At 38.8% G+C, this 144,179-nt stretch overlaps 6 protein-coding genes and 3 non-coding genes across 17 annotated transcripts; 8 read left to right on the forward strand and 1 right to left on the reverse strand.

Annotated features, from left to right (window-relative positions):
* Nucleotides 1-891: 891 nt before the first annotated feature.
* Nucleotides 892-16,391, forward strand: LOC124882160 (deleted in malignant brain tumors 1 protein-like). Of its 2 annotated transcripts, none has more exons than XM_047388373.1 (17): nt 892-1,038; nt 1,960-2,022; nt 2,315-2,341; nt 2,454-2,765; nt 7,124-7,417; nt 7,536-7,850; nt 7,943-8,233; nt 9,127-9,441; nt 9,539-9,838; nt 9,934-10,242; nt 10,427-10,738; nt 11,863-12,171; nt 12,251-12,544; nt 12,676-13,011; nt 13,112-13,219; nt 14,399-14,480; nt 15,628-16,391. In XM_047388373.1, exons 2-17 carry the CDS (start codon nt 1,986-1,988, stop codon nt 15,779-15,781), a joined length of 3,795 nt encoding a protein of 1,264 aa, XP_047244329.1. In that variant the 5' UTR covers nt 892-1,038; nt 1,960-1,985; the 3' UTR covers nt 15,782-16,391. The 2 variants fall into 2 exon arrangements, with proteins under 2 accessions (XP_047244329.1, XP_047244330.1); XM_047388374.1 differs by lacking the exon at nt 892-1,038 and adding an exon at nt 1,686-1,785.
* Nucleotides 16,392-18,445: 2,054 nt separating this feature from the next.
* On the forward strand, nt 18,446-21,066 carry zgc:153284 (uncharacterized protein LOC751696 homolog). Its single transcript, XM_047388375.1, has 3 exons — nt 18,446-18,627; nt 18,833-19,000; nt 20,789-21,066. Exons 1-3 carry the CDS (start codon nt 18,583-18,585, stop codon nt 20,849-20,851), a joined length of 276 nt encoding a protein of 91 aa, XP_047244331.1. The 5' UTR covers nt 18,446-18,582; the 3' UTR covers nt 20,852-21,066.
* A 3,605-nt stretch (nt 21,067-24,671) lies between these two features.
* On the forward strand, nt 24,672-31,221 carry rps12 (ribosomal protein S12). Its single transcript, XM_047387256.1, has 6 exons — nt 24,672-24,778; nt 24,903-24,949; nt 26,132-26,248; nt 30,097-30,199; nt 30,542-30,643; nt 31,134-31,221. The coding sequence occupies exons 1-6, from the start codon at nt 24,740-24,742 to the stop codon at nt 31,194-31,196; spliced, it is 471 nt and encodes a 156-aa protein (XP_047243212.1). The 5' UTR covers nt 24,672-24,739; the 3' UTR covers nt 31,197-31,221.
* Nucleotides 25,974-26,048, forward strand: LOC124882582. The gene has a single exon (XR_007041944.1). It is a non-coding gene; the product is annotated as a small nucleolar RNA SNORD101 (small nucleolar RNA).
* Nucleotides 26,960-27,039, forward strand: LOC124882586. Its single transcript, XR_007041949.1, has one exon. It is a non-coding gene; the product is annotated as a small nucleolar RNA SNORD100 (small nucleolar RNA).
* On the forward strand, nt 30,328-30,410 carry LOC124882585. Its single transcript, XR_007041947.1, has one exon. It is a non-coding gene; the product is annotated as a small nucleolar RNA SNORD100 (small nucleolar RNA).
* A 1,917-nt stretch (nt 31,222-33,138) lies between the features above and the next one.
* Nucleotides 33,139-97,444, reverse strand: eya4 (EYA transcriptional coactivator and phosphatase 4). 7 transcript variants are annotated; one of them, XR_007041814.1, is made up of 21 exons: nt 97,101-97,443; nt 91,064-91,124; nt 65,330-65,379; nt 62,109-62,230; nt 56,933-57,016; nt 56,231-56,308; nt 55,600-55,666; nt 55,377-55,519; nt 53,861-54,004; nt 53,665-53,747; nt 52,327-52,501; nt 50,633-50,769; nt 50,300-50,383; nt 44,138-44,227; nt 42,989-43,047; nt 42,617-42,777; nt 41,141-41,255; nt 40,863-40,984; nt 36,256-36,356; nt 36,074-36,174; nt 33,139-33,802 (listed from the first exon to the last, which is right to left on the reverse strand). XR_007041814.1 is itself a non-coding variant. In XM_047388249.1 (20 exons), exons 2-20 carry the CDS (start codon nt 91,094-91,096, stop codon nt 33,722-33,724), a joined length of 1,929 nt encoding a protein of 642 aa, XP_047244205.1. In that variant the 5' UTR covers nt 91,097-91,124; nt 97,101-97,443; the 3' UTR covers nt 33,139-33,721. The 7 variants fall into 7 exon arrangements, 6 of the variants coding, with proteins under 6 accessions (XP_047244205.1, XP_047244204.1, XP_047244207.1 ...); XM_047388249.1 differs by lacking the exon at nt 36,074-36,174; XM_047388248.1 differs by lacking the exon at nt 36,256-36,356 and having other exon boundaries at nt 97,101-97,442.
* A 5,455-nt stretch (nt 97,445-102,899) lies between these two features.
* On the forward strand, nt 102,900-108,661 carry LOC124882486. The gene is made up of 2 exons (XM_047388908.1): nt 102,900-103,067; nt 107,736-108,661. The coding sequence occupies exons 1-2, from the start codon at nt 102,900-102,902 to the stop codon at nt 108,429-108,431; spliced, it is 864 nt and encodes a 287-aa protein (XP_047244864.1). The 3' UTR covers nt 108,432-108,661.
* Nucleotides 108,662-109,712: 1,051 nt separating this feature from the next.
* On the forward strand, nt 109,713-114,069 carry LOC124881637 (E3 ubiquitin-protein ligase TRIM35-like). 2 transcript variants are annotated; one of them, XM_047387297.1, is made up of 7 exons: nt 109,713-109,844; nt 110,145-110,448; nt 110,565-110,660; nt 110,763-110,993; nt 111,092-111,114; nt 111,750-111,868; nt 111,965-114,069. In XM_047387297.1, exons 2-7 carry the CDS (start codon nt 110,224-110,226, stop codon nt 112,480-112,482), a joined length of 1,212 nt encoding a protein of 403 aa, XP_047243253.1. In that variant the 5' UTR covers nt 109,713-109,844; nt 110,145-110,223; the 3' UTR covers nt 112,483-114,069. The 2 variants fall into 2 exon arrangements, with proteins under 2 accessions (XP_047243253.1, XP_047243251.1); XM_047387295.1 differs by having other exon boundaries at nt 109,727-110,448.
* The last annotated feature ends 30,110 nt before the right edge of the window (nt 114,070-144,179 follow it).

A 144,179-nucleotide genomic window follows, 5' to 3' on the forward strand; every position in this document is an offset into this window, starting at 1 on the left:
ACACGGTATGATGTGGCATTTTGAAACATCTGGACACTTTTGGCCACCATCATGCCTCTCCTGGCTTGTTTCTGCCTAATATATTTGGAGTTGATTAGTATAACTAATTTACTAACACTTGCATGGTTGTTAAAGTGGTCTGTTATTTATAAGTAAATCAGGGACAAGAGGTGAACAAGGATTGAACGTAGCTTTCGAAACGTCTATAAAAATGTACACTGTGACAATGGTAATAAGAGGACGTGCACAATTTTGTGTCATTAGAATGTGCAACTTTCACCAAAGGAAATTGATGTGTGTAACAACAGATGTCAGTTGACCCAAAATGCTGAATAGACAATTAAATGCAGTTTTGCAATACATTGGATGAAATTTGTTGCTTCTGCCCCCAAAAAACAATGAAATCTATAAAATGCTTGAACGTTCAATAAATTATTTTCAGTGTGTTTTTTTGACTTGAAATCTAAACTCGATGTTCAGTCAAATTTAAAGATATTTCTGAACGGTTAATAAAACTGCAATAGTTTTCTTGCCAAACATAAGATATGAATGGTCTTAAAACTTAAAACTGATTCTGGCACCGTCCAATACACACTTAATGATGCTTTCAGTAGGCCACACTTTTCAGATTTTGATTTGTTAAATCACTATTTTTTTAAGTTACTATTATTTTCCTTTGACTTAACAAATATGCACCACTCTGTGCTGATCTATCCCAAAAAAATGACTGTAATGCAGTGTTTGCTAGTATCAAACATGCTCCAGAACGTATAGCTTTATTACATTGTGGGATGCTCTTTGCTTAAAGAAAACGCCAGTGGCTTGTAGAAGGAAATGAATAAATATGCTGATCACAAAGATGCAGTTTCATAATAGGAAATGTTTTGCATCTAGACATGAAGTCATATAAAAGTTGTTGGGCAGGGGCTAGTTCCTGAATGTCAAGTGTTTGTGAAATTGTGGTGTTGCCCAAGACCAGATTTTCTTTTATTAATTTTTTGTTCTTCTGTTAAAGAGAGGTTGCATCAAGCCTGTAAGGTAAGAAGATAATTTTCAAAACAGTAACATTCTATTTTTATTTAAAAAAATGTATTTTACAATAATCAAGCTCAATATAATCTTAGTTTTAAAAGAGTAACCAGAATATTTATCCGCTCATCTCTAAGTCTGAGTCAGTGAAATGTTCTGCTCAGTGCTTTTTTAATCATGGTGGTGAACATTTTATAGTACTTTACAAATTGGATCTTCATACAAAATTGCCCCAAGGTTTTCGTATTGGTTAAAAAGTTACTTTGCAAAACTTTGTAGAATTTGAAGAAGGGTTAAATAGTTGTATTGGAAAGTTTGATAAATGGTGGAAGAGGCATAATATAAGCTTCCATGGTCAGAGGTCAAGTTCTCAAACAAACTTCCTTTTGATCTACATTTTCCTCTAGGTCTTTTGGCATGTTCAGCCTTTGTATAAATAAAGTTTATATACATCTGCTTTCCAAAAATGATACATATTGAAAGCTCCTCTGTTTATCTTATAAGATCTGTTTTTCAAATTATTTTGTGTGTATGTTGTAAAACAAAATGAAATGCCCTATCATGCTCCATCTTTAATGATTGATCAAAATGTCAACATGCGTCCAGTTTGCAGTCCAAGGCCACACAGTCCATTTTCTTCCTAGCAATTACTGGATCCGCATGGAGCATGGATCCTTTGGAGATTTAGGATATAAAACCATTTTTATATTTGTTTATTAATCTCTGCATAGCAGGTCAGAATTTGTTGATGTTCAGGTAAGAGGGCAACATATTTCAGCCATGGGGAGAACAAAAAATACTAATTAATAATCCAAAAGGGGTTAATTCCTTTTCAGCATTAATCACATGTACAAAATGCTGTGAGCTACAAAACATTTTAGGGGAACAGAAACTTCCTCTTTTTATTTACATTTCTGGTGCCTTTTGCAGGATTTGGCCTCCTCTGAAGATATAATATGGAAAAACAGCATTTTCTTTTCCTTTTAATAATAGGTGAGTTTTTTTTTTACTTAGTTTGTATTAACCTCTCAGGGAATGTTTTACATTATAAGTATAGCACAGTAAAATATTTGTTTGCTCCCATGTGAAGTCTTAACAGAGAGAGGAAACATAAGAGAGTGAGTTTATTTAAAACAGATTTTTATTGTTTACATTTATATAGTTTTGTCTTTTTCAGTGCTGTTGGAAAAGTAATGAATTTTCTAAACTGCCGCACTTTCTTTTATGGATGATTGTTGTATATCAACACACTTAATTATTTAAATTATATTTAATTACCCTTCAGGTCTGCTGAGCTTACCACTACTTACAGGTCAGTGAATTCTAAGTATAGATGCCTGGATATGCATGTACATCTTATTAAAGAGGTATCTTTGCTGTCTTTGTCCATCAGTTGTTTTTTACTGGTTACCTTTCGTTTCCAGAATGTGAGAAAATTAGGCTGGTTGGGCCTTCACGTTGCGCTGGCAGAGTGGAGATCAATCACCAGGACAGCTGGGGCACCATTTGTGATGATCACTGGAGCATTGCCAACGCTGAGGTGGTGTGCCGAGAGTTAAATTGTGGCACAGTCATGGAGGCCAAAAAAGGTGCGTTCTTTGGAGAAGGCAGGGACGAGATCTGGTTGGATGACGTGCAGTGCACTGGGCAAGAGACCTCCATCATCAAGTGCCCACACAAGCCTTTCGGGAATAATAATTGTGGGCATAGTGAAGATGCTGGGGTTGTATGCTCAGGTAAGCCTTACTATATTTGATATGCATCACAAATGTTACTTGTATGTGCTTTTTTTAATAAGAGTTGAATAAATACATCTTACACATGTGTGTAAGTGTTACAGGAATATAAGTTTAAAGTCATCATGGTCTAAATCAGTTCACTGGAATAGTGCTTATCAGTGGCTACACTATCTGGGTGAAGATATGTCAGTCAGGATTGTTAGAGCATGGACCTTGAGCTCCTTCCTTGCATTACAATTCCAGATATCACTAACTATTTGGTCTACATGCCGAGTCAGTACACCTCTGGGGATCTGTAGTCTTTTAAAAACTATATATATATATATATATATATATATATATATATATATATATAGATACAGTACAGACCAAAAGTTCAGACACACCTTCTCATTCAAAGAGTTGTCTTTATTTTCATGACTATGAATATTGTAGCTTCACACTGAAGGCATCAAAACCATGAATTAACACATGTGGAATTATATACTGAACAAAAAAGTTTGAAACAACTGAAAATATGTCTTATATTCTAGGTTCTTCAAAGTAGCCACCTTTTGCTTTGATTACTGCTACGTACACTCTTGGCATTCTGTCGATGAGCTTCAAGAGGTAGTCACCTGAAATGGTTTTCACTTCACAGGTGTGCCCTGTCAGGTTTAATAAGTGGGATTTCAAGCCTTATAAATGGGGTTGGGACCATCAGTTGTGTTGTTCAGGAGGTGGATACAGTACATAGCTGATAGTCCTACTGAATAGACTGTTAGAATTTGTATTATGGCAAGAAAAAAGCAGCTAAGTAAAGAAAAACGAGTGGAAATCATTACTTTAAGAAATGAAGGTCAGTCATTCCGAACAATTGGGAAAACTTTGAAAGTGTCCCCAAGTGCAGTCGCAAAAACCATCAAGCGCTACAAAGAAACTGGCTCACATGAGGACCGCCCCAGGAAAGGAAGACCAAGAGTCACCTCTGCTGCGGACAATAAGTTCATCCGAGTCACCAGCCTCAGAAATCGCAGGTTAACAGCAGCTCAGATTAGAGAACAGGTCAATGCCACACAGAGTTCTAGCAGCAGACACATCTCTAGAACAACTGTTCAGAGGAGACTGTGTGAATCAGGCCTTCATGGTAAAATAGCTGCTAGGAAACCACTGCTGAGGACAGGCAACAAGCAAAAGAGACTTGTTTGGGCTAAAGAACACAATAAATGGACATTAGACCAGTGGAAATCTGTGCTTTGGTCTGATGAGTCCAAGTTTGAGATCTTTGGTTCCAACCACCGTGTCTTTGTGTGGCGCAGAAGAGGTGAACGGATGGACTCTACATGCCTGGTTCCCACCATGAAGCATGGAGGAGGAGGTGTGATGGTGTGGGGGTGCTTTGCTGGTGACACTGTTGGGGATTTATTCAAAATTGAAGGCATACTGAACCAGCATGGCTACCACAGCATCTTGCAGCGGCATGCTATTCCATCCGGTTTGCGTTTAGTTGGACCATCATTTATTTTACAACAGGACAATGACTCCAAACACACCTCCAGGCTGTGTAAGGGCTATTTGACCAAGAAGGAGAGTGATGGGGTGCTGTACCAGATGACCTGGCCTCCACATTCACCGGACCTGAACCCAATCGAGATGGTTTGGGGTGAGCTGGACCGCAGAGTGAAGGCAAAATGGCCAACAAGTGCTAAACATCTCTAGGAACTCCTTCAAGACTGTTGGAAAACCATTTCAGGTGACTACCTGTTGAAGCTCATCAACAGATCATAACAAAAGGTGGCTACTTTGAAGAACCTAGAATATCAGACATATTTTTATATATTTATATATATACACATATGTCTTCAAGTTCCAGTGACCACAGTACATAGCATTGTTAAAAAATATGAAACATTCCACAATGGAAAATTTCAGAGGATGTGGTAGGAAGTCAAAAAGGGACACCTGGACTGCCAAGGGCAGTGGTGCAAAAGAAATAATCCAAAGGACTATGACCAAGGTCATCCTGAATACAGCATTTATTTGGCATAGAAAAAGGAGAAGAATTAAACCCCATTAAATTAAATTAAGCATTAAACATCCCCACAGTTAACCATGGAGGTCTGAACAGAATGATTTTGTTTTTTTGGCATATGTTCTGATATGTTTTTCTTATTTTGTCATCATTAATTACAGTATACTGCAGAACCATGTAATGCTTTCATAAATTTCAAAACGACCCTTGTCAGTTCGCCCCTTTGCTTGTGGTGACATTTTATGCCTACATGTTGCCATTTTGTCCCTTCCTACTTTCATCTCATGTAAACATGTAAACAGCACATGTTATACACCTGCAAACCAATGCATATCCATTCATTTAACTTACAGTAAGGTGTTTTAATGACTTGAGATAGTCACAAAAGTGCTCAAATTTTACATATCTATTAATCAAAATTATATATTATTTTCTGTAAACTTTGTATTATACCCTCCTTACTTTTGATTCTGATCCTTTTTTAGGCCAGTTGGCTCTAAAGACAAATGAAAGATTAGGTCCCCCTCACCAAACAGAAATAACTATGATAAACCTACTGTTGTAGATATTTACAGTGGCTGGTAAAAGTATTCATACCCCTTGAACTTTTCCACACGTCACATTGCAACCACAAACATGATTTTTTTTATTTTTATATTATGTGAAATACCAACACAATGTGGTATACACTTGTGGAGTGGAATAAAAATTATACATGATTTAAAACATTTTTTACAAATATAAAAATGAAAAAGTGCAGTGTGTAAAAGTATTCAGTCCCCTTTACTCTGAGTGCAACCAGTTGCCTTCAGAAGTTGCCCGATGATTGCTAATGACTAAATAGAGTCCACCTGTGTGTAATCTAATCTCAGTACAAATACAGCTGCTCTGTGACGGCCTCAGAGGTTGGTTAAAACAATATTGGGCAGCAAACAGCATCTTGAAGTCCAAGGAACACACCAGACAAGTCAGGGATAAAGTTGTGGAGAAGTTTTAAAGCAGGCTTAGGCCATAAAAAGATTTCCCAAGCTTTGAACATTTCATGGAGCACTGTTCAATCCATCATCTGGAAATGGAAAGAGTAGGGCAAATCTGTAAATCTACCAAGACAAGACCGTCCACCTAAACGTACAGGGAGAACAAGGAGAGCACTGATCAGAGATGTAGCCAAGAGCCCCATGGTGACTCTGGACGAACTGCAGAGATCTACAGCTCAGGTGGGGGAATCTGTCCACAGGTCAACTATTACTTATGCACTGCACAAATGTGGTCTTTATGGAAGAGTGGCAAGAAGAAAGCCATTGTTAAAAGAAAACCATAAGAAGTCCCGTTTGCAGTTTGCCAGAAGCCATGTTGGGGACACAGCAAACATGTGGAAGAAGGTGTTTTGGTCAGAGACCAAAATTGAACTTTTTGGCCAAAATGCAAAATGCTATTTGTGGTGGAAAACTACCACTACACATCCTTCTGAACACACCATCCCCACTGTCAAATATGGTGGTGGCACCATCATGCTCTGGGGGTGCTTCCCTTCAGCAGGGAAAGGGAAGGTGGTCAGAGTCGATGGGAAGATGGATGGAGCCAAATACAGGACAATCTTGGAAGAAAACCTGTTGAAATCTGCAAAAGACTTGAGACTGGGGGGGAGGTTCACCTTCCAGCAGGACAACCAACCCTAACCAAAAAGTCAGGGCTACAATGGAATGGTTTAAACCAAAACACATTCATGTGTTAGAATGGCTCAGTTAAAGTCCAGACCTAAACCCAATCGAGAATCTGTGGCAAGATCTGAAAACTGCTGTTCACAAATGCTCTCCATCTAATTTGACTGAGTTTGAGCTGTTTTGCAAAGAATGGGAAAGATTTTCAGTCACTAGATGTGCAAAGCTGGTAGAGACATACCCTAAAAGACTTGCAGTTGTAGTTGCAGCAAAAGGTGGCTCCACAAACTATTGAATCCGGTTGGCTGTCTGCTGTATGAACAATGCCCTTCTGAGTTTTTCATTTGTAAAACAAAAAGAAATCATGTATAATTTTTGTTCCACTTCACAATTGTATACCACTTTGTGTTGGTCTTTCACATAAAATTCCAATAAAATATATATTATGTTTGTGTTTGTAATGTGACAACGTGGAAACGTTCAAGGGGTATGAATACTTTTACAAGGCGCTGTATTGGAGTAAATAGACACCCCTTTCAGTAAACTGAAAGTACATTATGAAGATTTACTTGAAATCGTTAGCTTTCAAGGCAGTACCCATCGGCTTATATAAACTCATGCATGGTTTCCTATTGTTTTTACTATTCTTGTTATCCTGCATATTGTTTATTTGTTGTATTTAGAACATGTTCGGATCGTCAACGGAACCGATCGTTGTAACGGCAGAGTGGAGCTCTTCCATGACGGCCAGTGGAAACGAGTGTGCAGCAGTGACTGGGGTAAGGAAGCAGCTGACGTGGTGTGCTTGGAGATCAGTTGTGGGTCGCCTGTTGTTCAGTCTGCAACACAATACTTTGGAGAGGGGAAGGGCCTGTATGGTATCAAAGCCAACTGTGCTGGGAATGAGACCTCCATCTCTAAGTGCATGCTACAAGAATTCAGAGAAACCTGCATTGATGCTACCATCACCTGCACGAGTAAGTTAAATGATATCTCACGTTTTACCACAAATTTGCTTCAATTTTAATATTAACATAGCTCCTTTCTTGTGTGCTTAAATAAAAATATCAAACTTTCTTTTACAAAACTTCACAGACAGCAAGCCAATCCGGCTTATAAATGGGACAAATCGGTGTTCTGGTCGAGTAGAAGTTTATTATGAGGGACAGTGGGGAACCGTTTGTGATGACAAATGGGGTATGCAAGAAGCAGCTGTAACGTGCCGAGCGATGAACTGTGGGAACGCTCTTACAGTCAAGTACAAGGCATTCTTTGGCAGGGGACATGATCAGGTCTGGTTGGATGATATTGACTGCACTGGTCATGAGAAGTCCCTATCTGAATGCCCACATAGAGGTTTTGGAGAGCATGACTGTGACCACCATGAAGATGCTGGTGTTGTGTGCTCAGGTAACACGTGCTCTAATCTTTTTGTCTTTGATATATGCACAGGTCATTTTAGATAAATCGGACACATACCTCTTTAACTGTTTGCTTTCCAGAGACTGTGAGACTGATTAATGGGACCGACAGGTGTTCTGGCAGAGTGGAGGTCTTCCACAATGGTCGCTGGGGAAAGATCTGCAGTAACAGTTGGAGTCCTACAGATGCTGCAGTTCTCTGTAAAGAACTCAGTTGTGGAACACCAAAGAAATCCCAAGAAGTCTTCACTTTTGGCGACAGCACGCTGGCAGGGTTTATTAGTAGATGCTCTGGTAATGTGAGCTCTATCAGCCAGTGTGTGGTGGACGAACATGTCGGGAGATGTGATGGTGTCTCTGTTGCATGTACAGGTAAACAAGCAAAATTTTCTTAATTAAAGAATCTGAGTTTCCTAGTCTGACCTGTTTAGAAAATGACTCTTTGGTGGTTGAGTCTTTTTTACAGCATTATTCTTAACGAGACATCTACCATTGTAAAAGCTAAATTTGATCTTTGTTAGACCTTAGTATGGTGTGCATGGGCTCACAATAAAGGTTTGTACAATTCTTGCTTCCAGATTTTGGTTAACATTCTGATGGCTTCCCCTCAGAATTTCATTATTTCCAATACATAAAACAATACAAACTCAAAATTGTTCAAGTAGTTCACCAAACACTATATTGATCATTTCTTAGCTCTGACACTTGCACGGCATAGTTGTTTACTCTGTCAATACTTTCTTCTCCAAAAATATTTTCTTCTATTCTTCTATTTAATCAGCAGTTGCTCTGTATGATCTCAAGAAACAAGAAAAAATGCTAATTATAAAATTAATAATATAATAATGAGGAAAATAATAAAACACAAAATCAGGTGTTGGCCTAAGAAACAACCAAAAAAGGCAGTATTCCTTAATGAATTGTTTTAATTGAACATAAATAGAAAATACAGTAACCCAAGAATGACCACTTTTTTATCAGAATGAATAAAAATGTAGTCTTAATCCTCTTCCAGCAGGGGGAGAAATTAAAATAGACATAAAAAAGTTATTTTGTGATTCTGAAATTGGAAGCAGGTTGTGTTGCTTAATGTAAGTAAAGCATTTCACATTGTTCTGAATGTTTCAACAGATTTTTTAAGTGCAAGTTTCATGTGATTCAGAATGGGTTTAATCCTCTAAGAGGGTTATTATTTAGTAACGGACTGAGTTTGTTCTCATTTGGCAATTAATAACTCTTGTACTTCAAATATGACTTTTCCTTAGGTAGTCCACCACTTAGGGTTGTTAATGGTACTGACCGATGCTCTGGCAGAGTGGAGGTTCTGCATGATGGCCAGTGGGGAACAGTGTGTGATGATGACTGGGACCTCAAAGATGCTCAGGTTGTGTGCATTGCCTTGGACTGTGGAACCGCTCAGACAGCTAAAACAGCGGCCTACTTCGGCCAAGGCCAAGGAAACATCTGGCTAGATGATGTCAATTGCTTTGGCAATGAGTCATCCCTTTTGCATTGCCTACGTCCTCCTTTCGGAGTAAATAACTGTGGCCATGGGGAAGATGCTGGGGTGATTTGTTCAGGTATCTATGTTACCAGCTGTTTCAAGGTGCGATCATCAAAGTTTAAATTAGTCAAATAAATTGTTTCACACCTAACAAACTCTACTATATTTTCTAGCTAACCTTAGATTGATCAATGGCACTGACATGTGCTCTGGCAGGCTCGAAGTCTACCATGGTGGCCACTGGTCACCGATATTCAATGTCAACTTTGGTATGGGTGAAGCTTCAGTGGTGTGCAGAGAGATGAATTGTGGAGATGCTGTAAAGGCTTCAGGATCATTTGGTCAAGGCCAAGAGCTCAGAGGCTTAAAGATTACTTGTAGTGGCACAGAGCACTCTGTCACTCAGTGCACACTGAGAGAGTATACCAGAACCAGAAATGATCGTATTGAAGAGGCATCCATCCAATGCTCTGGTATGTGCTGTGTCAAATTCTAAAAATTTGGGTTTTAACATTTAACTTGTATTCTCAGTCTTAAATTACCGCTATATGTTTTCTGTAATTTCCAGGAATTGTGAAGTTAGCTGATGGGCCCCATCACTGTGTTGGAAGAGTGGAGTTTTATGATAAAGGCCAGTGGGGAACTGTGTGTGGGGAGTCCTGGGACATAAATGATGCAATGGTGGTGTGCAAACAGCTGAACTGTGGGAGGGCTCATAAAATTACCAGAATGTCTGAGTATGGCCGTGGCACAGGACAGACATGGATTGAACAAATTGAATGCAGTGGAAGGGAGTCTACACTCTCTCAATGCCAACAAAGACCGTTTAGAGACAAAACCTGCAACACAACTGCTATAGCTGGTGTGATTTGCACAGGTAATAATAAAAGACAGCAAATTGCTGTGATGGATGGTTTCTTTCCCTTTTTTCAATCTCACATTTTGGTTATAAATTCTACACCTTGTCTCCTGGATTTAGTGCACATTAAAAGCATCTGAATATTTTACTTTTGATTAGATATTGTCTGCTGTATGGCTACTTGTGTGAATTATCTTCACAGGGAGTTTGGAGGTCCGGTTGGCTAATGGCAAGGACGAGTGCTCTGGAAGAGTTGAGGTCCGTCATGGTGAAACGTGGCAAACAGTTTGTGATGCAGCCTGGACAGAAAGTAAGGCAGAGGTGGCATGTCAGTTGCTGGAGTGTGGTCATGCTTTGAATGCTCCTGGTGGTGCCATTTTTGGTCAAGGCAATGGAACTGTGGTGGAGAGCAATTCATGTTTCAACAACTTGACTTCTCTTCAAAAATGCTCAGTGAATGGTTTCAGAAGATCAACGTGTGGACATGGGCAGGATGCTGGAGTAATGTGTGCAGGTAAGGTTTTTATAAACAATGTCATATTTTGTTGTACATTCAAGAGCACTTCAAGAGCACTTTCAGCCACTGTTGTCCAGGACCTTTTTCATTTGTCATATTCAATATCCGATGACCACAGGAGAGGGCTGGAATGTCGAAGGAGCAGTAAGCTGAGAGCTTTGCTTTTGGACTCAGCTCTTGTTTTACCATGACAGGCTGGAGCAATATGCTTATTACTGCAGACAAGGCCCCAATCTGCCTAACCATCGCATGCACTATCATACCATCACTTGTGAACAAGACACCGAGGTATTTGAACTCCTCCGTTTGAGGCAGAGACTAACCCCCACCTGGAGGGAGCACTCCATTTTTTTCTCTGATTGGGAGATAGGACTCTCATCTCAGCTGCTTGACTGGGAATGGTACATTGCACCCTGAAGGTCATGACTTCAAGATACAAACAAAACACAATCATCTGTAAAAAGCAAAGAACCTTCATTATTACACCTTGAGATTGTATCCATTAACACCAAAAACAAGGTGTGTGACAGGCAATCAGTAATAGGAACAACTTCAACTTTGTGCAGCACCACATTGTCCTGAAGCACCTCCAACAAAATGCTTCAAAGTAAAGGTTGAAAGCCTTTTCCAGATTCACAAAACAAATCTTGACTGGACAACCAATGTCCCATGATCCCTTGCAATTCTGCGAGGGTAAAGATCTGATCAAATATTTTATGGCCAGGACAAATGCCATACTGCTCCTTCTGAATCAGAAGAAAAACAATCCTCTGAACCATCCTATCCAGCAAATTAGAGTAAACTTTGTGTGATCCCTTGATGGTTGGACCACACTCTCAAGATTTCTGAATCCACCATTGTGAAAGAAATCTATGATAAAAGAGGTTCTGAATTTTTTTAATCTGATATTAAACTATATTGAACTTCTGCAAATATAATAAAACCTGAGTTCAAACCTTTAATGTTTACTTTACAAGTTAGTGTTTAATCACTTTTAAAGACTCTTTTTTTTTTTTTTTTTTTTTTTACCCGTGAAAGGGTTTATCATGGTTTGTTTGAAAAGTTGTGTCTCTTTCAGTGTGTATTCAGATTGTACTGAAAATTTTTCTGGTTTTGTGCAGCCCAGCTGCGGTTGATTGGTGGCTCAGGCCAGTGCTCTGGCAGAGTGGAGATCTTCTACAAAGGCCAATGGGGTACCGTGTGTGATGATGACTGGGAAATCAAGAATGCTGATGTGGTGTGTAGACAGCTTGGCTGTGGTCATGCTGTCTCTGCCCCCACCAGTGCTCATTTTGGTAGAGGCTCCGGTCCAATATGGATGGATAATGTTGATTGTACAGGCCAAGAAGCTGCTCTTACACACTGTAGACACCGGGGCTTTGGAGAAAATAACTGTGGACATGGTGAAGATGCCAGTGTCATCTGTTTAGGTAAGAAGCCAGGCTCATTTTGAATCTATGTGTCATGTTTCTCCAATAAAGCTTTTATGACTCTGCAAATCTGTTTCAGGTGATCTACAAAAGCCCCAAATTACTTTAAGTCCTTCTACAGATGTACACTGGGGTGAAAAAGTGGAAATCACATGCACTGTGGCAACAGAACATTTGGGTGGGACATTTGTGCTAAAAAAGACTCAGGGGTCATTTTCTAAGGAAAAATTCTCAGACCATGAAGCGGCAACCTTTGTCTTCCCTCAAGCAGACTTCTTCCTAAATGGGTCGTACTTCTGTGAATATCATAAGAAACTGCCAGAACAAATCATCTATTATCCTCAAGGAAATACTGTTGATCTCACTGTTAAAGGTAAAGAAAGATTTTGTCTTTGTTTGTTTGCATACAGTTTTACAAAACAATATCAAGTCCTATGTATTCTTAGATATGTGGATTATCATGATGTTCTTAAATATATATATTTTTTTGCTTCTATCATGCAGTGAATTTAGAGAAACCCGACATCTCTCTAACATCTGGTCATGTTTTGGTGATCTACAGTCCTGTCAAAGTATCCATCACCAAAGGAAGTGACTTCTCCATAACCTGTTCCACTTATTCCAGATATCCTGGAGGCATTTTCTACCTGACCAGGTCTGACAAAAACATTACTCAGATGAAACCAGCGATTGGCCACACCGTCTTCTACCTGGCGTACTTTGAATTCGCAGAAATAGATTTTAAAGATCAAGCAGAGTATTCTTGTCTCTACGCTGTTAACATCTCATCAGTTTCATTCTGTTCCATTCCCTCCAAGTCACTCCAAGTCACTGTACTCGGTAACACTTCATATAAAAAAATAATAAATAATAAATATTTTATTTCTGTTATTTTGTTGTTAGCCTTATTTTCTTCCAACACTTCTTTTTATCTTCACAGCAACCACATCCTCATCAGTTGTCGCAGGTGTTGTGAGTGTATTGGTGATACTGCTTTTTATATTGGTCATCGGTTTCTTTGTTTGGAGAAAGAAATGGCGAGGTGCTGGTAAGATTCATATTTCATTGTTATTGATCGTAGAATATTATATTATATAGTGGTCCACAAGGCATTTTTCACTCATAAATGTTTGAAAACTAGAAAAGTTTGCCATTTGGTCCTTGCAATATATTACACCTCTTATCTTATTGCCCATATAGGTCAGAAATACATACATATATGGACATATTTGTTGGCAACCATGCTAAAAATGTGAGCATTAAAATAAACTCAATATTTGATTACAGTTGCAATTTCTCAGACTGAAAACTTCTAAAACAATCTAAACTTTAATTTTAGTACATTTATTTTCTAGGGTAAATTAATTGGTACAATTATTGATTCCACCAAAAATCCGCTTAAAATAAATTTAAGTGAAACCTTTTTAAGTTGTTTTCTTTTCCTACATTGCTCATAGTCTCATAGAAATTCTAATCAGTAATCCATGCCTTTTTGTGTCCCTGGGGTATAAATATAATGTAGCATGAGCCCCCGATGTAACAGTGACCACTAGGCTGGATGAGGAAGCATGTTTATCTTACCACCACACAGTGAGGAAGATTTTATGTGAGGTAAAAAACATCTCCAGCGCTCATTGTTAGACAACTGCTGCGAACAGTGAGATCTTGGGGTCACCAAGTCTTCATAGGAGCCATTAGATGCTAACTAATATGCTAAACGGTTGTTTGTGAGGCATGCCAGAAAAAGGTCAGGAAAGGTCCTACCATTAAAAACGTGCAGAGTTTGCATACTCAGACTTTAAATGGAATCATGTCTGCTAGTCAGAAGAGACTAAGATTGAGCTTTTTTTAGTGTGAAACATAGAATACTTAGGTGGAAATGCACCTCACGCCCAACTGCATAGTAAAAGATTGGTGATGCTGTGGCCCTGTTTCTCTTCTAAAGGACCTTATTAGTGCACCTGGCCTCATGAACTCTTCAAAATTAGGACATTTTAAACACAAATCTGTATACTTATACCACTAAACTGAAAATGGATGGTCTATTGGCCACTATCAGCAGGATAATGGTTCAAAACACGTGGCCAAATCAGCACAGAAATGGTTCAACATAAATTAATCTTTTTAATCGCCATCACCCCTCCTGGACCTAAATCCTGAGCTAAAGAGAAGGAGCTAAAGAGATTTTACAAAGAGAACTAATACGATATGTTATGCTTTTTTTTAGGTGTCATGGTTCTGTTTAGCAACAGGTTGGAACCCAAAAAACAAGATACGGATGACAGAAGCAATGGGACACCTGATGAAAGGTAAGGATAATCTGCACATCTCTTACTCGATCCACTGAACGTTTTGTCCCGTTATTCTTTGTAAAATCAGTCCCTCTTGGACGGACAGGGTCTGTGAGGACAGTTTTCAAGTCCTGCCACAGATTATTAATTTGGTTGAGGTCTAACAGGTTTTGTTCCAGGATTGCCCCGTTGAAGAATAGGATCTCCATAGCATGATGCTGCCATCACCATGTTTCACTGGCAAACTGCAAATTCACTTATTGTGGCTTTCTTTTAAGAGTAGCTCATTTCTCACTACTGTTCCGAAAAGGTCAGATATGTGGAAAGCATGGTTCTGTCAACAGGTTTTCTCACCAGAGCTGTGGATCTCTGCAGCTATTCCGAAGTTACCATGGGGCTCTTGGTTGCATTTCTGCCAATGGTTGATGGATTTAACAGAGCTCAGTGGAATGTTTAAAGCTTGAGATATTGTTTTACAGTCTAACCGTGCCTTAAACTTCTCCACAACTTCCTCTTTAATATGTGTTAATTGCTTTCATGATGCTGTTTGTTCCTTGATTTTTATTCTCTAACAAACCCCTGAGGCCTTTTACAGTACAGCTGTATTTGTAAGGAGATTAAATAGCATACAGGTACACTCTATTTATTCATTCCCCTCTGATGGCAGTTGGTTGCACTAGAATTTGGATTAGGGCAGAGGTTCTCAAATAGATTACAAGTACAAAGATATGTAGCCTTTTTCAGTTTTTTGTGTTTAAGCTAAAAAATAACACAGAAAAGAAAAGAAAATTGTGTGCACACTTCTTTGATAGCATTGGAAGAGAGCACCTATCCACCACCTTTGGCTTCTTTAGTGTCAGAAGATAAGCAGTTAAACAACACAGGGGATTCATGGATGCATGTTGGAGCAACAGAAGGAGGTTCTGGTCATTTGGAAATGACCAGAGACGCTCAGCAGGGTCACTGTCACAGTTATATTAATGCACCTCAGGCCCTGCTCCATTGTAATGCACTTGCTGTTTGGTGTAAGATATCAAGTATCTTCAAGTCAAACAGCTTAAGACCAAATGAAGTCATGAGTCATTAGTGTGAAAGTCAAGTCCCAAGTCTTTGTTGATTTTGTAGTCAAGTAATTCTAATTTTAACTCTTATTGTTTTCTTTTAGGGAACGCACTAACCAGTTGTATGAAAGAGGACAACACACTGACAGAATAAAAGCAATGAGCACCAATCCTGATTCTGAGAGCATTGTAGAGAAAGCCCCAGAAGACTTGGCAGGAAGAGTTTGTTACGAGCTTGACCCACTGGTTGATTCTTGATAGACATGGCCCTAGCTGTAACTAGCAGCAACTTCCAACAAAGGCCTACTGTCTTTTTTTCAAAGCAACACAACATCAAGCTGAATGGCAGTGTTTCACTTCTTTCAATACCTGTGAAAACACCAAAAGTAACGTCTTCATGTTCTGAGACTTCATGGTGTAAGCTTCTGCATCAGAGCACGGAACTATAAGAGAGACAAACATCGGACTTATGATGGTGTATAGTAGCTGCTTATATGTTCTATAGGCAATCGTGAACTTTGTTGTGTTCTTACTTTTCTGAAAAGTAATTGTTTTTCATTTTTATTTTTATTTTACAATGGAATAATGGATGCCTTGTCATTTGATTTAAGAGACATTTGCTCAAAGGTAAAATATAGTTTAAATCATTAATGCCATAAAGCTAATTTAGCTTAAAACAAGTTTTTCCATACATATTGCTGCAGTGATTTTTATAGATAAGGTAAATCATAATGCTATAGGCTTCAAGGATTAGCTGAAGGTCTTAATTACATTGAATCAAGAAGACGGAAAATTGTTTTGGTGTTTCTCAGTGATTTGCTTTTTATAAAGTGTGACTGATTAATAAAGTTGTATGTGTTACAAAGTATTCCAAACAGTTTCGACTTCAGTCATTCATTTCGTAAGAAATAAATGAGCATGCAATTAGAGGATGGCACAGGCATACATTACTAGATGATATGTATATGTCTAACAACACTTCACCTACAACAAATGTATCATTAAAGGACTAAATAACATTCTTACTTGGCACATATAGACTACAATAAACTCCAAAAAACTCTCTCACTTCAGATAACAATGTTTTGATCTGGAGTTCACAGAACCGATAGGGTGATGCTTGCTTGTTTCCTCTGTTTTGATAATTAAGCTTGCAACATATGTTCCTGAAGTTACTCATGTTTGAGCAGAATCGTATCCAAAGGTGCAACGATTTTTGCGAGTTTTGTTTTAGTTGCTCTCTACCCTTGTACAAACAGTTGAATAAGGAAGACCTGAGCCCTGGCAGACAACAAGCTGCATCAGGTAAAAATTAGTTGTGCCAGCCTTGGCAGCAACAACTCCCATTAAGCGTTTACTGCAACCAGCAATACGTTTTACATTGCTGTGGAGGAATTTTGGCCAAGTCTATTTTGCACAATTGCTTTATTTTAGTTTTTGAGCATGAACAGCTTATTTAAGCTCATGCTACAGGATCTCAATGAAATTTTGGTCCAGACTTTGACTGAGCCACAAAACCTTAAATCCTTTTTTTTTTCTCTTTTTGAGCCATTTAGAGATGGACTTACTGGTGTAAGTTTGATCATTATCTATTGTCAAGTGTGCTTGAGCTTAAGGTCACACACTGGTGGTTGCACTGATGTGTTTATTGCATGCCAGATGCAACAGGATGCACACCTTCATAAAAGGGCCCACTTTGTCTTTTAGGTCCACACAATATTTTCTCACAGGTCTTGAAAATCATCAAGATGTTTTACGCAAATGTTAGATTGGCCTTTGTGTTTCTTCTCTACCATGGACTCCCATTAAGCGTCAAAAGTTAGGTTTAGTTAGATTAAAATTTGGGCCATTTTTGCCCAGTCTCTTTTATACTGTTGAATTATGAACATTGACTTTACCTGAGGCAAATGAGGTCTGCAGTGCTTTAAGTGTTTTTCTAGGTTCCTAAAGCCTCGTCAGCACTTTAAGTAAGTTGTACCGGTTGGTCACTCCGGGGAAGGTTCCCCACTGTTCTATATTTTCTCGATTTGTGGCTAATGGCTCTCGCTGTTTTTCATTGAAGTCCCAAAGCCTTAAATATGGCTTTTAGTCCTTTCCAGACAGACAGTTGTGAATTTCTTTATCTTTTCTTGAATTTCTTTATATCGGGGCATTATGAGTTGCATTTTATATCTTTTAGCCTACTTCAGGTTGTCACAAAAGTTCTATTTAATTTCTTGATTCTTGTGGCTGCTTTCCAAAGAAATGTGGTTTATATACAATTTAATGGGGAGAGGGGAGTAAATAGGTTTTCACCTCAAGCTGGGTTGATTTAAAAACTGCTTTAAAAAAAAAATGCATTTCGTATTTACCCTGGTAATCTTTTGAGATATTTAATTTATTTCATGATGTGAAACATTTCAGTATGACAAAAACAGTAAAAACAGAGAATGTGTGTGAAGGAAAAACTCACAGCACTGTACAATAAACCTAACTTAAACAGCAGAAAATGAAGCTAAATTGAATACATTTAGCTCTTTACAACAGAAATGCATTTTGGTGAACCAGACTGAATATATTTTGTCATATAAACCATGCAGTGTTGTATATGGTAGATAATAAACTTGAAATATTAAAATAGATTAATTGTGCTTCACAGTGCCTAAGTAATGACCTATGCACAAAATGAAGGCTAAATCCATAATTCTGCCATGCTTAATGTCTTGTTATCTCTTTCCTCCACTAGTTGGTGCAAAACTGTTCCTTTGGATTCATAAACACAATATGAAGATAACTTATGGGTTTTCATGTAATTTTACTGCTGTTTAAGCTTTCTAAAGGTGTGTCTATGTGTGTGTGCATTCTTGACTAATGACAGGGACAGGCCTTGACGGGACTAGTCAGACAGGTGGGTGTGTCCATGCAGGAAGGTAAACTTTGTCCAAACCTGTTTTCACCTTGTCTGCTGCTTCAACGAGCTCACATACCTTCAGACAGGATACTGCAACATTCTGAGTGTTTTTCTGTCTAAAAACCTCTGTTTCTATATAGATTGCTGTATTTCTTTTTAAATAGCAGACATGGGAGTGACAATCTACATGGCCAGTGTGAGCAGTTCTCTGGAGGTACAGTATACGGTCTTTGTTTTCTTTCTTTTTTTACATGCAGAAAATACAGCGAGGCATGTTGTTCGTTGTATTTTGTATGCATAGACGGACTGGCAACATACTATGGACAGTGAGGTGTATTTATTTATTTTTTGCCAGAACGTAGACCTGATTACTGGGCACACTTCACCACTATTAACTAATGAAAAGCTTTTCTTTCCAGCTGAAGAAAAATCAAGAAAGAATCTTCTCTGTCCTGTCTTCGAAGAAGATTCCCTTCAAAGCTGTAGATATTACTCAAAAGTCAGAAGACAAGGATTTCATGAGGAAGAAGTCAGGCAATCCAAAAGCACTTCCCCCACAAATATTCAACGGAGATGCATACTGTGGAGTAAGATTCATTCATCCTTTAAGATAATTTTAAAAAATTGTTTTACATGAAGGATTTACACATGTGCTGCACCTTGCAGCAGAACAGTGTGTGGACACAGGGATTAAATAAATATTTACTGTATGAATCACCCTTTTGGCTTCACAGACACTGCTGTAATTTTAAAAAGAATAACATATTCCTCGTTCTGTTTTAAGGTTCTATAGGCCAAACATCATTTTTTTACCATACTTTTTGATCTGAATTACCTCCTAGGAATGCAGGCTGGTTTTAAAGAGTCCTGATAATGATCAAATTAATGTATATATATATATAAGGGTGTTGAAGCACACACCTAAAACTTGTAGAACAACGGCCTATGAAGACTGGAGTTTGAGACCCGGGAAATAAGCCATTCCATTGTAGCTCTGGCTGTTGCTTAGGGTTGTTGTCCTACATGCAAAATAACCTGTCACTCAGGTTCACCTTTTTCCAGCATCTAACAGGTTATTTGCAAGTATTGCAATGTATTTAGCTCCATCCATTTTCCCATCAACTGAGCAGCCATCCTGTCCGGTTGAAGAAAAGCATTCGCAGAGCATGATGTTCCCACCACCGTACTGTGGGGATTGTGTGTCTCATGGTGATGGCCGTTAGTTTTATAATAATTATAGTGTTATGCGTTTAAATGGTAAGAAAAGGAAGGCCATTTCCAGTTTCGAAAAGTTTAATAAACAGCAAAAAAGTCCAGAAAATTACCAAATCCACAGGAGCAGAAGCAGTTCTTGCTTGAATGGAGAGGCCCTATATGAGCCCCTCCTTCAGTCACCATTACTTTCCCCACACTCAACGTGAGCTCTTTGTAAATGACAAAGCAGAGAAGGGGTACCTACGCAACACACAGGGTTCCCTGCACATGCATAAAAATAATAGAAAATCTGTTCAAATGATGGATAAAGCTGATATTTTTAAATATTGCGCCCCCTCTTCTTGTGCTACTCTAAAACACTAAATAGGAGACTCAGACAAGGTACAGCAGGGTCAGTAATACGAGACCCAACTAGAGGACCTAAATACTAGGGAGGAGGATCAAAAGAGCATGAAGCAGGTGGGACTAATTGCCAGAGGAAGAACAACTGAGGGAGAAATAGAGCATGACTATATAAGAGAGGAACTAGAATACAGAAGACTAAAGAGTTGGAGAACTCAGAAAGAGTTAAAACAAAGAAAACGGGAACCACAACTCAGAACAGAATCTAAGCTAACACATGAAAACTCAAAAGTACACAAAACAACAGAACCAAAGTTCTAAGGATCATGACATGGGGATGGTTGTTAAATATTTGTAGTTCTTTTTTTGGCAATCTGTAATGACAAGATAAGACTCTTAAGCAGTACAAACTCAAAGGAGCTCAATGAGTTGTATTTATTACGTTATGGGTTGAACCCAGGTGTGGAACATCAGGTTGCTGTGATTTAGGAATTGAAACTTACAGCCAGACTTAGCATACTCCTCTGTCTGTCTGTTTTACTTAACATTGGAAAAAAATTCCACAAACAGTCCACCATACTTTATTTTACGTACACACAAAACATAAATCTTGTACAATCAGACTTTAACATGAACTAAACCATAACTGATATCTTTGGCGTACCAAAAATTTTTCTTAAAAGTATTTTTTTCCTTCCTGTGTCGTAAACAGTTAAATAACTGACAACAAAATGCACCATCTGTCTTTCTTTTCTCTCTTTTCATCTCTCTATCTGAAACTAAAAGTGTCAACTATTTTTTCTTTTTTTTTTTTTTAGGACTTTGCTGCATTCGAGCAAGCTATTGAGATGGAGAAACTAGAGCAGTTCCTCAAGCTGTAAAGGGAGTACTTATCAGCAGCGTGGGACCCTCGGGAATATTTTAGTTGAATTAGCTGCACAAACAATTATGAAAGAATATGTTTTCGCTTGCATATGTGGTATAAGATATGCTTAATTGCTTCAAGATACTACCAAGAGGCATATGTGGTTTTTTGGGGTAGCAGCACATTTTGGAAGTTTGAAAAATTGAAATAAAATATCTTTAAACTTTTTAATTTATTGGCTACGCTTTTTTATTTCTGTAACATTTTTTTTTTTTTTACTGCACTTTATACAATTTCACTTATCAGTAATCAGCCAACATTAAAGACATTATTTAACTCAATAGGTATAACCTTTTGAGCAACATAACTACAAAAAAGTGAACTGAAATGTTCTATTTCATAACACATGTACTCGTACTCGTACTCGTCGTCTTCCGCTTATCCGGGACCGGGTCGCGGGGGCAGCAGACTCAACAAAGACGCCCAGACGTCCCTCTCTCCAGACACCTCCTCCAGTTCCTCCAGGGGGAGCCCAAAGCGTTCCCAGGCCAGCCGAGAGACAGTCCCTCCAGCGTGTCCTGGGCCTCCTCCCGGTGGGACGTGCCTGGAACACCTCCCAAGGAAGGTGTCCAGGAGGCATCCGGTATAGATGCCCGAGCCACCTCAACTGGCTCCTCTCGATGTGGAGGAGCAGCGGCTCTACTCCGAGCTCCTCCCGGATGGCCGAGCTCCTCACCCTATCTCTAAGGGAGTGCCCGGCCACCCTACGGAGGAAGCTCATTTCAGCCGCTTGTATCCGGGATCTCGTTCTTTCGGTCATGACCCAAAGTTCATGGCCATAGGTGAGTGTAGGAACGTAGACCGACCAGTAAATTGAGAGCTTTGCTTTTCGGCTCAGCTCTCTCTTCACCACAACGGACCGGCACAGCGCCCCCATTACTGTGGCAGCCGCACCGATCCGTCTGTCGATCTCCCGCTCCATTCTTCCCTCACTCGTGAACAAGACCCCGAGATACTTAAACTCCTCCACTTGAGGCAGGAACTCCCCTCCAACCTGAAGAGGACAAGCCACCCTTTTCTGGTCGAGTACCATGGCCTCGGACTTGGAGGAGCTGATCTTCATCCCAGCCGCTTCACACTCGGCTGCGAATCGCCACAGCGCATGCTGTAGGTCTTGGCTAGAGAGGGCCAGCAGGACCACGTCATCTGCAAAAAGAAGAGACGAAATCCACTGGTCCCCAAACCCGACCCCCTCCGGCCCTTGGCTGCGTCTAGAAATCCTGTCCATAAAAGTTATGAACAGGACCGGTGACAAAGGGCAGCCATGCCGGAGTCCAACATGCACTGGGAACAGGTCCGACTTAGTGCCGGCAATGCGGACCAAACTTCTGCTCCGCTCGTACAGGGACCGGATGGCCCCTAGTAAAGGGCCCCCGATTCCATACTCCTGGAGCACCCCCCACAGGGCATCACGAGGGACACAGTCGAATGCCTTCTCCAGGTCCACAAAACACGTGAACCGGTTGGGCAAACTCCCATGAACCCTCGAGCACACTGTAGAGGGTATAGAGCTGGTCCAGTGTTCCACGGCCGGGACGAAAACCACACTGCTCCTCCTGAAGCCGAGGTTCGACTATTGATAACACATGTTCGTTTTTTTAAGTTACTTTAACACCAGAACAAGCCAATAAATCTAAAATTACAGTAAAAAATGTGAACACATTAAAAATACTATGTTAGAAATAAAAATATACATATATTACCTTAAGTACAATTCATACTAAGTACATTTAGCCTCCTGAGAGAAGAAAGGCTCTGCTAGTCTCTGTATTAGTGATGTGTTGCTCCTGAACGAGCGAACTCATCAAGCCCACTCAATAATGGGAGCTGGCTCACATTTGATAGCTTTCTCTTTTCTCATGATGCATCACGGTGTAGGATGACCTGATGTGTGTGGGTGCCCTCAAGAATCCATAGGTTCAAAGTCAGTTTTGGCTACCATGAGACATTTTGCAGCAGCCATGTTTTGTAACAGCTTCGACAGCCCTTGATTTAAAGAAATGTTTCTTTTTTAATATCCCTCTCCCTTTGTTTTTTTTCTCTTTGTTTTGGTCATTTTGTGCCAAAAAAAAACAAAACCCTGCCAAGAGAGATTTCAAACCAGCTGCCCATTTCTTTCCTGGCTTTGATGACTAATATAGTAGTAGTAGTTGTAGTAGTATAGATTTCAGAAGACAATTTGTCAGACAATCAGTCATTTCTTACCGCTTATTCCATAGTGGATCGCAGGGGAGCTGGTGCCTATCTCCAGCAGTCTATGGGCGGGAGGCGGAGTACACCCTGGACAGGTCGCCAGTCCATCGCAGGGCAACACACAAACAAACAACCATGCACACACTCATTCATACACCTAAGGGCAATTTAGAGGGACCAATTAACCTAACAGGCATGTCTTTGGACTGTGGGAGGAAGCCTGAGTACCCGGTGAGAACCCAGCATGCATGGGAAGAACATGCAAACTTCATGCAGAAAGACCCCCTGCTGGAAATTGAACCCAGGACCTTCTTGCTGCAAGGCAAGACAATTTGAAATTAAATTAAAATTTATTTTAGATTTGAACATTTTTATGACTATCTAGAAACCTAATTCATAGGGAGCATAATAGCTAAATTGCAATAAATTGTGGTCAATACTTTTGGAATATTCAATCAAAAAAAAATAATCTCAATCAAAAAATATTAAGTTGTGATCAAAACTTTCAGAGTTGTAACGATTTTTATTTTATTTTAATGGAATATTTTATTTTGGGGAGAAAACAAATTGTTTGATAAACCTTTTTTTGATTAAAATTACTAATTTTTTCTTACGAAGAGAAAAAAGTTATTTGCAAAACAAACTTTTTTTTGTTTTGACGCTCTCTGTTTTTGGTTGAACTCAAAGAATTTTGAGTTCTGGGAACATGAACATCCTGGGCGGGGCGATGTAAGACGTTTCCCTATTGGTTAGCGCTGACTAAAGCCGCAGACTCTGATCCCCTCCATCTCTGAACTTCTGCTCCAACTGCAGGGCTTGCAGCGTCGCTTCAGTGAGGAGACATCAACTGTACAGAAGAAAACTGCGGTTAAGTGAGCCGACAGTCAGAAAAACGCGGTCACGCCAGCCGACACCAGCTCTCTCATAAAGATTAGCGTCGCGCATACAAGGTGCATTACGGTAATGGAGCAGAAAGGACGCCGATCCAGGCAACTGTTGAGAAAATAAGAGGAAAACAGAAAAGTAACCTACAGAACATTTATATTAATTACATTTTTTCAACTTTCACATTCATGTTTTATGTAAAAGAATAAATATTTTACTGCAAAGTTTTGGAGAAGTATCTTCATTTTTTCTCTTCGTGAAAAAAAATGAGTAATTTTAATCAAAAAAAAGTTTTATCAAACAATTTTTTTTCTCCCCAAAATAAAATATTCAATAAAAAAAAAAAAAATCGTTACAACTCTGAAAGTCGTGATCACAACTTAATATTTTTTGATTGAGATTAGTTTTTTTTTTATTGAGATTAGTTTTTTGTTTGATTGAATAATATTGAGACAAATTAAATTGCTTAGGTATTTGAATAAATATCAAACACGGTAAAATTAAATTATTCAAAAGTTTTGTAATATTACTTTGATGTGTTGTTTTTATTCAACATATACGTATACGGATTAATACCCATCAAATCTCAAAATCTGTTGCTTTTTGTCTAGTGGTTGAGCGAAGAGAGAACAGAGTGATTAACTGAGTTTTGATCAGTGTGGCAGAAGAAGAAAGTCGTTCAATGGTGGCTTGTTGAGCCAGATGATGCGGATCAAAAAATAGAATCGGAAGTCCCGCCCCGGTATTAAACCAATGTCGCAGCTTTATGACGTCCTCTTTACCCACTGCCCAGGAGGAGGAAAGGGTGCGTTTTCCTAACTGCCGACACAATCTGCACGAATAATCCAGCATCCTACATTTTTATTTCACCACACTTAGTCGTTTGTGATTGATAATAACTCTGCAATTTTCTCTCTACTATATTGCAGAACTTTAAGTTCACCATCCATCGCAAATCTACAATGGCCGAGGAAGGGTGAGCATGACGCTTCTTTCAGCTACAGCTACCTTAGCAATGTGGTTTTAAATAGAGAAATAAAGTAGCTAGGCTCACAAGACCCGATTAGTAGACAATAATGCGAAATGTAGATCCATGCGTTGAGCTGCTGCGTGTAGTTTCATCCGTCTAAAGCCTCTAACGACGTTTAACACAAGCTAGGAGTCTGGCTAAGCTGAGATGTACGTTCACAATTAAATACAAGTCTGATCTATATAGACGTAAATGTTCGGTTTATAGTAGGGACCCATTTATTTGTCCGACCCTAAACTCGATTTTTGTCCTTAAATGTTGAAATTAACCTTTATGAACATATCTTAAATTGCACGTTAATGATCCGTGTGCCACAGAGAGTTGTAGGTATAAATGTGTACTCATTAAATCACTTTACGACCATCCATTGGTTGCATAAAACGTTTAAGTGGACGTAATTTACTTTTATTCCGTTAGATCCACAGTAGACCAGTTCATTTAGACCAGATCAGGATGCAGTGTCCTATCTGACTACAAGTCCAGTGGACATGTTCTCTGTTGGTATTTCTAATAAATGCTATTTAGGAATGTCTGAATTAGCAGAGGCTGTCCAGCCAAATGATCGGCGTTGACATTGTAACCTGTCCTTGGTCTTATATTGAGTGGCACAACCAGTCCTGTGTTTATAATATAACGCAGATTCATTCATTGGTGTTGATAGTGTAGTGGTGCGACCAGAAAGGACTTTGTGGACTCAGTAATTGGCAAAAACTAATTATTTTTTAAATTCCAACTGGCCGGTCGCCAGTCAGAAACAATCAAATTGAAAATTGATCATCGTTTAATTTCTTCTGGCTTCTCTTATTAGCATTGGGGTAATTTGCTTTTATGGGTTTTATATGCTTATAAGTTGTCTGTGAAGTAACTACACAAAAACATACAATAAATGACATTTGATAAGGTACCATAAAACAGCAATTTAATATCCCACGGGTCTTAAAGTTTTTATTTTGTTGTTGTTTTGAGCTCTGCTTCAATGATGATTCACTTCTTTTGTCGGATACCCCTTCACTCTTCAATGAGTGAGATCCTCCTTCTGACGTGCCCGGAGCTCAACAATACCTCATTAATTTACGAACTTTTAAAGATGAAGTGTCACTCTTTAACATCCCTTTTCTTCTTTGATAGCACTGCTGCCGGAGGTGTGATGGATGTCAACACCGCTCTCCCTGAAGTGCTCAAGACCGCACTTATCCACGACGGCCTTGCACGTGGTATCCGTGAGGCTGCCAAGGCCCTGGACAAGTAAATAAATGTGTTAAATCTTTTAACACCTTACCAAATGCCTTTTCTTTAAAAATAACAAATTAAAACTCATTTTTTACCAGGAAAAAAAATGTATCGGATGCTCCTTTGTTTACTGTTAATGATAGCCCAATCAGGTCTTGGATATAAACCTTTGTGGCTGTCTGCATTGAAGGCAAATGAGGCAAAAACAACTAGAGGTACTCCAACCTATTGAAAAACGGGATTAAACTAGTCCTACTTGGTGAAAAATGCAGAGCTGGATCTCTTGTTTCAAGTCATCATGTAAGAAAGCTTTGAAGATAAAGTTGAATAAGCACAGTGGGAGTCCAATTATGGTATGGAGCCACATTTTAATTAGGAGCTTGTCTCAGAGTTGGCTTTAAACATGGGCAGTCGCACTCAATACCATCTGTTAGGGGTGATACCAACTGCCTCTGTTTTTATTTTAATGACTGTCCTGAAAGCATAGGCCATGTCAGATAAGCATGCTTGGATATAAAGAATATTTAAGCCCACTGAGGAGCATTGTTGTAGATTGGCTTTTCCAGGGTAAGGATGACATCCTGACAGCGTGAGTCAGAAATCCAAATAAAAGCTCCATTTCTGAAGGAGCTTTTAAAGGAAGTTTCATTTGCTAAAATATGGTAAATGTCAGACATGCGTGGTGTTGAGTACACATGGTTAAGGTATTGTGATGACCGGTGCTGCTGTATCAGTGATAACTTGGCTCCTTCTACTGAACCCTGTGAGGAGATTGTCTCTGTTACCCAAATTCTGTCTGAGATACAGTCAGCATGCTGCATGTAGTTGATCTCTACTTTAAAACTCATCCTAGCAAGAGTTACTTGCACATTAGTGTGTATGTTGCAGAAAATCCATATTTTAAAAAATGTTTTTAGGCTTGTTTTGCTCCAGCTACAACAGTTTTGATGTTCGCTTTGAATCCCTGCCCTGCTTTGGCAAAGAACTGAATTAATCTAGATTTCCTTAAACAAATGAGAGCCTTGCTGTTAAGTGCTGCAGTCATTTGCTACTCTTGTTGTTTTTCTAACATGGAACTTACAGGGGTTGGACAATGAAACTGAAACACCTGTCATTTTAGTGTGGGAAGTTTCATGGCTAAATTGGACCAGCCTGGTAGCCAGTCTTCATTGATTGCACATTGCACCAGTAAGAGCAGAGTGTGAAGGTTCAATTAGCAGGGTAAGAGCAGTTTTGTTCAAAATATTGAAATGCACACAACATTATGGGTGACATAGCTCCACAGGGTCAATATACAGGTCCTTCTCAAAATATTAGCATATTGTGATAAAGTTCATTATTTTCCATAATGTCATGATGAAAATTTAACATTCATATATTTTAGATTCATTGCACACTAACTGAAATATTTCAGGTCTTTTATTGTCTTAATACGGATGATTTTGGCATACAGCTCATGAAAACCCAAAATTCCTATCTCACAAAATTGGCATATTTCATCCGACCAATAAAAGAAAAGTGTTTTTAATACAAAAAACGTCAACCTTCAAATAATCATGTACAGTTATGCACTCAATACTTGGTCGGGAATCCTTTTGCAGAAATGACTGCTTCAATGCGGCGTGGCATGGAGGCAATCAGCCTGTGGCACTGCTGAGATCTTATGGAGGCCCAGGATGCTTCGATAGCGGACTTTAGCTCATCCAGAGTGTTGGGTCTTGAGTCTCTCAACGTTCTCTTCACAATATCCCACAGATTCTCTATGGGGTTCAGGTCAGGAGAGTTGGCAGGCCAATTGAGCACAGTGATACCATGGTCAGTAAACCATTTACCAGTGGTTTTGGCACTGTGAGCAGGTGCCAGGTCGTGCTGAAAAATGAAATCTTCATCTCCATAAAGCTTTTCAGCAGATGGAAGCATGGAGTGCTCCAAAATCTCCTAGCTGCATTGACCCTGCCCTTGATAAAACACAGTGGACCAACACCAGCAGCTGACACGGCACCCCAGACCATCACTGACTGTGGGTACTTGACACTGGACTTCTGGCATTTTGGCATTTCCTTCTCCCCAGTCTTCCTCAAGACTCTGGCACCTTGATTTCCGAAAGACATGCAGAATTTGCTTTCATCCGAAAAAAGTACTTTGGACCACTGAGCAACAGTCCAGTGCTGCTTCTCTGTAGCCCAGGTCAGGCGCTTCTGCCGCTGTTTCTGGTTCAAAAGTGGCTTGACCTGGGGAATGCGGCACCTGTAGCCCATTTCCTGCACACGCCTGTGCACGGTGGCTCTGGATGTTTCTACTCCAGACTCAGTCCACTGCTTCCGCAGGTCCCCCAAGGTCTGGAATCGGCCCTTCTCCACAATTTTCCCCAGGGTCCGGTCACCTCTTCTCGTTGTGCAGCGTTTTCTGCCACACCTTTTCCTTCCCACAGACTTCCCACTGAGGTGCCTTGATACAGCACTCTGGGAACAGCCTATTCGTTCAGTAATTTCTTTCTGTGTCTTACCCTCTTGCTTGAGGGTGTCAATAGTGGCCTTCTGGACAGCAGTCAGGTCGGCAGTCTTACCCATGATTGGGGTTTTGAGTGATGAACCAGGCTGGGAGTTTTAAAGGCCTCAGGAATCTTTTGCAGGTGTTTAGAGTTAACTCGTTGATTCAGATGATTAGGTTCATAGCTCGTTTAGAGACCCTTTTAATGATATGCTAATTTTGTGAGATAGGAATTTTGGGTTTTCATGAGCTGTACGCCAAAATCATCCATATTAAGACAATAAAAGACCTGAAATATTTCAGTTAGTGTGCAATGAATCTAAAATATATGAATGTTAAATTTTTATCATGACATTATGGAAAATAATTAACTTTATCACAATATGCTAATTTTTTGAGAAGGACATGTATTGTTCTCTGATGAGTCCACCTTTACTGTTTTCCCCACATCCGGGAGAGTTACGGTGTGGAGAAGCCCCAAAGAAGCGTACCACCCAGACTGTTGCATACCCAGAGTGAAGCAGGGGGGTGGATCAGTGATGGTTTGGGCTGCCATATCATGGTATTCCCTTGGCCCAATACTTGTGCTAGATGGGCGCGTCACTGCCAAGGACTACCGAACCATTCTTGAGGACCATGTGCATCCAATGGTTCAAACATTGTATCCTGAAGGCGGTGCCGTGTATCAGGATGACAATGCACCAATACACACAACAAGACTGGTGAAAGATTGGTTTGATGAACATGAAAGTGAAGTTGAACATCTCCCATGGCCTGCACAGTCACCAGATCTAAATATTATTGAGTCACTTTGGGGTGTTTTGGAGGAGCGAGTCAGGAAATGTTTTCCTCCACCAGTATCACGTAGTGACCTGGCCACTATCCTGCAAGAAGAATGGCTTAAAATCCCTCTGACCACTGCGCAGGACTTGTATATGTCATTCCCAAGATGAATTGATGCTGTATTGGCTGTAAAAGGAGGCCCTACACCATACTAATAAATTATTGTGGTCTAAAACCAGGTGTTTCAGTTTCATTGTCCAACCCCTGTAATTCTATCTAGGATTTACCTTATTGCAGTGTTAGGAGTGAACATGATCAAGAGCAAAGGATACACGAAGCACACATCATTCCTAATTCTTGCTCTGTTGTCGACTGCACTGTGCGCTGCACTTGGGTAAGCCAATACCCAGCGCTACATAAATAAATGCTGGTTAGATTGAGGTGATTTTCTTACGCTGGTCAGGTTCAGTTGTGACCTGTCCCCACACATTTACTTGTAACTCTGTGAACGTCACCCAGTTTCAGATAGGCTGTCTGATGGTTTGCAAAATGTATTTCTTGCATGTAGTTAATTTCTTCTGTTTATGTAGACGTCAGGCTCATCTCTGCGTCCTGGCTGCCAACTGTGATGAGCCCATGTACGTTAAGCTGGTAGAGGCCCTCTGTGCCGAGCATCAGATCAACCTGATCAAGGTAAGTGTTTGGTTTAATTACTCAGATGTTGGAATCTTTGACTTTTTTGTTTTATTGCTGAAGTTGATTATTTCTTGAGGCTGTTGGTGTTTAGACGTTGGAATTAAATGTGTTGTGAAAGGTACGGCTGCATTGGTGATGACAACTTGGCTCCCTCTACTGAAACCTGTGAGGAGATTGCCTTTGTTACCCAATTTTGGTCTGAGATGCAGTCCAGTGGCTTCTACTTCATTGCTACATTGACATGCCAGCTCATTGGTGTCCATTTAGTACAAGGAAATCTACTTACCTGTTTTGTGGTATTTGACCAAGTCTAACTAAAATACTATTGCTCATCTGCAGGTTGACGACAACAAGAAGCTCGGCGAGTGGGTCGGTCTGTGCAAGATCGATCGTGAAGGAAAACCCCGCAAGGTGGTGGGCTGCAGCTGCGTTGTCGTCAAGGTAAAAGTGTGATTTCTTAATGAAAAGTGGTTCTTGACTTTTATGTAAAGTCTTTTTTTAATTTGGCAGTGTAAAGGAAAACCTAAGTTTAGGAGTTGATCAGATGAGGTCTGCCAGTCAAGTCCAGGTGCTGTGCATCGTGCCACGCAGCTGTCCAGTTACTGGCAAGATAATAGCCACAGTACGAGCCCCATCATCTACCTGTGATATCTGGGGTCCCTTGAAAATGGCCACATGCAGTGCTAACAGCAGTGGTGTTGTGCAAAGGACTGGAATAAAAAAAATAGTTTGTAGTGCAGATTTCTGAAAAATGTTTAAAACGTTAAAGAAAAATTGATTAATTTGTCATGAACCTTTTTAAATGTACAGTTCTAAATGTGCTCTCAGTAATGATGGACTTAAGTTCTGCCTCATCTACGCCTGCGGCTGTTCGAGCGTGATTTACCTTGTAAATGCAGCGCCGACTAACCATTTTGGTTTTTCTGTGCAGGATTATGGCAAAGAGTCTCAAGCCAAGGATGTGATTGAGGAATACTTCAAATCCAAGAAATGAGATGTTAATAAATTGTGGAAAAGAACTTGCCTCAGGTGTTTCTTCACTTGCAAAGTGTGATCCAACTGGGGAGCTTTGAGAAATTGCATCTACATAATAGTTTCTGTATGTTAAACATCTTATGTAGCTATAGTACATCCATTTTGGTTTGGTTCTGCCTGCTTTTAGTGACTTGTCCTAAAGTTTTGCTAAAAACATTATCGTGGAAAGGGCATATTACTTGGATTGGTCATTTGTAATACAACATACAGTGCCTTGCAAAAGTATTCGGCCCCCTTGAACTTTTCAACCTCTAGTCACATTTCAGGCTTCAAACATAAAGATATAAAATTCTAATTTTTTGTGAAGAATCAACAAGTGGGACACAATCATGAAGTGGAATGAAATTTATTGGATGTGTCAAACTAGTTTAACAAATAAAAAACTGAAAAGTGGGGCGTACAATATTATTCGGCCCCCTTGTGTTAATACTTTGTAGCTCCACCCTTTGCTGCAATTACAGCTGCAAGTCTCTTGGGGTTTGTCTCTATCAGTTTTTCACATCGAGACTGAAATTCTTGTCCATTCTTCCTTGTAAAACAGCTGGAGCTCAGTGAGGTTGGATGGAGAGCGTTCGTGAACAGCAGTCTTCAGCTCTTTCCACAGATTCTTGATTGAATTCAGGTTTGGACTTTGACTTGGCCATTCCAACACCTGGATACATCTATTTGTGAACCCTTCATTGTAGATTTGGCTTTTTTTGGATCATTGTCTTGGAAGATAAATCTCCATCCCAGTCTCAGGTCTCTTGCAGACTCCAACAAGTTTTCTTCCAGAATGGTCTTGTATTTGACCCCATCCATCTTCCCATCAATTTTGACCATCTTCCCTGTCCCTGCTGACGAAAAGCAGGCCCAAACCATGATGCTGCCACCACCATGTTTGACCGTGGGGTTGGTGTGTTCAGGGTGATGAGCTATGTTGCTTTTATGCCAAACATATCGTTTTGCATTGTGGCCAAACAGTTGGATTTTGGTTTCATCTGACCAGAGCACCTTCTTCCACATGTTTGGTGTGTCTCCCAGGTGGCTTGTGGCAAACTTTAAACGAGACTTTTTATGGATATCTTTAAGAAATGGCTTTCTTCTTTCCACTCTTCCATAAAGGCCAGATTTGTGCAGTGTACGACTGATTGTTGTCCTATAGACAGACTCTCCCACCTCAGCTGTAGATCTCTGCAGTTCATCCAGAGTGATCATGGGCCTCTTGGCTGCATCTCTGATCAGTCTTCTCCTTGTTCGAGATGAAAGTTTAGAGGGACGGCCGGTTCTTGGTAGATGTGCAGTGGTCTGATACTCCTTCCATTTCAATATGATTGCTTGCACAGTGCTCCTTGGGATGTTTAAAGCTTGGGAAATCTTTTTGTATCCAAATCCGGCTTTAAACTTCTCCACAACAGTATCTCGGACCTGCCTGGTGTGTTCCTTGGTCTTCATGATGCTCTCTGCGCTTTGAACAGAACCCTGAGACTATCGCAGAGCAGGTGCATTTATACGGAGACTTGATTACACACAGGTGGATTCTATTCATCATCATCAGTCATTTGGGACAACATTTGATCATTCAGAGATCCTCACTGAACTTCTGGAGTGAGTTTGCTGCACTGAAAGTAAAGGGGCCAAATAATATTGCACGCCCCACTTTTCAGTTTTTTATTTTAAATTTCATTCCACTTCACGATTGTCCCACTTGTTGATTGTTCACAAAAAATTAGAATTTTATATCTTTGCTTGAAGCCTGAAATGTGGCAAGAGGTTGACCAGTTCAAGTACTTTCGCAAGGCACTGTATGTATGTATGTATATATATATATATGTATATATATATATATATATAGGTGCTTATGGAAGGAAAGAGGCGTTCAGATACGCAGCTTGACAGATTTTAAAAAAAGAAGCCAGAGATAAAGATCAAATCCTTACAATTTATTTCTGACAAAACCCAAAACATCCACTGTCCTTGAAATAATTTACAGACGTTTTTACCACAGATTGCATTTTATTGCAAGTTTATCGCACAAAGAAAACCTTAGAAAAACATGTCCCCCAGTATACATTATGGACTCTACAAAGATTCCTTCAGATTAATATTTTGGGGGGGGGGACTGTACATTCAGGTGAGACGTCTTCTCTTCGTCCTGTGTGCTGATCAGATGAATCTTTAACAGAAACATCCCGGAAAGTCTTCATCCTTGGGTTCCAAGTTAAGCTGCATGAACAGAACTTTTATATATATATAGATTTATAAAGATCCAGAGCAGGAGGGCTTAACAGGGGTTTTTGAGTTCTTTTTAGTTAATCCTAACCCCACTGACCTCTTACCACCTTCAATTTAAGACTGTTAGAGTTCATCAATCCAGATGCTCAGAAAGACAGGAGAAAAACATCAAACCATTGCAGTCTAATGTGTTTTTTTTTAAATAGTTGTACAAAAGAGGGCTTCTTGTTTCCATCGTCAACATTGCATGAGTCCATATTGCTGTGGTAGTTACAGGTATTCGAACTCCAGTGCTTGGTGTAATGCCAGCAGGTCAGAGTGACTTGATATCCTCCAGAAAGGCATGTTGTGCTGTGAAGCAGACACACAAGGTTAAAACCAGAAGCTGTTGGCTTTGTGCTCACCACCACCACCGCAATTCATGCAAGCTACACTACAGTAGCTTGGGACTGGTTACTATGCAATAGCACCACAAACGCAACCCATGCAGTACTAACATTAGTGGGAAATGTGCTTGTCACCTTGTGCTGTGGGAGTTTCTTGATTCTAGTTTTGACAGCTAAATTTTACATATGGGATAATTTAAGTATCAAATAGGTAAGTCAAAACATAACTTCATTCTGAATTTATTTTATATTTCCTATGCTGCAGTCTGTGAAATTCAAATTTATATGGCTCTGCAAACTGACCCTGAAATCTCATTGGTTAATCTGCACAGCAATGCAACTTCAGACAAATCAGGTCTACAGCAGTTTTAGCCACGCTCACTGCTTTTAATGGATAATACTGGGAAAATGAAGTGAATTCATGATGTGCTGCTTCAAAGGACAAAAATTCAGAAATAATTGCTATGCTTTTAACGGTGCATATACATGTTCATTATGACATTATGGAAAATAATGAACTTTATCACAATATGCTAATATTTTGAGAAGGACCTGTACATGTTCATTATGACAAGTATTTGATAAAAATTCAATGAAATGTATAAGTATTTAAACATTTATTGTATGAATTTTTCTTAAATTCTCACACCCTGTTTATACAATGATTCAAGTATTGAATTGTCACCTTCCCTAAAGAGATAGCTGATAACATCATGCTACTGTTCTAAAGTATATAATGCCAAAAAATGCAACCCTAAAGGTCCTTTAAAAAAAAAAAAAAAAATGCTACGCAAGCATGTCAATTATTTTTCTCTATTTTAACACTAGTACTATATGAAACCAAATCTTTCCTGCACAGAACTTAAGCTAAGTCCAAAGCTGGACTGAATAAGACACATTGTCGCCTCAAAGTAACAGAGTTTAGTGTGTTCACAGTATTTCTTTTTAAAGAATTGTTTGGAAACATGTTAACTTGGCATCTTTTAAATGCAATTTTATGTTCAAAACAGAACCGTGGTACATGCATGTCTTTTTATTCTAACTCTCAAAAAAGAAAGTGACAAGAAAATATCCCTTTTTTTTCACACAAATTACAGCTCCAAGTATCACAAATAAAACCTGAAGCTGGAAAGGATTTATATTCTGAAATAAATCATGTCTTCTTGTACTCCAACTAGAGTAGAGCACTACTAGTTTCCCTTTTGTACTAAACTATAGGAGAAGTAAAAAAAAAACAAAAAGCATGACATCACTGGCTCAAAAGCAGTATAATGGCTCTATACAAATGTGTTCAAAGCTTGGTCACTGTGTACACTTGGGCAGGCTGTCACTTAAATTCTGACCAGAAACATATGTTCCAAATGTTAATTTAAAAATACACTTTGTGGTGATACAAGCATTTGGTACCAGGCATGGGCCAGTATTAAGATTCTGACGGTGTGACCTTGGTTAAAATACCACAGTTTTCATCATGTTAATGTACACACAAAACATAAATGTTATAAATGCTTTTATTTAAAAAAAGCACAATTTATTTCTATGGCTGCAGTTAAAATATTGTTCCCAATCTTTAACATTTATAGTTTTGGTTTTGAATCATATTAGACTTAAGTAATGATGTAGAATAAACAACGTCTTAATGTAGTTGTAGTTTTCAAGAGCAAATTGTCCAGATAAGGATCCCTTTTGTCTGCTTGGGTAACTAGCCTGCAGTAGGCTGCTTTACACACATACTGCTCATAGCCTTCCAACTGTAGTTTTAAAATGCAATTACTTTAACATGACTGACATTTAGTTTCCATACTATGACAGTCAGCATTTTGCACAACAGGAAATATTTTCACACAGGAAAATTTGTCTATCCAATACAGAAAAGGTGCATTTCTTTCATTTAGCCAGCTGTCTGGCGCTGCTATTCTTGGTGTGGTGCAATGCTGTGTTACTCTATGCTTTATACATCAAGAGAAAACGATTACCGACCCATGCCTATTTATTACATGAGAGTGCCAAAGCATACTCAATTATCCAAGCTTTGTTCTTCAATTTTCACTCTAACAGTTGCAGTGAAGTAATCCCAGCACACTGTAAAACAAAGAAGCCAGTCGACCAGAGAAAGTCAAAGACCAACACAAAAAACTGCTGCAGCAAAGAAAGGCAGGTTTTGTCCAATCAGAGATCACGCTGTGCAGAGTTGGCGGATTGGAGGGATGTCACAGTAAGGCTGGGGTTCCATTACCTTTTTGGCCGCCTGTTCCTCTTCCACACCGTCCCCAATTACAACATACACTACTTTCCTGCCAAACCTTTGCATTATGCGCTCAAAGCAACTCTCTTTTCCTGCAAAAAACAAATGAACAAGGGGGAAGGAAGGAGGGTAACATGGTCAGAGGGGTCAAAGTTCAGAAGCTGTTTGTTTACCTGGCTGGCGGCATGCTCTTCATCCTTCCCATCGCCAATCACAACATATGTAATGTTAGTGCCAAAGCGGGAGACTATACGCTCAAAACAGCTCTCTTTGCCTGGAGACAAACAGATGGCTTTCACAGCTTTTCATTTGTTTAAGTGGGTGTAAAACAAAGGAAGGATGCATCAAGATATAAAGATTAAAGAAATGTTTCTTCTTTTTTACACAAAGGTGTGGTGCCATTTTTAATTAATTGGCAGAATATGAAATTTAAACACCGATGACACTGGCACTGAATTTTATCAGATTTTACCATGATTCTGTGACACCACTTAAGCATTGAATCAAGGTTGTTAAGTCATTGGTAACCCAAAAGTAATACTAATTGAGCCTGTACTCACCTGAGCTCGAATTTATACCTTCATTAACTAAATAAACATTGAGAGTGAAAATGTCTCCTTCTTTGCACAGCTTTTCTTTTTCAGTCTTATTGTTAAAGTATCTCTACTTTAACAATACTTTCTTTTTTTTTTTTTTTTCCTGCTCTCGGTGGAGGTGGATGCTTTTTCTCTGTCTCCGCACCCCTCCCATATCTGCCCTGCTTCAGCTCTGTGTCTTGTCTTTTTTTTTGGAGCCTCTTTTTGCACATCTTCCAAATTCTTCCAAAATATTGATTTGGTCAGCTGGTCTCTCAATGCAATTGATCAAATTTTTCTCGACGAGAAGACAGGGGTCGGGAGAGCCCACTTGCCCGGACGGGACATTGTTTTCCTCCAGATACACGATGGACTCCTGGCAGAAGTGGAGGATTGTGTGTCTGTCGATAATGTCAGTCGAGGATGTGGAAGATGTGTATATAATTGGATGTTTGATATCAGGATTTCTGCTTTTTGGAGTCAGCGGTTACCTGGCATATCGGGAATTTAGGAGAATGTCAGCAGCTGTTCTGGCCATTGTGAGGCTGCCTGGCATGTATGATGGGATCTTCAGAGCGATCAGCACTCAGACTGAGATGTTACGTGAGCTGAATCGCAGACTGGATGTGATCCTTATACAGGATCGCAGGCAGGTTGCGGTTCCTGGACTCAGGGTTGAAATGGGATAAATCTTGGAGAAAGCTGTTCGCTTGGATCTGGCAGAAAGACCAGGAATTTGGCTGTTTGGATTCGCCTTTGAGAAGCACCAGTGAGACTCTCAAGGCTGACGGAAAATTAAGAGTCAGCCTAACCCAAATAATTATTGTTTTTCTGAATCTGGCTCCCCTGCACGGCCTTGATGGCCGGCAATCTTCAACTTCTCCTGGATGTTATGTAAACATGACGCTCTGCTCCCTCTGCCCCCTCCCTTCCCTGAGGATATCTGTGGACCTGCTCAGAACTTTGTGGCCGGTTGATGTACATTCAAACGAACCATCAAGGACAATGGCCTCTGTGACAGTGCTTCATGGACTTACTTGCACACACTCACTTGCACACACGCACATGCTCAAGATAAACATTTGCACTCCTCACACCACCTTCACCGTTCCCGGCATGATGTTGTTTTGTAAATTTGTTGCTTCTTTGTGCTGAGGTTTTTTGCAATCTCAAACTGTATCCTGCTAAGGATAAAGTGTGAAATATGATTTTTTATCCCTCTACTTACCTAATGTGGCCTCTTTTCTCATCTAGCAAGGGCAGCGCCTGTGAGTGGGCAGCAAAGCCTCGGTGACCCGTCCCCCCCTTGTCTTGTGTCATGATGTATGTTTGGATGGGTTGTACTGGAATTCTAATTTCCCCTCGGGTATCAATAAAGTATCTTTGAATTTAATTGAAATAGATTATTCTAGTTAGCAGTGAAACCTAAGTATATTATAAGCAAATAAGAATGCACAAAACTTCTTGCTCAAAGAAAACGTGGCTTCATTAAATGTTCTGTAAAGTCACCTTTTTGACCACTAACACTGATGTACCTTTACTCTTTACCATCCTCCTAATTCTTCATATCAGAAAGATATATACACAACTGAAAATATACACTATATAAAGACACATATCCGCCTTTTCCACTGACTGACTTTAAGTTAAACTAAGTTTTTCCTGTTTGATGTAAGAATTACCAAATTATTCAAATTAGCTAAGTGCCAGAATGAGAGAATATTTTTCAGATGTTTCCACATACAAATGTCACTATGCAAAGGCTTAGTCCTGGCCTTGTAAGCTTCTGATTTACAAAAAATTAAGATAAATGCAGTCACAGATGTGGATGTATTTTAGGGCAGCGCTTCAAACACGCCGCCTTGTGTGACACCAAGATAAAACAAAAAAAAGTCAGCCAAGACATCAGGAAGGAACTTGTAGACCTTCAAAAGCCTTGTTGAATTTCAAATCCTTAAGATGCCACGTTCATCTGTTCAAGCAATTATATACAAGTATAAACAACATGGGTCCAGCTACAATAACATTCAGGAAGGAGGAGGGTTTTGTGTCTCATAGATGAACATGTTTTGGTGCGAAATGTGTGTTTGAAGACGTTGTAAAGATGCTGACTGATGTTGGTAAGAGTTTTCCATTATTCAAAGTGAATGAACATCCCAACTGACCTAAAATAGGAAAAGTTTAGTCTGATTTAATGTCGAACAAAAAAATAGGAATCTGTTTTCTTGTGCAGTGTATGTAAATATCTGGCTTCGACAATAAATCCTTGTACAGCCTTTTTTCTATTAGACATTTAGTTGTTTTTAAACAATGTTTTTTCCTCTGACTGTAAATATGAGCAAATTTAAGTCAGTATATAAAAACTCATCAGCCGTACTTGAATTGGATTTTCCCTCGTCTTTCCATTGAAAAAAATTGGCTAAGAGAAACAGGACTTGTTATATTTAAACACCAGGGAAACAGGAAGCCTTTTTCCCAGTTAGCACATTCCAAAGGTCACCTGTGAAACAGACTGAGATGTACTTTTAAGAATCCACATTCAGTGAAAACATTAAATACAACAACCTAGTTTGAGTTTCTGATAATTTTTTTTCCTGTAAAACTCTGTAAAAAAAATTAATAATCCATTAAACTATTTTAAGAACACAGGAAAACCTTAGTGTGACACCAACTAATGCAATGAAAAATAACAAACTGCAAGAACAATGCAAACTGCTTAAGCAGTGTTTAAATGCATCTGTGGTCCAAACTCAAATGGGTCTTCACAACATCGAGCAAAATCGCCCCTACATTCTATAGATTTGTCTTCCAAGGAGTCAGACTTGCTCGTAATCATTTATAAGGCTTAAAATAGTTTTTTTGTTTTTTTCTGGTCTCACGTAGAGAGATGCATTAATCATAATTTTGTAACCAATTTTAAATGTCCATGTTTTATAAAGCTTTGGCTTCCTGATACCAGTATTAGCCAATTCTGGTCTCTATAAAAACCAAATTACAAGAACATATAAGAATCATGTGGAAAATATTTTTCTAGCCTTTTTGTCATGAGCAATCTGGGATTAGGTTTTATACCTCACTGCTGTAAGAGAGAGCAGTGGCAGTAAAAGAGGGGTTTCCTCTTTTTGTTTTAAACTAAATGATTATTGAGTTTTAACATTATAAACTGGCTGAAGGTAATATTAACATTTCGGAGTGGCCCATCAAAATTCCTGACTTTAATCTGATAGAGAATATTTGGAGAGGGCTAAAGATTAGGGTCATATAAAGGAAACCTTCCAACCTCGAAGACTCTCAGCGCATCACCAAGGATCCATCATCACAAGGACATCGGAAACATGCAAAAAGCTGGTCAGTATTTGGGCATCCCATCTTTTCATGTAAATAAAAAACAGTCCCATTTCCTACAAGCTTCTTGGTTGGATGAAAACAATTTTAATTTTAAAGCTGCCTTGTATATGAATAATTTTAGCCATGCGGGAACAGTCTCCATAGATATACTCTATAGAATCACCTTTGTGGTTTCCAAAAGGCCAGCCAGCATTTTCAAATCACAAGAAAGCTACACACAGCCGTCCTGTTATCTGTTGAATGTCTTGCTCTCTCTCGCAGCCAGCAGAAGCATAAACATGCCTCATTGTGTCGAAGGAATTTTGTTTTTAAACAGCTTCTGATTTCCCTGTGCTTCCACTGACTTAATTTCAAACTGAAAGAGACAGAAAATATTATACCATTTCTTAACAATTGATGCACCACAAATGACAACACTGAAGAGTGTTGTTAACACTACCTGGTAGTGGTCATTATGATGGGTTATTACTCCTAGAAAGATATAATTTTTGAGTTTCCAACTTGCCATTCTTAAGTCAGGACCAAACAAGCTGAAAATCAGCCAATTTTGGTGGCCCGACAAATCCTTGGTGCATCTCTACTTTTTATGATAACATTCCTTTTTAGCTTGGACAATAAAGGAAGAAAATGAGGGATGGCTTACAGTATGAAGTTACTGCACTTTTTTTTACTTTGGTTTTGTTGAAAATTATGTTATTCATGCCATAAAATAAAGAAAAAACATAATGGATTCCCTTTTTTAGATTCCAAAGGTTCTTTCATTCCACATTTCAACTTATTTTTTACAAAAACTATAACCCATTCAGGTGGATATGCTGAAATAGGTGTGGTCGTTGATGTGTGTGTCTGGGTCTTACCTATTTTTGTTGCACTGTAAATGTTTTCAATGGGGAAAACAGATCCAAGACTATACAGAAGAACTTTAGCCAGCGCCGGTATGAGCTGGGTTGTTGTTACCAACACATTTACACAGTTACTCCTGTAGACAAGAGGGACATAACAGAAAACTTTATGCATAGCATAGGTTTTTATTTATGCTCTTTGGTGTGGATGCTATTTATTGACCGTCCTCAGAAATAAGAACAAGCAGCTCAGTATATGAGTGACAGAGTGAGGATAAAAAATAAGTGGGAACCTTGAGCTGATGATGGACAGGGACTTGAGTGCATGGGTGAGCCAGGAATCAGTCAGAGCCTCCACCTCTGCTCTGAGCTGCAGCCAGGCATCTCTCTTTGCTGGGCCCAGCAGCCCTTTAACAGAACAAATCAAATCACTACCTTATTTTTTTTCAAAGTGTCAGACTTTAAAACAATTAGATGAATTGATGTGGGCCTTTCTTGAAATGTAACATTTTGATTCCCTGGTTCAAATTTAGTAAAGCCTAGAAAAGTTGTCAATTAATATAATATTAGCTTAGTAAAATACTTTTACTTCTAAGTTTGCTCTAAGTTAATCCTCAAAGATTTATGGCCCCAGCAACAATGAAAGTTGTATACAGTTTGTATACACTCATCATTAACATGAATGTCTTTGTTGAGCGTTTGATGTTTTATTTGAACTGCTCTATTTTCAGACTATTCGCTTTCAGACTGGCACTATTGTACAATCTACAGCTGCAGTGATTTTTAAAAACACAAGATTGAATTTATAGTGAATTTCTCTAATTCATGTGGATATAAATAAATTATTATATATCCAAGTATTTTAATAAGTGGTGCTAAAGGTTCTTGTCTTTGCACTTGACAAGACCAGGGTCTATTACCTTTTTATTGGCTTTTTGCACCCATTAGATTTTCTTTATTAACCTAAAAAGAAATTCCAACATGGCCATTTAAACAAACAGGTCATTTAGACAAGCCACCACTCTGCCATGGTCTGAAAGAAGACCTACTGTAAGTTCTTAGGCTCAAATGAAGGAAAATGTTTTAGGATAATTATTAGGATCGCAGGAACCACCAACCCTGCCATGAACTTGAAACTACCGGAACACCAGTGTTTTACAGTCAGAGGCCCAAGAAGGAAGACCCTGCTTCAAAATTGTACACCTTTTAGCTCTGCACAAATTGCAAGCAACTGACATGCATGGTGGTGGTATTATTATAGTGTGGGACCATTTTGCTGCGAGTGGTACTGGTTTATTCTGCAAAGACAATGAAACAGTGAATCAAGAGGACTACCTTTAAATTCTTCGCCTTCAAATGAACAGCGAGATGGTTAAAACTTGGACCCAGTAGGGTGTTTCAACATAACAAGGATCCCAAGCACTCATGTAAACTGGTCTGGGATGTATAAAGCAGGCCAATATTAATTTCTGGAATGGCATTCCAGAAAGCCCCAAAGAAATTCATGATAAATTCAAGAAATCTTGAAATCTTTCCTGTTATGTGTAATACATTTGTGCCAGTGATGAGCTTATGCAAACTTGTTAACAGAACTGCATCTTTTAATAATGACTCAAGGTGACCTCCCAAAGCTCATTCATAAACTGCTCCCTTGATTTCTAATCCTTCACATTTCAGTTCGCTATAGCTCAAAATAAAACTATAAACCCTTTCTTGAACAATGTCTCTTTTCAACTTGCGACCAACAGATTCCATGTAAGTCGGCTTACCCCCTACATTGTTTTTGTATGTGCTATACAACTCTTTAACCCGTCGGTAGCGGAAGGCCAGCTTCCTCATCCAATCGACCCCACCGCGGACCCCCGTAGCCAGGCACAGGTTGGCGCTGGTTGCAGCTGCATGGAAGCCATCAGTTGCAAAACTGTAAGTACTGTCAATAATAATGATATGTTTTATTTGAAATGTCTGCTCTGTTAGAAAAAAAGCTTAATTATTATTAGTTATCATGTAAAGTCATTTGTATAAAGCAATTTAAAACAACTTTTAGGAGCAAGAGAGCTAACGAAGAGTGAGTTTCCCCCAGGAACAAAACTAATCAGTAGCTCCCATTTTTGCAGGACATTTAAATGTTAAACAGTCACCTTAAGTCTTGGCCATTGTCATCTGATGACACATCATCAATATGTACCTGATCACATTCCTGCATTCAAACAAAGACATAAATGCAACAATTATACCACCAAGAACATTTTCACATTTTCGTTTCACATTTAGTCGCGTTGCATTCACAAACTCCCATATGTTTTACTAGGATTTATGTGACAGACCAACACAAAGTAGTGCATCATTGTGAAGGAGAGCTCTGTTGAAATTAATTTAATTGGAGTATTGGAGTAGTTATGCACTCCAGAAATCTGGCATTATTAGAAGTGTACCAAGAAAGTAGAAAGAGAAACAATATTGTAGCTTGCCATAAGCCATGCAGGGAACACAACAAACATGTGGAAGAAGGTTCTCTGGTCAAAATGTAACTTTTTGGCCAGCATGCAAAATGCTAACACTGCATCTCCTCTGGGAAACATGGTGGTGGCAGGATCATGCTGCGGAGATGCATTTCTCCATCAGGGACAGGGAAGCAGGTCATCAAAGTTCATGGATGGAGTAAAATATAAGGCAATACTGGAAGACAAACTATTAGAGGCTTCAAAAGGCTTGGGACAGGAGTCGAAGTTCACCTTCCAACATGAATTCACAAAACACACAGACAAGCTACAGTAACATGATTTAGATCAGACCTGCATATTCCATGTGTCAGAATAGCCCGATCAAATTCCAGACCTAAAATAAAGACTTGAAAATTGATGTTCACAGATGTGGCCACTTCGATCTGACTGAGCTTAGCTATTTTGCAAAGAAGAGTGAACAAAACTTTCAGTCACACAGACCCCACCTTTCTGCTTTTTATTTCTATATATTAAAAAAGTAAAAATCATGTTTTCATTTCCTTCCACCTTATAATTATACTCTACTTTGTTAAAATACATTAACGTTTGTAGTTGTTTGGTACAAAATTTAAAATGAGTTCCAGTTGCATGATTGTACCTTTACATATAACTAGCACCTTATCAAGATTCAGGCCTTAGTGTTTTTCTTACCACTAGAGGGCAGTAGTTGTATATTAATATGTAAAAACCATGTTTGATGTTTGTCTTGATGCTAAATCCCTAGGCAGGTCATATTAAATATGTTACATGTGTTTTTTGTGTCAGTATGTCATGTTTATCTCTCACCTCCAGGTCATTAAAGAATAAGTGTGTGTCAGCCAAGTTGAAGATCATCTCTTCCATCCTCAGACCAAGTGTTACTGCCATTGGAGGGTCCTAAAATGACAAAAATTATGACAAGATTACTATCAAAAACGTTATCATCTGAAAGGATGTTCAATGAGGTCAGCTGTGAAAATCATTTTGCAAGCGACACACTTTGCCAATTCTCACCTCTACCCACCCATCCCCACTGGTGTTGGTACATTCTGCTCATCACAGCAGATGCTGACAGACAAGCTGCACTTGCCCTGTCCCATCAACATTCCTAAAACTTGCAAGGAGGGGGGAGCAAAATGAAGTGTGTGCGTCCCGTCCTGTGCGTACTGCAACGAGTCAGTACCCTCTGGGAGACAGATCCTATAGTTTATTTGGTATGTGAATGGTTTGAGTGTGTGTGTTTGGAAGAACGCAGCCTGGCCTACCAGCCTGGGTCTCAGCTGCAAAAACCATCATCTGCAATGGGTCAGCGAGGGTCGACAGCTTGCTGCACAATTTGCTGACACTATCAGATGACTAGAATAGAAAGATACTAACAGGAGGGTGAGGGAAAGTTAAAAAGAAGGGCTCATGCACTGACTTGATTAAGGAGCATAAGAAAAAGTAGAAAAGTGATGAAATACGTGTTTTCAAAATACAAAGTTTATAATTTACTCGCTTTCCTGTCAGTAAGATAATAACTATTCAACTGGAAAATCACCAAGTATGTGCTTTTGGTTCTCCATAAAGTCCAAAGCAGCTTACTTTTAATCTTTTTGTCAAAAATAGCTTAACAAGCACCACTCTTCATCCATATTTTAAAAAAATAACCTATCAAGCTCATTTGCACATTGCACAAAGTTACAGCTGAGATATATTCTGATATGAATGTGACTAACTTTATGTCCAGCCATGCTGGACAGATGTGGCCCAAAAAGCTATCTTTAAGAGGGGATTTAGGTCCTATAGTTTCTGTATCATTAGTGTAAATGGTATTTTGGGCATGCGGCAAACAAAAGCAGTTGTCCATATCACCAGAAGATAAGGTGAAAATCTGTCCAATATTTTAACAGCTTTATGAATCCAAGAACTGGCATATGTGTTGTTAATAAGATCAAGAGTTTTCTAGAACAACCAATCTGGTTTTGGTTTAATGTATCAAGAATAGTAAGCTTGGGTTTACAGGTTGTTTATATGTTACTCTTAATTTCATCTTTCCATATCAACTTTGATGTGACGTTTTCATCTTAAATCAGTTCAGTTCTAATTTCTGATGAAAAATTCTACTTTGGTTGATTTTAAAATAGTTTCCAATTCCATCTAGTTTGAGAAAAAGAAAATACATCAACCTGTGTCATCTTGAGAAAACGTGCTTAGTTAGCAAGATGATGTGTTAGCAAGCCTCTTTTTCCTCAAGGTAGTCTTGAAAATATTTGTTTTTTGTAGGGATCGTTTTCCTTTTAATCCTTAGCTTTTATGGGTCACTATACAGATTTTATTCATGCAGAAAAATTAAATTGTTCAGTTGTGACTGGAGACAAACATCAACTTGGATATTTTAGACTTTTGACATATTCTGAAAAGTAAACTGGAATAAATGCACTGAAGAAACTTTGTCGTCACATCAGAAAAAAGTGACTATTATTATACATTATACATTTTTTAATCTAGCATACCCTAATATGATTATGCTTAAGGTCTCCTAGCACTTGAGCCATTAAAAATTGTGCTGGTTCAAAGGATGTTATAAAAACCTCCTTAAGTTTAAAGGTAGTCATAATGGTGTTATGCTCCTAAGACTTGCCAAATATTCTGTTTTTCATATCCCTCTCTGGCTCCTGCCACCTATACAGCAGCATTTTCCTTACATTCATCCTACTGTGTATGTCCACCATTTGGCAAACCCTGGTCCCTAGATTGGACCACACAGGATGGAACAACATGCTAGCTCTTCGATTCACATAAATAACATGTTATCTTGTTTTCTACACAAGATGACACTGTTAAATGGGCACATTAGCTGCATGAAAACGTCCTCTTCATCATTGTCTAAAAATGTGATGTTAGAGCTTTTCTTTGACAATCTGGCAGGGACTTGCGGCATTCAAAATGGTGTCTGTGGTGTCTAACTCACCATTTCCTTAAGTTCCTTCTACAAGCACAACTTATCCTGGATATAATTGGGAATTGGGCACAGTTTGGAGTTGTGCGCACTACGTCACAATTTTGATCCCTACGCCATCAGGAAATACAGCGGTACTGATTCCAAATATGCAATTTTCTGCTGCATGTATGAGCGACCACCACCATAATCAACCACCAAGACCCCACTAAGGACATTTTGCAGATACTCAAAAGAGTTGGAAATCTCTCACAGCTTGTTCATGCATAATGGAGTTAATAATACCACTCAGAAAACCTTACCTAGACCATGCAAGGACCATCCACGTTCCGGTGGTTTTTGACGACATAGCATGGTCTTAATCTGGTCGAAAGGGGCCCTTACTGATTCATTCAGCAAATCTTATAACAAGATTGCAGTTCTCAAGCTAAAAAATTCCCTCTTTGTTTCTCCATAATAAGTACAGCAGGAACCAAGCTGGATCGACCACTAAATCCACATGTGTTTCCATATCCCACCCACACACACACCAATTTAAAACTCATCAGGATGTCTCTCATACCCATTAAAGCCAATTTGCCGAACATTAAATGTTTAAGAAAAATGCTGCGCAAATAGGAAGCTCTTCAGTACCCACAAACTGTATCTGTAAAACTTCTAGAGCTGTGCAGGTCTGGCTCCTAACTGTGTGTGTGCTCTGCCAGTTTTTGTTCTACTGCCAACAGGATCAGGATATCAGAACCGAGCAGGTTTTAAAAAGCCTTTACAGGCAGGCTGGTAGCTGCAGTTGTGCACACAGGAACAACGTCACCCAGTAAATAAATGTAGCCTTGGCTGCGAAGCATAATCCACGATCAGAGCCAGGAGCTATTAAAATAAAGGGAAGTATAAACAGTGTAGCTGGTGTGTGATAAAGTGAGACCACCAAATACGTTTAGAGAAAATTGGAATAAACATTACTCAGAGTAAGAAATTAGCACATAATTTTCAATGGTTGTGATTAAGCAAACGAATGCATTGACAGTTATTAATAGTTTCATTTAAAGACACATTTTTCTGTGTATGCAATCATAAATTGACCGTAACATTCCTGCAGCAGTTAATGTAACTCAAGTAATCTACTGAGAGAAATAAAGTCACATAGAGGGCTTATTCTGTTATTTTCGAGTACATTTTCTGTAATCTCTGAGCTGGTGAATTTTCCATCAAACTGGTTCCAGGATTAAACAGAACCAGGTGCTTACCTCGCACTAGTTCTGTGTCCACTGCCAAAAGAGCAGTACTATCTTAGTGCTTACTTTGAAATAAAATACAAACTTCAAAACTTATAGAAAAACTTTCACAAAATGTGCATCACTGCTGGAATAACATACAGGTCCTTCTCAAAATATTAGCATATTGTGATAAAGTTTATTATTTTCCATAATGTCATGATGAAAATTTAACATTCATATATTTTAGATTCATTGCACACTAACTGAAATATTTCAGGTATTTTATTGTCTTAATACGGATGATTTTGGCATACAGCTCATGAAAACCCAAAATTCCTATCTCACAAAATTAGCATATCATTAAAAGGGTCTCTAAACGAGCTATGAACCTAATCATCTGAATCAACGAGTTAACTCTAAACACCTGCAGAAGATTCCTGAGGCCTTTAAAACTCCCAGCCTGGTTCATCACTCAAAACCCCAATCATGGGTAAGACTGCCGACCTGACTGCTGTCCAGAAGGCCACTATTGACACCCTCAAGCAAGAGGATAAGACACAGAAAGAAATTTCTGAACGAATAGGCTGTTCCCAGAGTGCTGTATCAAGGCACCTCAGTGGGAAGTCTGTGGGAAGGAAAAAGTGTGGCAGAAAACGCTGCACAATGAGAAGAGGTGACCGGACCCTGAGGAAGATTGTGGAGAAGGGCCGATTCCAGACCTTGGGGGACCTGCGGAAGCAGTGGACTGAGTCTGGAGTAGAAACATCCAGAGCCACCGTGCACAGGCGTGTGCAGGAAATGGGCTACAGGTGCCGCATTCCCCAGGTCAAGCCACTTTTGAACCAGAAACAGAAGGCAGAAGCGCCTGACCTGGGCTACAGAGAAGCAGCACTGGACTGTTGCTCAGTGGTCCAAAGTACTTTTTTCGGATGAAAGCAAATTCTGCATGTCATTCGGAAATCAAGGTGCCAGAGTCTGGAGGAAGACTGGGGAGAAGGAAATGCCAAAATGCCAGAAGTCCAGTGTCAAGTACCCACAGTCAGTGATGGTCTGGGGTGCCGTGTCAGCTGCTGGTGTTGGTCCACTGTGTTTTATCAAGGGCAGGGTCAATGCAGCTAGCTATCAGGAGATTTTGGAGCACTTCATGCTTCCATCTGCTGAAAAGCTTTATGGAGATGAAGATTTCATTTTTCAGCACAACCTGGCACCTGCTCACAGTGCCAAAACCACTGGTAAATGGTTTACTGACCATGGTATCACTGTGCTCAATTGGCCTGCCAGCTCTCCTGACCTGAACCCCATAGAGAATCTGTGGGATATTGTGAAGAAAACGTTGAGAGACTCAAGACCCAACACTCTGGATGAGCTAAAGGCCGCTATCGAAGCATCCTGGGCCTCCATAAGACCTCAGCAGTGCCACAGGCTGATTGCCTCCATGCCACGCCGCATTGAAGCAGTCATTTCTGCAAAAGGATTCCCGACAAAGTATTGAGTGCATAACTGTACATGATTATTTGAAGGTTGACGTTTTTTGTATTAAAAACACTTTTCTTTTATTGGTCGGATGAAATATGCTAATTTTGTGAGATAGGAAGTTTGGGTTTTCATGAGCTGTATGCCAAAATCATCTGTATTAAGACAATAAAAGACCTGAAATATTTCAGTTAGTGTGCAATGAATCTAAAATATATGAATGTTAAATTTTCATCATGACATTATGGAAAATAATTAACTTTATCACAATATGCTAATATTTTGAGAAGGATCTGTAAGTTCTAGAAACATGGTAAATGTAGGTCAGTGCATTGCAAAGAGCTGTTTTCAACTGAGTTTAATAGTTTGACTCAGTTTATAAAAACTATGTTTCAGTAACACCAGTTGTTTTATAAATCCTGTTTAAAACATCCCTTGTAAATCACATTTGCAGCAGTATTTACAGATTCCAATGACTTTATAAATTAGGATGAGACATATAGTTTATGTAGACACATATTCATACCGTTTGAACGTTTTTACACTGAGTCACATTAAAACCCCAAGCTTCATTGTATTTTATTAATATTTTATGCAATAGACCTACATAAAGTACGGAATTAATAAGAAGTGAAAGAAACCTTAGACGTGTTGTTTTTTTACAAATAAAGACATACAAAGTGTAGAGTAGATATGTATTCCTCCTTCCTTAGTTAAGACTTTGTAGAACCACATTTTCACTGTATTTACAGCTGCTGCCTCAAATCTTTTACAGCCTCTGACAGTTGTTTTCTAAAATTGCCTTGTAGCTCCATCTTCCTATCAACTCTGATCATCTTTCCTCTCCCTGCTATAGAAAAGCATTGCCATTGATGCTGCCACCACCATTTTTCATCACCACGGTGATATTTTTTTAGGGTGGTGTGCCATGTTAGTTTTCCACCACACCGCATTTGATATCATCTGACCAGAGCACCTTTTTACAAACTGTCTCCCTTTTTCTGCAAGACAACAGCGGAAGGATCCTAAATTTAATGTAAGAGATGTTTTTAGTGTTGTGTTGTGTTGGTATAACTTTGTGCTGCCTCAGATCAAATTACTTCTTAACTGAATTTTTGTAATGGGAACAGTGTACTAGCATCAGCCCTGGTCTATAGTGGAGCTGCTTTGGTGGAAAAACTATAAGTGACAAACTTGTGTATCATCTTTTTAGATTTAATGGTTGACAACACAGCCTTTTACTTGGGATCCCCTAAACTGACTGAGGTTGTTTGGTTTGGATAGAAAATCTTTTCCAGAATACACTGAAGGTGTTGCAAAATTGTAAAAGCAGTGCCATACCTTGCCATATTTCTGTGCATAGGAGCCTGTGAGCAGAGAATGGAAGACAATGATCGTCTCATCTAGATCCCATACAAACACTCTCTGCAGAACCAAAAGAATGAGGTGAGAAAGTATTTGACAACAAGTAAAGAAATATTCAAATCTCTGCATGTATACTTATATTGTACAAGACAACAAGAACTCTACTCTGTTGTCTTCTTCAGTATTTTAGTGAACAGTGAGCAGGTTGGATAAAAATCAAAAGGAATACCATATTTCAATTGAGGTTTAAATGGATTGCTTAGTCAGTACTCCAAGCGCTCTGTGAGAACATGTTTTTTACTCCTTTACCTCCAGGTCACTATCAGGGGGAGGAGAAGGGTTGTTTTTGCGGCCCCTGCCGCGAGACTTGGACCCCCCACTCCGGCAGGCTCTGTCATCCAGCTCTTTGATGGGCGTGGAGGGGCTCTGTACCGTATCAAAGTCTCCTGAGAGTGAATAGAGACACAAATAATGTGTTTGAAACATTTCATATTTGGAAATCTTCCAAAATCAGCCCCAGACTACACAAGCAATCAAACTATGTCCAGTGCATAGGAAAAGTAATAACATGGTTAAAGCTGATTTCACACGTGTTCTGCAGCTCTAAATCAGACTTGTACAGCAGATGTCTTGTTAAATGTAATAATTCAATGTAATTGGAATGGCAGATCAACTTAAAGGACAGCATGAAACCCAGAAATAATTATTGGTATGTTTCACAGATTCAGGATAACAGGAACATATGGAGGTTTAGCAAAATTGGAAAGATCTGATGTGATCTGATTCTTCTTGCATTGATACACTATGTGCATCTGCAAAGGAATACATAAGAATGCACACAAAGGCGCACACATTCTTCCACACAAGCACGCCCTTCCAGTGCCATATGCTTCCACTGCTGCTTGGTAACTAGAACCAGACCTTAAGCTTCGGCTCTCATATTGTTATGTCTCAATCAGAGTGGAAAGGGAGAGTGAGAGAGTGGGGGTGGATAGCAAAGACATGCACTGCATGTGACGGACAACAGTAAAAAAAAAGAAAACCGATAGAGATGGGAGGTGCATGGGTAAAGAGGGATTGAGGGAAAAGTGAAAAAGCCAAAGAAAAGGAAAATGTCAGCGACAGCAAGAATGATAAGCTTTTCTAATCAGGGTTCCTGAATTACAGCCAAGACAAACCAAAGTAAAACAAGGAAAAAGAAAAATGTGAATATACAGTCAGGTTTATGTGCACTTTGGTCTTCATTTTTGGTTTTTCTTTTTTTTTTTTTTTGGCAACAAAGCAAAGAGTGACAAATATTATAGATGTAATATTATAATATAATAAATAATAATATAAAAAATCCACCGGAACCACTATTGGACTGTTTAGGTGCCAAAAACCATATTTACCTGCTAAAGACCTGGAAGAAGTGATACATACTTCAATGTGGTCTGTATTTTTGTCTGGATCAGGCTTGTATGTATTGACTACAAATTGGGCAGTATGTTGCAGCTCGTCGTCTAACTTGCACTAAAAAGCAGTAATATAATAGTCTAATTTTAGCTTCTGTACAATGGCTTCCAGTCCATTACTGCATTGATTTTAAAATTTTATTACTCACTTTGAAAGTCTGAAATGGTCTGGACTCTTATTTAAGTGATCTTCTCAACATGCACAGAACAGTGAGAGCATTCTGGTCAACCAGCCAGTTTCTTTCGGATTTTCCAAGATCCAGACTGAAATTTGAATCAGGCTGTTGCAGTCCCTGCCCCGAAATACTCATTCATGTATACAATGCATAGACCGGTGACATTTAAAGTTGATGCTTGAAACTAATCATCTTAACTCTCGTTTTATTCTAAAAGGGGATGAGACTTTGGTAAATATTAAGTATTTTTATTGTGTTTTAGTCTGTTTTATTGTTTTTCTACACCATCTGCATCTTGTGTTTTACATATTTTGATTTAGCTTGACTATAAAGCACTTGGTTAAACTCAGATGTTTTAAGGAATTATACAAACCTGGGTGAATCTCAGCAGCCTGTCCTGTGATGGCAGGAGCAGGATCTTGCAGCTGGTAGGCTGCCGTGGACCCTGTGCCATCCACGCTGTTGGAGGTCATATACGACCCGTAAGTGGAGGGAGAGTAATACTGCGCATACTGGTTTTGGCCAAACGTTGTGTATGAGGGATAATCCTGCAGATGATAACACCGATTGTGAGCACATAAAGAGCAAAGACAAGAAGTACAAGAACCAACATGCTTCAGTTTCCAGGAAACAGGGCAGACAGACTTCTGAGGGCAGATTTTACAAGTGTTCCCTCTCATTTCTCTAATCCTCTATTCCCTCCAGTCTTTATTTTATATCTCAGGGACAATCAAAGCCTTGTGCTGCTCCTTTAAAATGACCAAGTGGAGATGGGCACTTTTATGACTTAGCTCTCTAAACCTGTCAGTATATCCATCTCTGAAAGTCTTTATAAACTGCAGCATACCACAAAAAAGCACATAAACATTCTTGCACAGCTGGTGTGTAGTCAAACAAAGTGTTGAACGCAAGTCCACAGTTATATTCTACAATGTTGACAGACTTAATAGTTTTCTGCCAGACTCAAGTCCCTCGTTTTGGTCTTTAGCTTTTTTAAATTTTAGTAAAGCTTTTCCATTATTTTAGTAAACATTTTGTCAACTTACATTCATATTCATAACATAACCATAAACTTCCTTCTGACCATAACCCTAAAGTTGGTCATATTTAACAACTTGTGATGCTAATGCTAAACTGCTTTTTGTACTCTGGTGTTGTGTCCCCAGAGTCGGGTCGTTGAAACAGAGCAATCCTCACAACTTAACAAATGCAAGTGTATACACACACACGCGCACAATATTTCCACCCCATTCCACCCACATTAGCCAAACTTTGGCCTTCTCTGTATGAATAACCGTATCTATCATTGACAGACATTAAATCCTCCTTATAAGCATTTTACTACCACAATACAATTTATCATATGGGCACAGATACATATGCCAAAACTAAACATTCTTTCACTGAGGCTAACTGTCTACTTCTTTCACAAGTTTTCTCAGATGGCAAGACCCGTGTATAATACAGTTTTAGGTCTTCATTTCTTCATTGTGCTGTAAAAGAGCAACCTTCTCTGGGATTGTGACTATGAAAACACTTAGGCTTTCAAATATTTTGCAACCTAATTGAGGTTAAATAGCATCCCTTTACAATGAATATCAAATCTGTGAAATCATTAGTATAATTATGCTGTATGTTTGTCTTATATACTGTGGGAAAGCAACTGTTTAGTTAAAGTAATAAATAATGTATTTATTTTTATATGTAGTACCTGCTGTGTGGCAGTGTAGTTGGCAGGGTTGGACACCGAGTTGTTAGTGGCGTAGAGGCCTGAGGAAGGAGTGAAACTGGACCCTTTGAACACAAAAGTACAAGAACAGAAAGCGTGGAACTGAAAACTTTTATGAAAGGGTAATATTGCTTTCAGCAACAGCTGGAAGGGAAATATGTATTTTCAGTGAACTGACCTGGCATCTGATAGGGTGAATAGGCAGTCTGTCCTGGCTGGGGTGTGGTGAAGCCAGGGCTGTAGCTGAGGCCAGTCTGTAGAGGAGACTGAGTCTGGGTGAGGCTACTCTCCGTCTTAATCCCAGGAAGCATCACGCCCAGATCTGTGACAAAGAGAACGAACTGGTTACACCGTGAACAGTGAATGCCTGCCGGAGTGTGATGCTTCAATATTTGTCCTTCAGTTTTAAATCCTCATCTTTAAACTGTTAGGCTTTGTTACCTTTTCATTATGCAGCCAATAAAAATTAATTACTCAAAAAAGTCCCAATTTAAAACCAGGTAACTTTAAAATTCATGCAAGGCTATTTTTCCTCTGTTTCACAACAATTTATGATGTTATTTTATTTATTTCTTTGTAACAAAATCTTAGGGGTTACATTTAAAAATATGATTTAAGTGTAGAGTTAAGATTTAGTATGATAGTAGCATAACTGTGCCAGTCTCATGGAGCTCTGTATTTATTTAAGCATTTATGATTATAGTTGCTTAAGATGAAAAATGTTGTTTTTGTACTCACTGATTAGTAATTAACATTCTACAATCGATGGTACTACTTTACTAATAATAAAATAGTGTCACTCAGAAAACTTGTAAGAAATTTATTGTTGCAGTAACCGCGTAAGCCACATTACTACTGTGAAGAACATCGTGTACCTCAATAAATGCCAGAAATATATTTGGCAATGCTTGTTTAAAGTTGGGGGGTAGTATTAAGATATACCAAGGTTTTAAAACATACAGTTTTCAAACCATTGAAACCCTCAGTTTTACGGTTCCTTTGATTTATACTCATAGTCAACCAGAGGTAGATGCCAAAGAAAATGGTGGAAAGACCAGAGTTTTCTCCTACTTTTAGAAGCATGAGTAACAAAGAGCTACCCCTCCCCCGCATGTTGCTGTGTATTCACCGGCTGAAAGACACCTACTACACATTTTACATGCTTACAGGAAAGAAAAATTCAGTCTTTCAAGTCATGGTGTGAAAACTAAAGGAGTCCCACCCATCTCTCTCATGAAACTAAAACTAACTGCAGTGGGTGCCTTTGTTCCATATTTTAGCTTAGTTCTATGTCTAAAAAAAAAATAAAGGAAACAGATAGAATAATTATGACTGAAATAACTGAAACAGGTTTCAACAACTGAAATTTTAATTGAAAAAAGTTGAGAGGATAAAAACAATCAAGATCCTAACCATACTTTGTGATCACCAAATATTTATGACAATTTGGACAAAAACTATTAATCTGGTGGAGCAAAATTCACATGGAACATGGAAATTGTTCAAAGAAATATTACATTCTTATGGAAAAGAAATAAAATGATCACAAATGGTTGAACTAGTATCCTGACCACAACACAAGCTGTAGAAAGAAAAGCCCACAAGCGGGTAAAAGCTAAACGCTGCATCAGTTAAGACCTGTGCGAATATCAAAGGTGAAAGTATGTAATTTCTTTGTGTATCTTAGGTAATACCATAGGTGGAGAGTCCGTAGGCCTGTCCTGTCTGTGAGTAGGCTGTATAAACGGTTGACTGCTGCATGCTGCTGAACTGAGGTTGGCCAGCATATGTTGGCATTGCAGGAGCTGGTGGTGTGGAGAGGATGTGAGGATAGGGCCTGGGAAAACAAAGGAGATTTTAGACAACTAACTCCCCCCCAAAAATATTTATTTTCAAAAAAAGAGCTAGCAAACTTACTTTGACGGGTATAGGGAAGGAGAGTATTGATGGGCCGAACGAGGGCTGTATCCACTGCTGGTGATTACTGAAAAACAGTAAAATAATCCAAAACAACAAAGTTTGAAACTAGTGTTTAGTTTGGCATCTAATAAAATCCCTCACAACCAGCATAATTTAAGGCCTCTGGCTTATTGGAGCTGAAATGCCATTCCAGTAAACACACAATCTGAAGCATTTTGAATGGAGATAAGCCAAGTTCTCCTCTGCAGAGAGAGTCCACGAAAAACCCCTTACAGTGGGCCTCACAGTGAAACACAATGTCTTTTTGTGGTCATTGAGATGTCAGAGCTCAGTACTGACAAACACCCCGCTGCTTCTAAGCGCTCTCTCAAATGCTTTGTGTATCCGCGTGTGGGTTTTGCAGTGTAGAAGAACCGCAGGACTGTTTGTGATTCTAAAAAAAAAAGACAAACGTAAAAATGTCTCTCATCCTTGTGCCAGCGTTTCATGATGCAATCCAAGGACAGACAATAGCTCAGTGGATTAAAGCTTTCAGCAGGGCTACCACTGACCTAAAATGGATGATGATGATGTTTGTGGGAGACAATAGTTTTGTGTGTGCTGAGATGAAATACTTGACGTGCTTTACCTGAGCCAGCATATGTGTCCAGTGCTGTGTCGCCTGTCGTGGTGACCGTGTCACTGCTGTTCAAAGGTTCTGTTTTCACTTAAAATGAAAGGAAAAGTATGACAGTTACAGTTTGAAACGTTAAATGCTTCATAAAATAACACAAAGAGATAAATCATGCTGGCTAAAAAGCAAAACAAACAAACAAAAAAAACAACCAAATACATCACCATGCAATTCTACAATTCCAGTGTGTAAACAGAAAGGCGTGTGCAGGGTTCCCCTTTTAAACCTAATCAAAGTTCACCGTTGAGGGTATCAAGTTTAAATAACTACAACCAAAGTGAGCACCTTAATGTACCCGTCTTCCTGTTTTTCATTTGAGTTCCTGAAAATGATAAATACCATGAAATTCAATAATTAAGTTCAAAACACAATGTTTAGAAAACCACCTGGCAAATTTCCCTTCACATCTACTGACTTCCCCTGGAAATTCATGAAATCGGATCCTCTGACCAGTGGGAACCTCTGCAATACTACATTTGAGGACCACACACGCTGTAATAAATTCAGTGTTGGCATGTCAAACACAAACAACACAGCACAGCAAACAAAAGCCAATCAGACCAGGTTCTGGCAGAAAATCATTCTCAACTACACAGAGCAATCCTCTTTCCTTTTAATGTAATGCTCTATGAGTTTCACACACATGCTCCTCTGTACCATAGTCCTTGGAACCGGAGGCAGGGGGTGGGCTGCTGCAGCCCAGCAGCCAATCAGCCGTGTTTAGAACAGTCATGCTTTCACCTGCAGGAGTGCAAGGCGGGAACATGGTGAGGATATGATGCCACTAAAAAACCAGATGCAGGTCCAGGGTAGATTATTTATAATTGCATGCTACAGATCACTATGAAACCAAAACCTTGGTTTAAAATAAATAAAGACAAATTTGCATATTTAGTTGTTTTTATTGCTTGACTTTTTTTTAATTTTGTTTTCATTCTTGTGATAGGTAGCAGCTTATGACACTAACAACAAGAAAAGGCTAACTTTGATAAACAAAAGAAGTAAGATAAAAAAAAATAACATAAGGTTGATAGCTTTCTATATAATCTACATAGTCTCTATCATTGGACTAGAAATAAAACAACAGTTTTTTTCAGTACACACTTTCCAAGCTTGGATATTTTACCTTAATAATACATTCCTCCTGTCCTAAATTGGCTGTATTTATCTGTACAATGTACAAATTATCAATACTGCAAACATTTTTATTTTATATGTTATAAAATGAACAATTAGTGACTGTTGTTATTAGCTGTTGTAATCCCTTTGAAAAATGCTGTCATCATCTATCATGTCTATCAGTCTCCTCTTAGACAATGGATCCTGGGAATGACCTGCAACCTTTGTTTTCTAAATCTGTTGAGAGGTAAATCATTTATATTCTAGAATCATAAAAAACACCCTAAAAAAGGTTGTTCTGTACCATGTTTACACTACATTACCTTATATCTTTGGACATGACTATGTAATATTTATTTTTGCAGCTCCTAAATCAAGCTGATTATTTTGTTCTTTCAAAAAATATTTAACTGCATTTTTTTCCCTTTTGGTAAATTGGGGTGAATGGAAATCTAATATATTTATATGGTCTGAAATTACAGTTTGTTCTGTGTCTTGCTTCTGTTTCTTCTTTCTGCATTTCACCTTCTTCCCTGCTACTAAGTTTTTTAAAGGGGTGCAATTTGAATTCTAATTAAAACAGTGCTTGAATTTGCAGTGCTGTGAAAAAGTTTTGCCCCCTTACAAATTTCTTCTGTTTTTCCGTTTTTGTCACACTCAAATGTTTCAAAACATTAAACATATTTTAATATTGTATAAAGATAACCAGGCCTGATTATTACCTGACCTAACCTCTGTCATGGCCGAAAGTTCTCAAAAAGCAGAACATCATCTCAAAAAAAAAAGAAAAAAATCAAAAACAACCGAAAAACAAAGTCATTGACATCTATCAGTCTGGAAAGAGTTACAAAGCAATTTCTAAGACTTTGGGAAGCCAGCGAACCAAAGTGAGAGCCATTATCAATAGATGAAAAAAACACGCAGTAGTGAAAAACCGTCCCAGGAGAAGCCAGGCAACCACAATTAATCCAAGAGCACATCAATGATTGAACTAGGAGGTCACAAAACAACGCAGAACATCTAACACTCTGCTGACCTCACCTCAGTTAAGATCAGAGTTAAACAATTAACAATAAGAAGGAGAGATTGGGCAGAAGTGGCATCCATAGGAGAGTTTCAAGGCCAAAACCACTGCTGACCGAAAAGAGCTTAAAGCGTTGTCAAGCATTTGGGACTTTTGGAAAAAAATTCATCGGACTAACACGATGAAAGTGGAACTTTTTGGAATCTGTGTGTCATGTTACATCTATCATAAAACAGCTTTTCAGAAACAGACCATCATACTGACAGTCAAACATGGTGGTGGTAGTGTGATGGATAAGGGCTGCTTTGCTTCTGCAAGACCTGGATGACCTGTCATAATTAATGGACATTAATTTTGCGCTCTAGCAGAAGATCCTGCAGGAGAATATCCAGCAATCTTTACAGGACCTTAAGTCCAATCATGCTTTGGTTCAGGAGGACAATGATCCAAAGCACAGTAGCAAGGCCACCTCTGAATGACTCAAAAAAGAAAGTTTTGAAGTAGCCTAGCCAAAGTATGGACTTAAATTTAATATAGACACAATAGTATGACCTTAAATATGCTGTTTATTCCTGGAACCATCCAAAGGACTGAATTAAAACATTTCCGCAAAGAAATGCAAAGAAATCGCCAGAATCCTTCAGTGGTGATGTTAAAGACTCATTGTTATCTTGATGTTAGTTGTTGCTGCTAAGGATGGCACAACAACCTTTTAGGTTTAGGGGCAATTACTTGTTCACATATCGCCAGGTTGGTTTGGATAGAAATTAATGAAATCATAATTTGAAAACCGCTTTTTGTATTTATTCAGGTTATTTTTATCCGATACAAAAACTGCTTGATGATCTAAAACATTTAACTTTGACAAAAAAGCCAAAACAGAAGGAATCTGTAGGAGGGCAAACACGTTTTCACAGCATTGGACAAGTGTCAACCCAAGAAATGTTTGAAATGTTTCATAGATTAGACATTTAAGAGGTAAATCAGGATCATTGTGTGACCAATTGAAACATGGAGCAAATTCACTGGGTTGCTGTGTTGTTCCAGATTGCATAGTTCAGAGTTTTTTACCCAAATGGACATACAGTTAGCTGAATACAACAAATTTCAATGTAACCTGAGCCTAAATGCTTTAGAAACAAGATACCTGATGTATCTTTCCCTGCTTCCATCTATGCACATATGTGTATAAATGCTTTCCTCTAAATAACAAAGAAACCAGCTACAGTGCATGATCACTAATTAAGAACAGCCTGCCTTCTTTATATATTAGATACGTTTTATCACTTCTTTGAACATGATTAAAACTCATCAGCGACCAAATGAGAACTCTATTTAATTCCAGTTGCCTTCATTAACCACTTCAGGGAGCAATAGAACCCAGCGGACCAGCTGTAATGAAGACAAATGAGTTGCTGTGGAGATGGCCCACAGGCCTTTGAGTTGGCTGATGTCAGGTGAGGGGAATGCTGGTTATGTAGTTTGTTTTGGCTGTCTGTGTGTAGTCCTGACTCTGTCTGCTTTAACTATTAACTGTGAGCTCATCAGAAATGACTTGATGGCGTCTGAATTTGGTATTAGTCTGCCGAGGCCAACTCTATTAATGTAACTGTGTCTCTGTTAACACATGAAGATGACCAAACTGCAACATCAAACTTTTTTTGTGTTATCTTCTGCCCATTAAACTGTGGTTAGATCAAAGCATTGTCCTCAATAAAAGCTTTAAATCCAGTGCTATTACATCTGACTGCCATGTCAAACTCATTTGAAGCTCACAGAGAAAAAAAATGGCAATGAGTGATGGATGCAGAAAAGATCAATTATGGGATGGGAAAAAAAAAGGTTTGGTGGAGCAAAAAAAGGAGAAGAGAAAAGTGCATGCTGGTGTTGACATCTAAGACAGCAGTGATGCTTTAATGCTCTTGTAGAGGAAATAGTTTCCAGTAGGATTTTGGGCTTGCACTTAAAACTCAACACACACACAGTTGCAGTTTGCCAAGTGGTTAGCGGAGGAAAGCAAAAGAGCTTTATTGTGTGTTTACGCACATTCTGTGGTGGTTTACTTAAGCACTCATGCCAGCATGTGTGTGTTTGTGTGTGTGGGTGTGTGCGCATTTGGACGTCTAATTTTGTCTCCAAAAATGTCCTCAACCTGAATTTCTCTGTGCATCTTGAAAACCTTTAACACAAAATGTTTTTACAATAGGTTTCATAGTGTTGTATTAAAATGCTTTTGCTCAAACCAAGTGTCAGTGTGTGCTTTGTATTTATGCTTTAGATCGGATGTTCTCTAGAAGTGCCCAGAGGTTGTATTTCCGGAGATAAAGTGGTTTTAAGTTTTAAGGTTTGCGGCAGTGAATGTTTGGTTTTCAATCCTGTCACGTGTTTACTGTAACTTGGTGTTTCCACATTAAAGACATAATTCTTTAACCTCATGGCACACAAAAAACATGTTTATCTAAGTGGAAGAATAGTTTAAAACATTTTGGCAAGCAGACAGATTAACATTCTTGCTAAAACTTGAGTTTGAAACTTTTTGAAAACATTTACATGCTTTTTTTTTTTTTTTTTACCTCTGTGGTCATTTAGGTGAATTTAGGAATTGATGAACACATTTTCACAAAACCTAAAAACTATCAATGTACTATAATGTTCAAGTCAGTGGGAAAATATGGGAATTACAACTTCACATATTAAATGTTATTCAATATTTAAAAATTTGGGGAAAAAATCAACGACTCTTATGCCTTAGATATGCTGTCGCTTTTAGACAACTGAATTTTTTCAACTGATTTGAGTCTTTCTGCCAAGCAGTTTTATCATTGAGACATGACATTTATATCAACCTTTTTCTGGCTTACAATGGAACATGGGAACCTGTGGATCTGTTCTTTCGAGTAATATGCATGCACATTTTATCACACAGTTACCAAACATTTTTCTTTCCATGAAAAGGCAATGCCTTGTAAACATATTTATACCACTTGAGTTTTTAACAACTTGCCCAGTTATAGCCACAAAGTTGCAAAAAGTCCCATTTATAGTTTGCCCCAAGTATTGTACTGAGCACAGCAAGGACGTGGAAAGAGGTACTCTACTCAGATAAGACAAGAATTTAACTGTTTGGCCTACATGCAAAATGCTATTTGGGGTGAACGAATAATACTGCATATCACTCTGAACACACCATCCCTATTGTGAACCATTGTGGAGGCAGCAACATGCTATAGGGAGGTTTTCTCTTCTGCAGGAATAGGAGAGCTGGTCAGAATTATTGGGAAGATGGATGGGAATAAATACAGGGCAAATGTAGAAAAAAACCTTTTAGATTAAAATATTAAAATGCACAGGCACTGGGCATTCAATATGACAGAGCTTGAGCCATTTTGTAAAGAGGAGAGTGCATACATTTATGTGGAAAGCTGGTACAGACATACCAAAACAGACCTACAGCAGAAGTTCCAGTGGAAGGTGGTTCTACAAAATTTTGCACACCACACTTTCCATATATTAATTTATAAAAACAATCCGTCCACTCCACAACTACGCTTTACATTTATAATTTACAAATCTTTAAAATCAAATGAAGTTTGGGGTCGTAATGTGACAAAGATACTGCGAGACCATTAGATTACTTAAAGTAACCTTCTCATCACGGTCACAACTGGAAAACATGTCCTTCCTGCTCACCTCCTGTTCCATTAGTGGTGATGGAGGGACTGCCAAGGTTGTTCTTGTCCAGTTTGGAGCCTGTCGAGTCTCCGGCTCCCACACGGTTATGAGGACTGGCTAGGTCCTGCATTTCCATAGACCTAACAGAAGGGTGGATGAAGGGCAGGGAGCAATAAGATGAACCGCAATTCTTGAATGAAACAAAAATCAACAGAAATATGTTCTCACAGCTGGAAGACCTACCTCTTTGATTTAATATGTAAGACTCCCAGTGAGCACATTTAGTCACATACCGTATATTCACACAGGGTCATGAACCTCATGCTGCTCAGCACCGGTCAGCTTTGCCGAGCATATGTTCAGAGGCGTTAGACATTGTCTATGGGCCTGCAAGCTATTTTATGGACTGGGATGTGTGTGCATGTGTGTGTGCACTTGCGGGCTGCAATACAAACCCACAGCCTGCCAGGCTTTAGTTTTTACAATGTGCTCTACATGCATGACTGGGATGGATCAGCATACAAGGTGGTGATGATAAACTGAGAGTGTGAGAGTGAGTGAATGGGCAGTTAGAGGGAGCATAGATAAAATAACAGCTGGAGTTCATACAATATATTAGCTCTCAATGTTTATCTAGATCTATATTGCTTTTTAAAACTGGAACAAGAAATAAATCACTTTTTGCAACTGTTAATGCATGCATATTGTAAGTAAAACCCATGTAACACTCAAGATTAGGACAAGTCATTCAATGAAGCCTCAAAGCAGCAGTTGGAGACAGAGTTCATTGTTAACTCATTGTGTGTGCGGACAGTATCTCATTCTCATATAAATGTGTGTTGGAGAGGTCTGAGTCACTGCGCCCACAAGGTTTAGTCAGACTCTTCCTTTTGTGTGAAACTTCAAAGACCAAACAAATACAGAGATGGAAAAAGAACCAAACTAATGCGGGCTGTGCTGGAAAGACTGAACATCCCAATGCAGTGGGCAGATAGCATCTCTACACATGACTGCAAACCAAAGTCAAGATAAATAATAAACAAGTTTTAGTTGCTTAAGGACGATAAGCAAAAATGAAATACGGTAGGCCCAACGACTTAAATCTACTATTATTTTAGAAAGGAAGATGTGGTCTTCTCATGAACATTTAGGCTAAAAGTATGTCTTTCATATTTGTGAAAGATTTGCGAGTTTTACAGATAGTATTGCTTTTTCTCTCAGTGTGCTCAAACCGCCTCATTCATCCTTACTTTTGTCGTTCAACAGCAGGAAATAATTCTCTCTCCCTTTCTTGCCCATTTTCCCCCCTCTCTGTTTTTGCTCTTCTCAAGAGGCAGTGGCAGGATTTGGTGTTTCATAAACTCTTTTCTGCTTTTCACATTACTGCTGGTCTTTACTAAAATGAGCAAAATTCTAGTAAAATATACCGCCCGCTGGAGTCAAAGACATACAGCAGATTCAGGGGATGTAGCTAAAGAATATGTTCATTCCAGATTAACTGGAAAATGTTTCTTTTTTAGTTTAATTCATTATTTCAGAATAAGAAAAAAGCCTAAAGCCTCTACGATGTCTCGTTTCCAACCAGCAATAGAGTTGAAAACTCCAGTTCCTTGTAAAATTATTCACATACCCTTAACTTTTGGTCATCTTAGAATGACAAACTTCTATGTATTCCATTGTCATTTTATAGTACAGACCAGCACAAAGTAGCTGGGATGGAAGGAAAAGGATATATGCTAATTTTTATATTTGTTATCTTAAAATTATGATGTACATTTTCTGTTTAGCCCTCATTGCTTTGTAGAACCACCTCTTTGCTGCATTTCCACCTGTAAGTCATTTGGGGAATGTTTCTACCAGTTTTGCACATCTAGACACTGAAATTTGTGCCCATTCTTCTTCACAAATATCTCAATCTCAGTCAGATTGGATGGAGACTGCATCTGTGAACAGCAATTTTCAAGTCTTACAACTGATTCTCGGTTAGATTTAGATCTGGACTTTGACTGCGCCATTCTCACATGAATATGCTCGGATCTAAGCTTTTCCATTGTAGCTCTGGTTGTATCTTTAGGGTCACTGTAATGCTGGAAGGTGAACCTGCTCCCCAGTCTAAATATTTTCTTTCCATCTTTCCTTCATCTCACCAGTTTCCCTGTCCTTCTGAGGAAAGCATCCCCACAGTATAATGCTGCCACGAGCAGATTTTGCTCTGCAGATGCTGTGTTGAGGATGATGTGCAGTGTTATTTCTTTGCCCCACATTGAATTTTGCATGCAGTCCAAATATTTCAATTCCAGTCTCCTCAGACAAGAGCACCTTATTCCACAACTTTGCTGCGTCCCATACTTAAACTGAATTTAGTGTTTTTGTTTTGTCCAAGAATTGGGGACTGAAGACATATGCTCACCAATCATTTTAAAAGTTTATTTCTAAAAGCTTTTTGGACTTTATTAAGAGGTATCAGGGTATATGGGGCCAAATGCATATGCATCAGTGGTGGGCATTTAACATATACTTTATCATTAGCGTGAAACATTTCTTATCATGATATAAATTTATATTTTTAGTGACATTAAATTCCAATGAATGATGTTTGAAAACCCTAAAAAACGTACTGCATTGTTGAAATTGTTATTTTTAATATTTTCTCCACTGTTTATTCCATAAGAGCACCAATGAATGTCAATAAATTGGATATTATGATTAAATGCAGTTACTGTATGTAGTTAGAGACAGAAATCACACTTCTTTATTTATTTATATATATCTTTTTAAAAATGGGTATGTTTTTAAGAGCAATGTTTGTGTTTGCGGGTCTATGATTGCTGTGACGTGCAGTCATAGCCAAACAGTTACCTAAAAAAGTAAAGGCAAATAAAATACATTGATGTTTTGGGGTTGTTCAGTGGCAAATGTAAAAAAGGTCAAGAGATATGTGTACTTTTGCAAGGCACTGTACATTTTAATAATATAATCTCCAACATTTTGGTAAACTGCCATTGCTCTAATGCATAAACAGCATGTCATTTTTGTTTCAGCTCATGGTATTCAGTATATCTTTCTTTTTCGTGTGAGTGTGTGTGTGTTTTTCAGAAACTGAAGCCTTTGGGAAGTACCGATGACCTCACCATTGCTTGCGACTGCAGTGAAACCTCACCTCTCTGCACCATGACTAGAAAAAACAGGACACACACACACACTCAGTGTAAACAGCACACAGACATAAAAGAGCATACCTGGCGTCTGAAGGGTCTGGAACATGAGATTCACCGTGTGATTTCTTCACCTGCAGAGAAAGCAGAGGATAGTAAATTACTTTATAAGTACGCAGCCAAACAAACACAAACACAATGCATTACACTCAAGCAGCTCGTAAGAACCAGTGTTAAGTGTCCAATAAACGAGCCCCATAAACTGGTGTTAATGAATCAGACACATTGTACCAGGATTACAAACCTATGCGGGCTGAAAAAAAAAAAAAAAAAAATTCGCCTCAACATTTTCACAAGATGTAGATATATGCAAATCATCAACAATCAGCAACAAGTGTTTGTTATTATTTTTAAATATGATTGGCAGGATACAGGTATCCAAGAGCACAAAAAGATTTTAAAGTAAGTTTTATAGTTCTGTACTTATGAAATCTGGTTTCAAATTAAGGTTAAAAATAACATTCCTACACAGTCATATTTGCTCCCTTAAGTTTTTGTGTAAATACTGCGGCACAGTGATATTTGTACTCAATGCAATTATACCCTGATAATCTTATACTGACCCGTGCCTATTTTCCAAATCCTGCACTCCTACTAAATCATGACCTACTGTCTGTAGCAGTCACCATGTTCGAAGTGCTAACTACAGTCTAAGTGACAGATATTAACTTTCCCTTGTTCACCTGTGACCTTATCTCCATCCTGAGCTCAATTGCTGCTCTCAACCCCCTGTAAGAGTTTAAAGGTCCCAGCGGGGTCATGTTAAGTCACAGCAGAAAGGTCGCTCCTCACCGTTAAACATGTCCATGCAAAAACTGAACTCAGCCTTGACCTTGGGGGGTACATGTGACATTTGGTCACGTCAATCAATGTGGACGGGTACTTGGAAAAAATATGGAAAAACATACTTCAATTTTCACCACAGCATACACTCCCTACACACAGGCTTGTTTTATGCATGCCTTTGTGTAAGGCTATGTTGGGCCAGACAGCAGACCAGTGGTTCTCTATTAAAATTCCTCTCTCTTATTTGGTGCAGGAACTAATTAGACGAGTAAATGCAGAGTGGAGCGAGGGCCAATGTGTACCAGCTGCCCTATAATTACTGTGTCAACACAATGTCAAGGTGTAGGGGCACGCGCAGGCTGCCAAACACACAACCCCGCACAGGGCAAAACGCACTCGCAGGAAAATTCAACCAGGCAGCATACATCCAAGTCATTTCCAAATTATCGCAATCATAGGTAAGCACACAGAAAAAGTGCAAGGTAAATGCGAAATTGTGACTATCTAGAAATTGGGAAAGGTCTGTGTGCTTATGTGCATGTGGAGAGGACGGCAATGTGCTGTTATGGTTCTGATTAGAGGATCCTGCTGAGAGCGAATAAGAAGTGGCACTTAGCTGTTTAAGACAGAGGTCAAAGGTTAGCCAGTCCACTCATGGATCGCTTTACACACACACACACACACACACACACACACACACACACACACACACACACACACACACACACACACACACATACATCTGTGTTTTACTATCTTTATGAGGACTTTTCGGTTACTTCCATTGACTTCCATTCATTTTCCTTGATTTTTAGTGCCTAACCCTGACCCTAACAATAACCCTATCCCTAACCAGTTAATACCTAACCCTAACCCTAACAATAACTCAATTCATACCCTAGTCCTAAACCTAACCCCTGTCCCAAGAACGGAATTTGAAAAAGTGAGGACCAGGAAAATGTCCTCACTTTGTCAAAATGTCCTCACTTTGCGATAAAAATACGAAAAATGGTTCTCACTCAGCAACAAGTACAAGAACACACACACACACACACACACACACACACACACACCACTTTCATGTCACTTTTTATGCTTTACTGAAATTTAACAAGACTGTCAGTCATGCCATTACCTGGGATTGCTGTCAGAAACTGCAATCCACATGTAATGCACATGTGGGGCCCGGACACTCACACACACATACACACGCAGTAATACATAAGCTTGGCTTGGTTTTTGTCTCAACATGATCTATGAAAACACAAGCACACGCAGGCTTTGATCCGGGAAAGCTTTTAGGACGCACGCTTTGCCTCAGTGTCCGAGTCTCTCGCCTCGCTCAGTATGACAAACCTTTAATCTTTCACTCTTAGACACACTCGTTTCATATGTAAAAATCCCACATGTTTATTTTATATGAATTTGTAGTTTAGTCAAATATGTTGGACATTAGAATTTATCTTTAACATTATTGGATGATTCTGCACTTCATAAACAGCCACAGAAGGCATTTCAACAGACAAACCTGTTGATGGTAAAATGAAGATCTAATAAAACTATAATATTAAACAGTTAAAGTGGTAATAAATCTAGACATTCAGCATCATTAGCTCTGTGAGAACCAGTGCACAGCTAATTTTATTTCTAACATTAAAAAAGAATGCTCCAATAAGTTCACTCTTAGGTGGCCACGATGTCTGAATAAACCATTTGTGTCACCTGACCCTCCAAAAAAGACGACCTTTGACCTTGTTGACTGGGTGACCGGTCTTGAACACTACCTGGTGGGCGAAAGGACTCCCTAAGGGATAAATCCATCTAGCACAGGTAATTAGCTCAATAAAGGTTCATTTGAGCAAATAATACGCGGTTATTACTAAGAAGTCTAGTTATTACATTAGAACTATGCTAAACAGTAATTTGTGAGTCAGATATAACAAGAAGATGATTTTAGATGTGCTTCATTTCCTTTTGTGAAGTATTTTTTTCTTAAAGAGCTCAATCAAGAAGCTACACTTCAGCATCAACGATGCACAGAAAAGGTTTTTTCTGGGGCAAACTGTTTTCTCCCATTGTGCAGAACGAATAAGAGAAAGAAATAGAGTAACTAAACCTGGTGTTTCTGGTAATAACCCAAACTGCCTGCATTATTCTTTTTATGAATAATGTTATTTAAAAATATATTTTTTTTAAATAATCTTTACTTTCAAGTATATCTTGAAAAGAGAATTTGTATATGATTTTGGGGGGAATATTTAAAAAATCTTAAATTCAATTCTAAAATAAATACTAAAAAATATTGTAGAAATTAGCATTCATAGACTTAGACATAGAAGCTGTTGTTAATTTGAGTGTAACTTAACTTAAATACATAAATAACAGTGCTGTTACTGAACACTTGGAATTTCTCCCTCTGTTCTCCAAAAAGTGTTTATATTTCAGTAAATATAGATGTTTTTATCAGTCAGATATTTCCGGATTCAATAGGTTATCTGTAAAGAATGGAAAGCGTCACAGCAGCTTGTTTTTCCTTTGTATTGAAAATAAATTTCCACTCAGGCTTTAAGCTCCATTCTTACCTCAGAGTGTAATCAGGTCAGTTAGCAGTTCAGGTCTTCCACAAAGCATTACGGAGGGCAACGATCCAGGCAGCTCCCCCTCAAGACGCAGACACGCTGCCCTCTCACCCACAAACAGAGACACACACACCTCCGTCTTCTCCGTCTACCTGCTTCACACTTTGTACTCCAGGAGTCGCACACGCCTATTATTTTTCTCCTTTTCTGGGTTTTCTTTTTCACTTTGTAGGACCAGACAAAGGAAACCCTGTGTGTAAACCACGTCCTCTCTGCTGCTGCTGCTGCTGAGGTCAATCCATGCACAGCTGCTGTCTTCCCCGACTCCAGTAATGGGGAACATTTCGCTCGTCTCGTTTCATTTCCCTCCTCCTCTGCCTCCACCCCCTCTTTTTCTCTTCTCCTCCTCCTCTTTCTTCTCAGCTGTCACTCATTACAGACTCACCCAAACTTGCATTCAGAGCCTAAAAACTTTTTTTTTTAATGGTAATCGTTTTGTTTTTCCAGCCTAACTTTGGTTGATGTTTGTTTGATCTAAAATCAAATTGTGCATAAAGAAAACATAGTAAAGGATTTCACAAATGGAGACAATGTGTGAGGATATGGGCCAGCAGCACCTTGCCTTGCAGTAGAAAGTACAAGCAAGACCATAAACTTCACACCTTTCAATTGACCATCCCTCCTCCCCCGCTATCCCTTCCACACATACTTAGACACCCACACTGCACAGGGGCTCACATGTACACCTGAACAACCCATGTTAACAGGAGCCACCCGGCTGCACAAGTGTGTCTGGTGTTAAGAGATCAGCAGGAAGGATGGATGGGAACGGACACTTGCACACATCAAACCTCCAAGCCGCATTGGTCTGAAGATGGCACTCTTTCACTTTGACCATCAAGACAGTTTTTAAGGCTGGTACTGAGCCAAAGACAAGACAAGAAGCACACTTTTACACACATTCCTGTAACGCACAGATGGGAGTTTATTCTCCTTTTCACAGTACCACTATGCTTATATCAATAAAAAAAAAAGAAGGAGAAATAATTTTCCTAATAATAATAATTTGAATAAAAAAAAAACAAAAAAACAACAGGTTTAAGGAAGTTCTTATCATTTATAATTTAAATGATATGACACAACCTTTAAGGTTTATTGTCAATTAATGGTTCAATAATTACAGAATGATAGCTAATAATGACAAAAACAAAAAGCCCAGCAAATAGTAAGAAAAGACAAAGTTGTGAAAAACATTAATTAAAACTGGCATATTCAAATGCAACTCAAATGCAATTGCACTGCATTGTTATTTTTAAGATAAGGATAGCTCATGTCTGGACAGCCAGTTAAAAATCCTGTTTTTCATTTGGAAAGAAATCCTTAATATCATTACCTTCTCTGCAGGATATCATGTGTAAGATTTTGATGCTTTATTTGAACTAAGAAGGTCTACTTAATTTTAAGAGATTGTGATAAAGTTGTGGTTGATCAATGTAGAGTAGGAATGTCCCGAGGTCTCAGGCCTCAAGATCTTGCCATATTAAAACATTGTAATACTTCTTGTCACAAGTGAAAACCGTCTTGAGAAAAGCTATCCTGCTGCTCTCAGCATATAACTTTGTCTAGTGAAGTTTTTACTAGGATCCTGGGATACAAGGGTGAGATTGTTCACACTTAGCACTAGACCACAGCTTTAAAGGAATCTGGATTACATTTAATTGTCTCTATTTAACACCTGATGTACTGAGACTGGTCCAACCTGAACACTTTATGGTTCTACTCTAAACAGCCACTGAGTCTTATTCCAGATTGTAAACACACACAAAAACATGCCCAGTGCTGTTCCACTTCCCCCATAACAAGAGCTGGTTATGAATTCATTTCTTTCAACTCCATCACTAAGTGAAACAGACTGATGTTTGTAAGCCTTTATCACTGTTAGTATGATGATTTCCTGCTTACAGCTAATCAAAACATGACATTTATAATTAGAATAATACATTAGCCAAATTTAAAAAAAACGTTTTTAATACAGAAATGTGGGGTTAATAAAATGTATGTTTATTACCTGCTTAAAGGTTGTTATTTTCAAACTGTACTTTTAATCTGAAAAACAAACTTCATAGGATTGTATATTGTAATGTTTTGAATTTTACTCTATATGGGTCATTATGTCATTCACAAACTGGCATGTTGATTATGCCATTACCATTTTCAATTTTAGAATGGCTCAGTTCCCAAAGCAGCTGCTCTCATTTACATAGTTCAATGCTTTCATTGTGAAAATGTTTAAAAATGTTTGAAAAGCAAAGCGGTCCTTTTATGCTGCATTTTAACAAATGCTGCTGTTTTTAAAAAAAATCTGACCTTTATTAAAGCACCTTAGCTGACAACACCTTTAATCATATAAATCAATTACTCATATAAATCAGCTACTCATTTGTACGATGGTCTAATAAAAAACTGGAAGCACGCTGCCGTCACATTTTTCACACGAAGAACGATATCATTCAATTCAACGTTTTGATGTGAGCTCTACTTAATCAAACAGTCATTCAATTAAAGAAAACATTATAAACATGTTTCCTTTGGTCAATATTGCAATCATAATTATTTAAAGCAAATATTCTTTAAGACTGAAAACACAGTGAATCTTTTCGATTTAAAAAACTGTGCATTGCCAAAGAAGATGACATTGTCAGCGTTACCCTTAAGTTTATGGTCCATGTAGTGACATAGTAACATCCAGGAATAACAATTATTTTGTATACAATAAACATTACCAATCAGAAGGGATCATAAATAGACACACACACACACACACATATATATATATATATATATATATATATATATATATATATATATATATATATATATATATATATATATATATATATATATATATTATTTTAGTGCAGGTTTTAATTTTAGACAATCTTATACTTACATCCTGCTTTGATTTTAAGGTGATCAACCAGTGGCACAGTACAGTTGCTATAGGACCCTATTTGCTTTGGAAGAACTACGAAAATCCTAATGAATAAAAAATATGGCAAACAAAGAAAAGCAAGATAGGAAAAATAATTAGCTTTCAAAGTTACAGATATCGATCTATGTGCCTCATCAGTCGGTTTGTTCTTGACATGTCTTAAAATTCAGTTTTTTGCTTTACATAGTTGTCTTTTACAGATGAAGGGGTGAAAAATACGTTAGCATAACTTATTAGTGTAAATAGACACTGGGTGAGATTGTGTGCGACATGGTACTTTAAGAACATGCACACTTGGGTCAGTGTTACTGTATTTGAACAAGGGGTACAAAAATGTACACAGACCTAAAGACCAATTTTGAACGGGGCAACTGCCTTCAACTGGGAACCACCCACCTACAGATTGGTCACCAACATGGAGCCCAGTGCCACAGCATTAAGCCCCGACCGTCAATAGACACTGTGATTGATAGACTGTCTGCAGAAGGTGTGTACACATTAGAGCAAAAGTCTGCAGAGTGTGTGTTATTGGTAGATATGCAAACTTGTGTGTGAGTGCTGGACGTTTGAGAGTGTATGTAGAGGACTAGCTGTCAGAACAGATTAGGGTGCTGCTGAAGTGCTTGACAACTCAAGCACTTTATTATTAGCCATGCAAGACCCCATTTGAGGGGGGGTTGGGAAGGGTCGTCCATAAACATCCCTGGCGAAATATTTTCACAGCAAGTGGAGAAGGGAGAAGAGGAGGTGTCCCCAAACATGCCTGATGAAATATACAGCCCAAATTAGAACAGAACGAAAAGAAAGACAAAAGACAATAAACAAAACTCCAGCGAGGAGTGGATCAGATAATCAGAGCGCTGAGCTGACGATTTGTAAAGAGCAGTGTCCCGCTGCAGCTAAACACCATAATTCAGCTTTGCTTTGGAAGTGCTGTAAAATTGTACTTTGACAGGAGTGAGGTACCCTGGCCTTAAAAATGACTTTGTCTTTGAAGAGGAATAAGAGCAGTTCATTTTACCCCTGAATATGTTTTCTAATCTGCTGAGTTGCTGCTGCCTCATACAAATAATACATAAATGTAAAAGCTGTAAGGCTGTGGATTTTGCTCTAAAAAGGTTTTGGTTTCATTCTGTTCCCAATGTTTTGCATGCGTTTTAATGGACAACAAAGTGTGACCCAGCTAACTCCAAATACATTGACTGTATTGAACCTTTTTTCTCACACAAGTCCAGATTCATATTTCTTGAATTAGACAGGTTAATATTATATTTTTAGGTTGACTTGTGAAGCATTTCTATTATTTTCAAAACATTAATAATGAACCAAAGGGATTGCTTGGTTTAATGATGCAACAAAATAACATACATTTTTAATCTGGGGTGAAAAGATTACAAAAAATATATCCTATTATCCAATTTGAGTTGGTCAGTGTCCAATGCAAAACATTTTTAAATCGTTTTTTGTCCTGAAAAACCTTAACTGCCAATACCTGTCTGTGATTGTGTTTGCAGCACCCCTAGCTAGCTGGATTTACCCTTAGAATCTAAGCAATATTCACCCCTCACAATGATGTTCATCGTTAAAGAGAAACTGTATTGGTTGCTTCAGCTCCCCTTCCTGTTGGTGACATGCGACCAGCTTTGCCTGCTAGGCTCGGATATCCTAGGACAGCTCTCAGTGTTGGAGGGAGAGTCACACAGAGAGCAGCTGAAATCCTTGTCTTTAAAATTTATAGTGGCCAAACAAAACTGTATGAAACATGAGAACCATTTTTGTGAAAGTTGTGTCCACAGTTTTGTCCACACAAAGCTAACTAGAAGGTTCTTGCTCTGCTCTCGGTGGAGGATGCACGTGTTTTCTCTCCCTCCCTCTTGCCTGCTTCTGCATCTGCTTTTGTCTGTTTTTCTCAGAGCCTTACTTTACATATCTTCCAAACTTGCAAATTATGGATTTGGTCAGCTGGTCTCTCAACACAATTGATCAAATTTTTTCCACGGGAAGACAGGGTAAAGGAGAACCCTCTTGTGCAGATGGGACGTTCTTCTCTGGATACACAATGGATTCCTGGCAACAGTGGAAGATTGTGTGCTTGACTACAATGTCGGTTGAGAATGCAGAAGGCGTTTATATATTTGGATTTTTGATAACAGGATTTCTGCTTTTTGGAGCCGGCGGTTACCTGACTTATCGAGTGAGTAGCAAAACGTGGGCAGCTGTTCAAAGCATCCCAAAGCTGCCTGCGATGCTGGATGGAATCTGCAGAGCAATCAATGCTCAGACTAAATTGTTAAGAGAGCTAAGCCGCAAGCTGGATACAGTTCTTGAACAGAATCGTAGCCTGGAAGCAGCTTTTGGACTCAGAGGTGAAAGGATTTAATCATGGAGAAGGTTGTTCACTCCAGAACTGCGGGAAAGTCCACGAAATTTGGATATTTGGATTCGCAATTGAGAGATAACAGTAAAAACTGTTAAAGCTGTTAGAAATCCACACAACTGCTTGAACCAGAACATTTATTGTTTTTCTAAATCTGGCGCGCCAACGTGGCCTTGACAACTTCTGCTAAGTGGCTATCAACAAAATATCTCCTGGATATTATTTAAACATGGCGCTCTTTCCCAGCAACCCGAAAAGCTGTGACCCAGATAAGACTTTGCAGCCGATTGAGAAAACGTCCATCTCTCTCCTCAAGGACAATGGCGCTCTATCTGTGTTGACAGTCTAATTCTTGCACACACACTCACAGTTATATAGTCGCACCCCCAGGATTCCACCGCACTCTTGCAAAATATTTTCTTCTTGCGTGATTTCATTACTTTTTCATAGATTTTTAGTTTTATCAGAAGGATTACCAGCGAAAACCAAACATTATTAGTAATGTTGACTATAGCTGCTCTTACAACAATGACCCAGCTTTCTTAGTTAGACTACAATGGACTGTTATTACTTAGTTCAACTTCAGTACCAGTAAAAGCAATATATTATTAGCACCTGAAAATGTGGATTAAAGCTGTTTTGTACCAGTGACTCAGCTTCACTAGTTAGAATTCAGTGGAATGATGAGACTATTAATATTATCATCTTCTTTTAGCATAATATGCTTTATTATAAAGAGTGGCTTGGAACCAATTTCTATCAGTAAACTTGGAAGGATTATTAATTATTATTACTCCCAAGGATTATTAGTGTCATTTGATTTATTTTTCTGTGTTCTGTATCATTGTAATGTTTTTCCACATGTACCGTGCTTTGAGTGCCATGTTGCTGAAAAGCGCTATATAAATAAACTTGACTTGAACTGACTAGAACCACATCATCAAAGAGTCATATAAAAACAGAGAGAAAACATGCTAGCATTAACCTAGCCCTCCAGTAGACCGCTCACCATGATAATAACAGGATCATTAATGTTTAGTATTTGATGAGTGAGACATGTCTTTAGAAATCAATGATAAAGGTATAAGCATTTCAGGAGAAGTTTGTCAGAACATAATAGTAGCTTTCTTTATGTAGATAACCCCGTGTTGGAGTAGCGTATTAAGATGGCTACAGAACCTCTGGTTGGGAAAGAAATAACTGTTGTTGTCAAGAAATGTGGATAACTGTGAGAGACCGCAGCAATGTGAAAGTCATTAATAAGTGACTTATTGTAATGCTGACATAATGTAGAAATATTGGAGGGAGGTGAAATCCAGTCACACTGACATTATATTGTTGGCTTTTATTTGTAAAGTTTATAATTTTTTCAATGGAATGGTAAAACATCCTTTCACATTTTAATGAATATTATTTGAAGAGCTTATTCATCATTCAATCATTCAGTTTAAAGATCTGATATTGGTATTATGGATGTTGAATAAAGAATATTGTGTTTTGAGATTTTAGATTTTTAAAGCTTTAAACCACAACACACACAACTCACCCACATACACACATACATCCACCCACACACACAAAGACTCACTCATTTATCTGTCCCCTGCTCAAAGCTTTCTGCTGTCCCCATTTGTATGAGTGGTTATCAGCGTGGTAACTTTATCCCCTTCCTTTCATGTAAAATACATTGTGCCATGCCTCCTCCCTCGAACCCCTCCCTCCTCCTCCATTCCTTCTACACCCTGCCTCCAGTTCCCCCACCCTGGGAGGTGTAAATCTATCCGTCTCTTTATACCTCCAAAAATGCTCTCTTTTCAGGTGTAGTAGGAAGCTATAAAAGAAAAAAAAGAAGTCAGAGAGTGAAAGGGAAGAACAAGGTGAGTCTGTGGAGAGGGGGGAAAGAGGCGGAGGTATTCAGGTGAAATGGGTAAAAGTTGCTCTCTTTCTATTCCTTTCTGGCAAGTGGTACCTCACTTTACTTATCTACATTTACATCATTTTGCAACGAACTTTTGAGAGGAACAAGATTTAAGCCATGTGAACTTTAAGGCCCCTAAATATAACTTTGAAGTATTGATGTCCTGATAAATCGGCTAGTGATCAAAACAGGCCAATTGCCCCTCTGATTCTTGAGTTAAGTAAAATTCAGATAGAGATGTGTTGCCTATGCATAAATCAGAATTATTCTGTAATATTTTTCATTTTCTGTTGGATTCAAAACTGCTACCTCCATTAGGAAACTTGCAGCACAGTTTTATTTTATGCTAGGCTCGTTTCAAGTAATTGTTAAGTTAGGTTTAAACAATGTAAGTTTGTGAGCATAGTCCTGTAGCACTGACACAGAAAATTGAAAATGTCCAAAATTGGAATCAGCAGGTCAGACCTCAAAGAAAACTCGAAGTCTGTTTGGACCATTAAAGACCTTGATACGTCTGTTACTTAAAGCTCCAGCATGTATTATCGGATTGATTTAAAAACTGATGTAAGATATTTTCGAACAAATCATGTAAGGTGACTTTGGTTTTGAATATTTATTTTTAAGTTTAATAAATATACAGATAAAACTGGTAGCTACAATGATTAAATTATCAATTCTAGGTTAAATATTGATGAACATGACACTCAATCAGCTAAATCAGCTAGCTAAATCAGTCAGCAAATGTTCTTACAGGGAACAAACCAAAGTTGTAAACTAAAACCCAATGGTATATTTGCAACTTGGTGCTGTCTCAAAAATGTATAAATAATAAATAAATAGATTTTTGCCTCCCAAGTTACGTATGTCTATTTCAGCTGGGATGTTTGAGAATGTTTTTTCCTTTTTTGTTGTATGTCAATCATAAGTGATGCAGACATGATTAAAATAAGGGTTAATGTCAAGCTTAAGATATTTTCTGCATGTGAAACGGCTGCCCTAAACGTGATAGCCATTCACGTTTATTGCCTAGTTAAATCATATGAATGTTTCTGCAATTTGTAATTAAAAAGCAGTGAACTTATAAGCGTACAAAATTGCAAAATAGTTTTTATTACTGATTATTTGAGAGAAAATGCTAGGGAATTTACATGTTAGGCAGAAGTAAATTAGAGAACAATGGGCTACTCCCCATTCTGCTCACTGCCCTGGTGGTCTTCATACCTGCTGCTCAATTTGGCTCCTCGTTGTCTCAGGGAGTGAGGGGATCACAGAGACGATTTAATGCAGCTTTACTTGATGGAAACAAATGAAAAACCACTGATGGATGTGTGCGCGTGGTTGTGGGGGTGGGAGGTGGGTGGGTTGGGGTGGGGGGTGGGGTGGGGTGGGGTGGGGGTGGTTGATGTGGGGGACATTGGTTCTGCGCTGTTAATTGTGCGTTTGGCCTCAACTGCCCCAGCGCAGTTAATCTCATGCGGGTAATTAAAAAAAACAACTGTAAGAAACCTAAACCAGTCCATGGCTGGCCATGCAGACACATATGCACTCATACTGGCCATTACTTTAATCAGCTCAATATAAAATGCATGTCAGTACAATATTTATGTCGGACACTGACACAGCATGAGGCTGGTTTCCACTAGAGAAACCTTTTCAAGGAACTAGGATAGTTTTCTGGGGTTCCCTCCATTTCCACTGCATCTACCATTGTACACATCACCTGGATAAATATTAACCCCTGTAAAAGGCTCTGGCAGAGAGGTAATAGTTTGGCATTACCCTAAACCTCAGGGTGGTATTTTAATGGTGCAATGCTGGTAAGCATTTCTGATTGGTTGATGATTCTTAGCAATATGCTTCAGTGATCCCGGTTTAAGCTCCTCTACTTCTTGTTCTGTTAACTTGGAGAGCTAAAATAACCTCTAAAGTATTTCTTTACCACTCATGTCAATGTACTTTACAGTGTTTATGTTTTGAGGCAAAAATTAGAACTACAAGCCTCTCGGCAAAGTGGATCATTAACTGTTTAGGGATGAGTCATTTTCTGTCCCATTGTAGGGATTTGTTCTGTAGGCATAGAGACTTTCTCCTTGGCTCAAAAAAAAAGGTGATTGAATGAATGAGTTTGAATGTTGTGTTTGGAAGCAATACCAAAAATCTTTGCAGTGCAACAGTAAGAGAAAAACTGTTAATGCTATAGAGTAGTTCTAGTGGTTGCAGTGAACCTCCTAGTTTCATACATTTTATGTTTAAAGCAAAGTACCCCAGGTGAAAGTAAAGGCTCAGGGTAAATAGGTTTTCAGGGTAACAGTTCAAGGTGCAGGAGAGTAAATATGTCTATATCCTATTTAATCCAGAAATAATTACCATAATTCACTGGACACCATGCTGTACAGAAGAAAACATAAAACCTCTTACTGAGACTATAAACTCTTTCGGAAACTCTTTCCTCAGAAGAACAAGGGCTGTAATCTCACAGATATCCCATCCTGTAAGCATGTCTTCACATTCTCACACTCGTGTTTGGTGATACTTAAAACCAACTGCAATCTGGTAACACAGATTTACTAATCCTAAATGGAGAGAAACCGGCCACAACAATGTGCACCCCTGCAACCAACCTCGTACATCACAGTTGGTGTTCCCTGGCTTGCATGCTTTCACATTTGTACCTAAAGGCATTTGTAAAAAGAAATCTGATTTTTCATGTTGCATTTGGAGTAATGACTTCTTCCTCTCTGAGTGGCCTTTCAGCACATGTATAAATAACCCTCAGAGTTTGAAGAAAATAATAATTATTCTCACTTTTAGCCAATAGTAATTTTGGTAATCTTAACTGACCTGAAACAGGAAAGATAATGTTGGATTTAATAAACCGGTAGGGAAATAATGTTTTTTTTTCCTGTTTGTAGAGTGTTTATAAATATTAAATATAAATATTAGGCTTCGGCTGTGTGTATGTATTTGCTTTTACATTACATTAACATTAACAATGTAGAACAATAGGACTCAACAAGGTCATAAAATGATTCAACAGATTGTGTCCCATGAAGTATGTTGAATTCAGAGTACTGTCACTTATTTGTTGGCCAGACGTTTTTCTAAATTTCTTTTCCAGGCGGTGTTGTTTTCAGGGGCTGACAAACTCAAAGCTTCCAGCTACTAAAGAGAAAGTAGATTTACTTAGTGAAATAAGAAACTCCGCATTGCAAAACAAGGACAAAAGATAGCTTTTAAAGCTTCATGTCTTTCCTTATTTTATATAATAATAAATCTCCATTGACTGTGAACCAATACCCCTTGGACACCTAATAATAGGTGATTTTATTTGGGGTGGGAGGGATAAATCTATTGATCTCTTTGAACTGAATGTGAAGGAGACTAATGTGTACAAAAACAGTGAGAACAATTTTTCTCTGCTGTGAAGAGACAGTTATAAAGAAACACCATGTTGTGAAACAAAACAAAACCCCCAGCCTACTCTTTTCACTGCACCCAATTCTACGCTAGGAAGCAAAATGAAGCAAAATAATTATAATGATATGTGTGTCATAAGCAAGTACAAAAGCAAAAATATGCAAATCCACAAGCTACGGCAGAGGCTCTAACTCTAATGGAGACTCACTGTAATGGCCATAGCTCAAAGTGTGCGTTTGTGTGTCAGTGTGTGTGTAAAGGCCCGTCTGCAGCAGCAGCATCAATAATTAAAACTAATCTCATTAGGCCTCAGATTCCTTTCAGATGCTTTTAATTAAATGATGAATGGGCTCCCAGATGCCTGTTAAATAATGCTGCCGTGACATCACAGTGGGTGTGCGTGAGAGGTACGACATAAGGTAGATATCCTTCAGAAAAGATCCAAGGAGAAACATTCAGCAGAGAAAATGGTAAGGCCTCACACACGCACACACCATCTGCTCTTAGATTTAATATGCAGCCCTTTATTAGAAGTTACTGCTGCCCTCTGCGCCACGGAGAGGGAAGCTGAGTTAAATGTCTCAGAAGTCGCAAGCTGTTCTGGCATACCGCATGTTGAAAGACTTCATATCATCTTCCTAATGAAATCACCCACAATCTGATATGTTTGTGCAGAGGGAAGGCAGACTGAGGGGAAAACAGGGTTCCAAAATGGGACAGTGAACAGCTGATGGGTGTTGGACAGAGACAGAGAGACATAAAGCTAAAATACAGAATGAGAGCAACGGGTAAACCAGAGGGCAGGTAGAGTGCCAAAGCACTTCGGGCTTCAGACATCATGGATATGGCCATCGAAACACCCATAATCCCTCTTGTTTCTCATCCCCTGCCCGGCTCCCCGAACGCCACCTCCCCACCCTCGCTCTTGGGCTGGCGCTGTATCGGATTGCTGAACTCACAATAGAGCCTGAATCATCACTCCAGCCGGAGAGACCCAGAGAGAGACAAAGTGGCAGGGAGGCTGGCGGGGAAAGAAAGGGTGGGACAGACAGACAGACAAAGCGAAACAGGGACACATCAGAGCAAAAAACTGCTGGATGGATCTAGTCCAAACCTGGTCAGTTGGACAAACAGAGACAGTTTCAAATCTTTTCTCAGCAAATAAGTTAAAATAATATTTACTGCAGAAAATTAGATCTGACTTGTCGTTACATCATGTAACTCATGGTTTATATCGGTGTTTACTGATATAACTTTCTATATTAGTTTAGTTCTCTAACATAAAACATCACTGTCTTAACAAGTGATTGGGACAGTTTCCTCAAAAGGGGGAAATCCTGGACCCACTATCTGTTTTGGAGATCCTTTCTACCTTCATATTATACTTCAGCAAAGGCAAGATCATTAAATCGCATAAAGTCAAAGATAAAAAACATTTTCTTGTGTCACTTAAACATTGATGAGAAACTTCAATATCATTTCAAGGCGAGTTACATTAGATGTCTGTGTGTCAGGTAATTCTACAATTAAACCCAAGATTAATCATACCCCTGCCAGATTTAGGTTTAGGGTGTTTCTTCTGACTGGAGGTAATGGTTTTATTAACATTTTAGAGTGGTCCAGCCAGAGTCCTGACTTGAATCTGATAGAAAATCTGTGAAGGAAGCCAACGATTTGGGTGACACAGCAAGGAGGCCTTTCAGCCTCAAATAATTGGAGCTCATAACCAAAGAAAAATCATCAAAATATCCGCGGAAGCATGCAGAAAGCTCGTCAGCAATGGTAAGAAGGGTTTGATTGCTGTAATGCAAAAGACAAACGATTTAAATAATTTTTGACGTGCAATTTTAAACAAAATGTAAAAAAAAAAAAAAAAAACTTTTTTTCTATATTTATACTTCTTACATTGTTTTAATTATTTTTAAGAGATGCCAATCTCAATTCAAATAAACAAAAATATTTGTTAAATAAATATAATTTTCAATCTAAATCTGCCAGATATATGAATACATACAACTGTAGAAGAGGGTTACATTCCTTTATGGTTTGCCAGAGAGGATAACAAGTTATTTTTCAAATTTAAGTTAAGTCTCAAGTCTTTCACCCCAAGTACAACTCAATTCTCTAATGTCTGAAAGTCACATTTTCTTTCTTTATTTATTTAATGCCTTTATTTATTTATTATTTAGGAGTTGCAATGGGTGGTGATTGTTTAGTTCTTAATCTGTAGAGCACTTCGTGTTGCAGTTTGTATAAAGTGCTATATAAATAAAGTTTGTTTGATTGATTGATTGGTTGATTGATTGATTGACTGACTGACTGATTGACAGATAATCACATTCCTAAGCCTAATCGAACACATGGCCTTTCTAGAAAGTCCAACTGAAAACTTAAAAAAAACTGCTGTGATACTGCTGAAAATAATTTTGAAAATTAATGAGACTTATTATTGTCCCCATTAGAAATAATTATATATTTATGTTCAAAGAAAGGTAGTGGAAATAGGTTAACACCTTTTGTTTATGTTATATTTCTTACTAAATGGGACAGGAAGAGCATTGTTTGAAAGAGCTGGACACTAGTTTATAAGTATATGTTGTAAGAAAAAGGTTTATTTTAAGCTGTTTTAAGAAGTTTTCCTACAAGAATCAGAGAGAAAATGACACTTTTTTTTATTTTCATTGTTAACTTCACATTGTTTTGAACTCAATTCATTTTCTTATCACTAAACAGACCCAAAGGTCTCACAATTGTGGATGATTGTGTGAAGCCACAACTTTTACCCATACACTCCATCAATGTCATCTAACCATTACTAAAACCTTCATAGTCTTAAATGTAAATTTAGGTTGGGCACCCTGTTACCTTTAAAGAATCAATAGGATCAAAAAGGTTTTCAGTTCTGATGTTAAAATAAAGCAACAAAAGAAGAATTAGCCATATGTGACATGGCCTCAAAATTGATACTAAAAAGCAACGATCTAACAGTCAGACATGGAACAAAAGATATTTTGTTCATAAAAGGAAGCAAATATCTGGGAAATTAGGGAAATAAACATTGCTTCCATCCAAAAACTTACTTAGAACAGAGACCCAGGTCACATCCCATCTGGCACGGGCGGTCTCTTTGCTACCTCTCCAGCTCTGAACTGCTCAGAGAAATTTAATCTCCCGGCAGAGCAGCAGAGGAAGTACTCGCGGCAGGCAGGGCATGCAGGTTCCTTCATAACCAAAGCATAACTGTCGCAATTTCATTTCCTTTCCATCAAAATGAGGAAATACATTTGTTTTTTTATACCAATGGCAGAAGAGTGTTTAGCAGGAGCTTGTGGCTATATTCCCAAAGGCTCTCATTAAGAGGAGCTTATTAATAAGTTTTGTATGTTTAATGTGCACTGGGGACTTTTCTTGTGCTTGTACAGAAATAGTTAAAATTCTCAAGTTTCAGTTTTTAACAGTTTATGATGTTAAATCGCACAGAAAAAAGTAACATCTGGCGATAATGTGTTTTTCTTAAAAACTCCTTAAGTAATCAATAAAGTGAGGAATCCTGGCGAGAAATGCATCGTCCTGATTGACTTTTATTAAACAAGAATGGCCACAGCCATCTCTTCACTCAGATGACCTCAGCCATCCCACACCAAAGAAAGTGTATTTGCAAAACAGAGAAAGCAACACCTACGCACACATACTCTCACACAGCAGACGCTCAAACACACTTATGCGGTTTCCTGTCTGGTGTGTTCCTTTAGAAAGCCCACGCTGCCTCTTCTCTGGGTTTCTAGATGGATTCTCCAGCCTGTATTGAGGGGTTTGCTCTGTAACAGTGTGACTGTCTCACAGATCTGTCTGTGACCCGTTGACCCTACACCTAGCTGTCTTTCCCTGGCTGGCCAGAATGCAAACTCAGCTCTCAAATGTGCCTGATCAATTATCTGAACTGATGGGTTTAGGTGAAAGACAGATGTTTTAGTTTTTTTTATAAATTTAATGTAAGAAAAAAGTCATTTTCTTCCTATGAAAGCAGGTCATATCTAAAATAGGATTATATACATGGATATCATCCAGTTTCTCACATTTAGCACTCTGTTTTGTCAAAGAAAAATTATTTTCTAGATTTGCACTTTTACTGAGTCACCCCCCCAAGAAAGATCAGTCATTGTGCTGTACAAACTTGCAAACTAAAATACCAATGAATAAGCATTTTGCTGTTACTTCTATCAAGGTATACCAAGATTTTTTAAAAGTTTAATGGTTTAATGCACTTCCTTTGAGATGCCGGAGAATGTGCTCGAGTCACTTGGGTTTTCTCCAACAGCGAAATGAATAAAAAAGCACAGCTTTCCCACCTTTTGCTGTGTACTGCCATTTAGCTGGCTGTAAGAAGGCTGCTACACATTTATTTTTGCCTTTAATTGTAACAAAATAAAAACGTTGTAATAACTTTTTGCATTTTTTTTTTTACTCTTTGAATGTTTTTATTGGCTAATTTTATAAAAAAGATAAAAAGCTTGTTTACAAATTGCCGTTCCCATGAAGAACAAATAAACTGAACATTTCTTGCCCAGTTTCAGGAGACGACTCTCACAGCAGCGCTCAGCTGTCAGTTGAACATTAATCTTACAGGAATCACTGACACTGAACTGAAACTGAAGTGGACTACGGTGCCACAGCCCGGATGCCAACCCACTAGCAGGATGCCATGAAGTAGCTGTTACACTCCACACTTCTGGGATCTGTCCACATGCCTTGTTGCTGGGCAGATTCTGAGACAACGTGCCAGGGCTAGATCTTAGCTATTGGGTTTGTCCATGTTAACGCTGAGCTGCATGTACATTTGTGTCAGTGCGTCTGTATGGGCTTGTAGGGGTGAAAGAGGGTTGCAACCTGACCTTTCCTTCTCCTGGTCTGTCTGTCTCACATACTCATACAAAGAATAGGACAGCTGCCATAGTGCCTCTCCCAGTGCACCAGAGGAAGAAAAAAGCACCTACAAGAGTTTATTTAATCTTCCTTCAGTATTTCATCCACCTCCATCTCTCACGGTTATTCTGCAGTTCACAAAAGATTCAAATCCTGCAAAGCCCAAACAACTCAACAAATGCAGCCACCCCCTCGCTTCTTAGACTGCAATCTTGACTAGAAAATAAAATTAAGAAAAATTTTAAAGATTTTTGTAAAACATAGGTTTTTGCTTATCTGCACTAAATATATGACCCATGATTATCTATTGAATTAAATACAACTAATAAGCACTTAACTTTATCATCTCTCGGAGCATCCCTCCTTAATAACATCTTTTCTCCAACGCTGGGCAAACATGTGGCAACAGGTGGAGAGAGACACTTAAACAAGCTAAAAGTAGCATTAAAGGTCTAAGTGCTACTGGTTCTGCCCCCGAGCTTCTGCAATTCTTCCCCCGAGGACCCCAGATGGCAGGCAGACCCGGCAGGCAGGCGGCCAGAGAGTACGCCTGACCATAACCCATATGACGTTCGATGGATGTAGTGGGAAAAGGGCGGGGCCGAGGAAGCGATGGACGGGGTACTTTAAAGGGTAGAAAAGGAGGAGCGGGACTATAGGGTGTCAGCGTACAACTCCCCCAAACTGTGTTCATGAGGTCCTTGGTATTTTCTTAGTCAGCCTGGATACGCCTATTTCAATTAATCAGTGCTTGGAAAGAACCTGCCACTTTCAGTTTGAATTTCCAAACAGATTAAAGAAAGCAAGGAAATCAATTAAATCTATAAATGAGGTAGTTGTTATTATTATTTTATCTATTAATTTAAGTGTTTCTGTTTTTTCCCCCTTCTGTGCATAGCTTTGTCTTTTTTATCTGTTTTTATCTGTTCTTGATGATAAATGTTGAAAGATATCTTCCTAAATTGTTTTTTTTTTTGTGACCTTTTTAACCTTTTATTATTATTGGACGGTGGTGCACTTGATAGCACTGTTGCCTTGCAACAAAAACAGCCCTGGTTTCTTTCTGCATGGAGTTTGGATGTTCTCCTCTTGTATATGTGCATTCTCTCCAAGTAGCTTTTCACAGCTTTTGAAGCTTTGTGTTACCAGGGCTGTTTTTCTTTGCTAAATAACCACATGCTCTTTAATATATTAGGAATAGTAAAACATATAAATCCCAACTGCTTGGTAACTGAGATGGATGATAAGAAACTTTAGTTGTGGCCATAACTGTGACTGTGTGGACATGCAGTGATATCTGAGCTAGTGTCCAGGGCCGTAGCTACCACTGAGGACACCAAGGTCCGGATCTCAGTATTTTTCTGCTGTGTATAAAATAAAAAATTTATCAAAACAATGCTTCTGAACAGCGTGGTTCTCCGAGTAGCTCCACCAGATTACTGTAGGAGGCGCTGCAACTGTGTAAGGCAGCCAAACTCAATGTCTACAAAGAACACTGCAGCTTTGCATACCCTACCGCTAAACAAAAAGACCAGAAGAAGAAGAGTGCACCTGACGGGGAGATGTAACAGCGGCAACTTGTTAAAAATACTCTACGCCAATTTTTATTCTTCTCCAAATTACAGTTCACTAGTATTCACCCTTCATAACACTGTTTAAGTTTAGTTAGAATAGTTACCGCCCATTGAAGACGATGTTTGATTTGTGTTGGCGCATTGTTTGTGAGCAGCTGTGACAGACTAATGATGTTTCTGTTGCAAGAACTAATGTTTCCGTCCATTAAATTAAGACAAAAAGTTTTTTTTTTTTTCAAAAGATCCGCTTTAAGGGGAAGAGTGTGATGAAAAGACAAAGAAGTGATGAAGGTAAGAGAAATTAAATAGATGGCAGCTGTCGATCTGCTTCCAGCAAGGACACGTTGCTGAGACTCACGTCCCTGTGCTGTTTAATACAAACAAAAACTGACTGGACTTTAGTACATTCACTTTAGACTACTAATGACCACAGATAGATGTGTTAAGTTACTACAGTGATATCCAGGCTAAATTTGACTACAAAGAATACAGTACAAATTAGTTTCAATAATAAAATATGTGTATTACTTAATAAAGCACGCTTTAATTATATTTGTGTTCTTTTAGAAAAATATTTCAGTGAGTTAAAGTCTGGCTACGGCCCTGCTAGTGTACAAATGATTTTCAGTCTGACAGGTTGTAACCAACAGATTAAGCTTAAGGAAAACTAATTATGTTGCTGTTCAAGTAAATGCAACATTCCAGAACCTAAATGGAAATCCACAAAAAATAGGATGCCATCATACCTTAAGTATAAAACGTCCTACAGTGTCAGTGAGGCAAACAAAAGCGCTCAAACCGTAACTTCTAGGAAGCTAACAAAGGCCATCCACTGCTGCTGAGTTCAGTTGTATCAGGGGGAAAAAAGAAAAATCATTACATTGAAAATTAAGGAATTTCAGGCACCTCAATGACAAGACAAGGATGAGTACAGGGGTTCCAGAAATGTAATATATCACCTGAGCTGAAAGTGTTTAACTAGGCCAGACATACTTCTCAGATACTGGGCTACAAGAACTGTTCATCCTTATTTCATGGCGCACACACATAGCCTGCCCAACGCTTGTCTCAAAGCAGCAATTAGTTTTATAACAGACATATTAGGGATATAATTAATTTGCTTCTCAGCTAGATTTTTGCTGCCTTTTTAGAGCGTAAAAAGTCTGGAAAAAAATCTATACTTTATTGCAGAAGCATAATCATAAAGAATCATGTTGTAATCTCTTTTTATTCTTTGCCTGACTCAGATTTTCAGGGTTTAAATCTGAGAACTGACCTGACAGGATCAACTTTCTGACTTAAACTAAAATTCGTAGATTACTAATTAAAAGCTCTGATTGACTCAGAAAAAAGAAAAAAAAGAAATGGTATTACAAGTTTTGAAATTACAAAAATGTATATTGCAGGTTAAAAACTTTCATTAAGGAGATCACCATCTATGTTCCAACATAAATAACACCTAAGCTATTAGAAATCATCCTCTGTTCTCAATATGGCAAAAAATTGAATTTTTATAAGACTGTGGCTGTGGGTGATTAAAATCGCTGTCCTTGCTCTGCGATCTTATTTCCAACCTGAACAATTAATCAATGTCTTTGAGCTGCAGCTCAAATTCACATTATAAATGATATCACAGCCCTATTTAAAGCAGGTGAAGTAAATGGGGGAGATATGGACATCAATATTTTATATCTGAATACCAGTGAGTCAAGACTTTCTTTCTTTCTTTCTTTCTTTCTTTCTTTCTTTCTTTCTTCGTGTGCATGTACTGTATGCGTGACGGACATATGCTCCACTTGGGTTAGACCGTAACCCAACCCAGAGTAAGTTTGACGAGACACACACAGACAGAGGAAAAAAAGTAAGCGAAAAACAACATACTTCATGTGCTCTGTCCCACTTCGCAACATTATTAGTGTCGAGGCTGGCAGGTTGAAGAGAGAGAGAGAACAAGGCTTGATGGAGGAGAAGGAGGAGGAGATGAAATTACACCTGTTCTGGTGGCTGACTAACGACTTTGAAATGTGAGTGGCCTTCGCTCGTCGCCAAAATCATTTTTACCAACAATACGGCCTGATCTTTAAACAAGCAGAACTGGGACGCTGTGTCGACTCTGCGCGTCAGTCCAAGTGCATCTCGGTGGACCTTTTATTTCCTTAGGACCATTTTAGCCATTATTCAGGACAATGTCACAAACAGAAAACTTTGTCCTTCACTTTCTTTTGCTTTTTTCAGGGACCTTCAATAAATCCTTAACAGATCATGAAGCTAAAATTATGATTGTTTTTAAAACTGTGTTATCTACACTGTTACAAGTGTAAGGGTCAGAAAAGAAGTTTGTTTGACAGCTTTTCAATACATGTCCAAGTACTTCTTTGTCACCTATGTCCAGAGTCTGTCATCATAGGTGGGTATACTACATCTTTTAGTTCTTTGCTTGGCTCAACACACCTGAATCAAATGAATTGGTACTAGCCCCTGAGGAACTTGACAACAATCTGAATCAGCCCTATCGAAGCAGGGACAGATCTAAAACCTGCAGGACACCAGCCCTTGAGCACAGGAGCTGGACACCCCTGTCTTATGTGAATGATTTTATTTAGCTAATTTAGCATTTAAAAAAAAGGTTCTAAAGCAGTCTACAATTATTTCATGATTAGTTTACTTTTAGATATTGATTAATGTGTTCAACTCTGAAAATAAACCTGTAAACAATGATTACATGTTTGAAACCTTGATTCTGAAAACATCTTCAGTCATGAGACAATTTTATCCATCAGGAAAAGGTGGATAAAATTTTTGGGATATTTTTGGAAAATAGTCGGTACAGCCTTGTGGGTTCCAAATACGCTGCTGTTTTATACCTGAAAACATGCAGAATGTTTATGCCCAGAACTAAATGTGCAATGCAATGTTCTGTAATGCAACTTTAAAAAAATGTGAGATAAACAAAACAAAGAGAACTCCTAACTATTACTAAACTTTGATACTTGGGAACATTAAGGTTTTTTATGCAGCTATTGTGGAGAAAAAAAGGTACGTCAAACCAAAACTTTTTGCCAGCTTTCAATAGCAATAAGGCGTGTAACACACTCTACATTTAACTGAATTACTCACCTGAAACAATGTCAAGCTGAATGTAAACATCACAAGTACTGGAAAAAAAATTCAACTGACATCCAAATGGCTACTTGTAGCATCCAACCAGCCCAAAGTTCATTCATTGTATGTATTGTTTTGTTGATGAGGTGATTTTCCCCAACAGCTGTGCAGCTGGTACACTAAGGGTATATTCACACCAGGAAAGTATTTAAGGGTGTATTCACACTTGTCACTTTTGGTCCACTTTAAATGGACCAGAGTTCGTTTCCCCCCTTGGTCCGGACCTTTTGCGCAGGTGTGAATACACTCAAGCGAACCCTGGTCCGGACCAAACAACCGGACGGAGACCCACTTTTTGAGGTGGTCTCGGTCCGCTTCCAAACGGACTCTGGTGCAGTTCTCTTATGGTCTGAATACAAACCGGCCCCGATCCGAACCAACTACAAAAAGTGTACGTCTCTTTGGGCATAAAAAGCATTGCTTAGCAATGCTACTGGCTTGTTGTGGGACAAGGCACGTAGAGAACGTCGGCATTCAGCACGCGTTCTCCGACGGGGTTCCAAAATTATAGATGGAACGTCTCAAAGTCTGTGTTGAATGAGCTGCTCTTGACTCTCATAATAATATTGCAGCTGTAATAATGGCACAATTATGCAGAACAGAGGTGCTGCATGCAGCACGTCTACAGTTGTTTTCCTACATTTCCGGGTCTGTGCTTGGTCCTGCCCCTGTCATTTCTGTCCAATGTGAACAATGATCGTCACCCGCATGGCTTTGTTTACAAGTAATAGTTCACTTGCTAAAAGTACAATGTGAAAACAAACCGCACCAAATGAAAAAAATAAAGTTCGTTTTTGGTCCGGACCAAACAAGTGGACCAAAGTTGCTAAGTTCTATTCATTATTTTGGAACGGCGTCAGAGAATGCATGTGCCCTGCCCCACAACATGCCAGTAGTGTTGCTAAGCAACATACAGCTTATCAGCTATGATTTCAGTACAACGTACACCTTTGAATGTGGTAGAAAAATAATGTAATCTTTTTTTATTATTGCCTGTTGAGGATGATGTATCTCTTGGGTTATTCCAAGTCCAATTCTGATTGGTTGATCAGAGCCTTGTGGTGACTCCTTCCCTGGAAGCTATAGCTGCTGAGTAGTGTGCAGAGCTGTCTCCTAAGACAGTCAAGAAACACGAAAAGAACCGGAACCGACAAAAAGTTAGGCCGACTGAATCAACGAGAACCCTAATTAAATTGTGATTCCATTGTGACGTTCATCTAATTTTTGTAAGACGTTCCTGCAAATAATTTGGTTTTGTTTTGTCTCCAGGCCTTAGACAAACTTAGCATCATTAATAACTGTCTTTTAGGGTGTCTTTTAATCCAAATACAAAGAGAGGAGCCTCCCAAAACTCAGCACCAAGAGAGACCAGTGATGCTTGTCTTTTTGCCTCAGAGGAGACAGAAATGTTGTTAGGGTGGAAGCTGACTATCTCTTCAGCCAAGAGAGGCGTAGAAATACAAGTTGTTCTGAGAAAATAATTAGGTTTTCTTTTCCTGTTCTATTGTGAGATCAAAGGGGGTTCTGATGCTTTCAACATCTCCTTCTCCTTTTTCTTCCACCAAACTTTCCCCTCTTAGCCGTAGAAATTGCTTATAGGGTAGGACACCTTTGTTTGTTATTTTTGTGTGTTTTTTGTTTTTGCTTAATTAGATCAGTATAAAATTGTGTGATTAAAAATAAATTGAATTCTTGGTTATGTTACCTATATTACCTTTTTCCAGTGCTCTTTTTATAATCGTTATATGAAGTGAAATTTTTTTTTAATTATTGCTAAATCAATCTTAGTTTTAGAAATAGCCAGCAGTCTCCGTGTCTCTTTACTTCAGCTGGAGTCGCAATAATTCTGACTCCCGCCATATGGTTACTGGACTTGCACCACATCTGTCACGATTTAGTACACACACATACACACTCGAATGGACACATACAGTATCTGTCTAATGTACCATACCCCACAGCTGTGTGGCCAATACAAGGTATACTCACTCACCCAAAGACCTGCATGCATACAGTAGCCTTTAACTCACCATCTGTCCGCTGAGGTCCTGTGAGGCCTCCATGGCTTCCCTGGCTATGATATGCCACTCACTTGAAAAACAAGAGAGACAAGACGAATTTAAATGCTTTAAGTAACATAAGACAGTCAAGTTTTTCCTTTAATACATGTGTTTAATTGGAAATGTTAACCTAAATGTCAGCTGTCCTTCTGAGGATATTGGTGGTCTTTTCCTTAATTTGATCCCTTACACTGTTGGTTGATGAAACCACACACTGCACTACTTCTGTGTATGTATGCCTGTGTGTGTATATATACACACACACACACACACAGACACACACACACACACATATACACACAGACAGAGAGCAAAAGAGACCAAGATGGAGTGAGCGAGCGAAATAAAAAACAATAGTTTGCATATATATTTTTTATGTCAGTGTGGATCTGTCAGTTGAATCTTACATCGTATGTTTAGATTTGCATGTTTGAGCAACAGGAGACCGAAGGAGGGAAGCGCCCGCTTTAACTTCAGCATATCATCTTTAGCCGAGGGTGAAATGGTACGATAATTGCAGAAGTAAATATCAACAATGAAAACGGAGAAGCGTAAACGATACGGCTACATGGCTGGCCCTGGACCACAGACACAGTGGCTGGCTATGACACATGAAGGCAGTGAATGACCCTGTTAATTCTAGACAGGAGACAGGTTGGTGAAGGGAGGAGGGGGGGTTGGACGCCAGGGGATTGTCTACAACTTAAGGTGAGAGATGATGCTGCGATCATTGCATTCTATTTCTTTTTGCTCTGTTGCTGCTAAGACACAGAAATTGATGCTGCAATGAAAGGTCAGTTGAAAACAATGGACAACAATGCCAACATCCCAGGAAGAAGAGAACAGAACGGGCTGTCTCTTGTTTATTGTGCAAAGGGCGTCAAAAAAGTTGGAGAACTAAACAAAAGAGTTGGCTGCAGGGACGCATACTCACATGCAAACACAAAGAGTCCTTCCCTATCATAAGACCTGAAGTTCCCAGCAATGCAGTAGGGAGTGCCCGTAAACTGTTAATAGGTTAAGTTGTCCATGACAAAGCTATTTTTGAATGCATTAGCAGAAATAATTTACAGTACCTTGGAAAATATTCACACACCTTGAACTTTATACAAAAATGACAGTAACTGTTGTCACAGTACATGACGGAAGAGGCTAGACTTCACATCTCCTTGCTGCAGCAGGATCGTGTCAGACAGATCCGACAGACATAATTGTATAAAGGGGCAACAAACTGGAGTTCATGCGCATATTACTATATTAAAATGCAGAAATGAGGAAGAGGAGTTTGAGGAAACGGGTACAACGACGGAAATACAACGGAGGGGAAAAATTTTTTTTTTAAATCTTGTTCACAGGAGCAATCACACTGCAAAGCTTATTGCTTAATATTTGTTGCAGGTCATCTATTTGTTGTAGTGCGTAATTGGCGGTCAGTGTGTATGTCAGGCTGAATGACCAAACACCCTCAGCTCATAACCAAGATTTTTTTGCATGACAAAAGATTTTGGCTATGACAGCTGATAATCACACATTGTGAAGCTGTCTTAACAAATGAACACGCTGTGATCTTAACCACACCATAGAAGCTCTGGCTGCATGTTTGTGATTTGACAATGCCAAAGAAAAACATCCCCTTAGCATGTTGCTACCACCACTATGAGTCATCTTGAGGATGTTGTGTTCAGAGTGATGTGCAGTGTAGATTTTCTTCCACACATTGTGTTCAGCATTTAGGACAAACTGTTTAATATTGGTCTCATATGACCAGAGTACCCTGTTCCACATATTTACTGCGTCCTCTACATGGCTTGTGGCAAACTGCAAACAGGCTGTCTTTCAAATATGCCTTCATTCTTGCCATTTTTTCCATACAATTTTTCCATAGTTGTCTCGTCAACGGATCCCACCTGAGGTGTGGATCTTTCCAGCTCCTCCAGAGTTACCATGTGCCACCAAGAGGGTGGCTTCTCTGATTAATGCTCTCTTTACCTGACCTGTAGGTATGACAAATGCTATACTCTTTCTATTTTTGATTGATTAAACAGTCCTCCATGAGATGTACAAAGCTGCCTTAAACCTGCCTTAAACTTCCCCACAAATTTATTTCTGACCTCTCTACTGTGTTCCTTGACCTTCGTGATGGTGTTTGTTCACAAGTGTTTTCTCACAAACCTCTGAGGCTTTCACAGAAGTGCTTGATTTATACCGAGATCAAATTACACATAAGTGGACTCTATATACTAATGAGGTGACTTCTGAAGGCAGTTGGTTGGACCGGATTTTGTTTAAGGGGAACCAGAGGAGATGGTTCTTACTACATATAACCTACACATTTCAGACTTTTATTTACAGAAGAAATTGAAATTGATGTATTATTTTCCTTCCACTTTACAATTATATGTGACTTTGTTTTGGTCTATAACATAAAAAACCACAAGCAAAGACATTGACGTTTGTGGTTGAAAGTGACAAAAGTTGAAAAAATGTAGGGATTATGAATACTGTCTTTCTGTATAGATATTTGCAAAAACAAATATTTGAGTAAGAGTTAATGTCTTTGTTCATGTGTATATGTGTGTTGCATTAATACAAAGAAGTGGATAAGGTTACCATTTGTCCTTCAACACTGCAGCTTCTGAAATGTCAACTTAATAAAAGCTTGGTTTTAAACATGAGTTACTGACAGTAGCATTAAATTAGGGTTGTGCAGGCGGTTTGTGTGCATGTGTGTCTGTGCACTGGCTCGATCCTTTAAATTAACTGGCATCCTTTTAATTTTTCATAGTGCTCAGCTCCTCCCGGCGTGAAACCGAAGACAATAATGCGTCTCTCAGGTGAATTGATTTGTGCCGGAGCCTCCACCAGCCTCACCCCCCATCCATTCCTCCCTCTCTCTTTTATTTATGGATTTCACTTCTTCCAACATCATTTCTTGTTTTAAAACATATGCAGTGGATTGCAAAATAAACTTATAAAAAGTGTCCTGCTTATGGTTTTATGAGAGACACATTTTTTTTGTGGTTTTCACATTTTTGAAATGATGAAATGCTTCATACTCCAAAGGACTCCTGTAAATAAATATGCCACTTTTGACTATTACTTCAAAACAGATTCATGTTACACAACAGTTAAATGTTCCTGCTGCGCAGAGCCGATAGGTGACAAAGGTCCCCAGGATCCCACTGCTTCTTACATTGAAGAAGATGTCATGATTTCTAATTTGTAGTCATGTTTATAAAGGATAAGCCTACTTTAAGTTCATTTTGTTTTACATTTTTATATTTTTAAAGGTTTGAACAAAACTTGTACAATTATCTACTGAACCAATTATGCATTAAATCAACTGAATAATAATCTGTTTTGCTTTATAGTTTATTAAATAATTCTATATAGGTTTTCTGAGCACAGAAGATTATACAGGGAGAAAATGAATAAACAACATATTTTGTGATCCTTTCGAGTTCTGTATCTTATTAGTGAATACTAGTAGTTTTGGGTCAGGTCAATTGTTTTCTGCTGTTGACAGAGTTTTAAGTAGTTTATCGTTACCACTGCAGTGAACTGAAGGAAAAAAAATGCAGTGGAGTGGAATATTATAATATCTAAAAAAATTTTTAAACTACTTGTAGAATGGAAAGCAACATTGTATGATATTTAAAACCTAATTATTTGATTGAGCAGATGTTTGAATCAAGCCTCTGCAATTACAGAAAAAAGGCTATGACTTGGTGATTTATTTACAAACTGGGTCCATGAAATGTTTTCTGAGCTCAAACACTAGCAAAACTATTAAAGTAGCTTTAACCTATGTGCATTTGTCACATTTTTATTAGGTTCCAAAGTTTACTTCTAACTTAGGCCGGCCTTCCTTACTAGCAAACTACGGAATTTAAGTCTGTTGAATGCACAATCTCAGATATTCTATGAAAAGAAACAACACTGGCTGGATTTTATGATTTGCTTAATTGGAAACGGGCCCTCAAATCAAACTCTGCATAGGGGCTCCACACAGTCTTGGACCGGCTCTGCCACCCAGCAGTTACCTGACACTAAGCAGAGGATCAATAAACTCGCTATTTCCTTCAGCGTCCCAGCAGAGAGAATTATATTTCTTACTATGGCTATTGACAGCGACATATAAGAGACACACATGAGACGGGCGATGGGTTAGAAAGTGCAGCACGCGGCCAGGCTGCGGTAATTTCACGCTCTGAAAGCCGAAGAGAAGACGATGTTGAACAAACCGCATGAAGGCAGCTGCAGGCTGACCGGAGCGCTGCGTATTCATTTCAACTTTTACCCTGTCGACTCCACTTTTATGCACCCATCGATAGCAATAAACACATTTCCTAAATTTTAATACTCGCTCATTTGGAGACCCTCAGATATGATGGATTCTGCAGCATCATTTCCTTTTAATTAAATGTATTTATTTATTAGTTTATACTTGAGATGCAAAACTACCAATAATGAAACTAAAATGAAACTATCCTCCCTTCTTCACCACCTATAGTTGGGGTGACATAGTGACATCAGCAACAACAACAAAAAGACATTTATTCATTAAATGATAACTGATTGATTAAGGTAGCAGTGGTCCTGGACAAATAGAAACGACCTCCAGATCCCCTAACTGTCTATTTGATAAACTGCTGTGCAGCCTAATAAATATAATTAGAGTTGTAGCTATTTTATAATCTGAACCTAAGTTATCAGAACGCATATATGTGCTAGGAACGCTTTCATTCTTGCCACACATGATTGTAAATTATGAGACATAAAAAAAGATAGACCATCAGCTTTTATCAACAATTTTAAGTGGATCCAGAAATAGAAGACGCGCGCAAATGCTGGCCTAAAATCGTTATACTGCTTATAACAGCTTACCTTAATAGAGTAGTTTAAAACAATTACATAAGTTGATTTATTTTATTATTATTATTTTTAAGAACTGATAGAATACTTCCTAAACACTTCTGATTTATTTTTTCGATATTCCAGTTCAATTCACTTTAATGCAAAACACGCAAACCTAATACCTTAAATACAATGTTTAATAACAATAAATAAATAAGACACATATTATTGTCGATGTGCACGATTTGTATCTTTTAGTAACCCCTTTTATAAGTACCAAAGCCATCAGTGCTGTTTTGGGGCTTTAACGCGCCTTGTTTAAGTGTGAGTCCTTCGTGTGAAATGTAACCCCTACGCACGGATTACGGCGCAATAGGGCCCCTATCAGATTTTGCGTCGGCGTGTACCTAACTCGTCATGTTGTTAGGGGCAGGCTAATAGCCAGGGGCCATTCAGGCCCCGAGAGCCGGGCCCGTGCTGGTATAAGATTCCCATTTCCTACATATCAAATATAAACACAAACTCCACGTGGGATGAAAGAGAGATGGAGAGAATGAAGGGGGTAAAAAGGCCACGGGATGCTGGAGGAGACGAATGAAGTGTCTCCTCAACTCTAAATAAAAAAAAAAACAAACCCAAAACATTAGGAAACACACACTGAGAAGCATTTATATCAATTGTCAAATAAACGCTCAATTCCACTGTATTTTCCGGTGCGTTTAAAAAAATGCGAGTAAGAAAACTCTGAATTACTGTCACGTATGCTAAGATGAGTTTCTAATAAAGGTTGTGACCTATAGATTTAGAGAAATCAAAACACTGAACGCGCAGAAGTCTGAAAAGCAGACATATTAGAAACAGGACCACATTTATGCTTATTTCCAAAAGGAATTTCTACGTCAGTAGCAATCAAAAGCACATGTTGTTATGTTAAGAATTATCCCAAATAATACATTTTTTAAATTTCTAAATGTGATGTCGGATATGGATCCAAGTCACCAAAACTGTCAGTTCTTGACTTAAAACCAGAAGTTTTGCGTTATATTAAATTTGAGTTTGATAATAATAATAAAAAAAACAGAAATACAAAAAAATTAAAATAAATAAAAATGAGGGAAATAAGCAAACCTATACCAGCAAGCAAACATACCTGTGTTCAAAGTGTTGTTCCAGCACCAAATGAGCTCCAAGATTATCCCCTCACAGCTCGGAAGCGCTCATAACAAATGCGGTGCGCTCGCTGCACAGCTCTCCCTGCTGTTTGCAGGCTGTCACTGACTGGATCAAAACACTCAGCCAAAGCTGGCCATTAAGAGTCCAACACTAAAACAGAAAAAAAGTAGTTCAGACCAAACTGAACATACTGACAAGCCCTGACTCAAGTTCCGGACTTCTGTTTCGGTGGCAGGAAAGCTCGCTTCCGCGGGGAAACAACATTATTTTCAGTCCGCGTCCAAGTTTGAGCACCAGGCGGGTTCAGAGGATATTGGATATTTAAGAACGCCGCGGAGCTGCGCATGCGTCCAGCTGCCATGCGGACAGAGTTGGGGCAAGTGTCCAAAGGAGTAATGGGGTTCAGTCAGTAAGAGGGGTGGGGGCGGGGGGGAGGGGGGGTCACTAAGATGACTTCTTATTAATAGTTTGGTCCAAATGATGTGCTCACAGTTTTAAATATCCCATCTGAGCAAAAACAAAATGCAGCCACGGACCAGCTTCTTTGACTCCTAATATATCAGTGACTTCATTATAGTTTTACAATCAGTTTTAAAAATAAATAGCTTAAAAACCAATAACACGTTTTAATATGTGTTTTTAATACTATATTAGTTAAACATTACATTTTATACTTTTTTTTTTTTCCAATTTAGAAGATTATTTTAACCAATGTGGGAATATTTGATACAAAATCATTAAAGCTAAAGAACAATTCAAATGAGAGACAAATAAAAAGAAAAGTGGATTTTCCACATTAAAAAACATCTGAGATAGATAATGTTAACCAGCACCAGGTTTATTCATTGACTTTTTCTAATCATATACATTTTAATACATTAGAACCTCTTTGAATAGTTTATTTATTACAGTAATTTAAATCAAAAGGCGAAACTCATATGTTAGATTTATTTCACACAGAGTGATTCATTCCATATACTTATTTCTGTTAATTCAGAAAATTGTTGCTTATATTTAATGAAAACCCAAAATTTAGTTCCTCAGAAAGCTCGAAAATGTCATGATAGCAATCGGAAATTAGCAGGAAGCCCAGGTTGCTTTAACAGCAGTCATCAGCTTTTCTGCATTTTTGAGTTAGGTGTCTCTCATCCACCAGATTCTCCATTAAGTTTAGGTCTGGCCAGTTTGTAGGCCAATCAAACACAGTGACACTATGGTTATTAAACCAGGTATTGGTACTTTTGGCAGTGTGGACAGGTGTCAAGTCCCTCTCCATAAAGCAAAGGGATGCATGAAATGCTATAAAGGTTACTGGTAAAAGGCTGTGTTGACTTTAAACTTGATGGAACACAGTGGACCAACACCAGCAGATGACACAGCGCCCCAAATTATCACTGGTTGTGGAAATCTCAGAGTGGAACTCAAGCAACTTTTATTCTGTGTCTCTCCATCTCTAAACTCTGGGACCTTGATTTTTTAGATTAAATAAAAATGTTCATCTGAAGAGAGGACTTTGAACCACTGAACATCAATCAAGTCAGTTGTCTCCTTAGGCCAGGTAAGACAATGTCATTTCTGCTTTATCAGATATATCCAGTTGGACTCCATCTCCTGGATATGTCGGTGTGGTGACTCTTGAACCACTGACTCCAGCTGTGGATCCACCCATGTGAATCAGCCCCAAATTCTTTAATGGATTGTGATTCACAATGCTGTTAAAGCATATAATTGTCCCCTTTGCACCATTTTCCACAATCATTTTTCCTTCCACTAAACCTTCCATTAACATGGTTTGATGCAGCACTTTTTATCTGCAACGACGTTTTGTGGCTTTGCCTCTTTATAGAGAGTGTCATCAGGTGTCTGCTGAATTACTGTGAAGTCACGATTACTCCCCATGATCGTGATAGCCATAACGTGGCCATGATAAAACATTTCTAAATAAAAATTCTTATTTTTATTGTTCTCATGTACTACTCAAATTTCAATGATAATTGAAAATAAACCCTTTAAATATATTCTCTTTACTAAAAGAATCTACATATTAGTTTACCTTTTTGAATCAAATGGCTGAAACATAAGATGAAACATATGATGCCCCGCAAAGTTTTTATTGATGTTTGAATATAAAGATTAGGAATAGGTAAACTTGGCCTTTGAAAAAGGGCCTTTTCAAAATTCTAAACAGCAATGGGGAAAAAGGAAAATGTGGTCCTGTTTGTCCTGCAGTGATAAACAATTATGACAACAAAATCCAGAAAACCTACTGGAGGTACAAAGGAAAATAACAAAACCACAGCATAACTTCATTAGATCTTGTAAGAGTAAAGTCTGACTGCCCCTTTGTTTCACAATAGCTATAAAAAGATGACAGATTTGGTTGTGAAGTCTTGTTTGTTTAAAAACTCAAATGTTTGTTATAATTTATGGATTCTGTGGCTTTCCTTGGATCAGTGTTTTTTTTTTTTTCTTACCAACCTGTCATTTATTTGAGAGCACATTCTCAATACAATCCCTGAATGAATGCTGTTGTTGGTGTGGAGGGCTCCTTGATGTTCACACGCTCACATTCCCCATGCATACAGTCATGTGAAAAAATTAGGACATCCTAGGACAGCCTGTGTTGTTCTAAAATATTTGGACATATGGATATTTAATATCGATTCAAACAACACCAGGGAATTCAAGTAATATAAATAAACAATGAAATCTGAAGAAAAGGCATTTTGAAGGAGTTTGGCTTGTTCAAATCTCAAACATTTAGATGGTATGCTCCTGACTTGAAGTCAGAGTGATCACCATGGTAAAATCCAAAGAGCCATCAGAGGCCTTTAGACAGAAAACTGTAACAGCTTCTGAGTCTGGTAATGGATTTGAAGAAGGAGTTTTGAAATCAGACATTCCACAGTCAAGAAAAACGAGCACAAATATACCAATATGCCCAGGTCTGGTCATCTGAGCAAGTTTACACTAAATGCAGACCGCAAGATGCTAAAAGAAATGTCCAAATACCCTAAATTGTCATCACCGGAGCTACAGCAGACTCTAGCTACTGTTGATAAGAACTTAGATGCCTGTACTTTCAGAAAGAGACTGCACCTGGTCAACGTCCATTGCAGGTGTGCAAACTGGAAACCTTTGCTCTTTAAAAAACAAACAAAAAAGAAGGACAAACTAAACTTTTCCAGACAAAATGTAGACAAAAATCCGGACTTGTGGAATAATGTTCTTTGAGAAGATAAACCTAAAAATTAGGAAATTGAAATTCCTGTGTCAAGTCTGGATCTAGTTTCACTTCATGCTGGGAGGGAACATGAAACACTGATGTCAAAAAGTGGTTGGTTTCTACAAGAAGCCTCTCACTGAAGTTTTAGCTAAAGGAGGTAGGACTAGTTACTAAGGGGTGGGGTTTACCATTTATTCCCTGATTAGAATGCACATTTTTTGTTGAAACTTTTGTTTAATGAGTAAAACAACTACATTTTTGTTTTCATGAAATTATTTTTTTTCTTTTTCAGAGATAAATAAAACAACCAATTAGACAGTAATTTATCAATATTTCTAAATAAAGAACTGAATATGTTTTGGGCTGTTGTAATTTGTCTTTATGAATGTATGCATTTTGAGATGTTTTTGTCTTTCAGACAGGGCATTAGGCCATTGCAGATTTTGCTTATTGAATCATGAATGCATAAACATAATAAAATTAGTTAAGAGGTGCAGACTGTACAACAAATCTGCTAGGAGCCTCTTTGACTGAAGTTTTACTTTGTGGAAATGGAAAATTTGTGCAGTCCAAAGGTAGATTGTGCTACGGGCAGTAAACCTACATTATATGATGTGTGCATGTTTTCATAAAAATCTGAATGCATGGCTTGTGAAAGTGACTAACATAGCTAACAGTAACCTGAACACTTGGAGAGTGACAATTATCACAAATTTATTGGTCAAATTTTAAGGTCAAAAATCCAAAATGGAAAATACCAAAGTAAATTAGTCAAAAACTATATTATTTACAAAAGTAAATTTGGAGCACATTGTACTTTGACTAATGTAATGTAATTCATAGCAGCAATATATTTTTATGTGTAGCATTCAATGTCTCTTTTGCTTTCCTGTACCTGTTCTTCATACTATCCTGCACATGCAGCCAATTTGTGTGCATCAGACGGAATTGTATACACTTTCCTGAAGGCTCATTCTTCATCAGTGTTTTCCCAAATTTGTCTTGAGAGATTTGACAACAAACATATATCACTAAATATGTATGAAGCTATCGGTGCACCAGTTTTCTTTATTTTATTTGTGTGTCCTCAATGTTGGAACTACAGTAAACTTTGAAATCTTTGGAAAGGCCTTGTCAACCGTTGATGACAAAAACCAGCATGTACATGTATTACATATTAGATTCAACTGACTATAGAAAAGTTTAAAAAATACAACAGTTGTGGACCCAGCCTGTGATTAATTAGTTTGCATGACTCACAGACATGAACAGTGTATCTGACATTTCTGTGTATCCAATGAATACCTAAAAAACTTAATACTGAAATTACTGGGAATAAGTATGTGTTCCATGTTCTGTTCATTGTTCAGATGTCAATCAGTTTATTTAAAGAGAAAATACAATAGTAAAAAGAAAAGTAATCAGGTTGTCATCTGTTTCAGGATAGCCTATAAGCCAAATGTGCAGCCTTTTTTGCTATTTACAGAAAATAAACAATCATGTAATCAGTGCTGGATGAAACATTACTGGTTATTGAAATAATAACTCAAAACAGATTTTTCTGAGGAAGTATGATTTTCTTTAAATATTACTTGTGCAGTTTTCCATATGTGATCTTACTCTGACTTTGGAAACCTGTCAAAATGTTATTTTTGGTTACCTAAGTTGTGATCCAAACCATTGTGTATGTTGTGGTCAGCTTTTTGAAAAGGGAAGCACCAAGAAGTTGGGGGGCAAAGAGGGCAATACCTATCTGTGTAAATGTGTTTTTTTTATGAATATGAATTCAGCATAGGAGAGCAGTTGCAAAAGTTATTTATTTATTTATTTATAAATATTAATGCCTACAGTGGCTATCAAAAGTGTACACGTACCTGTTAAAATGAGAACATCTCCTCTCCACAGCCTTCTTGAAGTGACCTCTCATATCTTAGTCTGATTTAGTTCTGAACTCTGGCCAGATCATTAATAAACAACATTTCTTCTGGTGAAGCCATTCTTTTGTTTATTTTGACACTTGCTTGGAATCTCTGTGAGGCAAAAAAAATATATTTTAATCTTCAGTTTACCAGCAGACGCCCAACACTTTTGTGTGAAAACTGCATATTATTTAGATCTGTTAAGTTAGCCCACCTTGGAAAACACATCTAGTCCCATCCGAATAAAAGTAACCCCAGAGCATGATGCTGCCACCATCATATTTTGCTGTAGGTCTTTTTATGATGTGCTGTTGTGCCAAACATATGATTTGGTGTTGTGAAAGTTCAATCAGGTTGTATCAGCCAATAAAAACAAGCCCCCAAGAACATTTTCTGGAGTTGGACCTGTGGGCAGACTGGTTTTGCTGCTGATTCTTCTTAAAAAAAAATAAGCTTCAGTCTAGTGTGCCTCTTAGCCTCCTTCCTCCCAGCAGCAACAGCAGACCCCCCTCCAGGTCTTAAAACAGCCATTCAGTGATTGACACACTCTGGCCAAATAAATTGAAACCTCAAGCTGCAACAAGCCCAAAATAGCAGGAAGCTGTTGGTGACCTGCAGTCTCTAGTGCCTCATGTCAGCAAGCCCAAAAAACTTGGCAGAACATTTTGAACAGAGGAGCCATCTACAGGTGTTGTGCATTTCTCTCACATGTGCGTTAAAGTGTGCAAAGAAGCCAACAAGAACTGATATACATGGATGCTTTGACCATCAGTGCAGCAACAAGTTAATTCAGCAAGGGGTACGTTGTTAAAAAAAAGGCTTGAATGTACTTTTTGTCTTCTAAAAACTAAATTGAGCTTTTTAAACAGACTGAAATCTCATTGGCATTTGAAGTCTGTGGCAGATGGATCAATGTTTTTGATCTGCTGTTCTCCAGAGGGTGTCCCAGAGGTGTGTGTGAGTGTGTTTGGACAGACCAAGCCCCAAGATGTTCAGTGGCGTAAAGGACCGCAAATCTGTTTGCCAAATCACAGAGGTCCTAGCTCTTGCCAAGAAGAGGGGGGCGGGTAGGAGAAAATGCCCTTCAACTGAATGGTATTTATAGATATGTGAAGAACTTGTGCGCAGGCTTGGTCGAGGTGCTGACGACGTAAAACGAGAGGACGATTCCAAAAGTCGAGTGTCAGGGCACACAGATAAAAATACCCGGTGAAAGATGGGTCTGGTTATTAGTGGCATGTGATATGGCAGCATTTCAGACGTGATTGATGATTATTACTACTGCTAATCTATACCTTGCCTCTTGCTCTGCCTGCCATCTCAAATTGGTTTGCCAAATGTTATGGTGCACAGGGATATATTTCAGGTTCTGAAAGCATGGAAACAAGTCAGGAGCATTTTGGACTTAAGATCTTATCACAGCACAGAATGCAACAGGAGCAGCGACAGTAAATTATCTTTGCTGATAGGACGGAGGCGCAATGTGTAAAACATCACAGGCTGCGGTGATAATGAGCTCTCTGCAGGTCTCTGCCCTCTCTAACTGCCAGAGCAAGCTGCCACAAAGATGAACAAAGGAGAAATTTAACGCGTCGTAAATTGCTGTAATGGCCTGCTGCAAAGTTGATGCTCTGGTAACTATTGAAACAAAAACATGACACTAAATAAACAGGCAGAAAAAAAAAGGCTTAGTAGATTCCTTCTGCATTAACAAGACTTCGACATATGCCCTTTAGGGGGGGGTATCAAAAGATAAAAAAAAAAAAAAAACTCAGCACAATGAACTTTTAGTCTTCATTCATCTATTTGTTTATTTTTTTTTACATACAAGCTCTTTAAACTTTCATGAACAAGTATTCATACCCCTTTAAGCTTTTCACTTTTTGTCACGTTAAAACCACAAACCTCAGTGTAAATTTTTTCAATGTATTGTCTAATTAAAATTGCCTTCAAAATTCACTGCTGATAGATGCTGCACAATTATTCCACCCTTGAGACAGAATGACCCAAACAAATACCATCGTTTACGTCAAAAACATGCCTATGTATTGATCTCTGAGTCAGTACATTGTAGAACCCCTTTCTGCTACATTTACAGTTACTCTTTTGGTGCATGTCTCTTTTATCTTTGTATGTCTAGAGAAAAACCTTTTTATTCATTTTTCCTTGCGAAGCAGCTCAAGCTCAGTCAATGTGGGTAGAAAACGTTTTTCTTGTCATAGACTCTCAGCTGAATTTTGACTAGGCCATTCTAACACACGATTAAGCTTTGATCAAAACCATTGTATTGCAGCTCTGGCTGTATGTTTAGGGGTATTGTCTTTCCACAAGGTAAACCATCGTAATTTTGTGTTTTTTTTTTTTTTTTTGTCTCTGTCAGTTTTCTTCCAATAATGTGGTGTGGTGTTGCACAGTATCAGTTGAATCTATCTTCCCATCAACTTTGATAAGGGACGGTCCTAACCTGTTTGGTGCCCTCGGCAAACAACCCCTCCGCAAGGCCAGAAAGCTTGAAATCTATGTATCAATTTCCTTCTGCTTCACAAGTATGCTCTATTATATTCTATAGTCTATCACATAAAATCCCAATAAATACATTAAAGTTTGTGGCTGTAATGTGACAAAATGCGAGGAAGTTCAAGGTAGACGAATAGTTTTGCAAAGCTCTGTATATGCAAACCTTTTCAGATATCACTAATGGTTTTTGCCGTGTAAAAAACGTTCACTAATTTGAAACAAACCTTTGTGTGTTTCTTAAAAGCCTGTCGAGAAACATTTCACAATTTTTTATTGAATTCCTTCCCAGTCTTTTGTCCCTCCAGGCAGATGATGGAGCAGATGTCTTACTTATTGAGATTTTGATCAAGTGAGTGAGAGCAGTTTAGAGAGAAAGTGGAAAGCCCAAAAAAAGTGACTAATGTCCCACGTTCAAGTTTTAGCAGACTTCTCGCTTCTGTGAAGGTGTTTGTGTTTGTGTGTGAGAGAGGTGTGGGGTGGGACATCAGAGCTGCAGAATTAGTTTCCCATCAGCTGTGCTATTGCTCTCCTTTAGTCTCAGTTCTTGCTCGGCATTTCCTCCAGCCGTCTTCACCTAATGGTGGCTCAGGATGGTTTTACTGTAGCACTCTCGGGAGGCTATTGTGGTCAAATTCAGGAATCTTGGCTTTATGTCCACTGAATGTTTTATGGTTATGGATCTAGTATTTAAGCATAGAAACAGTCACACAAGAAAACAACTATTCCTGCCCCGTTGTTCCCAGTCATAATAATTACGCCAGCCTGGAAGAGGAAAGAAGGGAGAAAGGTTCTATAACTGAGCTCACTTGGTGACAGATACAGATAACCTATGGCTCTGACAGCTAACCTCAGCAGTGAGGCACTAATGATATTTTTAACAGAAATGACAAAAAAGTAATTATCGTACGTCATAACCAGGAAGATCAGTACATGATTACAGAATTAATTTCTTAACATAATGTGTTTTTTGAGGAAAAACTAAAGGAGACTGCACATATATGGACTGGCCATATGGTTCCATGTTAAAACATTTAGCCTTTGATAGCTTTTGCTGCAAAAGTCAAGGGGCAAATCACTTGTAACTTTCACTGCTGAGAATCCAGCTTATACAGCTTACGACTGTGCTTTAATGGGAAAAATGTGGCTCAGAGAGAGATTTGGCTTGGAGATGTGACAAAGAAAGAAGATAAAAGGTCTGTTTGGTTGCATATTTCAATCTTTAAGTAATGTGTAATGCACATGTTGCTTTTTACTGCAAAAGTGGTGTTATTTAAACTGCCTATTTATATTTCTTTTGTGCAACGCAGTGATACTTGCAATCCTAAGCCAAGGCAAGCCAAGTTTTTTCCTACTGCACCATTTACACACAGGGTTTTTTATGAATTCTAATGAAAATAAAAGTGTCCTGATTTAACAGGAAATCCTTTATTCTGGCATTTTTTTAACAATTAGTAGCTGATTCAGTAATAGACTTGTTCAATGTTCAATTGAATGCCTATTCAATAACACCTAGGTTTTTTGCATGCTCTATTTATTTAAATTTCATTCAAGTCAAGTCAAGTCAAGTCAAGTTTATTTATATAGTGCTTTTCAGCAACAAGTCACTCAAAGCGCTGTACATGAGGAAAAACATTTACAATGATACGGAAAGTCTAACACAGAAAAACAAATCAAATGACATTAATAATCACTGGGAGTTTACTGGTAAGAGCTGCTTCTAATCCAATCTTTAGAGGTAATTAGATCATTAAGTCCTCTGTGGTAAGGAATTCATCCTGCGCTAGAAGAAAGATGATAATATTGTCCAAGCTACCGCACCCTGTTGGCCTTCAGACGCCTCGAAGCTCCTCCGGTCCTTGGACCCCGGAAGCAATCACACACTCTTTCTAAAGACTCTTAAATGAACGACTCTCATACAGTTTCTAACTTTTAGCTCCTTTAATCTAAATCATGGCAGAGGAATGATTACAGAGATCAGCGCTGAGGCTCCCGTCTTGGACCGTCGCCATCTTTTAGAGAATGACGAAGAGCCTTGATAGAAGGTCACATATAGTTTTTATATCTGGCACTCCAATGCAATGGATGTGCTCTCCCTCAGTGATTATCAGTAGACTATGTGTCACCATTGTGGTGTCTATCTGTTAGATTGTGTAGTAGCAGGTGTCCATACTTAATCTAAGTGTGCTGTGGCTTTCTAATCAACCCAGTTATACCGGCTGCTCCACTATTAACCCCAGTGCCCCAGCCTCAGGTCATTCATGACAACCCTTGGGCCATTTATCCTTGTAATGTGTGTCAATGAGCACTCTTACAAAAGGGAAACATTAGAACTTATACTTTATATTACTATGGTATAAATGGGAAAAACAGCTATGAGTCATATTAATAAAGGTTATTCCTAACAATACTAATCCTTGAGGTCGCTGGTATGAGGCAGTTGTGGTCCCATCATTCAAATAGTAACAGTCATGGGCACTCACTGAAGTCTAAGTAGAGAAGCTGGGTCACTGGTATAAAACAGTTTTAGTCTAAACTTTTTAAATACTAATAATGTTTGGCTTTCACTTGTATGAAATTATTGTAATACAATCCTTCTAAGAAATCTAAAATTCAGTCTAGTTGCGTGCTGATCTCTTGTCTTTATTTGAAGTAAACTGGAGAAAATTCTCATGCATCCACTCAATGGTATGATGGAAACATTCTTTTAATTACTTTATGGTGCTGTGTTCATGTGGTGACAGAGATATATAAGGTTATGTCATTAGCATAGATGAGTCAAGAGATTTTGGAACACTACATGAGCTGAATTAGGTGGATCTTGTGGATGTTGACCGACAAGATCAGAGAATAAAGCCTTGAGGAAACCCACATGTGGTTTTTCTTTACTCACGTTTATAACTGGACATTGTTATGATTTGTGGGTGATTTTGGGTTTTGTTGGTCTTATGAGGGTCTTGGCGATGCCTCAGCTGCTGCTCCTAGTCTGCAGGCCTTCCAGGGGTTCAGTGGGGAACTGGTCCCCGTCCTGGTTCCTGAACCCTGTCACAAAGGATTTGAGGAGGAAGCGCCGCCGGATCCTGTCTCTGAGGAGTTCAAGGAGCAGCTTGTCCTCGTTCTGGCCTCTGAACCCAGAGACGAGTGGTTTGAGGAGGAAGCGCCGCCGGATCTTGTCTCTGTGGGGTTCAAGGTGCAGCTTGTCCTCGTTCTGGCCTCCGAGGGTCCCACAGATGCTGCATCGGTTTCCAAGGGTCCCGTTGGCTCTGCTTCAGCCTCTGAGGGTTCGCCAGGTCATGTTCCGGAGGAGCCCGTAGGCGGACTGCCTCCACGTCCTGTTTCTGAGCAACTCCTAGGTTTCCTCTGGGGGGTGTTCATGGAACTGAAGCCAGACTCCACGCCTGAATATGGGGCGCAAGACTATGAGGCGCCTGACTCTAAGTCTGACTCTAAGCCAGACTCTAAACTCCGAGGTTCCTCTATCTTGCTTGGCCGTCCTCGTGACCGAGGGTCCTCTACTCTGCTCAGCCGACCTCCTGACCGAGAGTCCTCTACTCTGCTCGGCCGGCCTCCTGATCAACCTGCAGTTGCCGGCCGCCCAGGTCTCTACGTCTCTGCCGGTCTCCAGGTTTTCGCCGCCGTCGCCGGCTGATCAGGCCTCGGAGTAGTAGGTCCTGGACTCCACATGAACTTTGTGTCTGCTCAGGACGACCTCCTGGTCGCCCGCCTGAACTTTGTGTTTTTGTTCACCTGCACCTAGCTAATCTGTTTTCTTGCTTCTCCTGGTCACACTCCATAAATACACACCTGTTCTGTCATTTGGCGCAGAAACATTTTCTGGATCATGCTCATGTCTTGTTGTCTCGATCATGCCATGCCTGTCTTGCCTGCTCATTTATTGTTTTGTTCCTGACTCTTCCTAAAAGTGACTTTTATGTTTATTAAATCCTTTTTTCACTTACCGTCATCCTGCCTGCTAGTCTGCATTCCAGGGTCCTCCATTTTGCAAGTCCTAACAGACATATACCAACATTTGCAATAAACCAATGCAACTAACAGCTTAATATCCGTAAGACACTCAGATCTCAATAAACTACTTTCCTTTTTCTCTTCTCCATAGTTAAAAAACTCACTAAGCCTAAAATGAACCTCCTTTGTAGCTACATTAAACAGATATTTTGACATGAAACTTTCAATTAGAGGAAAAAACATTTCCTTGCCTCATTTTTCAGAACCCCTCCTTGTAATACCAATCAGTCCCACATTATTTTCTTAGCAGATGAACTAACAAGAAATAGTCCAAACAACATTACTAAAAATAATTTTAAAATGCCTGTTAACTCAAATAGTGATAGTGAATCAGGAAATCACACAGCAGTATTGTAACATTGTGTTTCTCTGCTAACCCCCACCTTTTCTCCTTCACTCCCACCCTTGTCATCTTTGTTGCTTCATATCTGTTGACAGTAAGGGTCTCTTTATTTCCATGACTACTTACAATATAGATACTCACCAAAGGCATCAAAACTATGAATGAAGACACATGGAATTATGTAGTAAACAAAAAGTGTGAAATAACTAAACATTTTTGTACATGTAAATGTACATGTACATGTCATGAAATGTTTCTAAGACTTTCTGCTCACTCATTCCCGCAGCTTCACAGTACTTTAAACAGTGGGTTCAGAGTGCTTTGTCCCACCCATAGGACGCTCAGCTTCTCTGGGGGTTTATGGGGCAGTGGGATGGCCTTGGCTGGCCTGGATGCTCAGCTTCTGGACGATGATTGGATGATCTGTCTGAGGCTGAATCCCTTTTTTATTGACAGCGAAATGAGCGAATCAGCGATCTTGAAATTGAACTTCCCCTCCTTGAAAGACCAGCATCCGCCACTGATATATATATATATATATATATATATATGGATCTCCCAGGCATTCTATTTAGCTGGTTATTTATTTTTGCCTAAACGTGTAATTATTTATAGTCTTCTTGTAGATAACATATTGAACATATTGAATTAAAGAATTTTTTCTCCTCCCACTTACTTGGATATCAGCAGGAAGTAAGTAGTAATGTTCTTTTTATTAGAAAAAGGAGGATAATCTAGTAAATTGGGCAGTTATATGTGTAGCTGGCAATCATGTGTTTTATTTTAAGTAGTCTACCTAAAACATTGAGAACCTAATTCCTGTGATTCAAGAGAATGTAAAAGTGAAAGTAAACTTCCTGAAGAAAACAAACAGGAAGAGAAGAGAAGAGAACGACAAATGGCTACTAACGCCCTACAGTCTGAGGCAGACTGCACTTGCCCTGTGTGCTGTGATATATTTACTGACCCTGTTTTGCTGCTGTGCGGTCACAGCTTCTGTCAGCATTGTTTGCAAGAGTGGTGGAGACAGAGCACACAGAGGACATGCCCGGTTTGTAAGGAAATATTTCACATGACTCGGCCGCCACGAAATCTGGCGTTGAGAAACCTGTCTGACTCCTTGAGACAGGAGAGGAATAAGAATGCTGGATCCAATGAGTTTTGTTCCCTGCACGGTGAGAAGTTCAAACTCTTCTGCCAGGATGACCAGCAACCCATCTGTTTGGTTTGTCGAGATGCTAAGGCACACAAGAAACACAACATTGTTCCTATTAATGAAGCAGCAGAGGAGCACCGCGTAAGTAGATCACAGTCGGTGGTATTTTAGATGAACAAATAATTTATTATTACATGGTGTTATGGGCTGTGAAAATCCAGTGTCTGTCTTATCTAAACGCACGCCCTTTTACCCAGGCCAAAGTCCGGCTCAATCTGCTCAATCTAAAAAGTAAGCAGGGATCATATGAGAAGGTAAAACAGAACTGGGATAAAATAGCCAAGAAAATCCAGGTAAGTTTATATTGTGACTCTACAGTTTAAAAAATAATATGCAATATACAATAATACAAAAATATCATCTTCTGCTTTCCCTCTAAATATGCTCCTCCTCAGTTTCAGGCTCAGCAGACAGAGAAGACCATCAGAGATGAGTTTCAGAAGCTTTATTGGTTCCTGCGAGCAGAGGAGGCTGGTCGGATAGATGCATGTCGGAAAGAGGCAAAGTGTAAGAGTGATGCAATGAATGTGAGGATTGTAAATTTAACCGCAGGGATTTCTGAGTTCATGAAAAAAATCAAAACCATAGAAGATGAGATGAGAACAGATGACATCTCATTCATGCTGGTAAATACCAAATAAAAATTACAAAATTTTCATATGATTACTTTTTTTCCCAACAAAATCTAATGTTCCTTTTGTCTTGTTTGCTTTTTATCTAATAGAATGTGAAAAAAACATTGAAGAGGTAAGTTTTCTGTTCTCTTCACATTAGAATCCAGCAGTAGTTGTTGGAGTTCTCCATAAAGAAAAAAGGAGTACAAAACCCATTCTCTGATCAATGAAGGCAGTTGCAGTTTATTTCACAGCAGAAGACACCTGTTTTTCTGTAATAGATATAGGGTGTTTGCAATGACATCACAAAAAGTACCTACTGGATATCTTGGAAGACAAATAGTGAGCGTAACCATGGAGACACACAAATGCAGGGATATTGGAGAAAGTAAATATTAGGATAGGGGGGTTTCCAAGTTCCAAGTTTTTGTCAGTGAAGCATATAACCAGATTATGTTTAGTTGAGTAAGAAATGTGTTAATTGCCTACACAAAGGCAACCACAGGAAAGTAGGAATTTCCTTGACTTTAGGATTCTAAATAGGAAATCAAATCCCAAAGCAAAAGCCTTTTGTAACCAGAATTCTGCAAGGTATGGAAAGCAATAGAAGACACTGGTTCCCAAAGAAATCAAAAAATGTGTAAAGCAGTAGCATTTATAAAGAATAAAACAACTTTAAATAACAAGCAACGAATCAATGTTTATTTCTTGAAATTGTAAGTCTTTGTGATTTTATCAAGTCTTCTAAAAATTCTTCCCACTTTTCAGATCTTCGTGCACACAGCCAGAACCAGAGACTCCAACAGGAACATTAATTGATGAGGCTAAACACATTGGCAACCTGCAGTTCTCAGTTTGGAACAAAATGGCTGCTATCGTGCAATACAGTAAGAAAACTATTTTGAAATTTTGTTTGCTTTAAAAGTATTACATTGTTATAAACATTGTTTCTATTTGTTTGTTCCTTTCATCTGTCTGTCCAGCTCCTGTAACTCTGGATCCCAACACCAGCTCTTATGATCTGACTGTATTGGATAACCTAACTAAATCAAGAGAAACAACTAATTCTCAGTCAATTCCTGACACCCCGGAAAGGCTGCAGTGGTCAGACATTCTTGGCTACCAAGGTTTTAACTCTGGTAAACACTGCTGGGATGTGGAAGTGGATGGTTATTGGGCAGTAGGTGTGGCTGCTAAAACCATATATATGCCTTCCTGCGTGCCATCTTATAAAACATGGGGAATCTATATGTGCCCTTGCACTAATATCCTGCGTAACCTTACTCTAGGGGATTACCAAACAGAAATTGTAGCAGATTCATTTCCTAAAAAGATCAGAGTGCAGTTTGATTATGACAAAGGAATTTCATTTTTTGACCTTGATCGAAAAAGAATAGTGTATGACATTAAATACACCTTCACAGAAACAGTCTTTCCATACTTCCGTGGAATTGTAAAGATTTTACCCACTAAACTATCAGTCAGTGTGACGTATCCCTGATCTCCAATCTAAAAATGCTTGAGGCCAAACATCAAGATGAAGCACTGAAACTGTCTTATCTTACTTACAAAGATGTTTGACTAAACTTAGCAAATTTTGAACTTCTTGACAAGATATTGGTAAACATGTATTATACCTTATTTTAGCAGGGTTCCCGATCAGTAAATTGGTATTCTAATAGTTTTCCTAACAGACAAACAACATTGAATTTATATAAAGTTGACTTGTTGTCCATGGTATGATCACCTACTAAACCTAATCTACATGTATTTTCCTTCATGAAAATCCCAGGCATCCAACATGGTTTTGTCAACTGGTTTAAGGAATCATGTAGTGTGGTGTTCTGGAAAGGTGCAGTAACAGTTTTAGTTTTGCTAATGACAGTTTTGACTGCAAAACATGTCCAAAGCAATATAATTTAGGGAACACTGCAAAACTATAATAGTTTGAATGTCACAAGTTAAGTGCGTGTCCTCTATGTCTAGGATATTTTTTAATTAGCCACTTATGGGACTTAGATACAAGGCTAAAATTAAAGGATTAAAATGATATGGGAGACAAGATAACGAAGGAGAATATGATATGAAGAAAGATATATATGTTTTATTCCACTTGTTTTTTGTCTACAGATTTTACAGTAAAATGTTTGCATACTTTTTTGAGAGTAAATAAGGTATGATGGTATGATATGTATTCAGCTTGATCAAACTTAATGAAACGAAATATAACAATTTGAAGGTATCTATTAATTGTTGCTGAAGACACAAACTTTTATTAGTATGCTATGTGAGTTGCTATTAAGTTTCATTTTATTCTTATGGGGTTTGAGCTGGGCAATGTTGTGACTAATCAAATAGTTTGGTATAAATAGATGTATAACTTTATTGTATTCCAGTGATCTACCTACATTTAGTTTTACAATATCACTTGAAAGATCATTTATTTGATTTAAAGAGCTTCAATTGGGCAATGATTAGACCATATTTATACTGAGTGTCTGAGTATAATTTAGTACAAGTAGTAATTAAAAACATTTTCTCTTTATATCTCAAAATATAAAAAAGAGAATCACATTTACCTTCAGTGAATTTATTTTCATAAGCTATAAAACACAGGGTGTGTAGAGCTGAGAAAGTAGACCATGAAAGTATTTCCTCTGCGTGTGGCGCTCATAAATCGTTTGGAAACCGGTGAGAACCTAGAAAGCAGAAAATGAGTGAATCAGATCAAAAGTTGATCACAGGTTTATAATACTGGTAGGCCTTCATGTTATACTAAAGCCCAAACAGTGAGCCAATAATAAGTTGAAAACTAAAAGGAAACAGAAGTTTCCAAACTGTTTAGGACAAGATGTTTAAGAATTCAGGTAGCTACAACATAAATAGGAGTTATTTTACTTCGTATAAAAATGTGACATTATCAACCGTTAAACTCTTCATTGCTGTATTTGTGAAAGCATTTTTTATCCGATTTATTTCTAAAATCGATCAACTCTGTTTAGATGTTTATTTTTGCTGTTTGTTGCTAATTCTTGTGACAATGCATATTGTGTCTTTTGTGTTTGAAAAATAAATACAGTGAAATGTATCTTTTTTAGTTTTCATTTTTTGCTTCTCCTTTTTTTGCTTTCCATTTTAATGTAGAATTTGTACAATCTTAGGGTGTTTTGTACCATAAGGCCACCATTTTCTTCATTGATGAAGGTTTCCAAATGGCCTGTACCTAATTGAGCATATTTAAATGTTTAATTATGCAGTTATGTTCCTGATTTGTGTGGTGAGAATGCAATGTTGGGTTTTTTTTTTTTCTTGATGTCCCTTAAATGATGTCTCTTAAAAGGTTTTATTTTGCATGCATGGTTGTACAAAAAAACAGTACACCAGCATTAAAGAGTCTAGTAAATCCTTTTTGTACCCCTGTTTACATATTGGTAAGTGTTATCTAATGTTATCTAAACTACTTTTTGGGGTTGTTGCATACTTATGTTATGTAGTGTCTATCCGTTTTGGCAAATGTTCTTAGTAACATTTTTTACAAGATGGAACATTTATTTAAAAAGGTGAACAAGGAAAGTTTCAGGAAAATACAACAATGACCTGCAAGTAATGCTAAGAATGGGATTAATATACAAGTTAAGTGTTTAGGATCAAGCCTAAAAAATTAGAGAAATTAAGTTTCATTTTGTTTCCGTTATCACTCTAACCCTTTTACTGAGCAAGATGAGAGAAGAAGCCAGTAAGGTTTTACGTTTTCACTACTATACTGCAACTGTTACAGGAAAAGTAAATAATTGTGGCCTAAACTCCCAGCCCATGTTTCAATATTCTAACAATGCCTCTGATTGCAAAATATGAGCCAGACCGACTCAAATACAGGTCCTTCTCAGAATATTAGCATATTGTGATAAAGTTCATTATTTTCCATAATGTCATGATGAAAATGTAACATTCATATATTTTAGATTCATTGCACACTAACTGAAATATTTCAGGTCTTTTATTGTCTTAATACGGATGATTGTGGCATACAGCTCATGAAAACCCAAAATTCCTATCTCACAAAATTAGCATATCATTAAAAGGGTCTCTAAACGAGCTATGAACCTAATCATCTGAATCAACGAGTTAACTCTAAACACCTGCAAAAGATTCCTGAGGCCTTTAAAACTCCCAGCCTGGTTCATCACTCAAAACCCCAATCATGGGTAAGACTGTCGACCTGACTGCTGTCCAGAAGGCCACTATTGACACCCTCAAGCAAGAGGGTAAGACACAGAAAGAAATTTCTGAACGAATAGGCTGTTCCCAGAGTGCTGTATCAAGGCACCTCAGTGGGAAGTCTGTGGGAAGGAAAAAGTGTGACAGAAAATGCTGCACAATGAGAAGAGGTGACCGGACCCTGAGGAAGATTGTGGAGAAGGGCCGATTCCAGACCTTGGGGGACCTGCGGAAGCAGTGGACTGAGTCTGGAGTAGAAACATCCAGAGCCACCGTGCACAGGCGTGTGCAGGAAATGGGCTACAGGTGCCGCATTCCCCAGGTCAAGCCACTTTTGAACCAGAAACAGCAGCAGAAGCGCCTGACCTGGGCTACAGAGAAGCAGCACTGGACTGTTGCTCAGTGGTCCAAAGTACTTTTTTCGGATGAAAGCAAATTCTGCATGTCATTCGGAAATCAAGGTGCCAGAGTCTGGAGGAAGACTGGGGAGAAGGAAATGCCAAAATGCCAGAAGTCCAGTGTCAAGTACCCACAGTCAGTGATGGTCTGGGGTGCCGTGTCAGCTGCTGGTGTTGGTCCACTGTGTTTTATCAAGGGCAGGGTCAATGCAGCTAGCTATCAGGAGATTTTGGAGCACTTCATGCTTCCATCTGCTGAAAAGCTTTATGGAGATGAACATTTCATTTTTCAGCACCTGCTCACAGTGCCAAAACCACTGGTAAATGGTTTACTGACCATGGTATCACTGTGCTCAATTGGCCTGCCAACTCTCCTGACCTGAACCTCATAGAGAATCTGTGGGATATTGTGAAGAAATCGTTGAGAGACTCAAGACCCAACACTCTGGATGAGCTAAAGGCCGCTATCGAAGCATCCTGGGCCTCCATAAGACCTCAGCAGTGCCACAGGCTGATTGCCTCCATGTCACGCCGCATTGAAGCAGTCATTTCTGCCAAAGGATTCCTGACCAAGTATTGAATGCATAACTGTACATGATTATTTGAAGGTTGACGTTTTTTGTATTAAAAACACTTTTCTTTTATTGGTCGGATGAAATATGCTAATTTTGTGAGATAGGAATTTTGGGTTTTCATGAGCTGTATGCCACAATCATCCGTATTAAGACAATAAAAGACCTGAAATATTTCAGTTAGTGTGCAATGAATCTAAAATATATGAATGTTAAATTTTCATCATGACATTATGGAAAATAATGAACTTTATCACAATATGCTAATATTTTGAGAAGGACCTGTAAGTGCAGTCAGAGTCCATATTTTTGTATAGAGATAAATGAGCACATGCATGTAGATGCACATGTGCTCATTCATGCATTCGCTTTACCCTCTGTTGCTTGTTTCCAGGCCACTTCTGATCACGTTTTACTTGTATTTTTGTGGCCTGGATATCTTCAGGACAGTTTTAGGTATACGATGCTGTCATTTCTTTCCTTTCAAGGGTTTATTGTTTTGTTTGGCACTTGTGCTCCGTTTGAAGGAAATCACAGAAGAATTTGAGCAGCACATGTCTTTAGCAATCATAGTTTTGAAATCCCAAATTATCTGACACACACCCACACACATACGCAAACACACTGGCCTGATTGCTTCTCAGTTTGGTTGTTATAATGTTACAGATGGAAGGTGAACCGGTGAGTAAGAAAATCACAGGAGGATTTTGAGCAAATTTTGCATGTGCATGTTTCATTTCTGATTGCAAATTTGATAGATAAAGGCTATTTTCTGCCTTTGAAATATTTCTTATTTAAGTTATCCACTAAAATGTTCTCTCTCTCTCTCTTACACACACACACACACACTTGCAATGGTTTCCCTCCATGTTCAAGTGCTGTGATAAAGTGCTGTCTGGTGTTCTCTCACTCTTGAAGCCCCCCTGAGAGTAGATCAATACTGGCTCAGCATTAAATTACAGCTAATGTCTTTATGTTTTTAACCAGGTGGTGTCTGTGTGTGGGGAGGGGGGAGTGTTGGAGAGCCAGGGTGTGTGTGTGTGTTTGTCCCTGACATGACCCAAGTTATAATTATCATTAAATGTCAATGAAGGCAATAGAAAGAGTGCGACTCAATGATTTACAAAGCACTAAATCACATCCCCTCCTATTGCAGTGTAAAGAAAAACCCGATCACAAGAATGTGTAATGCTGATTATCAGAAGGCCTTTAGTGTATAAACTTCCCTCTTCTATTTTAACATCCACAGTTATACAGCTGGGTCATATTGGAGCCACAGTAACATATAACTTTCAATGTCTGCTTCAGTTTTAATGGACATCAATGTGCTAGATCAACACATTGTGGGAATCAGAAATGTATCCAAATTTGAACGTTGTTTTTGATTTCACTCACTTGAAATGACACAAGTCAAAATCAAATAGGACTTCAATTTCTCTAATTTCTCTCTAACAAGGTAAACAGGGTCTTTGGAAATGAGGCCCACAGCATCATAGATCCTATATCATATTTAGCAGTGGGCATGATGTGCTTTTCTACATATTCACCTTTAATGAAACAAAAGGCCAGACCCATCTGGCCAAAAAGCTCTATAATAGCCGCATCTGACCAAAGCACAAAGTTCACATTAAAGTCTATGCAGTTTGGTTTATCTTCACATTTTTAACATTCATGATGTTGAACAGAAAAGGACTTTCCTGGTGTGCCTTCCAAACAGCTCCCAAAACATGTCAATAGTCTCTAATCAATGCAGACGTTATTGACATATGTCTGCCACTCACTCCTGCAGATCTGCAACAGTGACCTTTGAAAAATAGTGTTTGTTTGCTCCACTAGCTATTTCATGATTTATAAAAATCTTGAATTGATCTATTTTAATGGCATTTTCATCTTCTGTATCATGTTATATTTATACTTCCGAGAAACAAGAATTTAGATTTCTAAATAATTGCTCCTAGACAGTCTGATTAACCTAAACAAGTTAAGTAGAAATAAAACAAAATTGTTAGTTAAATTTTATGGCAATTAGCATTGTGCTGATAAATCTGTTAAAAACAATTTTTTCTTAGTGTGTTTTTCCTCACTGAATAATATGCTGAAATGGAAGGTCGAAATTTTATATTTTGTGGGTAATTATACCACTTTAATAAAACATGGATAACAATAAATATAACAAAAAACCATTATACTAGAAAGGGCTGTAAACAACATTTAGATAAAATCTTTGTAACAAAAGCATGTAGCATCATCTCATACAAGTAAAAAAGATAACATCACTAGATAATATAAGATTTACAAAAATGTGTGATTTGATTTGTTGTATTTTTGCTTTATGAGAAGAAAATATGTCAAAAAAGGTTACAGTTTTGGTGCTGTGTGGTTTTCTGAAAATAAAAATAAAAACATTTCAGTGTTTCTGTTTTTTTGCCGTTTTCTTAAATGCTGTTACTGTTTTTTTTCATTTTGGTATTTGTTGAGTAAAGTTGTCTTGTGTTTTGCATATCAGGGTTACCATAGTTTTTCATAGTCTGATCATCATTTCCTTTGATTATGACAAAAGCAAGTTTAGCATCATCTTTTCTGACATCCCACAATGTGGGAACGGAGTTTATGTCTCACAAAGAGAGAAGATGTTAAATCTTTGCTTTAACACTTTCTGAGTACAAAAAAACCCAACACTTTTCATTGTAAAATGTACAAATTCTCCAATGTGCTGCAACAACAATTCATAAGAAGAGTTGGGCAATTATGCTCATGACTGCTTTTCTAGATTTCAGTTTATGAAATGATCCAGTTATCAGAGAAGCTGTACAAACTCTAAAGAAATTGTTACTCACGATTTTGTTCAGAAATTTTGACTACTGATTGCCTTCAATGAAAGTTAGTGAACAAAGCAATTTAAGTGCATGCATGCTGAGGGATTCTTTGGTCTAGCAACGTATGGTTTAACTGATGGACATCATTGTATCTTTGGTGGACATACAAGTTTGCACGTTTGTTGTGCGTGCCTCTGTGTCGGTCCTGCAATGCCTCCAGCTCCAATCACATCTGATCTGGATAAGGATTGAGCACAAAATAAGACTTCTAAACATTTGCGGAAAATTGGAACTACCACATTTGTTGAAAGATTTTTTTTAGTATTAAAAAGGTTTTAATATAAACATTTTAATAGATTTAGTGCAAAGTAATACAAAGGCAGAAAAGGTAACCGATTTTCATGAATTTTATAACAAATTTGTGAACTGATATACGTAATCCATCCATCTATCCATCCATTAAAAAATATGAACTTTTCCCCTTAATTTTACCCGATTTTGTTTCTGAATACAAATCCAGAACACTGTTACACAAAAGGAAAAGTTGTCACCCTGACCCACCTTTCTTTCCTTCCTCTCACTTCCAGCTTCCCTTCATTTTGCCATCCCAATCAATCTCTCCCTCCCCCTCTATAAGGCACTCTTTCATGTGCTCTCCTATTTCTTCCCATCTCTCTGCTGCCCGTTCTGCTTCACCACGAAGTCTCATGGCTCCTTTGTAGCCCTCCACATTTTTGGGCGTAATGTGATCCCCTTCCTATTTCTCCCCAGGGTGGTCCACTCCTCTCATTCAAATAACAAGCTGAATGTAACCAATGATGGGAGGGGAGACAGAGAGTTAGATTCAATGATAGAATGAATGCAAATGAAGATTAATTGTATATTAAAAAAGTGATTACTGCTCAAATCCTGTCAATGCATGATGGAAAATAGGCTCTGGATTATGGGTTTACATCTTGTTAGTTTCTCTGCTTTAATGGTAAACCTGACCCATTTGTTGAGATTGTTCTTAGCATTTAATGGCATATTCTAAAATACTACAGCAGAATTATGTATATTTTCTAGATTAGTTTTTTTGTATGTTATTTTTAGGTGGGGTTCTGAGAAGTGGGTAAGAACAGTCAGTATCATATCTGAGGTTGACACTTACATAAACACCCCCCTATTTTTGAGAAAAATAGATTAGTTCTCCTCTTCAAAAAATCCAAACTATTCATTTTAATCAGTGTGACAAATAATTCAATAGACAGCTTTCTTGTTCTAATAGAAACCTGACAAACAGCTGCCTCATTGCAGCAGTCATGGAATACATTAGGATGTGTTCTGGCTCATCAGTTCATTAAACGCTCTCAATGACTGTCAGACTGCAAGGCATATATAAAATATAAATATGAGATTGCTAAAAAAAGTTAAACTCACCTCTGCTCTTTATATACCGCTAAAGAGAATATCTAACTGATATTTTGCTAAATAAAGCTTCTAGAAATTTTCGTAACATACACTGTCACCAGAAGATCAATGTTTATATGCATATCAGTTTTTATGGGTCACTTGTAGGTTGAAAAAAGGTTTAAGATGATGGTGATTAGAAAGACATTCAAGCACTCACAGTGTCACAATCTTGGGCAATTCTGAATTTTAAGTTGTTGTTAAATTTGGTGGTGCATTTATTGCAGATCGTACTGCAATCGTACAAGTCTAAATTGCATTTGAGGAGCTAAAAAATCAGGTGTGTTAGCTTGAATGTTTCTCAAAAGGGCAAACAAACAGCAGAGCAGCAAGAGTTATGTATGTAGTGGATGAGAACAAGGTAGCAGGCCCAGGTACATCTGATGAAAGAATTTGTCTGTACAGGTGCATCCGATTTATTGTTTTCATAGTTGGTTGAATTGTCTCTATTTTTGCAATTAAGGATAAATAAAAATCTGTCGTTTTTTGTTCTTTTATTTTTTTTCAGTAAAGGTGGTTAACAAAGCAGCTTGACAATGCTTGGATTTAATCTCAGTAAATTGCTTAAATGATTTGTTGCTTTGATGGACTTTTGAGACTTTGTGGCATTTTCTGATAAAATGTCATGATGGACTATCATTCCTTTAACATGTGTGTTGTTTGTTTATGTCTTCACTTGAAATCAATTTCTATTATTACTGTTTTGTATTTTAAAATAATATTGTGCTATTTGATGACACATGCAAGGCTTCTCCATTGGTCATGTTTAAATTGATCACTAGTTCAGGGCCAAACAAGAGATGTGTAAGACAAACCACCATGTTCCCTTGCTCTCAGATCTTAGAACAAACTCGAATAATTTAATTAGCCCATATATTTTGGGGATGTAGGAGAAAACTGGAGTATCTGGGTAAAAAAAAAACAAAAAAAAAACATGCATGTACATTTACCATCAACATAATTTGCAAACAAATAGCTTTCGTTTTTGATTGAGATGTAAGAACACAATGTAGCACCAACATAGGAGGTGAGGTGTGCGCCCTGGACAGGTCCATCACAGATGCAATCACACTATGCTAAGCAACCATTAACACCCCTAGTCCTCTGGCCATTTTAATCACCTGTTTAAATATTGTGGAAGGAAACCAGACTAACCAGAGAACCCACAGTTCCACTGGCAGAATAGAAAGGCCCAAATTAATTTTAACAGGAGGTTTTCTTGCTGCAAGCAACAGTGCTAACCACCACTCCACGTCAAAGTTCTGTTATTACATGCATCAAGTATCTCAACGATTTCATAAATAGAGTCGTGACCGGACTGTTGGAAAATAGGGTTGATGAGTGTAATGATGTTGAATCAACGGTAATGGTGCAGGCAATAAAACCAAATCAGTTTAAAGATGTTGAAATGTTCCAAAATAGCTAAAAGGAAAACAAAGATGGTTAATAGGTCTTCAGGGTTTTATCCCTATGAACAAAAAGTTCCACATTACTATGTCATTTGATCCATTGTTAATATAAACATAGTAATTACACAGCTTTAAAATTGTGCTAAGCATCAATTTTACAGCGGCTTTGGCATGATCATGTGGTTTTAATAACAACTTTCAGTTGGAAGAAAATGTGTCTTTTAGTTTGTATAATTTAGCAAAAAATGTAATTTAAACAATTAAAATAAAAACACAAGGGTAATAAATTTACTGTGCATTGCTCTTTTTATATTTATTGACATTATCTAGGCAGGATAAATGCTACTTTATTTGACAATTGTTCACTGGCTAAACAAGATCCAGGACTCCAAATGACTGATGTTAAAGGACAAAGGTTTTTACAGCCAGCACACCTAAAAAAAAGTATGTGACATAAATAAAAACAAATGACTTTCCTTTGGGAATGGCCTCCCCGATCTGAATCCGAGTGGTGTTTCGTTATTGGACTTCTATGCTAGTCACAGATTGTCCATAATGAACACCATGTTCAAGCATAAGGGTGTCCATCAGTGGACTTGGCACCAGGACACCCTATGCAGGAGGTCGATGATCGACATTGTTGTCGTATCGTCAGACCTTCGGCTGCATGTTTTGGACACTCGGGTGAAAAGAGGGGCTGAGCTGTCCACTGATCACCACCTGGTGGTGAGTTGGATCCACTGGAGGAGGAGAAAGCCGGACAGACTTGGCAGGCCCAAGCGCATAGTGAGGGTCTGCTGGGAACATCTGGCGGAGCCCTCGGCCAGGGACGTATTCAACTCCCACCTCCGGGAGAGCTTTGACCAGATTCCGGGGGATGTTGGAGACAGAGTCCGAGTGGACCATGTTCTCCGCATCTATTGTTGATGTTTCTGCCCATAGCTGCGGCCGTAAGGCAATCCCCGAACCCGGTGGATAACACCGGCAGTAAGGGACGCTGTCAAGCTGAAGAAGGAGTCCTATCGGCTGTGGTTGGCTTGTGGAACTCCTGAGGCAGCTGACGGGTACTGTGAGGCCAAGCGTGCTGCGGCCCAGGCTGTGGCAGAGGCAAAAACCCGTGCCTGGGAGGTGTTCGGTGAGGCCATGGAGAAGGACTATTGGTTGGCCTTGAAGCGATTCTGGCAAACCGTCCGGCGCCTCAGGAGGGGGAAGCAGTGCTTCACCAACACTGTTTACAGTGGGGGTGGGAGGCTGCTGACCTCGACTGGGGACATTATCGGGCGGTGGAAGGAGTACTTCGAGGATCTCCTCAATCCTGCCATCACGCATTCCCTGGTGGAAGCAGAGGCTGGGGACTCGAGGTTAGACTCTTTCATCACCCAGGTTGAAGTCACCGAGGTGGTTAAAAAGCTCTGCGGTGGCAGGGCTTTGGGGGTGGATGAGATCTGCCCTGAGTATCTCAAGTCTCTGGATGTTGTAGGGCTGTCATGGTTGACACGCCTCTTCAACATTGCATGGCGGTCGGGAACAGTGCCTCTGGACTGACAGACTGGGGTGGTGGTCCCCCTTCATAAGAAGGATGACCGGAGAGTGTGTTCCAACTACAGGGGAATCACACTCCTCAGCCTCCCTGGTAAGGCCTATGCCAGGGTATTGGAGAGGAGAGTCTGGCCGATAGTCAAACCTCGGCTTCAGGAAGAGCAGTGTGGTTTTCAGGAAGACCGTGGAACACTGGAACAGCTCTATACCCTCTACAGGGCACTCGAGGGTTCATGGGAGTTTGCCCAACTGGTCCACATGTGTTTTGTGGACCTGGAGAAAGTATTCAATTGTGTCCCTCGTGATGCCCTGTGGGGGGTGCTCCAGGAGTATGGAATTGGAGGCCCTTTATTAGGGGTCATCCGGTCTCTGTACAAGCGGAGCAGGAGTTTGGTCCGCATTGCCGGCACTAAGTCGGACCTGTTCCCGGTGTTTGTTGGACTCCGGCAGGGCTACCCTTTGTCACCGGTCCTGTTCATAACTTTTATGGACAGGATTTCTAGGCGCAGCCAAGAGCCGGAAGGTGTCTGGTTTGAGGACCAGTGGATTTCATCTCTTCTTTTTGCGGATGACGTGGTCCTGCTGGCCCCCTCTAGCCAAGACCTACAGCATGCACTGGGGTGGTTTGCAGCCGAGTATGAAGCGGCTGGGATGAAGATCAGCTCCTCCAAGTCCAAGGCCATGGTTCTCGACCGGAAAAGGGTGGTTCATGGCCTCCAACCTCTCCAGGTTGGAGGCCATGAACTTTGGGTTATGACCGAAAGAACGAGATCCCGGATACAAGCGGCTGAAAAGAGCTCCCTCCATAGGGTTGCCGGGCACTCCCTTAGAGATAGGGTGAGGAGCTCGGCCATCCAGGAGGGGCTTGGAGTAGAGCCGCTGCTCCTCCACATTGAGAGGAGCCAGTTGAGGTGACTCGGGCATCTATATCGGATGCCTCCTGGATGCCTTCCTCAGGAGGTGTTCCAGGCACGTCCTATTGGGAGGAGGCCCAGGGGACGCCCCAGGACACGCTGGAGGGACTATGTCTCTCGGCTGGCCTGGGAACGCCTTGGGCTCCCCCTGGAGGAACTGGAGGAGGTGTCTGGGGAAAGGGACATCTGGACGTCTCTGCTGAGTCTGGTGCCCCCACAATCCGGTGCTGGATAAAGCGGAAGACAACGAGTACGAGTACAAGTACCTTTCCATTGTTTTTTCTAAAAACACATTCCGCCCTGTAAAATTACACAGCACTACAAGAAATGGATAAAACTGTATCACCTGGGACCTAAAACACATCTCTCCATTCCTGTAAATGGAAAATAAAGACCCTTCTAACAGAAATATGTTGAATGGATGTGTGGCTGTACATTGGCCACACAGAAAAGGATGGAGTGAGAACGAAACAAACAACCCAACGCAAAGCCAAGGGAAGACAAGTCAACAATGTCATTGAGTCAGTAACCAGGGCAAGACATTGCTGTGTTGTTTGTAGGTATAAAGTTTCTCAAGTCAGAAAATGTGCTTCAGCGTGCTTTTAAATGTTATGTGTCCTAGGTCAGAGCAATATCTGCTGGTGTCCGCAGATTGAGTCAATCTGTTCTACCTGCACAGGGTGGCACGGTGGCAGCGCCGCTGCCAGACTTTAAAAAATACTGAGGTCCACCACTCATTATCATTCCTGCACATCAGTTACAACGAAGACCAAAACTTAATTAAAATGGAAGCATTTATTTAAAACATAAGTGACTTGAATGTGTCATGTATTTTTGTGTGTGGTTGTGTGTGTGAACCCATGGGGAGTGACATTGTCTCAAGCAACAGGGACTCAGGGCACAACCATGATGACTCAATGAAATTACATGAATTAGTTTATATGAATGTTGACTGTTCACACTGCACAAACAAATTCAAAACACAAGATTTGAGCATACTTCTTACCTCTGTACTCACTCTCACCTGTCTCTCCTGACAAACCAAAAACAGACTAAAGTTATCCACCTGCCTTAGTCTGCCTTTATGGCTGAATTCATTTTAGATTTCACTCACTGAAATATTTTTCTAAAAGAACACAAATATAATTAAAGCATGCTTTATTAAATAATACGCATATTTTATAATGTAACTAATTTGCAGTGTATTCTTTGCCGTCAAATTTAGGCTGGATATCACTGTGGTAACTTAACACATCTTTCCGTGGTCAGTAGTAGTCTAAAGTGAATGTGCTAAAGGCCAGTAAGTTTTTGTTTTGAACAACACAGGGACATGGGTCTCAGCAACGTATCCTGGCTGGAGCAGATGGACAGCAGCCATTAATTTAATCTCTCTTAACTTCATCACTTCTTTGTCTTTTCATCACACTCGTCCCCTTAAAGCTGAGCTTTGAAAAGAAACTTTGTGTTTTAATTTAATGGACGGAAACATTAGTTCTTGCAATAGAAACATCATTAGTCTGTCACAGCTGCTCACAAACAATGCGCCAACACAAATCAAACATCGTCGTCAATGGGCGGTAACTATTCTAACTAAACATAAACAGCTTTATGAAGGGTGAATACTAGTGAACTGTTATTTGGAGAAGAATAAAATTGAAGTAGAATATTTTTAACAAGTTGCCGCTGTTACATCTCACCGTCAGCTGCACTCTTCTTCTTCTAGTCTTTATTTTAGCGGTAGGGTATGCAAAGCTGCACTATTTTTCGTAGATATTGAGTTTGGCTGCCTTGCACAGTCACAATGCCTCCTACAGTAACCTGCTGGAGCTACTCACAGTACCACAGCGTATTGTTTTGATTCATTTTTTATTTTATACACAGGCAAAAAATACTGAGGTCCAGACCTTGGTGTCCTCAGTGGTAGCTACGGCCCTGGACGATGGCACAGTTGGTAGCAATGCTGCCTTGCAGCAAGAAGGTCCTCTATTTGAATCCTGGCCGGAGGCCTATCTGCAAGGAGCTTGCATGTTCAACTCATGCGTGTGTTGGTTCTCTCTGGCTTTCTCCCACAGTCCAAATACATGACTGTTAGGTTATTTGGTGTCTCTACATTGCCCTTAGATATGAGTGTGTTGCTTGCATGGTTGTTTGTCCTGTGTGTCTCTACTGGACTGGTGACCTGTCCAGGGTGCACACTGCCTCTCACCTCTCACCAGCCCCCCTTTGACCCTGCAATGACAAGTGGGTATGGACAATGGATGGAAGGATGATGCTACTTGCATGCTTACCCATGATAATTAGCTTCAGGAACAATTAGTCTTTCCTCTGTGTCTGAGCCAAACTAATAAGACTGCTGCTGCCTTCTAATGACTGCTGCTGCTTACTAATTGTACATTTTATTTTTTTCATTAGTCACCACATGTGTGGCATTACCTTTAAATGACATGTTGTGAGAAAACTAACTGTAGATGAACTAATAGGGACTTATAGGGAAACAATTGTTGACATGCAGGTACAGGTCCTTCTCAAAATATTAGCATATTGTGATAAAGTTCATTATTTTCCATAATGTAATGATGAAAATTTAACATTCATATATTTTAGATTCATTGCACACTAACTGAAATATTTCAGGTCTTTTATTATCTTAATACGGATGATTGTGGCATACAGCTCATGAAAACCCAAAATTCCTATCTCACAAAATTAGCATATTTCATCCGACCAATAAAAGAAAAGTGTTTTTAATACAAAAAACGTCAACCTTAAAATAATCATGTACAGTTATGCACTCAATAGTTGGTCGGAAATCCTTTGGCAGAAATGACTGCTTCATTGCGGCGTGGCATGGAGGCAATCAGCCTGTGGCACTGCTGAGGTCTTATGGAGGCCCAGGATGCTTCGATAGCGGCCTTTAGCTCATCCAGAGTGTTGGGTCTTGAGTCTCTCAACGTTCTCTTCACAATATCCCACAGATTCTCTATGGGGTTCAGGTCAGGAGAGTTGGCAGGCCAATTGAGCACAGTGATACCATGGTCAGTAAACCATTTACCTGTGGTTTTGGCAATGTGAGCAGGTGCCAGGTCGTGCTGAAAAATGAAATCTTCATCTCCATAAAGCTTTTCAGCAGATGGAAGCATGAAGTGCTCCAAAATCTCCTGATAGCTAGCTGCATTGACCCTGCCCTTGATAAAACACAGTGGACCAACACCAGCAGCTGACACGGCACCCCAGACCATCACTGGCTGTGGGTACTTGACACTGGACTTCTGGCATTTTGGCATTTCCTTCTCCCCAGTCTTCCTCCAGACTCTGGCACCTTGATTTCCGAATGACATGCAGAATTTGCTTTCATCCGAAAAAAGTATTTTGGACCACTGAGCAACAGTCCAGTGCTGCTTCTCTGTAGCCCAGGTCAGGCGCTTCTGCCGCTGTTTCTGGTTCAAAAGTGGCTTGACCTGGGGGATGCGGCACCTGTAGCCCATTTCCTGGTGGCTCTGGATGTTTCTACTCCAGACTCAGTCCACTGCTTCCGCAGGTCCCCCAAGGTCTGGAATCGGCCCTTCTCCACAGTCTTCCTCAGGGTCCGGTCACCTCTTCTCGTTGTGCAGCGTTTTCTGCCACACTTTTTCCTTCCCACAGACTTCCCACTGAGGTGCCTTGATACAGCACTCTGGGAACAGCCTATTCATTCAGAAATTTCGTTCTGTGTCTTACCCTCTTGCTTGAGGGTGTCAATAGTGGCCTTCTGGACAGCAGTCAGGTCGGCAGTCTTACCCATGATTGGGGTTTTGAGTGATGAACCAGGCTGGGAGTTTTAAAAGCCTCAGGAATCTTTTGCAGGTGTTTAGAGTTAACTCGTTGATTCAGATGATTAGGTTCATAGCTCGTTTAGAGACCCTTTTAATGATATGCTAATTTTGTGAGATATAAATTTTGGGTTTTCATGAGCTGTATGCCACAATCATCCGTATTAAGACAATAAAAGACCTGAAATATTTCAGTTAGTGTGCAATGAATCTAAAATATATGAATGTTAAATTTTCATCATTACATTATGGAAAATAATGAACTTTATCACAATATGCTAATATTTTGAGAAGGACCTGTACATGCCTTTAAGCATCAGCATTACAGTGTTGGTTATAACCCAATTAGAAATCACCTCTATCAGAGTGCTGGCAGAATTTTTTGAATTACATTTCTCATCATAGTCATTCTCCACCCTAGAGAATTACAGCCAGACTCTGCTTCTTTTCCTAAAAAATGTTTATAAATAATATTCAATTTTAAATATTAAATACAATTTTTAAAGATTTTTTTTGCGGCACTAGTGGCCTTTATTTTTCAGTATTTTTCTGAAAGTAGACAGACAGGAAATGAAGGCAGAGAGAACGGAAGGCATGCAGCAGATTGCCGCGTCGATGACCGAAGCCTCTATATATGGGTCGTGCCTAACCCCGTATGCCACCAGCGCCGCGCCTTGAATTTCTAAACAGGGTGCTGGTCAATTAGGTCTCCAACCTCAACTCAAGACATTGCAATCAATACTTTGCTTTTAGATGGCCATTGTGTTATACAGGTCCTTCTCAAAATATTAGCATATTGTGATAAAGTTCATTATTTTCCATAATGTAATGATGAAAATTTTACATTCATATATTTTAGATTCATTGCACACTAACTGAAATATTTCAGGTCTTTTATTGTCTTAATACGGATGATTTTGGCATACAGCTCATGAAAACCCAAAATTCCTATCTCACAAAATTAGCATATCATTAAAAGGGTCTCTAAACGAGCTATGAACCTAATCATCTGAATCAACGAGTTAACTCTAAACACCTGCAAAAGATTCCTGAGGCCTTTAAAACTCCCAGCCTGGTTCATCACTCAAAACCCCAATCATGGGTAAGACTGCCGACCTGACTGCTGTCCAGAAGGCCACTATTGACACCCTCAAGCAAGAGGGTAAGACACAGAAAGAAATTTCTGAACGAATAGGCTGTTCCTAGAGTGCTGTATCAAGGCACCTTAGTGGGAAGTCTGTGGGAAGGAAAAAGTGTGGCAGAAAACGCTGCACAACGAGAAGAGGTGACCGGACCCTGAGGAAGATTGTGGAGAAGGGCCGATTCCAGACCTTGGGGGACCTGCGGAAGCAGTGGACTGAGTCTGGAGTAGAAACATCCAGAGCCACCGTGCACAGGCGTGTGCAGGAAATGGGCTACAGGTGCCGCATTCCCCAGGTCAAGCCACTTTTGAACCAGAAACAGCGGCAGAAGCGCCTAACCTGGCCTACAGAGAAGCAGCACTGGACTGTTGCTCAGTGGTCCAAAGTACTTTTTTCGGATGAAAGCAAATTCTGCATGTCATTCGGAAATGAAGGTACCAGAGTCTGGAGGAAGACTGGGGAGAAGGAAATGCCAAAATGCCAGAAGTCCAGTGTCAAGTACCCACAGTCAGTGATGGTCTGGGGTGCCGTGTCAGCTGCTGGTGTTGGTCCACTGTGTTTTATCAAGGGCAGGGTCAATGCAGCTAGCTATCAGGAGATTTTGGAGCACTTCATGCTTCCATCTGCTGAAAAGCTTTATGGAGATGAAGATTTCATTTTTCAGCACTACCTGGCACCTGCTCACAGTGCCAAAACCACTGGTAAATGGTTTACTGACCATGGTATCACTGTGCTCAATTGGCCTGCCAACTCTCCTGACCTGAACCCCATAGAGAATCTGTGGGATATTGTGAAGAGAACGTTGAGAGACTCAAGACCCAACACTCTGGATGAGCTAAAGGCCGCTATCGAAGCATCCTGGGCCTCCATAAGACCTCAGCAGTGCCACAGGCTGATTGCCTCCATGCCACGCCGCATTGAAGCAGTCTTTTCTGCCAAAGGATTCCCGACCAAGTATTGAGTGCATAACTGTACATGATTATTTGAAGGTTGACATTTTTTGTATTAAAAACACTTTTCTTTTATTGGTCGGCTGAAATATGCTAATTTTGTGAGATAGGAATTTTGGGTTTTCATGAGCTGTATGCCAAAATCATCCGTATTAAGACAATAAAAGACCTGAAATATTTCAGTTAATGTGCAATGAATCTAAAATATATGAATGTTAAATTTTCATCATTACATTATGGAAAATAATGAACTTTATCACAATATGCTAATATTTTGAGAAGAACCTGTATATTGATACCTAAGTTTGGTGTTTGTACTCACCATTCTTTAGCAACCTTATTTATGCCCTTTACAAACTACATTGACCAAGAAAACATTTTTGTCTGGAGGAAAATCAACTTGTTATTTGCATATAAAAAGAAAGAGTTGCCTACCCCTTTTCCATTGCCTAACGTTTGATTTGATATTTACAGACTAAAGTATAGGGAAGATTAATCTCACTGTTTGTTCATGTTTAATGATCTATTTTGTTTATTTTATAAAGCTTCAATCCCCTTTCTTACTTGCTCTTTCACCCTTCATGTTTTCACTCCATAATGCCAACAGTATTATTTAAGAGTTGTTGTTTTTTTCTCCCTTAAGGTGTAACCCCATTTTATCATCCCTTCCCTTCAAGCACTGCCACAGACAGCCTTCCACAAGGTGGAGGCCCCAAGGGAGCTTTGGTAACTTAGTCTCCTCTATCTGCCAACTGTTGTGTTGAATAGAGGGTAGCGTTACACGTGCACACTCACTCACATACACACATGCACCCATTAAAAAACTCTAGTTCGGATAACGAAATGCACAAGCCCATCCCAGCTACACATGCACATGCTTGGTAGTGAAAGGGGACATATGCGTAGTATATGCTCACAGATATTTAGTCAGATGTGAAACTGAAATGGAAACTGAAGGGAAGGAAAATGATAAACTGAGATAATTTCCTTACATACTAACATGAGAACTGAGACTCACATTTTTACATGCAAATCAAAGGGCATGACTTGCAGCATTACCCCTCAAAAGGTTGCACTACATGAAGGACACGGTGATACCATCATAGTAGATTAAAGTACTTTTTCCCAACATTTAAAAGCATTTTTAAATGAAAATAATCTTCCCTCTCTCATGTCACTTCACACAGTGCAAATGTGTTTAATCAAAGTTGCGATTGTGTGTGTGTGTGTGTGTGTGTAGGTTTGAGCCTATAAAGCTGTTGTTACTGGCTGTAGGAGGGGAGTTTTTCTCCAGTTTGGCTTCAAGCTGCAAACCTCAGACTTATACACACACAACGTGGTCTGTTAAAGTGTATGGAGGGAATGCTGTGGTCACACCTGGGAATGCTCTTTCAGCGAACCTGCCCAAGCATTTCTCCCTCCCCATCATTTCCACTGATTTGAGGTGCAAAGAAAGAAAATACATCTACTTCACTCATTTTTGTTTCACTTTTCAAGTGGGACTGAGTAACAGGAAGAAAATAACTGTTAGATTGATTATTTACAGTTAAACTTTCTTCTGACAAGTCAAAAGACATCCACACAGGAATAAATGTTGTTTTTTGGCAATCAACAAAAACACTTTCTTTCTTTACTTTTGTATTTGCCTATGTTAAACATATAGTTAATAAATTTCAGAAATAATTTAACTTCTAATAGGTGAGAAACCCTTATCAACTGTCACACATACAGGAGCAAATGGTAGCAGAAAATGGATGAAGAGAATTGTTTAACCTTAAACAAACTGAGAAAATAATATTTTATTATGTTATTTTTTCTCCTTTACTTCCTACAATGTTAGTGGATGTGAGACCACTTTGAAAATACCTCCTTGCACATTCAAATCCCGATGTCATACACCCACATAGACATTTTATCCCAAACTAACACCATTTGATGTGATAAAGATAAATTTTCAAAAAAATATATACTCTCACTTAATATTTAATATAATCTTGAGAAGATTTATTTTTACACACAGTTCCTATAGATTGTGGTTAAAATTCATGTTTAACTCCTTAGACCTTTGGAAATATTTAAAATGATGACCAACATTTGAACCAAACAACTTTGAGAGAGCTCCTGCTGATAGATAATATTGATTATCTACCAGTTGACTATCCAAAGTAGGTGCGAACTGACACATGGTCAATACACAAATTCTTGAGGGACAGGACCATACCTATGAATAAATGAAATTGTGAAAAAACTAAATGACCAGCACCCCTTCGAAATCAATACATATCAACTTAATTCACAGTGTACAGTACACTACCGGTCAAATGTTTTAGAACCACTTTGTCATTTAATGGTTTTCTTTATGTTTATTACAATTTACATTGTACAAAGATTCTCACTGAATGCATCAAAACTGTGAATGAACACATATGCAGTTATGTAAGCAAAGAAAAATTGTAAAAGAACTTTAAAAATGTTTTATATTTTAGATTGCTTAATGTAACCATCTACTTGCTGTAATGACTGAAATATTAACCTTTGGCCATCTCTCAATGAACCTCTGGGAGGTTCTTCCAAGACTCTTTGGAAAACACTTTCAGATGGCCACCTCATGAAGCTCATGGAGAGAATGCCAAGAGAGCAAAGCAGTAATAAAAGCTTTACTATATAATTCCATGTGCATTCATTCACAGCTTTATTGCCTTTGGTGAGAAACTATATTGTAAATATTCTTGAAAAAAACAAAACCCATTAAGTGAGAAAGTGTATCTAAAACCTTTGACTGGTAGTGTATATTTTTCAAAACCATATATTACACTGTCAGAAACTATTTTGAAATGTTGTGAACTTCGTAAACCCTGCCCCTGGATTTCCAAACTCAAACAAATCATTTTTACTAGAAAACCTTCCATTGCAGTTCTGCAGCCGTGTGCAGCGAGACCGTTGGGACATTTCCAGTGTGCAAAGGCTTGTATTAGTTTTTATTTGGGTCAGCTGCACCAGTGTTTAGCCAAATCCCATTTCAACCAATCTCCTTTCACCATAATTCTTGAGGGTCTGATGACACTGTTTGTTTTGGTCGTCCACTGGGAGTGCTAATATGTATTGGGTGTCATTTAACCGATTACCTTTACCATTGTACTTTGCTTGGTGTCATTGTCATATTTGCTTACTAAAAGTGTGACTTTCAAGGCAACAAGAAAACAACTATAATCTCTGCTTTGATGCATCCAAATGTACAGTTTTACATTTTGGTGTTATCTTGGTCATTTTTTCTTCACAAGCAAGGCTCTTTACATACAGGTGACATTCAGTGTATTGGCCTCATAAAGGAATGTCCCATTTCACAGAAATAAATCCACTCTTTGAAGTAATTGCCAGGGGATACAATGTGGCTAATACTTGAAAATGAGATTTGGCCAGCGACTTAGGATTCTGCAGTATTCAGTACAACCCAATAGGTGGCAATAATAAGCAAGTTCATCAACACTATTCAAAAGGGAAGAAATAAAAAACAATAATCATCCTAAATCAGGAATTTAAAAACACTTAGCGATAAATTAGCCAGCATAACAGCAATCTTCTGAATATTGTTTTTCAAAACAAGCATTCTTGTACTTTGTCTCCCATTGCATGTAACAATTCATCCATTCATTATATCACACACAGGCAGTCAAATAGTAAGATGGTGTCGTAATGCACATAGCCTCACATTGTGAATGTTAATTCTGATTTGATTGGAACTGAAGTGATTTTAAGCTGGAGTTATTGGATTTAGACCGACTCTAATCCTAGTTTAATGAAGGGCACTTTAGTAGACTGCTTGTCTCTTTCATCATCCTGGACTTCAGCCCATCACAGTCTAAGTGGTTAAGTCATCAATCAGTTTATCCTAAATAAGGTTGCTTGTGTCTATATTATTGATGAATGCATTTTGTATTTTCTAATAGCCTAAGTCATGTTTATGACTAAAGGAAATTACAAAATATAAAAATGCTGTGAGGCTGAAGATAATCTAAAAAAAACCCCCAATGTAATAATGTTGATTAAAGGGATTTTTGGCATTGTCTGTTTTCACATACTTAGTGCCTTACTGCCTGACTTTCTTTTTCAGTTGTGTCAACACTGTAAGTATGTGTGTGTGTGTGTGTGTGTGTGTGTGTGTGTGTGTGTGTTTGCTGGGGTACGTGGGTCGCTCACTGACTCCCTATCCCTATGTAACTAGAGCCCACCCTTCCCTGTCAAAAATAAAAATCATTTGTCAATTGCACGAGTGTGTCCATTAAAAATGCATGGTGAAGGGAGCTTGGGGCCACTGGGGAAGAAAGCTGATACTCGGCTCTCTCCGGAAGGGCATCAGAGTGTACCACGGTGGACAAATGGCATCCAGAGAGAAAATACAGAAAGGGGAAGGAGGTTGATGGTGAGGGAAAATGGTGAGTAGTTGAATGTTGTGTTATTCCTGCTACCAGCTCAATCCTGACATGCTGATGTAAGACTAAACAGCTACAATCTAGATAAAAATGTGTCCCTATTTCCTTCTGCTGTCAATCACAAGTACATATGGAAATCGCTACATGTATGAGTTGGGAATCTGTCAGTCTGACAGGCTGAGTAGATACAGATTTGCCTTTTGTCAGTTCAGAAACGTCTCATTTCCTTTTGCTCTCACCTCATATGCCTTTATGTTTTGTGTTTGTATAAGGTCTCTGAGGGAAGATCTCTAAAGTATTGCAATCAAGGGAAACTTTACAGAAATACTTCACTATTCAAATGATTTCAAGTAGTCCAAGAGAGGCATGTTTGGGAGCGGAGCATATTTAACTAAACTGGCAGTGCTTGACATAGTTCTAATTGGCTGTAATTCTGATGTCATTAAGTGTGGTTTAGACTACACATTTCCTACAATTCTGGTTATTTCATTGACTTTTTTTACAGACTATTTCATCCCTCCTTTTACTGCTGAACCCTAAAATGATCAAATGATCCCAATGCAAATAGACTCCAGATGGCATTTCTTACTTTTGAGACAAACATTGCAGTACTGCAGTTGGTATGGGTAACCCTTGAACTTTGAAACTGCTCTTCTCTGATGCCCTGCTTGGTAAATCCCAAAGGAAAAACTTCAGTCAGTCAGTCAGTCATTTTCTACCGCTTATTCCATAGTGGGTCACGGGGGAGCTGGTGCCTATCTCCAGCAGTCTATGGGCAGGAGGCGGGGTACACCCTGGACATGTCGCCAGTCCATCGCAGGGCAACACACAAACAACCAAGCACACACTCATTCATACACCTAAGGGCAATTTAGAGTGACCAATTAACCTAACAGGCATGTCTTTGGACTGTGGGAGGAAGCCGGAGTACCCGGTGAGAACCCACGCATGCACGGGGAGAACATGCAAACTCCATACAGAAAGACCCCAGGCCGGGAATTGAACCCAGGACCTTCTTGCTGCAAGGCAACAGTGCTACCAACTGCGCCACCGTGCAGGAAGAGAAAAACTTATCTTCCTTAATTATTTACTGACTTGTGTATTAAATGTTTAAGGTGTGTATAAGAAGTTGGGCAGAGTGGATAGGTCCTTATAGCTAATAATTTGATTAATGTATGAATTGGAAAACACCTGAGAGTGGCAGTATTAAAAAGCTACTGGCAGCTTGAGACTTCTAAACTCGGGCTGCTGGGTGGAGCCATTGTTACCACTGTTGCCTCGCAGCAAGCTGACCGTGTGTTTGAATCTCAGCCTTGTTGTTCCTGCATGTAGTTAACGTGTGTTCCTGTGGTTCTCTCAGGGTACTCTGACATCCTTCCACTGTTGAAAAATATGTATGTTAGGTTAACTGGTCTCTCTAAATAGACCTTAGGTATGACTGTGTGTGTGCATGGTAATGTTCTGTGTCTGTCTGTGATGGAATGGTGACCTGTCCAGGGTGTACCCTGTGTTTCAACCAAAGACTACTGGAGATAGGTAGCTGCCGTTCCAGAGCCCAACATGCAAAAGAATATATGGATGGGTAGATACTTCTTAAATTTGCACACACGGAAACAAAGACACAAGCGGGTGCAGACAACAAAGACATGATTATGTTCTAGATGTTTACTTGGAAATTTTATTCATCTGATTCTCATTTACTTCAATTTAAAAAAACTCTTTACCAGAGCAGCTTTTTAAAGTCTTACCTTTTTACCATTGTCATCTGTCAGACATTTTCTACCACTTATTCAATAGTGGGTCACAGGGGAGCTGGTGCCTATCTCCAGCAGTCTATGGGCAAGAGGCAGGGTACACCCTGGACAGGTCACCAGTCCATCACAGGGCAATACACAGACAACCACACACACACACACTCATTCATACAGGGCAATTTAGAGTGACCAATTAACCTAACAGGCATGTCTTTGGAGTGTGGGAGGAAGCCAGAGTACCCGGTGAGAATCCACACATGCACAGGGAGAACATGCAAACTCAATGCAGAAAGACCCTCAGCTGGGATTTGAACCCAGGACCTTCTTGCTGCAAGGCACCAGTGCTACCAACTGCGCCACCGTGCACCATGAGACATATGTTTTTTTTGTTATAATTTGTGTTTTAATAACAGCAATACCAATGAGGATTGCTTGTCATTCATCATATATCCCTGAACTTGTGCCTTTTGACCAGTGAGTTATGGGTAAATGTGCAATGTAAGTCTAAAGGAGAGTACGAGAGTCCCCTTGAAATTATAACTAGTTCCTCCAAGTCATTTATCAACAATAGATTTCAAATGACTTACAGAAAATGTTAAAGAAATACTTTCCTTATCAACATACAGAAAAACAAGTATTTTAAGATTCAAACAACAATTTTATATTTAAGAGGAGATCTGGCAACGCTCATACCGGTGACCATCATTGTTTGCCTGTAACACGGCCACCTTGCAGTTTTGTCAACTGCCTAGTAAGGAAGTTAGCTATTGGTTGTCCAAAAACTCACTAGAAGTTTTTAAATGACGCCATCTTTTAATTTGCAAAATTACAATTTGCATTTTATAGTAATGGATGCTGTGGGAAAGTGAAAATAAAAAAGACAAAAAGTGAATACTGCCTTAAAATGTTTGGAACTACAAACTGTCTTATGTCTTATTTTTCACAATCCCAACCCTTTCCCTCATTCATGTTTTTTTTTTAGTTACAGTTTTTATTTTTTTTATTCTGGTTTTGTCTTTAGGCTTACCGGTTAGGAACCTACTGCACGTCACAGTTAAACAACATTTGCAATGAGAAAATTTTTATACAATCAACATCAAAAATCTAAAGGAAAAGAAGACAACAATTGCTTTGAGATGGGTGTATGGGGCCATGGCTCACCTGGTCCACACTGAAAGGAGTAAATAGGATCAGAGTGGGCCCAAGGCATAAGCAAACTAAGCTACTGCTTATGGCCCCCAAACTATCAGGTGACCTACCATAAATGCTTGAATTTTAACAAAGACCTAAAATGTTTATAGAGAATGAGAATAGTAAGTAATGTGATTTACAGATTTCAGTAGATATAAATTTAAACATTTAAAATTGTTAAAAAATGTATTTATGTTTTAAAGGAATTGACTAATTTAATTTTGTAAAGTACAAAGAATATTCCTCACTGTTTGATAGTTGTGTTAAAATAAATACAGTCTAATGCAATGTGTTTTATCTTTTCTTTGTGTTTGAGCTCGGTTTGCTCACAAATACATCTCAGCAAATAATAACCAGTTATCTATGATTGCCCTTAAGGGCATTCTGTAATGAAAAATTGTCAGTGGTGGTGATGTTCTCAGCAGCAAGACAGGCCCCAAATCACATTCTGTTTAAGGCCCCATGCAACTGTGAGTCAGCCTTAAATAAGATAAATGCTTTCAAGTCAGAGTCCCTGACAACACAAAAATTGGACCAAAAATGGGTCTCAAAAAGTTGCTGTAATGATAAAGTGGGCAACACTGGCACTTTGGCAGCCATATGAATTAGCAAAATGTAGGTCATCTTCTCTCATTGTCTAAATTATGGTAGTGTTTATTTTTTACATAGATTTAGGACCATCAGTTTGTTTTTTATTTAGCTCTGCATCTTGGGTTAAGTTAAACCAGTAGCTTCTCTCATTTGTGGATTTTAATTACTGATAGTTCCCGTTCTTTCTTGAACCAGATTATGTAGCTGATTAAGCTGTTTGTTTATTTGCCAATTTACACCCCCTTTTATGTCTCTCCCTACTTCCATTTCATACCTGTAAATAAACCACATTTTTGCCCATATACTGGCATCACTGTGTATTTGGTTATTTCTCTTGGTAGTTAAATATTGTTATGAATTATAGAGGAAAATATGGCTTAAACTCTCCCATAGCATCATTTATTTCTTTTTCTAAAGATTTTGAGTCAAAAGGTACACAGCTACACAGTATTTAGACAGAAAATGGGCAGAAAGAGAAGGGGGGAAGACCAGCAGCGAAGGTCCCTAGTTCAGCAATCAAACCCCCAGATGGCCACGTTGAGGATTAATAGCATCTGTAAATAGGGTGCCACTTTATGCCACTCACGGTCCTTTACCTTATTTTTATTTTATTTAGATTTTGACACTATTTTGACCCTTACAAAATATGACAGATTATGATATTTGGTCTAGTCAAAGTACCTCTGAACAATCTCCTGTAGGTAGATATTCTTTATTTTAATTTTATACAATGGATTTTATACACTTTCATACATTTTTTTTACAATAGGTTAATGAAAATTACTTTTAGTCGTTTGTCGGCAAAGCGGTCATCAATTAACCTATTGTGCTGTCCGAGAAAAATCATAAAACCATAACAAGGTACAAACTAGAAAAGATAAAATGACCATCACCCGCTGACTGTCGCTTATCTGATTTAATCGTACCAACTCGTGCCAGACTGCTCCTGGTTTTTGTTTTCTATTCAATACCTTGCTCTTCCTTTTGGTCACACAATTAAAGATTTGAATGGATTAAATTTCAGTTTCACAGGTCATCCTACCCTTAGGACGCAGTGAATCTTTTGCTGTTCTTGACTTGGTGGCTGGTCTGACCTGTCAGTTTAGGTGATAGAAGGAATTGTGCCACTATACTCGCCAGATAAATCTGTCAAAATACAGCTGTGTGTGAATTTGTGTGTTCTTGAACATATGAGACTAGGTGTATGTTGATGAATGACTTTTTCCCGTGTCAAAACTGTTCACTACTTTGCTTAGCCAATAAAAAATGATGTTTCATTTATGGATTTTGCAGTATTAGATCAATAAAAGCTATTTTTTACTAGTTCATTACTCCTTCTCATACATCTACCTAAGTCTGAGTTCAGTCTGACCCTCCGTTATCCCTCTTCTGGGAATCACTGTTTCTGCTTTTTTTTGCATGTCTTTCATATGCTTCCTATAACATTGACACTGTCCAATCTGGTTTGTAGAAACACCTTCTGCAAAATCAGACATTTATTCACGTACAACCAAAATAGCCCCTTCTTTCAACCAAGTAACCCCGCCAAAGAAACACATTTGGTTGTGTTTCAATAGGGTGGTCGTATCTGGAGCTAATTAAAAGGGGACCCTCTAAATTTCCTTCACACCCAGCATGAGGAAGACCTCAGATTAGAGGAATATTTTTCTTATTGCCAGCTTTACTTTTTGCAGAATTCCAGTGGATAATAATGGAATCCATGTGTGCTCAGAATTGTGAGGTGTTCCCGTTTTGTTTTTGAAGCCAATGGGGCAATTGCAATTTGATAAAAAAAAATGTTTTTTCCTCTTTTTGGGATTTCACTGCAAACCTTGAAATGCTGTGTAGAATTATTAGAAGAAGGCGACTTTGTTTTTCATATGTTCTTTACATCTCAGCGTGACATCCATGTGGAAAAAAGCTGAGAAGGTTACCTGTAAGTGATTTCAGGTTCTAACAGGAAACAATTTCCTTCGCTGAAATATAGATTCTTAAGGGTATGTGTTCACATATACCCTTTGATAAGTTTTTGAGCAGGTCCTGCCACCACATCGATGTTCTGTTACTTGTTCCATGTGCTCCAAGCACCTGCACTTGCACAAACAAGCAGTGAAGATCACCTGCAGGTTTTTATGAACTTCGTAAATCCGTGAAACTGTGGAAGATTGTGTTCTGCCCCCCTACACAGTGACCCATCCTCCTCCCTCTGGATTTGAGAGAACTTTACTTTAGCAAGGAATGAATAGCCTCTTGTTACACAAACCCAAGATGGTGCTTAGGTATCACGGTATTATTCTAAGTGATGATAATAAGAGAAGCAAGACACTCTTTTATTCTCTTCTGCTTTTAGATAACCACTTGTAAATGCAGAGAAGAGCTTTAGGAGTCAGGCTTTGATTTGCTTCTTCTTAATATTGATAGACCTGAATCCCCTAAAAATAACACATGGGTAATTCTTATACATACACAGACACACACAGAGCCATGAAGCAGAATCGTCCACATGCTGCACGCACACAAGTAATTGTGCCCACCTGGGAAAACATAATTTAGTCAGGCGCCCCTTCCTTCCACCAACACTGCTTCTATACCCTGGATATGTGTGTGCATGAGTGCATTTGTGTCTAAGCATGACCTCCTTTAGCTTTTTCTTGCTCTTTGATCCCAGAATCAATTTCACTATAATAATTTCCTGAGCCATAACCCATCCAATTACATTACATGATTTCATATAGCACCAGTTGAATATTTCTCAATGCATTCGACTGTTATTGTCAGAAAGTTGATTAATTAATTCACCAATAGCAAGTAGAAAGGTTAGAGAATACAAACAAACTGTTTAGGTGGTGACAAATTGTTCATGTTCCTGTACAACCTTAAGAAGACAGTCATTTTTTTGTTTGTCGAAGCTGAGATCATAGCAGACAACTAAGCTAACATTGTATTTCATTGTGATCTTAAAAGTGTACACATACTGGATGTGCCTTTATAACGGTTCAGATGGATTTACATTGTTGAAATAACCTTAGCATTTTGAGTTTTTCCAAGATATCAGTGGTGTCTTAGTGCTCTGGTTTAAAAAAAACAAACAGTTGAGCTCTTTGCAATGCCAACTCCCAGTCTGCCTAATCTTCACTGTATTCTTCTTTATCTAAGTTGTATTCCTCAACATTAAAAATCTCCCAGAATATGTCTGGTCTTTGCAGGGTCTTGGAAAAATCCTCTAGGGTGCATCAAGACCGTAGTTCATTCCCCATTATCTGTGTGACTGTTTTGGCTATGCACACAACCTCTGTGGTAAGACAGTAATAAATTGAATATTCTGGTGTCGGCATATCTGGGTCTTACGTGCTGCTATGAGGAACCTGGTAGCAGTAGTGGTTGCTTATCCATGACATCTGACCTGCACACGCCTATCTGACGTGGTCATCAGAGACCTGACTCCTTGCACATAGAGATATATAAGCTGTGCTTTCCATGGAATAGGGATCCCAACTGGGGAGAAATGCACAAACCTTCAAATTGTGTCTACAGTGAGTGTTTTGAGATTCAACGAAGTAACAAATTTCTTTTCAGGGTGCCGTTCAAATGCTAACTGTCACTCTGTCAAAGAGAAGCCTTGTCATCATAATTAGTGATACAAAGGGATCTGGAGCAGGATGAGGAAGAGCAGGATGAAAAAGCACGAGCAGTGTCTCAAAGGCTTTATAGTAAAACTTAATAATATTGGCATTTTGTCGAAAACAAAGCTGTGGTCAGCCTAAAGTGATCAATAAAAAAACAAAACAGCATTTTTGTTGGGTGTGCATGATTCCTTCTCACCCTCTGAAACCTCAATAGGCTCTCAGATCGCGGTGCCAGGTTATTTTTGCAATTTGGTACTCCTGATGTGCAGGCTCTGTACGGAAAACTCCTTCCTCTGCATTCTCTTAACATCCCAATAAACTGATGAAAAAACTGAATGTGAAATTCTATAAATGGTAGGGCTTTCTTATGTGAAAGGCTGGATGTGAATGGTTCAGAATCTATGTCTGAGTGTTTCAAATGTCACTCTGCAGCTACAGCATTTTCTAAAACTAGCTCATCATCCCAAAAGTTGCCATTTAATGTGAATCCTTCCTTTCCAGTGTTGACTCTTTCTACCCCTTGTGATAGGTTACCCAAATGTACACAATACCAAAACAGTAAGCTTTTTTCAAGTGCATTTTAGAAGCTTAATGTTTCTCTATGTGGAAATTAATTTCTTGTTATCAAGCTGTTGGTTTTAATTATTGGAAATTCTTATAGAAACAAAATACACATAAGGCATTGAAAAATAAGAGTTTTACACTGTAAGCAAACTATTTGTCTTTGCACACTGTAACGCCATACTTAAAGACAGTGTCATATTTTTGAAGATGAGCCTCAGTCAACTAGAATGAGTTGAATTATGAAAGCTGTAAGTTTTCTTAGTTATCCATGCTTCTGGGAATGATATTGTTATAATGTTCCTGAGATAAATATTTCCACAGTATGTTTTGAATTGTTTTTAGTTAGGCTGTGTTGTTAACCTATCTACTTCCCATTTCCACCTTATCTTTTAAACTTCTGAAGCAACTACAATACATGGAGCAGAGGGAGACATACATTACGTGTCCCAAATGATTTTGGGGAATCTTAGATTTCTGTTGTGCTGTGGGGCAAAAAGAGATTTTCTAGGAAATAAGAAATGACGTAAAGGCCACAAGTCTTACTGCAGGCACCTGCTGTGCTCTTTTTAATAATAATGATGTGATGGCAGCCATACCACACACACTCACACACACACATAACACAAGTGTGAGCATGCCAGTAAACATGGGTTGGTGATCTGGGCAGGCCCCAGCTATCTTTGGCATCTCCTCTGCTCTGCTTGTTGCTGTGCCAGTCTGCCGGAGCAGCGATGCCATCTGATACAATTTGACACCACTACCAGCTGTCATCTAGCTTTGACCATGTTAATATATCTGGCAATTATTTGAATGCAAGTTCAGCAACTTTACATAATCTTGAGCAGCATGGGTGCCAAGTACGTATCTAACAGAAGCAAATGTCAGTGCTGTAAGAATTTTTACACTAAAACTTGCTCCCTTCTGTAATTTATAAAAAACTTAGGTTGGATTCGTTCAGGCAGTCACTGCTGAGATGTAAAAATCTACTAAATATCAATGTGTTCCCTGTTCACAATCCTTCATCGCTTTCACTTAATGGACTCTTAATGGATCACCTTCAACTAAGGCCCTGTTTACACGTTTTCTAGTGAAAACGGAAAAGTTTAGTTGCGTCTCTACTGTTGCTGTGTAAACGAATATTGTAATAAAACGTCATCATGTAGACGTGTTAACAGAAACAGGGGAGAAAAATCCCATTTTCAAAGGATCGTTGTTGTGTAAGCAGGGCCTGAGAAACACCACAGAATAATACAAGAGGTCTTCTCTTGTAGAGACAGCTTTACAGCCAGACTCTAAAAGCAAAACCATCAATGTAATTTGCAACATTCTAAGAACATCTCTGATCAATATGCTTTGCAGCTTCAAGTCTGACTTTCCTGTTTTGGACTAAATGCAAATCATTAATGCTAAAATGTGTCCTCAATTTCTTCATATTAAAACAACTTAAAATTGCATTATGGTAAAAAACTGATATGTCTGTGTGTTTTTTGGTTACACTTTTATGCCTGTGAGATTTCATTAATTAATTTATTACATTTATCTTTGTTTATACTAAACAAATGAAGCTTAAACAAAAGGAGGTTTTACCTCTTCTAGTCTGCTGGGATCCGTTTAGTTGTTGTAAAATACCATATTAACAAAATGCCTTTAAACCCTCATATATTTCTGTTATGGCATTTATTGCTTCTCTTCATTTTGGCCCTTACTGTGCCGCCTATAATACTCCCCGCTTTTTGTTATAGGACCTCCTCTGCTGCCATCTACTGGTTGACAGTGACATACACCTGTCAACAACTAACATTTAACACTGGTCTGTGAAACTAAGG

The sequence above is a fragment of the Girardinichthys multiradiatus genome, chromosome 15 (assembly GCF_021462225.1).
Source record: "Girardinichthys multiradiatus isolate DD_20200921_A chromosome 15, DD_fGirMul_XY1, whole genome shotgun sequence".
Lineage (NCBI taxonomy): Eukaryota > Metazoa > Chordata > Actinopteri > Cyprinodontiformes > Goodeidae > Girardinichthys > Girardinichthys multiradiatus.

Bases quoted from the DNA above. Each gene is read 5' to 3' on its own strand.
- LOC124882160 (XM_047388373.1), top strand. From the start codon at position 1,986: ATGGAAAAACAGCATTTTCTTTTCCTTTTAATAATAG. The intron at 9,442-9,538 runs GTATCTATGTTA...TATATTTTCTAG, and splicing joins TGCTGGGGTGATTTGTTCAG to CTAACCTTAGATTGATCAAT. The intron at 12,545-12,675 runs GTAAAGAAAGAT...TCTATCATGCAG, and splicing joins TGTTGATCTCACTGTTAAAG to TGAATTTAGAGAAACCCGAC.
- LOC124881637 (XM_047387295.1), top strand. From the start codon at position 110,050: ATGGCTACTAACGCCCTACAGTCTGAGGCAGACTGCACTTGCCCTGTG. The intron at 110,449-110,564 runs GTAAGTAGATCA...CCTTTTACCCAG, and splicing joins AAGCAGCAGAGGAGCACCGC to GCCAAAGTCCGGCTCAATCT. The intron at 110,994-111,091 runs GTAAATACCAAA...TTTATCTAATAG, and splicing joins ATGACATCTCATTCATGCTG to AATGTGAAAAAAACATTGAA.
- LOC124882486 (XM_047388908.1), top strand. From the start codon at position 102,900: ATGTCAGCAAGCCCAAAAAACTTGGCAGAACATTTTGAACAGAGGAGC. The intron at 103,068-107,735 runs GTACGTTGTTAA...TGGTCTTATGAG, and splicing joins ACAAGTTAATTCAGCAAGGG to GGTCTTGGCGATGCCTCAGC.
- zgc:153284 (XM_047388375.1), top strand. From the start codon at position 18,583: ATGGGAGTGACAATCTACATGGCCAGTGTGAGCAGTTCTCTGGAG. The intron at 18,628-18,832 runs GTACAGTATACG...TTTTCTTTCCAG, and splicing joins GTGTGAGCAGTTCTCTGGAG to CTGAAGAAAAATCAAGAAAG. The intron at 19,001-20,788 runs GTAAGATTCATT...TTTTTTTTTTAG, and splicing joins ACGGAGATGCATACTGTGGA to GACTTTGCTGCATTCGAGCA.
- eya4 (XM_047388249.1), bottom strand. From the start codon at position 91,096: ATGGAGGCCTCACAGGACCTCAGCGGACAGATG. The intron at 65,380-91,063 runs GTGAGTTAAAGG...CTTTCTCTGCAG, and splicing joins AGGACCTCAGCGGACAGATG to GTGAAGAAATCACACGGTGA. The intron at 55,520-55,599 runs GTAAGTTTGCTA...TTGTTTTCCCAG, and splicing joins CCTTCCCTATACCCGTCAAA to GCCCTATCCTCACATCCTCT.
- rps12 (XM_047387256.1), top strand. From the start codon at position 24,740: ATGACGTCCTCTTTACCCACTGCCCAGGAGGAGGAAAGG. The intron at 24,779-24,902 runs GTGCGTTTTCCT...ACTATATTGCAG, and splicing joins CTGCCCAGGAGGAGGAAAGG to AACTTTAAGTTCACCATCCA. The intron at 26,249-30,096 runs GTAAATAAATGT...CTGTTTATGTAG, and splicing joins GCTGCCAAGGCCCTGGACAA to ACGTCAGGCTCATCTCTGCG.